We start from the raw sequence: 107,312 nt of genomic DNA on the forward strand, positions 1-107,312 counted from the left end.
CACAATACACGCACGCGGCAACAACAGCACAGCACAGCGGTGTGCACCAGCACAGCAAACGTCTTGGTTGACGTTGAGCGGCGACGACATGACGGCGACAACAAATAAAAGTTGTACTACTACCATCTACCGCAGTTCACCGAGTACACCGAGTTCATCTCACCGTTCGCTTGCTGTCGCCTGACCCAATTCACCGAGTGCGCAGTCCACCAAGTCGACCCGGCCGCTACCTGGCCACACCGTCCCGCCCCCTTCTTTCTGTACCACTTGTGTCCTTTTGTGTATCATCTTTCTCATCCATCTTTCGTACATCCCTCATTACAGGCGCAGCGAAACCGGCGGCGACGCAGCCGGACACATCAGATACTGCAGTAGGGAGGTCACAAACACCGGCATCTCCAGTATCACCACCGGATGCACCACCTCCTCCACCACCAGCATCCATCACTCCCCAGGCAGAACCAGCACCGGAACCGGCGGCAGCGTCCAATGCAGGTTCTACAGGAACATCATCAGAAACAACACCATCAACAGGAACAGATACTACAGTCACAGGAACAGGAGCAGGCACGGGAGCCACTGTTACCAACCCCAGTAGCGGTGCGGATGCCGTCGTCGATGGCGGCAACGATGACCCTCCTCCTCTCAATCCACCCAAACCAAAACCGAACCCGAACCCCGATCAATCCGGTAGTAGTGGCAGTTTCAGTGATGCTGATTTGGCAGATGGAGTTTCTGGTGGGGAAGGAAAAGGCGGAGGTGCCGAAGTTGGTGGTGGGGAAGGAAAGGGAGGAGGGGGTGGTGAACAGGCTGCTGGCGGCACCGGTAGCGGAAGTGCAGGAGGAGGAGGTCGTAGTGGTACTGGCGTTGGTGCTGGTACGGGTGGTAGTAGTGGTGGTGGTGCAGGCGGTGGAGCAGGTGGTAGCGGCACTGAAGTTGGCACCCCTTCCCTTTCGCCTGGCCTCACATGGGAAGATGTCAAGCCGTACACCCCCGCGCTCATTCCCGCGGTGGTTGGTATCGGGATCATTGCGTTCTTCCTATGGAAGGTAAGTATACATGGCAATCAGGGAATGCCGCATGTGCCGGATGTTTATACCTCTGAACATCCCTACGGGCTGCAATATATGATCCTTCTTACCAATATACTCCTACACCCGCATTCATTCCTTTTATCCTACCGTGCCCACCCTGCTCTTTACCCCCCTTTTTCTGTTTAGTACTTTGCGTACCTCGCCAAACGACGACGAACATATCGAACCGTTCGTGACGTCCCGTCACCGCCACTCGACGACGACATATTGGAGCATCTACAACGCGGCGAGCCGCCACCCGATTACGGGTACACGATGGTTAGGGATACGCAGCCCGGCAGATTGCCCGCCCGACTACTACGCTCACCACGCGTGAATCGCCGCACGATCATTGAGCTACATCTAGAAGTGCTCAACGAATGTGCAGCGGCCGCGTGGGAAAACGTCAAAGACGACTATTTGCACATACTTGTGGCGGAGTTTGCGCGCGACTTGGCGCGGGACCCGATTATGTGCAGTAGAATCTTGGATGCTCCTACCACAAACGAGGGTTTATCAGGGATCAATGTTTCCTCCACCGTGGATCCAACCACCGATTCCGACGAAACGGATGCATGCCCACCACATGACCCCGATGCATGGACTTGTATGGAAACCACACAGTTAGCAACGGACCCTTGTCGTCCTAACGAAGAGGACTCCGATCCATGGAGTTGTATGGCAACTATACCTTTAGCAACGGGCCCTTGTGCACCGAATGACTGCGATCCATGGCGTTGTATGGAAAACATACCGTTCGAAATGGGCCCTTGTCCACCTCATGACTGCGATCCATGGAGTTGTATGCAAACTATACAGTTAGAACAACAACAGACTCCTGCTCCCCGTGCATACTCTTCCGACCCCGGGAATGAATGCACGATCCGCGACCACACCCATTGGATTAACTGGATTGACCGCAACAAGCACCTATTGCAGGACTGGACGACGCAGCCGTGGTTTCTGCAATTAAAAGCGGAATGGAAGCAATACCTGCTTGCACACATGGTGGCAAACCAGGATAACGGAGTATACGGGCAGCGTGAACTGGGTGCAGCGGCCACCCTGCCGATGAAGAAACTGCGGTTGTGGAAACAATGGGTTGCCCAACAATATCGGCAAATGAGTATGTATGGCCACGATGCGTGGTTTCAACATTTGTTGAATACTGTAGAGGAGCAGACAGTGCCGGCAAAAGGCGAAGTACCTATAGCGGAAAAAGGCATAGAAGTGGACAAAGTAATGGCCGCAGAAGATGTTCTAAGAGTGCGCGCTGCACCACGCAAGCAACTGCATCCGCAACCTTACATGAAAAAACAATTAACCGCTCAAATATGGATACTGATCCTGGCATTAGTCATAGAACAGTGCGCGATCGAGAGTAGCATGCAAGAGAAGGAGTTATATGTGGATGATCTATTGGACAAGCTCTGACATTCGGATGACGGGGCATATGAATGGGAAATAACGCATGCTAACCGTACACCACTTTTACTTCATTATGTGATATACATAATATATTTCTTGTTTGTACTATTCCATACCGTCTTTTTTTTTTTTCTGCTCTGTTCTGCTTACTTCTGTTTACTTGTGCTTTGTTTTGTTCTTTTTCTGCGTCGTCAACTTCTTTTAACATGACCATAGGAACAGGTGCGTACCGGTTAAAGGCATATAAAATGTAGATTTACATGAATAATATGAAGGGGTAGTATTCTCCTTTATGTGAAGTTAATTATTAACAGATGAGCAAGTGCATTCTAACGGTATAGTGCAGAACAAATATAGAACGCGCCTACGCATTCGAGTATAAGGCGAGATTGTCTCTCCGACCAAACGCGGCCGCGTACACCGCACTGTAGCCGAGTGCAACCACGCTTCCACGACGGATTGTGTGTCCGCGCACACGCGGTTTGACGCAGTAGCTGCGTGTAACACGGCGGCGCCTTGTCTGTCCGAGCAAACGCAGTTCGACGAAGTAGCCGAGTAAGCATTGTGCCGAGTGTAAGAAAGGAGGGAGAGATTGTCTCTCCGAGCACCACGCGTCGACCAAAGCGGCCGGGTACCCGGATGGTCCGCGTGCACAACGCAGGACCATTGTCTCCGAGCAAACGCGGCCGCGTGCAACACCGATTGCACGACGTGGCCGAGTGTAAGAAAGGAGGGAGAGATTGTCTCTCCGAGCAAACGTGGCCGCGTAAAGCATTGTCGTCGAGTGTCAGAAGCAGGGGATTGTTTCTCCGAGCAAACGCGTCGACCTACGCGGCCGGGTACACCACGCAGGACCATTGTGCGCGAGCAAACGCGGCCAAGTGCCAGACCGATTCGACGAAGTAGCCGAGTGTAAGAAGGAGGGAGACATTGTCTCTCCGAGCACACGCGTCGACCAAAGCGGCCGCGTGCAACACCGATTCGACGAAGTAGCCGAGTGTAACCACGATTCGACGAAGGATTGTCCGAGTGTAAGCCCGATTCGACGAAGGATTGTCCGCGTGTAAGAAGGAGGCGATTGTCTCCGCGCACCCGCGGCCAAGTGCAAGACCGATTCGACGAAGCAACCGAGTGTAAGACCGATTCGACGACGTAGCCGAGTGAAGCGGTTCAATTACGGCGTTCGAGTAAACGATTCAACGAAGTAGCCGCGGGAGGGACGGCGACCACGACGGCAGAACAAATTGATGTTGTTACTGCGCTGTTAGTGTAAACCGGTGCAGTAAGGGCGGTATTCATCACGCGTTGCGTGTGTACGGTAGTGTAGTAGTACTGTTTTTTTTTTCCTTTCTTCCTTTGTTCTTCTGCAGCAGGAAAGCGGAGGGACGACGGCAGGACGGCGGAACAAGCATTGATGTTCTTGTTGTTACTGCGGTTTGGTTGTGTACGCCGAGAGAGCCAGTGTGTGTGACAGGCGTTTAGTGCAGACCGGTGTAGAAAGGGGGGGACGGGGTATTCATGCTGCGTTGTGCAGTGTTTTTTCTATTTTTTCTTTTCTATTCTTTTTTCCTTTTTGGTAATTTACTTGGGGACATTGTTCATGCGTGCACCAGAGACAAAGTCTCCTCTGTATTGCGTACATGATGTTGTTATGCATTTGTACGGGTATGATGTGTGTCGTGCAATTGTTTCTTTTTTTTTTTTTTATTTCATTTATTTCTATCTTATTTTTGTTCTTCTTTTTACTCGTATTTATTATTTTTCGTTGTGCTGATCCCCCTTATGAATATAAGGATAAGGAGTAGAGATGTGTATATGTATATATAGGTTAGATGAATTGATGCATATATACCCCGTGTTAAAGTGGAAAATAGTGTTCCTGTCGAAACAATGTTAATGAGTAGTGCATATAGAGGATTACATTGGATATGTAGATATTGTACGTAATGCACTTGTGCAACATATGTAAGCGGGTACGCGCATTCTGCAAGGCATGATCTTTTCTATGTTGTTAGGCTGCGAGAAGAATGGAGGAAGCTTTAGCGAAAATATTGAGAGAGTATGCAGAGCTTAGAAATATACCAGCAGAGGGTGGGATTTATCAGGTAATCTCCTATACATACAGGCGGAGTGCGGCGCTGTGCACAAGGCAGCACATATGTGTGTATAAGCGCAGCATGCTAAAGCGCAGCAGCATGTCGGACATGTGCGTGCTTCATATGTACCGCAAGAGGCAAATTTACATGTAACAGCCAGGAACGGACACATATAATTAGATGATTGCAATGGTTGGTGAATACTAGTGTGCGACCACATATATATGTGCATTGTGTTAACCGCAGAGTAAGTTATGGGAAGATATACAAACACAACTGGAGCTTTTTATTACGGATATGAAAGATGACAGTGAGTACAACAATGCTAAGAACTGTGAGAATGCATACTGGCAGCATCCAAATGATGATGGACAGCCGAACCAACCACCAAGGGAAATGACCAGGAGCAAAGAAAGAGTTATATGCAGACTCATGACGCAAGCGATATACTTTGCGAACGCATGGAGTGACGCAGTAAGGAAAAACATAGGCCACGATACACATAGTCACGATATTAAGGGGTTGATGAGATGCACCATAGCGGATATATACCAAGACATACTCAGGACATATGCATGCGAGGGTCACTGGGGCACATATTACGCATGGTGGGTGGTGGACCACATGTGGCCAGCAATGACGGACATGTGGGGCCAGCAGCATTGTAAGAAGGGGAAGTACAGGGATATAGAATTGAAGAATTGGGACATGAGGAGTAAGATGAAGACATGGCTAAAGCAGGATGCACGCGTGAAGAAGAAACTTGCACAGGAACAGATAATCAATGGCTGCAAGGGAGGAACCGTAAGGACGAGAGCACAACTGCAGAGGGAAGAAGGTATAACACAACCAGAGGCTGGAAACAAGGAAGAGATAGAACTGAAGAATCAAATGAAGGCGGACATACAGGAAATTTTTGGCAACATGAAGACAGACATGAAGCCGAAGGAGATCACCTTACCGGCGTCACCTGCGCGAGCACCCCCGGGCCCTTCTGTGGTCGAGGCAGACGAAAAAGAGAATGCCGAGATAGAGGACCACATAAAACAAGCAATCGAGGACGCGAGAGAAGAATTAAAAAAAGTAATCGTTAATCCCGACTCGGAAAGAAAAGCAAAAGACAGACGAGTCGAGGCAAAACCAGCAGAAACAGCAACGCCGGAAACGACACCACCAAAGGCATCGCCAGGTAAGGACCGATGGGAGAAAGCACCAATACGGCACGCACAAATACGGCTCGATACGACCGCATATGGATACGGCCAACAACAACGCACACGCGGGGAGAACAGCAAACCACTTCGTTGAGCCGAGGTGTGTGTGCGGCGGCCACGACGGCATCGGCGATGAGCGTGTAGCGATGGAAGCGGTAGCGGTGACGAGGCACAGGACGAGGCACCGGAGACGGACGGAACGGGACGGCGGACGAGATGACGGCGACAAATAAAAGTTGTACTGCTAGCATCTACCCCCAGTTCACCGCGTGCGCAGTCCACCTCACCGTACGCTTGCGGTCGCCTGACCCAGTTCACCGCGTACGCAGTCCACCGAGTACGCCCCCTGCATCTCTCCATTCATCCGGCAAGTGTTACACACCCATGTGCTCCTATATTACCATCATTCTTAGGACAACCGGAAGCAGAGGAACCAAAAGAAACAACACCAGAAGCAGGGACAACTACAACACCTTCCACAGTATCAGTACCCCCATCAGATGCAGTCCTGGAAGCACCTTCGACACCATCATCACCTGCAGCAGGAAAAGACGGAACAGACCCAGCAAGTACAGGTAATGGTAGCACACACACAACATCGGACCCGGCAGCAGCAGCACCACCCTCCGGTAAGGAGACAGAAGGAAGTAACCATAGTTGTTCCACTGGTGGCACTGCGGGTACAGGCATTGTAATTTCCTGTGGGCGCGCAGAAGGCCCTGGTGTAACACCTCCCGCCAATCTGGACGACTTAATTCGTGGACCACCCGAAGGTAATAGTACTAGTGAGGGCGCAGGAACTGTTCAAAAAATTCCCCACTACGTGCACCCTGGTTCCAACCGCGTCGCCAGCCACCCATCAGCGACTGACTCACATTCGTGTAGCCGATCGATCGCGGTCAACAATGAGTGCTGCACCGTGTGGCCCACCCACAGCACCGGACCGTGTGGCAGACCGACCGTGTGGTCAACCGTGTGGTCAACCGTGTGGGCAACCATAATCATCGATCGCAAAGCTTCAGTTTCATCCATGTTCTTCTTTACCCCGGGGTACCCATATAGGAACTAACGCAGGGGAAAACAAAGAGACAACGGATCAACAAAAAACAGCAGCAGCACCAGCAGGCACACCAGCCGAACAACCAACACCACCATCAAAGGGACACGATACACCAGGAACACCAACAGACACACCATCAACAGTAACAGCACCAGACGGGACTAAGACTGCTAAGAACGATGGGGATCCCGCCGCCACTGCCGTCGTCGACGGAGGCAACGATGACCCCCCTCCTCTCAATCCACCCAAACCAAAACCGGCATCCGACAATCCAGATCAATCGGGTAGTAGTGGCAGTTTCAGTGATGCCGATTTGGCGGATGGAGTTTCTGGTGGGGAAGGAAAAAAGGATGGTGCTGCTGGGGGTGCAGCAGGAGGTGGGGATGGAGGAGGTGGCAGTGCAGGCGACCCCGGTTCCCCTGCTACAGGTTCTACTGGTCACCAAAACCCTGGTTCCTCTGGTCCAGGTTCCGCTTCGCCCGGTGTTGACACTACCAGACAAGGCACTGTACCAAGTGGAGGAGGGGCTTCTGGAGCAGGTGGTTCCCCTGCTTCCGGTGGCCAGGACCCACCGAACAAGCAAGTTCCACCCATCCTCCCTCTTCCCTCGAAACCCTTCGACCCTCGAGACCTTATCCCGTACACGCCCGCGATCATTCCCGCTGTTGTGGGTATTGGGATAATTGCGTTCTTCCTATGGAAGGTAAGTATATATGGCATTCCGGGAATGCCGCATGTGCCGGATGTTTATACCTCAGAACATCCCCACCGGCTCCAATATATGATCGTTGTAACCCATATACTGCTACAGCCGCATTCATTCCTTGTATCCTACCGTGCCCACCTTCCCCACTCACCCCCGTTTTCTGCTTAGTATTTTGCGTACCTCGGAACAAACACGACGACGAACATATCGAACCGTTCGTGACGTGCCGTCACCTCCACTCGACGAAGACATATTGCAACATCTACAACGCGGCGACCTGCCGCCACCCGATTTCGGGTACACGATGATTAGGGATACGCAACCTGCGTCCGCTGCCGAACGCCGCGGACAACGCTCACCACGCGTGCATAAGCGTACCATCATCGAGCTACATCTAGAAGTGCTGCACGAATGTGAAGCGCCAGATTGGGAAAACGTCAAAGAGGACTATTTGCAGATACTCGTGCAGGAGTTTGCACAGGAGTTTGCGCAGGATATGATACGGGACGGAAAGGGGTATAGTAGTTCCTTGCATGCTCCTATCACAAACGAGGGTGTATCAGGAAACACTGTTTCATCCACCTTCCATCCACCCACTGACTCCGAACAAACGCACACTTCTCCACCGAATGACCCCGATCCATGGAGTTGTATGGAAACCATGCAGTTAGCAACGGACTCATGTCGCCCTAACGAAGAGGACCGATGGAATTGTATGGAAACCATACAGTTAGTAACGCACCCTTGTCCACCTAACGACTGCGATCCATGGCGTTGTATGGAAACTATACAGTTAGAAGAGGAACAGAGTCCTGCCCTTACAGGTTCCGAGGACGCGACGTCGGCGTGCACACAATGGATTAACTGGATTGACCGCCACAAACATATTGTGCGGGCGTGCACGACGCAGCCGTGGTTTTTGCAATTGAAAGCGCATTGGAAACAATACCTGCGTGAGCACATTGTGGTAAACGAGGACAACGGGCAGCGTGCCTTCGGTGAACACAGAAGTATTGGATGTGTGGAAATGAAGAAACATGCCTGGAAGAAGTGGGTCGAACAGCAACATCGGCAAATGAGTATGTATAAGGAGGAGTGGTTTCCACATTTGTTGCATAATGTTGAGGCGGACACAGTACCGCAAACAGGCGCAGTACCTGGAGTGGAAACAGACTTAGAAGTGGAAAACGTGAATGCAGCACAACAGATGCTAAGAGTGAGACATGTACCACGGACGCAACTGCATCCGCAACTGTACCTCAACAAGCCGCTATGCGCTAAAACATGGATACTGATCCTGGCATTAGTCATAGAACAGTGCGAGCTCGAATGTCGTTTGCAGGAGAAGGAGTTATATGTGGATGCTTTATTGCACAATATGCGACATTAGTATGACGGCGCATATGAATGCGACATAACGCATGCTGCCCGTAGACCACTTTTATTTCATTATGTGATATACATAATATATTTCGTGTTTGCATTATTCTATACCGTCTTTTTTTTTTTTCTGCTCTGTTCTGCTTACTTGTGCTTACTTTTGCCTTGTTCTGTGCTTGTTGTGTAGTCAACTTCTTTTATTATGACCATAGGACCAGGTGGGTACCGGTTAAATGCATATAAAATGCAGATATAAATGAATAATATGAACGGGTAGTATTCTCCTTTATGTGAAGTTAATTATTAAAAGCTGAGCAAGTGCATTCTACGGGTATCGTGCAGCACAAATATAGCATGCGCATACGCATTCGAGTGTAACGCCACTGTCTCCCCGCGCAAACGCGTCGAACAACGCGGCCATGTGCAAGACGGATTCGACGCCGTAGCCGAGTAAAGCGGTTCGATTACGGCGTTCGAGTAAACGATTCGATGCAGTAGCCGAGTGTAAGAAGGAGGACGATTGTCTCTCCGAGCAAACGCGTCGAGCAACGCGCCGGCGTGCACCACGCAGGACCATTGTCTCCGAGCAAACGCGTCGACCCACGCGGCCAAGTGCAAGACCGATTCGACGAAGTAGCCGCGGCAGGGACGACGGCAGCAACGACGGCACCAAGAATTGATGTTGTTGTTATACTGCGCTTTGGTGTACACGGGGTTTAGTGTACGCACAGAGAGAGACAGTGTGTGCGAAGGCGTTTAGTGGAGACCGGTGTACAAAGGGGGGGGTGTATATTCATGACGGTGCTGCGTGTGTACGGTAGTGTAGTGTACTTTTCCCCCCTTTCTTTGACAGCACCAAGACGGCGGCAGCCGCACGCACAAGCCTTGACGCGAGACACGTGGACGCAGACGGTGTAACGGAGAACGGGGTGCCGGAGCGGCGTTGACAGAGACGGCGTGACGTACAGGCGTTGACGGGAGAGGCGTTGACGGAGACGGCGTTGACGGAGACGGGGTGACGGAGAGGTGTTCACGGAGACGGGGTGACGGACCGACGCCTTGACGGAGAGGTGTTGCCGCAAGAAGCGTTGAGGGAGGTGCGTTGACGCAGAACGGGGTGACGGAGACGGCGTTGACGGAAGAGGTGTTGACGTGAGAGGTGTTGACGTGAGAGGCGTTGAAGGCCACGGCGTGACGGGAGAGGCGTTGACGGAGAACGCGTTGACGGAAGCGGCGTTGACGGGAGCGGCGTGACGGAGTGGCGTGACCCGCACAAGCGTTGACGCAGAGGCCTTGACGGGAGAGGCGTTGACGGGAGCGGCGTTGACGGAGAGAAGCGTTGACGGAGGGGCGGTGTCGGAGGGGCGGTGTCGGAGGGGCGGTGTCGGAGAGGCTTTGACGGAGACGGCGTTGACGCAGAAGGTGTTGACGGAGAATCGTACACGGAGACGGGGTGTGACGGAGAAGGAGGTGACGTAGAGGCGTGAGGCGGAGACGGGGTGACGGCGAGGCGTACACGGCGACACGGCGACACGGCGTTGACGGACAGCCCTGACCCGGATACGGGATGTGTGTATATTTTTTGTTGTTGTTGTTGTGGTTACTGAGCGGTGTGTGGTAGTAGTAGTAGTAGTAGTAGTAGTAGTAGTAGTAGTTGTTGTTGTAGGGTTTGTTTTAAGAAGGGGAATAAACTGTTTTTTTTGTTTTGGGGGTTTTTTTCTGTCTGCGTCTGTTTCACTTTTGTTTTTCTCTGTTCAACTTTTTATTCTTTTTTTCTCCTCTTTTGTGTCCTCTTTTGTGCTTATTTCTTCAATATACGTATACATAACTTGCGGCTAGCATTTACATGGTCGAGGCTGCTATAGTTTTTGAACGCTGAGCAGTAATCTTTTCGTACACGGGGAAGGTAGTTATAACAAGGCGAGAAAGACCATATGTATAGTAGGCCACGGGAAGACTAGAATATCGTGATGATATCTTGTGCGCAGGCACAGAAGTGAGGCGGACATATGAATCAAACAATATTCATATAATTGTCTATAATACGGACAATATGGCAAACCGGGCACATTGGACACATGTAATTGCAGAATGGGCAAAGAGCATAGTAATAGGGAAACAGGAAGATTTTGACGTAAGTATTAGATCACAACAAGGGATTGCACGACACAGCGCACAAGCGCAGCGGAATATAGTGTTGGTACATACATATGCGGTAAAACATACGGCACGGATGATAGAGTCGTATAGGGTTGATATATTGTTATATATTAATCATTTTATCCATGTATATATTTCGTAGAGTGCATTATGGGAACATATGAAGACTGTGTTACAACAATTCGTGGACCACATGGAAACGATAAAGGACAGCTTAGAACAGTATGCCACAAGCTGTGCGGATGCAGGTTGGGAACGTAGAGGACGCAAGCAACACGGATCAATATATACCGGACACACAGTTGCGGACAAGATGAAATGCAGACTGATGGTTGGAGCATTACATTTTGTAGCTGGGTGGACACCTAATCAGGCGCCGGATACGGACGACTCGGAAAATGATAGGGACATGAAGGCTATTATGAGGTGTATGGTGGCCAATGTTTTTGCGTATATATTGGCTGAAATACCGTGTGGACTTCAGTGGCCCGGAATAGATCAAGCTTGGAGGATAATGAAAAACATGGGAGGAACTGGTGGATTCGAGAATTCAATTTCAAGCGGAACATGTACACTGGATGAGTACAGGGGTACAAAGGTAGGAACAGCCGATTTGCAGGGTGCGGTACAAAAATGGTTAGAGACAAATACAACAATAAATGATCGTATAAACGCAATACAGAAGGACCCAGAATGCAAAACGAGATGGGCAGCGTATAAGACAAGTTTGGCACACAACGAAGAAGATGCATTAGGAAGAACATCAGGGAAAGTGGGTCAAGGGGCAGGTGCCATGGCTAATGGTGGCATTGGACAAGAAATAGTGACAGTGATGAAGGAAGTATTAGTACACATGAAGGACGAAGTAATAGAAAAGTCCAAGTCACCGCCAGAACTACAAGGAGCAGGTAAGGGAAGCAAGCATGCGATTTCTAACAATACAAATACACGGCCTAAAAGGGACCGTACGGTAACGATACGGCTACATACGGGAGGCCAAAACATGCACGGATGCCGCCATCACAACAACGCACACGCACGCGGGCAGCAACAACGCACGGGGGAACAGCACAGCAAACGACGTCGTTGACGTTGAGCGGCGGTCACGATGGTCGTGGTAGCGACCGCCGCCGGGACATGACGGCAACATACATGTACTGCTACCGTCTACCGCAGTTCACCGAGTACGCAGTCCACCGATTGCACCTCGACCCACTGCATCGACACACTCTATCGAGCCGGACCCACACCCTGCCGCTACCTGACCGCACAGTCCCGTCTCTCTAACGCCGTCCCGCCCCCTTCTTTCTGTCTACCACTTGTGTCCCTTTTTTTTTTTATCATCTTTCGACCACCTTTCTTCCGTTGTCCTCATTGCAGCAACGAAGCCGGACGCACCCACACCACCAGCGGCCAAGCCGGCGGCTACCAAACCAGCAACCACAACACCGGTAGAAGCAGCACCCGCAGGCAGATCAGAGGAAGCTGGGGACCCACCGCAGCCATCACCAGCACCCGTCTCACCCCAGGCAGAACCCGCAGGGCAACCAGGGGAAGTAGGGGGCCAAGGACCAGGACCTGGACAACAACCCCCACCTCCACCACCAAGCTCAGATACTGGAAGTGAACGTGAGGGGGGCGGGGAGCCACCTGAAGCCAAGGCTACTGTCAAGGATTCATCAGGTAAGAGCCCAACGAAACATTCGAGGACAGAGGACACCAGCATAAGGTCTTCGCAGCGGGAAGAGGACTGCACGTACTTGGAAAATGGTCCCGTGGATAAAGTCGTCGCCTGCCTGGAGCAGGTTGCAGAGGCAGAAATAAATAATATGAGGGACCCCACTAAGGATCTGCAGGGGACATGGGGTGTCTATGGTAGCACGAGCTCGACAGAAGTATCCATGGGTACTTCTCCTGAGGTTTCAAGAGTACCCCAAGGTACGCATCATGAACAGTCAGGGAAGGACGTGAGGAAAAAAAAAAAAACAAAAAAACACAAATGAAACAACAATTTCCGCCGCGAGAGGCAGAGACACCCCGGAGAGAGGCAGAGAGAACCCACACGTCGAATGAGAATGCAAGCGGCAGAGCGATCGGCCAAGCGACGGGTCGGCCGCAGGATGTAGACGTCGACGTAGATGCAGACGGACACACACACTGTGTGTGTGTGTGTTGTGTGTTGTGTGTTGTGTGTTGTGTTGTGTGTGGGACAGAGAGAGTCTTTTCCGGGTGGCACCCTGCCCTGCGACAGACCACAACCGTGTAGCCGTCCCCGTGCCCGTGGCACAGCGGTCAACCGCACTGTGTGCACCGCGTAGCCAACCGTGTAGTCGACCGTGTGGTCAACCATCCAACTCGCACATATTAGATTCTGTCCACATTGTTCCCGTTCTTAATTGTACCTACAGGTAATGACACAAAGGTTGGTTCCACGGAAAGTGAAACTCAGGCTACGGGGCCAGAGCCACCTCCGCAGAAACCGCATGCACCAGATTTCCTGGGTCCCCTGGGAAACCCCACCCTGGAACATTGTGGCCTCGGTTTATTTGACACTACTCATAGGACCTGCAACAATAAGAACAACCCTTCTTCATCTGGACCTGGGTCTACTGGTCACCAAGGCCCAAGTTCATCTGGTACTGGCTCCACTGGGACTGTTGACCCAGGTTCCTCAGGACCAGGTTCCGCTGGTACTGGAAGCACAGGAGGAACTCCAGATAAAGAGCAAGATGGCCTCTCTTTGAATGACCCAGGCACTAACGTACGTGGTGAACTTGGAGGTGCGTATGCCGCAGGAATACCACCATATACGACGCACCCTAAAACCCCTGACGATAACATAAACCTGTCACCTACCCAGGATGTCCCTGACCTAACCGACACCGTCCTTACGGCCACTACTCCCGTACTCTTCTTCTTGTCCGCCGTCACCGTCGCCCTTCTTGGTTATTCCCTTTGGAAGGTACGTATATATGGCATTCCGGGAATGCCGCATGTGCCGGATGTTTATACCTCAGAACATCCCCACCGGCTCCAATATATGATCGCTCAAACCAATATGCCCCTACACCCGCGTTCATTCCTTTTATCCTACCATGCCCACCCTCCTCTTTACTCCCCTTTGTCTGCTTAGTATTTTGCCTACTTCGCCAAACGACGACGAACGTTTCGCACCGTTCGTGACGTGCCGTCACCGCCACTCGAAGAAGACATATTGGAGCATCTACAACGCGGCGAACTGCCGCCACCCGATTACGGGTACACGATGGTTATGGATAGGCGGCCCGGCAGATTGCCCGCCGCACGACGACGACGCCCACCCCGCGTGCATAAGCGCACGATCATCGAGTTACACTTAGAAGTGCTCCACGAATGTGAAGCAACCGCATGGGAAAACGTCAAAGACGACTATTTGCAGATTGTCGTGGAGGAGTTTGCACAGGATTTGATGCGGGACGGAAACGGGTATAGTAGTTCCCCGGCTTCTTCGTCGAATCACGATTCACCAGGGACCAATGTTTCCTCCACCCTGGATCCACCCATTGACTCCGACGGAACAGATCCATGTCCACCACATGACCCCGATCCATGGACTTGTATGCAAACTATACAGTTAGACCAGGACCCGTCTCCACCTAACGAAGATAACCCCGATGCATGGAGTTGTATGGAAACCATACAGTTAGCAACGGACCCATGTCCACCTAACGAAGAGGACCGATGGACTTGTATGGAACATATCGACTTAGATGCAGAACAGCATGCTCATTCCGACCACGGTGACGCGACGTCGGAGTGCACCCAATGGATTAACTGGATTGACCGCAACAAACATATTCTGCGGGACTGCACCACGCAGCCGTGGTTTTCGCACTTAAAAGCGGATTGGAAACAATATCAGCGTGCACACATGGCGGAACACGAACACAACGGAGTATCTGGGCAGCGTACACTCGGTGAAGCTGCAATCCTACAAATGAACAAACTGCGGTTGTGGAAAGAATGGGTAGCGCAACAACATCGGAAAATGAGTACATACAGTGAACAGGAGAGGTTTAAGCATTTGTTGAATAATGTACAGGAGGAGACAGTGTCGGCCAAAGGCGACGTACCTGCCGTCGACACAGACTTCGACGTGGAACATGTAATGACAGCAGAAGACTTGCTACAAGTGAGAGATTTACCATGCACGCAACTGCATCATGCACCGCATATGACAAAACCGTTAACCGCTAAAACATGGATACTGATCCTGGCATTAGTCATAGAACACTGCGAGGTCGAACGCAGTTTGCAGGAGAAGGAGTTATATTTGGATGCCCTATTGCAACAGTGTTCACATTAGGATGACGGGGCATACAAATGGGCATAACGCATGCTGACCGTAGACCCCTTTTACCTCATTCCGTGATATAATATATTTCGTGTTTACATTATTCTATATCTTCTTGTTTTTTTTTGGTGCTCTGTTCTGCTCTGTTCTGCTTGTGCTTACTTTTGCCTTGTTTTGTTCTTTTTCTGTGTAGTCAACTTCTTTTAACATGACCATGGGGACAGGGTGGTACACGTCAACTGCATATAAAATGTAGATTTACATGAATAATATGAAGGCGTAGTATTCTCCTTTATGGGAAATTAATTATTAAAAGCTGCGCTCGTGCATTCTACGGGTATCGTGCACAACTGATATAGAATGCGCATAATCATTCGAGTATACGGAGCGATTGTCTCTCCTAGCACACGCGGCCGCGTACAGCATTGTAGCCGCGTGTAAGAACGGGTTCTGCGCAGTAGCCGAGTGTAAGAAGGAGGAGCGATTGTCTCTCCGAGCAAGCGCGTCGACCAACGCGGCCGGGTAAAGCAGATTGTCCGAGGCAGTGGCCACGTGTACGAAAGGAGGAGAGATTGTCTCTCCGAGCAAACGCGGCCGGGTACACGATTCGACGACGTGGCCGGGTAAACTGGATTCGACGAAGTAGCCGAGTAAGCATTGTGCCGAGGGTAAGCAGGAGGAGAATTGTCTCTCCGAGCAACCGTGGCCCCTTAAGGTGATTCGAGGCCCGATTCGACGAAGTAGCAGAGTGTAAGAAGGAGGAGAGATTGTCTCTCCGAGCAAACGCGGCCGCGTACAGCACATTGTCCACGCGGTAGCCGAGTGTAAGAAGGAGGAGGATTTTCTCTCCGAGCAAACGTGGCCGAGTAAGAAGGTTCCAGGAAGGGGTTTGAGTGAAGGATTCGTGTGAGTGATCCAGAGAGGGGTATCAGAGAGCGGGGCAACAGCGAGACGTGTGGCGGAGGAAGGAACACACATATTATGTGGCAGGGCAGCACGAAGAAAGTAAGGCGACAACGACGGTAGCAATGACGGCAGCAGCATTGATGTTCTTGTTGTTACTGCGGTTTTTAGGTGTACGCACACAGAGCCAGTGTGAAGAGGGTATTTGTTGTTAAGGGGGGTATTTGTTGTTAAGGGCGGGTATTTGTTGTTAAGGGGGGTACTTGTTTTGCAAGTGGTGTTTGTTGTTAAGGAGAGTATTGTGGTTAAGGATTTTAATGCATAGCACGCATATTCTGAGTATGTGATGGTACAATTTCCCATTACAGGAATGTGATTCCGAAGAGTAATGTACAGTTAATGTGGACATTGAATAAGTATCGACGACAGTAGCATCCTATATAAGCACCACAATAAGGAAGCAGACATGTGGGATTATTTAATAGTACTATGGGATGATTATATTGCGAAGGCAGATACGGGGGTGAAGGAGACTCAGGCATATAGAGTAAGTGCACACATAATGAACGCGCAAGAGGGTCGGAAACTCTTATTCTGGTGTACTCAGGCAGAGTTGAGCACTGCGCCAGGGTGGACACATATGTGCTAACGTCATGGGATACCATAGTTTTATTTGAGCGCCACACATGTATATATAAGGAGGGAACTACAGTTCAACATAGAATTACATGAGAACGCAGGAAGCAGAGGCAAGATCATAGTTTACATATGGCTATATAATGCATGTTATATTTGTAGGAGCTTTTTTGGAAAAATGTACAAAGCACGTGGACAGAATTTAAGGAATATATGGAACGCAGCGTAGAGAATGCGGACATAGAAGTAGCGTGTGAAGCGGGCAAGAGCGAGGGAAAAGAGCACGGGGATACATGGTCCGGTGCAGATATGGGTATATGCGAGCTAGCGTATATAGCGTTACGTTTTAAACATGGAATTCAATTAGACGGAACCCGTATGAGCCAAGAGGGCATGGACGAACAGAAGAAGAAAATACACAACTATATGAGGTGTATTCTAGTAAATATATTCATGAAGAAAATAATGGGCATGAAGTGTTTAGACCGACCTGGTGGTAAATTTGCATTCGGTCTTGTGGGAGGTGAAATAACTGACGTCGAGGGGAAACCGTTCGGTAATGTTGCATGCGAGTGGCACGATGCTGGAAAAGGAGGAGATGGAAGTGGAAGAGGTGCAAAGGACAGAGATTTGTGGGAAGTAATGAAAAGATGGAATGACCGGAATCAGATGAACATAGGGGATGGGGATTGGGGCGCATTAGGGAAAGCATGTAAAGTGGAAAAACGAGGACGTGCGGAAGTAACGGAACAGGAGGCAGTGAAGAACAAAGTGCACGAAGAGATAAAGAATGTAGAGGACGATTTAGAACAGAAGGTGCCGGAAATAATACAGGCCGTGAAAACATGTACTGAACGGGATAAGGATTGTGTAAAGAACTTATTAAAGAAAAAGCAGCAGGAAGAGATGAAGAAGGGGCAGGACCCCTCTTCAACAGCTTCACCAGGTGAAGTTCATATACCCGCGAGGCCACCACCACCTCCTCCACCAAGGAGACCATCTACACCAAGACAAGGTCCGACGGGAGTAGGATCACAGGGCGATGGAACCGGGAAAGGGCGACGACCACGCCCTGGAACAGCACCAGGCAAGAGACCAAGACCACGGCCTCGGCCACCACCAACGGACTCAGCACCATCGTCACCGTTACCGACACCCGGCGACGGCAAACCACCCGGCAGCGGAGGAGCAGAACCTGCCAAACCAGTAGCGGCGACCCTGGCATCACCACCGTCATCGGGAAGTGGCACGACGTCAACGACGACGACATCATCTGGTGGTGGTGGTGGTAAGGCTGGTTACGGTGCTGCCGAAGGAGGAGAGAAGGGGAAGAAGGCCGGAACGGACGACGATTGTGACTGGAAGAGCATAGAGGACGAGAAGAGGACGCAAGTGTACGTGCTGCGTAATTATGATGTAAGTTAAAGTAAAAAGGGCAGAGCACAGAAAACGAGAAACACATAGGAGATGGAAGGACTACTTATTCATGCATTATATACATATATAAGCACGTGTACATATGTTCCGCGGGAACAACGTACGTGAAATACAGACATCCATATCCCCTTATGCCCGTGCGCATAATACAGGAACAGCAACTGCAAAACATGAAGGATGTGTTGCAGCACTTTATGGATTATATGGCAAAGAAGGACTATATCATGGATGCCATGGGTGCAAACTGTGAAAATTCTGGTTGGGATGATATAGACCAAACATCAACATATTACACGGGTCAGACGGTAGCGGACATGATAAGATGCCGCCTGGTGTCAGGAGCGCTGTGGTTTGCCAACGGTGATAGCATAGCAGGGAAAAGCAGAGATATGGATGAAACGCAGAACAGGCTAAGATGCGAGCTAGTGAATGCATTCGGGTACATACTACACCACAAGTATTGTGAAAATAAGACACCGTGGAAAAGAGGTATAAAGTATGCCTGGAAAACGGTAAAAGCAATGGCTGGGGAGGGAGGAATAATGGCAAATGCACAAGGTCCAGTTATGACGGGTGACTGTACAGAATGTGGATATAAAGTTACACACGGTTCCGTGAGAGCAGTAGATGGAGATATGGTAAACCTATTAATAACTGAAGGAAGAATAATGGACAAGATAGGAGAAATGGAGAGGACGCAGGACTGCAGTGTGAAGTGGACTGAGTATAAGTCGCGGCCAGGGGCGAGTGATGGCAAGGGAAGAGTGGACTGGAAGAAAATCCCTGAAGTAAAACAAGAGGAAAAGAAGATAATACAGATAACGAAGGAGGCAGTTGAAGAAGTTAAAAACAAAATAGACGAACAACTTAAAACAAAAGCAAAGGAAGGTAAGAACACGACGTACCGGAGTAGTAACAACACGGTGCATGGGAACACGGAGAATATGACTAGTAACAACACGACAAGTAAGAATACGATTACGGACGGTAGAAATATACGGCCGAATAAGGATAGCCACAACACGCACGGGCGAGCAACAGCGCACACGCATGGCGGAACAGCGCCGCGACCACAACAACACGCACACGCGGGGGGAACAGCACAGCAAACTAATTCGCTGCTGCTTTGCTGCCCCACTTCCCTGAGGACTTCGCTTGTGCGATGAGCGGCGGCGACGAGGATGAGTGTAGACGAGCTGTGTGAGGTGGCGGCCCAGAGATGACGACGACAACATAAACGTGTACTACTACCATCTAGCCCAAGTTCACCGAGTACGCAGTCCACGTCACCGTACGCTTGCTGTCGCCTGACCCAGTTCACCGAGTCCATCTCGACCCACTGCATCGACACACTATATCGAGCCGGCGCCTACGCTGCCGCTACCTGATCGAACCGTGCCGCCCCCTTCTTTCTGTACCACTTGTGTCCTTTGTTTTTTTTATCATCTACACTTCTTTCCTTTGTTATTGCAGCGACGGAGGCGGCACCGAAGACAGAGGGGTCCGGGGAAGACAAGACAAAGGACAAGGGGAAGGCAACAAAACCTGGGGGATCTCAGATAACAAAACCGTCAAGCACACCATCACCATCAGCGCCAGGGGAACTAGGCAGAGCAGACACAACAGGGTCGGCAGACGCAACCACTGTTACACCTGGGCAACCACAACCACCGGCATCCCCACCCGCGCCAGGGGCAGCAGGAACCCAACCTGATACCGGTGCTGCAACACCCAAGGGACCACAGGAACCATCAGGTGAGCAAAAGTGTAAGGCGACTCTGCATAACCATCAACTCACCACCGGACGTATTGTTATAACTCCAACCTGCACGCCCGATGAAGCTTTAGGAGGCGCAAACCACGTCCACGATGCTAGTGCTAATGGTAATGTACACTAGGGTACACATAGAAAGAACACCTCGAATACAAATAACAGACAACACAAAAATGAAACAGCGAACAACTTTTCCGGAGACAGAGAGGGAGAGACACCACGAAGCGAGAGAAGCCAAACGTCGAATGAGAGTGAGCGGCGCAGTCAGCGGCCGAGCGATGGGGAGACAGAGACAGCCGCGGCCGGTAGAGCGACGCAGAGACGTAGACGTCGACAGACAGACACACACACTGTGTGTTGTGTGTGTGTGTTGTGTGTGCTGTGGGCGACCGAGAGAGAGTCTTTTCCCGGGGTGGCACCTGCCAACCACCGTTCGCCTCCACGACGCCCGCCCTACCAACGTCCATCCGTCTGCTGCCCCGGCCCGTGTCTTGCCCCGTCCGTCTCCTGCTCCCCACCGTCCCCTTCGTGAACCATGGTGCCAACCGTGTGGTCAACCACCGTGAACCGTGTGGCCATGCACCGTATAAAACTTCAGTTTCATCACATTCTTCCTTTCACCTGACCTTGATCTTACAGGTGGCAGTGCTACAGAGCACACGACATCTAAGGACGGCCACGGTTCATCAGCGGTTGTAGGAGCAGCACCCGCCGCACCGGAATCCCAGCCACTTACCCCTGTCTCCACTATGGGGCAGGATCCAGACAAGGGTTCGACGCCGGATGTGGCTACTACAATATCATCATCAACACCAGGGGAACCACCAACACAGACAGATCCCGTAGATGCAGTACCAGGTTCACAAGCACCGGTACATTCTGTGGACGACAGCACTGCGGACCCCGCTGGTCAGGGCGTCGCCGTCGGTAACGATGACCCCCCTCCTCTCAATCCACCTAAACCAAAACCGAACCCGAACCCAAATCAATCGGGTAGTAGCGGCGGCGGCGGCCAAGGTAGCGAGGTAAGTGTTCCTACCAATAATCAGGCTGATCCGAATACACAACAAAATGCGGGCAGTGGACAAGGCGACTTCACTTTAGAAATAGCACTTCCAACAGGAGGGGGCGATGTGGGCGGATCATATGGAACAGGTCCAACACCAGGTCCAAAGGGGAACCCTCCGCACAATGTGCAACACGATGGCCCCTTCTTCCCCGACCTAACCGCCGATATCCTTACCGCCACTACTCCCGTACTCTTCTTCCTGTCCGCCGTCACCGTCGCCGTCGTTAGTTATTCCCGTTGGAAGGTAAGCGCGCAACACTACACGCTCACACAAGCACGCACAAGCCCGCAGAAATATACCTGAGTGGAAAGTGGAACAACAACCGTTGCCATCCGCCTTCCACATTCCTTATTTGTATGTTCCCATAGGGGCCGTAATTAACTTTACACTATTTGGAAGTTACTCCCTTCACACAAACAAAAACACGATAGCAACTTTAAAAAGAAGAAAAAAAAAAAACACTAGCGACGTAAGTCCCTACATGCCTCTACATGTATTTTCGAGGGACATAAGGTTGGCCTTGTGGGATACATTATTAGATACGCGCGTACACAAAAGATTTATATATAATACTAGCATAATATGCATATATTCTTGTAATTACTATGGTTTAATATTTTTCTAAAACAAAAAAGAATAAAAAAAATTCCTACAACCGGAAGCCTCCAAACTCTGGTACTTCGGAAATCTCAAACCTCAAACAACGAACCTTTGATAGGAATTCCGCAACCCCATAATCCTGAAATTTTAAAATCCGGGAACGTCGCAATCCTAAAACTTTTCAATGCTGAATTCTCACAACCTTGACATTTTAAGCCCTAAACCGGTTAAATCGCTTAAACCTTTTAAAATCATAAACGGTTGACACTTGACCCTTGAACACTGAATCATAAATCCGGATTTCGGAACCTTTCAATCCCGGACACCATACAATCCTGAACCATGGATCTGAAATACGGATTAACAAACTTCTCAATCATGGAACCTTAAGCCCCTAAGCATAAACCCATAAATCGCTTAAACTAGAGAACTGCGATCCTTGAATCTTAAATCCGGAAACCTTAAACCCTAAGCCCCAAGCCCACAATTTCACCCAACATGTACCCGTTATTTATATATGCCTCACACGCTTAAATTAATCAATTCGCATTTTGTCAAAGCAAAAGGAGCGGTATGCGTACACAAAACGTTGCAAACAATATGTTCACATTTATTATTTATCACTGCGCGTAATAAATCTGAGAACGATATAAATGACGACCCCCATAAATAAAAAACGGCCACGATATACATGTATAATTATGCAAGTACGTGACAATAACAAACCCCCCAAAAACACTGACACAAGGCAACGTTGAGCCCGAAGCTCTACAAGCACGACAAAAAATTATGTCGCGGTGCTTATATGTAAAAGGGGGTATAATTGATTCTCTTCTGCTTATTTTCTTCACCGTTGTATCTAATTTAAAACGATAAAATGCTATTTCACGTGTAGAGTTATATCACTCGCAATATACAATTTGCTCCCATTACGCCGTTAACACGGCGACATGATTGATCAGCCCGTGCTGAAATTGTGAAAAACGTTGACCCCTTTAGGTAATGTTGCATCATATAATATATACCAAAAATGGGTTTTTCCCTGTTTTCTTCCGTACTTCCTTCTCCGCTTATATTATGGTGCACCTGAATTATTTATGCAAATCATTTTGATGTAGTTAGGCAAGAACAGTAAATTACGCACAAAAATGATTTTATCAATGTTCACTCTTGGCCGATGAAAAGAAGTGTTACGCGCTTAATCTATACACCTACATGTGGAAGAGAAAACAATTCTATAATTCATACATATATAAACAACATATCGCCACTTCTACCATTTTATACACGGAAAGAGCAAAGGAAGAAACAGAATGATGTTGCTTGTGAAATTCTCTATATTTATGCTAGTCCATTGCTTATGGCAAATTGCTGACGGTGTATGATACAAACAAATTTATTTTGGGGAGTTACCACATTTATTGGGATAAACCCTTAACGTGTTCATAACAATTATAAATCTGCCTGTAATTATTTTTCACGCTCTACGTCCTTGTATACATACACCACAACAAACCCATGTATTGCCCTTTTTTTTTCTACATTTTAGGCGAGTACACTAGGCACATCCTCGGGTAATGGCACAAGTCAATATGGCACGGTAGATGCCAGTACAGTTGGAACGACTACAGTGTCGTTGAGTGATGCAACGGATGTAGGGAAACGGGGCACACGTAATTTTTACGGTGGTCGCGTGATGGGTAGTCCTGCGAAGAACACCGTGTTCCATAACATGCGTAGGAAGTTAAAAACCAAGGTGCACGTCAAGAATCCACGACCTGTACAGAGGAAGTCACAGGGTAGAACAGCGCAGAAAAAGATGCAGGAACTTTGTCAGAAATTGAGATGTTGTAAAATGGGGAGGGGAGCGCGTTTAGGGCTTATACTGCTCTTTGTTCTTATTTACCCTTTGCTTGAGGCGTGCTCAACCCCGTTCTTTTATGTGCTAGGTGAGACATTGGGAGTTATGGGAAATGGAGCTGTGTGGCCCTTTTTTACGCTTCCTGCACTTATAGCGCTCATCTATTTGGGCGTTCTATTCTGGTTCTGCTACTCAAAGAAAGGAAGAAATATATTAAGGGAAGCTTGGACGTGCGAAACATTCCCAGAAAAAGACAAGAACCTAGAGGTACCCGGGAAACAAGAGGTACGGAGGGAACCAGAAGCACTCGCCAAGCAGAGGGCACCGGAAAAACTAAGAGTACCCGGGAAGCAGAAGACATCTGGGAAACTGAAGGTACCCTGGAAAATAAAATTACCTAGGAAAGCATAAGTAACTGTCGTTTTCTACTTCTTGTAGACTATGTCGACGTTATGATATGTTATTCGTGTATTTACTAGATCGAGCACCCCATGATGTCCTATGCTTTTTATGTGACATGGCTTATTCAGATTTATATTATTTACCTAATTGTTTCGCTTTACATTGTCATACTGTTTGTACTCTGTACGAATATACATAGGTGTTCGTATATATATATTGTACTGTTAGTTTATATAATAAGTTGTTGATGAATATTTTTAATGGGATACCCATTGTAAGAAAAAAAAGGGAATCCTGCTACATTACGTATATATAATGCAAGACTACTTTATACCTTACATGTAACCAATATTACATTAGGATTACACTTGATGCAACATGTGGCAATATTTGCATAAAATAGAATGTTCTTCTTTTTTTTTTTTTTTTACTCAAAAATTCTGACACCTAATGAATATCCCCCTTTTTTGGGCACTATAATATTGTACACGATAATAACAACATACGTGATGTAGACTATAGTATAAACGGATATAGTGATGCAGGGATGTGTACAACATCATCTACAGGGACAACACGTCTCACGGGAACAACGTATATACCCCTTGCAGCCTTCTTCCCCGACAAGCTTCTCAACTGTTCTGCAATAGATTATCCACGTACAACTAGTTAACGATAAATTCGGAACACCGTACACTCGTCTCCGTTACCGCTGCCGTCGTGGACGCCGCTGTGCTCAACGCTCAACCGAAGTGGGGGCAGCGAACTGGGGCAGCGAACAGGATGCGCTGTTCCACCGCGTGTGCGTGTTGTTGTGGCGGCATCCATGCGCGGTCGTATCGGTGGCGAGCGTATCTTCGTATTCGTGTGCGGGCGTAGTCGTATTCGGCCGTATATTGGTATTCTTATTCTTCGTATGCTCTGTGTGCTTACCTGTCTTTTCCTCCTCCTTAATTTTCTGTTCCACTAACTCCTTAATGTTTTCAAAAGCTTCCTTCGTCTTGTTCCTTATTGTTTTCTCTGTTTCCTTGACCTCAGTTATCTTATCCTCAATCTGCACGTCACCTAGCGTAATACCCATCCTTTGCGTATAGTCCGTCCAAAGCGTATTACAGTGCGCCTTTCCTTGTATGACCCCTATTTTGTTCATGATTTGTCCTTCCTGCAGGAACCAGGTTACCATGTCTCCATTTCTGATTCTGAATGGCCCACCTGGAATGTTATACCCACACATGGTGCACCTTCCTTCAAAGACTGGACCTGTCATTGTTGTCGTTCCACCGTATTTACTGGAGTTCATTTCATTCATTGTTTTCCAGGCATACTCAATACCCCTTTTAAATCCTTTTTTATCTCCACAATACATCTTTTTGAGTATGTGCCAAATGCATTCGCTACGTCGCATTTTAACCTTTCTTCAAGGTCATCAATGACCCCAGTTTTCCCTTGGGCATTGATATCACTTCGGTTTCCTCCGTTCGCAAAGAATAATGCTCCTGACATGAGTCGACACCTCATGACGTCCGCCACAGTTTGATCCCTCCTGAGCTTTTTATCCACATCATCCCATCCTGTATTGTGACAATTCGCACCCATGGCATCCATTTCCCAGTTATCCTGATCCATATAGTTCATGAATTCATCTAGCACGCTCTTCGTTTTTTTTAGTTCGTCTGTCTGTATTATATACATGAGAATAAGGAAATATGCGTGTCTACATTTCATCTGTACTCTGGATCGTGGGAACATTTATACCCATGTATATGCATGTGACCTCATGAATAAATTTGAATCCTATTCTGTATGCATCTCCCTTTCTTTGCTTTTCTCTTCTCTTTTTACTTTAACTTACACCATGAGGTGGCATCACGACTATTTCCCTCCTATTCTCGTCCTCTATGCTCTTCCAGTCACAATCGTCGTCCGTTCCGGCCTTCTTCCCCTTCTCTCCTCCTTCGGCAGCACCGTAACCAGCCTTACCACCACCACCACCAGATGATGTCGTCGTCGTTGACGTCGTGCCACTTCCCGATGACGGTGGTGATGCCAGGGTCGCCGCTACTGGTTTGGGCTCGGAGGCGGGTGTGGCGGCGGCAGGCTGGACTGTCTGGTGCCCTGCCTTTAACATGTCATCTACTCTTTTTACTTCCTCCTTTATTTCCTGCACTACACCTTTAACTGCTTCAATTATTTTCTCCTCTTTCATTGCTTTCAAAAGTACCCTCTGGTTCCATGTGTCGTCGTCCTCATCGTTCCCCTTCGTCCACTTCGCCCTGTATTCAGCCCATGGCTTATTGCATACTGCAGGGTTCCCTGGTGTCCTCATCCTTTGTATTACATGTGTATTCCCAATTAACCCGCTCCTTATTACTGATAGTTTAAACCCCTCCTTTGCATATTTCGTGTTGTATTGCCCATAGTCGCACGTGCCCTTTGTCAAAGGGTTCTCTTTGCCTAATAAGTCTTCCATCTTCTTCATCGTGTACCGTGCATACATGAGTCCTCTGGTACTTCTTTTTCCACATTCCATTTCTTTCAATAGTTCCTCAAAAACATTTATAACCATACATTTTAATTCTGATTCCTCGTCTTTACTAAGCGCAGTGCCACCATTTATACGTGGTCCTATGTGGTTCCCGTTGGCCATGAATAATAATGCTCCGGTCATGATCGCACACCTTATCACGTTTGCAACCGATTGCCCTGCGTTGTGTGAGCCTTGGTACGGTTCCCAACCAGCGTTAAAGCAATTGGCCCCATATAATTGTACATGCTCTTCTATCCTTTCCATATGATCTATAAAACTATACAATACTGTTTTTATTTTATCCCACATATCCCTCTATATGTTATGCATAAAGAAAAGAAATGGACGGAAATATATGCACGCCTGCATTCTGTATTGACTGCTAATAGTGGTTTACTAGTTCACGTAGAATTTACTCGCTCTTATACATGGATCCGTCGTGTGCCTTAAATATGTATGCACCCCACTGCTTAACCCCTCTATGTTCAGTCCCCGTGTGGTCACCTCAACTTACATCACACGCAATGGCTGCTGTCACCAGGTCTGTTGCTGCGGCAGTAGTGTTCCGTGGCTTCGGTGGCTTTGTCCCAATGGTCTCAATGTCGTGCTGTACAGCAGTGTTCAGTTTACTGTTGTTTGTGGTCGCATCTATTCCTTTGAATATGTTATCTAATTCTTCCCGAGTGTCGTTATTACTTTCTGTAATTATTTTCTGTATGTCCTCAGCACTGTTATCATTCAGGGCCTTTATAATACCATGATTCTTTGCCCAAGCACTCATCCCCCTTGGCCCTTGCGATTTGCATGTAGCAACCTCCTTCAATGTTCCCCGTGCCCCGAGCCCCCCATCCTCCCAGTCCTCCATTCTGTTCTTCATGGTCGCCGCAATAAACTTCAATCCGGTTACTATTTCTGCATAACTATAATTCCTACATTTGCCATATTTAAATTGGTCCTTATTTGTCCTATTCTCTATTTCCAGGTGCCCTGCCGCCCTTTGCACCATGTGACTGTATGCACTGTCCCTATCATACAGCTGCCCCAGGGCTATGCCCCCGGCCCAACATCTTATATAATGTTCGACATCCTCCATCTCACTGTTGTTGTGCTCCCGTGCGATCCATTGCCTGTTTGTGTACGAGTATCCATTCATGAAGTACAGGATATTCATAATTTTATGACACTCTGATATACAGAATTCCTTGCCATCCCCGGGATATATATATGTGCACATTATATCAATAGATTTGTCATCAGCATTAATATTTGCCCTCAAGGTATCGAATATACTGTCTATATGTGTCCATAGAGTCTCCTACAACAGGAAGAATTTATATAAGCATGCATATGTGCCCTCTGAGCACCTTTTCTCTTCTTCCTTTATTACATTCATGCACAAATGTACATAAGCCCCATTGTGGTCTCTATATTCCTTTGTTCATTTGAACACTATTAATATTTCATGGTACTTATACAATTATAGTATGCATATATATATATATGTTAATACGCTTTGTATGTATATACTCATGTAACCGCAATTGTTTCCTACATTTGTTCCGTTTGGACATAACTTACCTCACCGCGCCAGACTGCATCGTTCTTGTTCTTTTGTACATACTCGACCAATGCATCGGTAAATTTCTTCGCCATTCTGATCTAACTCCTAAATTATACTATACCGCGGTCATGAAAAAAACTGTCTTTCTCCGTATTCCATGCCACCCCGTCAATACAACCAATGTGGTACTTGCCCCCTGCGTTCTTAATTCTAATCCTCGTCCTTCAATACCACAGTGTAAACTTATATTAAACCTGTTAATAACTCATAAATGCAATATGTGCCCTGATCTGATACATTCATTTCGCATGTACCCCCCAAAGAGCCCTTTCCCGTTACAAATCATAACAGAATACATTTCACTACAATGTCCTTACACATACATTTCCTGTGTATCTATATTGTGTGTTATGAAGAAAAACGGGACAATATAGGAAAATAAAAGAAAAAAAAAATAGTACACTACACTACCTAGGCACACTACACCGTCATGAATATACACCCCCGCCCTTCACACACTGTCTCTGTGTGCGTACAACTAAAACCGCAGTATAACAACAACATCAATTCTTCTTCCGTCGTTGCTGCCGTCCTTCCGCCGTCCTTCCGTCGTTGCCGCGCCTCGTACACACATTGTCCGAGTGAAGGGGTATTCGACGAAGTAGCCGAGTGTAAGCAGCAGGAGGATTGTCTCTCCGAGCAAACGCGTCGACCAACGCGGCCGGGTAAAGCAGATTGTCCGAGTAACGCGTCGAGTAACGCGGCCAAGTGTAAGACCGATTCGACGTAGTAGCCGAGTGAAGCGGTTCGATTACGGCGTTCGCGTAAACGATTCGACGAAGTAGCCGCAGGAGGGCCGGCGACCACGACGGCAGAAGAAATTGATGTTGTTGTTATACTGCGGTTTATTGTAGAGCGGTGTAGAAAGGGGGGAGCGGGGGTGCTTTTCATGACGTGTGGCGTGTAGTGTTTTTTATATTTGTTTTTTTTTTTTTGTCATCCCACGATTTATGGGGTGTGTCATTAAATTCACATAGGGCTTAGTTTGTTAATGGGACATGTTTCCGAAGGCACCCTATAATGCAAGACATATTCCATTGCCTCAGAAACTGCATAATACGTAATAGAATATTGTGTCCATATTATACTCAAGCCGTTATCTGAGCGATAATTGTTTCATCCGTTGCACACTATTAATTCATGATAAGGACAATATGACGTATGCGACGTTAGGGGCTTTATTAGCACAATATGTGCTGAAAAGGGGAATAGGGCGGGATGAAAAAGCATATACGGTAATTCATTGTGAGGGCAAAATGGAGTGAGCAGGCGCCTACACATATATATAGGTGGTCGATACGCAGGGTAATCAGCTTGCAGACAACATATGTTTACGTTACTTGAACGGGACAGCATATGCCCGCTGTGAGGATAGCATACCTGGTACAGAATGTAGCATAGCGGCGACTGGCCTGAGTATCCTCCGTGAAGACAGGAAAATGATATATATGTACTTGCCCCCGCATTACTCCAATTGTAGAAAAGCCTATGGGAAGATGTAAAAGCGCTACTCGAAGAATTTGTGAAATATTTGGAAGATGAGAACCTAGACAGCTATGCAGCTAATTGTTTGAACGCGGGTTATAGGAGTCTGAGGCGAAAAGAAACATTTAAGGTAAAGATAGTAGCGGATAGACTAATGTGCACACTCATGTCACGAGCATTATTTTTCATGAACAGGTGGCCACAGCAGTCCGGGGTTTCGCACGAAAGAGAAGATGAGAATGCAGCGTTGAAGGAATATATAAGGTGCGCAATAGTAAATATATTTATGTCCATATTGCTGGCATCTCCATGCAAAAGTCAAATGGGAATAGATAATGCATGGTACACAATGAAAGAACTGGAGAAAGCTTCGCCTGGATTAATTAAAGAGGGAAAGTGCGGCCAGGGAGTGTTTCAAAACATACAAACACAGCAATTCGACATGGGGCAAAAGATTCAGGAATGGTTAGAGAAAAACAAGAAGTTGACTGAAGAAATTGGACGGGGACAAGTACAAGGCAAATGTAAGGAAGAGATAAAAGGACTTGACGGGGCCACAAAGGGTACACATAACATGGATGAAGAAATAGAAATGAAGACAGAGGAGAGAGACGCTATACGTGAGTTAGGCCAACAACTGAAGACCATAGTTCAGGAGGTAAAGACGGGCGCAGTGCAATGCGCGCAGACACCTGGAACATGCATGAAGTCTATCCAGGACGTCTCCAGCAGCAATCCTGAGAATGCCGAGAGTAAGGCCACAGTACCGAACTCTGTCGCCGGCGGAAAACCAGCACCAGACGCACCGACAGGTAAGGACCGATGGGGATAAAGCACGAATGCGGCCCGAACACCAACACGACTGCACACGAATCATACGCCCGCACACAGCCGAATATGGATCCCGCCATCACCACCACAAAACACGGCGGAACAGCCAACAGCGGTGCGCTGCCCCACTTCGTTGACGTTGAGCTGCGGCGACGGCATCGATAGCGGCGGCGATGGCAGACGGCGACAAATAAAAGTTGTACTGCTACCATCTAGCCCAAGTTCACCGAGTACACCTCACCGTGCGCTTGCTGCCGCTTGACCGAGGCGACCGAGTTCACCTCGCCGTACGCTTGCTGCCGCCTCACTCAGTCCACCGCATTCACCTTGACCCACTGCATCGACCCATGCATCGAGCCGGACCTGCCGTTACGTGACCCCACCGTGCCGCCCCCTTCTTTCTGTACCACTGGTGTCGTTTATCATTTTTCTTCCTTTGCAGAGGAAGAGGCTAAAAATCAGACACCACCACCGAAATCACAGCAACCGGAGAAGACGGAAAACACTCCATCGGCACCATCCGTGGTGCCCGGACCAAAGGGACGATCAGAGGACTCAACAGCAGCACAGCCTTCAGGAGTAGGATCGCCACCACAAGCACCTGCATCTCCAGTATTACCAGCCAGGCCACCACCACCTCCTCCACCAAGGAGACCATCCACACCAAGACAAGGTCCAACACAGGGCGCGGGGAGGGCGGGGGTCGCAACATCCAAAGGGATGCCACGCCCTGCAACAGGACCAGGGAGGAGACCAAGACCACGGCCGACACCGCCGAGAACGAAGTCGACGGAGTCACAGCCACCGGATAAACCGACCGGTGCTAACGGCAAAGTCCGGGACCCTAAGCAAGAATCGACGTCACCACCCGTCACGGGAGCCGGCAGCCACGGCAAGGACGGCAAGGACGGCAAGGACGGCAAGGACGGCAAAGGACCTGCACCAGCCAAACCAGTAGCGTTGAACAAAAATTCGTCCAAGGGGAAACCACCGGTAGGCACAAAGACGGAGACGACGGGGTTAACCAATACGGTAGTAACGAGAACGACCCGGCGGATGCGCGCGTTGTGGATGCTCATTCTCGCGTCGATCATTGAAGAGTGCAAATTCGAGAATAATATTCACGATAAAGAATTATATGTACACAATTGTTTACAGAATATGCGAAATGAGGATGGGCAGCACATGAATAGGAGTAGCACATTATAACAGTTACATCCCATTTGGTTCGTTTAATGACATAATGTGTTACTACGCTTAAGTTCCTACTCCTGTTTTTTTTTTTTTTTTTTTTTTTTGTTTTTTCTCTGTTTCAAAAGGTTTCGTCATTCTAAACAATATTAGTTTGCATTTCTGTTCTTTTTTCTTCTCTTACTCGTTTTGACGGAGAACGCATACGTGAAAATTATGTTACCATAACAATATAACTTTTTCTCTTCACATAAGTATAAAAATACTCTATACACAAATCTTCATAAGTTTGAGTTAAACTTTGTTTTTTTTTTTGCGATAAAATATACAGTCACAACAAATTTTGTTTGCATCTCCGTTATACAATAATGCGATTGAGCGCATTCTCATTCCAAACGATTGAATAAGGCACCTAGTATTTTTTATCCATCAACGTATTATGCGCAGCGTATAAAAAGTCATAAAAACGTAAGTTGAGCATATACTGCTATATATGCAACGGTTCAGTTACAAAAGAAACATTTTCCATCTAAAACCCTACAACTCAAAGCCCACACATTTATTGAAAATGTACAATGACCTCTCCTTCTTTCAGAAGCTCAAAATAATGTATCATCTGTGCATTGTTCTTGTTTTTTTTTTTTTTTTGTTTTTTTTTTTTATTTAACACACGGCATACACAAATTCCCTTATTCATATATTATATTCCGGTTCCTATAATAAAAAAAAAAATTCGCCCAACACTATTTCTCCCCTTTCACTCACTTTTATTGCGGCAACACTTTTCTTTTAATTCTGTTTAGCTCTTATTATTACTGATCTAAATTAACTAAAAATTGCGAGTACAACTGCTTGTTCCTTTTTACTCCATAATAAAAATTTCCATGTGAACAACAATGACATCACATGCAAAATAGGAAGTAGCATATATTATATTATTATTAACGTCCATTTAAGTATTGTAAATTCTCTCTTCTTCTTCTTGAATTTTCCAGTAACCTTCCTAAGAATTCAGTTCCTAGGAACTATGCTATAATTTATATATATTTATATTTTTCAAAAAAAAAAGGGAATCTTCCCTTGTTCTAATGTTTTAAAGGTAAGGCACCTTTTTTCAGAATTCTACTATTATGTAGAAATACAAAATAAAAATTAGAACTACGCAAAACAGCATGCTTAACAAAAAAAAGAATGCACATACATATATAAATTATGCCTCATCATATTTAATACTTTCTCTTTTGTAGAAACTGTCATTTCTATATAAGAATGGTACATGTATGTCCTTATTACACATCATAAAGGGTATTATACTTAGTGAACCAAGAGAGCAGTGCTGCCTGCTTTACTCTTCTCTTTTATATAAAGACCCACAGAAACATGTCACACGTCAACGAAGAAACAACATCGACAAGCAACGTCTCACAAAGAGCGTCGCAATGCCGAAATGGCACAACGGTTTCCGCAGGTAATGAAGGTGAAACACATGACAATAGGCCACACAGGTCCCTTTTCTCCAAAACAGCTGCTATGCTTTTTGCTGCTGCTTGCATCTGCGTAACGGTAAGCTCACTGCAAGTGAAAGTTTACATGATCACATATAGATGTGGAGACTGGAATGTTGCGCACTCGGCTATATGTATGTGCCGTACGCAACATGCCCGAATATTTATATGTATATTTTTGTCCTTCCGGTTCTTACTTCCCCTTTTTGTTCCTTTCTCCATTGCCATTCTATTATTAATTCAACTCATCACCACTCCTCTTCGCTTCCCCTTTCTACAGCATCCAGATAAATTCGACAGACACGCAGAGCCTTTGGCCAAATTACGCGTACATAACAGAGTCGCGCGCAGTTTAGCAAAGGTAAAACTATTTGCATCAGATGATGAACTTGAATTAGATCCGATGGTATTCGAACACTATGACGGGGCCTACGACGATGTCGACGAACCTTATGCAGAAGCGTATGGATTTCCCCCCAAACGAGTATACTCTCGCAACCAATGGACAAAACCCAAAAAACGATGTTATAGAGACGGACCAGGAGCTATTCTAAAAGAACGGAAAATAGTGGAGTACGAGATACCACAACAAGTCCATTATGAACGAAAGTGGAAAATAGAACATGATGCAAGGGAAGAAGAAGTCCATAACGGCGACAAATTATCTGCCGATGTAGCAGTCGCCGCGTCAGTTAACAAATCTAGAACATCCGTTTCGAAGTTGGGTGCAGAAGAGCCGTTGCCATCATCCCCACAAAATAAAGGACAAAGTGGACAAACGAAACAGGAACCGACAGGATCTTCAGGTGCAGGTAAAACGGATATGTGCACACACGAGGAGAACATAAAGTTCGCGGAGGTTGCGTTGGAGGCTTCCCCACAAATGCCCCATTCGGTGCAATGCTCATGAAATCCTATTGCACACACCTAATTTACAGGAACGACCCCAAGCACCGGAAGCACCGGAAGCACCGGAAGCACCGGAAGCGCAAAGAACGGGAGGCAGGCTGAAGCAGTTAACATGAAAACCGGGAGAGACTTTAGTAGACGAAAATTGGCTACATATATTACCTATAGGTACTGCAAGTTCTTCGTTGTGGCTATTGTCATTTATGTAATAATAATGATTGCTGCTGGCGGTATCCTTGGAGGTGTAGCTTGGGGTGTACTTGGGTGTACTTTTGGGTGTTTTAACATGACTCAGGGTGTTAAAGGAGTTTTGTGTGCACTTGGGATTCTCATACCCTCCGCTGCAGGTGGTGCGGGTATACTCAGTATGTTGTCACTTCTGCTATTCCGGTGCTGCTACCGAAAGAGAAGGCAACAGTGCCGAAGAAAGCTCTAAAGGATAAAATTACATGAAAGCAAGATCAGAAGCGCGAAGTACCCCAGAACTCAGAAGTACCGAAGCAACCAGATGTACGCAAGAAACCACAAGTAACTTCCTGTATTGCACTTCTGGGTAGGCAACGTCAATGTTACTGTATGCTTGTATATATTTTCTTAGATGGACCCTCATATGATATTGTATACATTGGCTTATTATTCCTTTATAGCAGTTAGCTTTATAGTTCCGTTTTCTACATTATAATATGGTTTACATTTTTCCTAATAGAAATGCTCCGTGGATATATGGTTCTGTTTTGTTTCTGTAATCATTTGTCCATAAACATGATGGAAACACGAAGCATTTGAAAAAAAAAAGAAGGATGCGTCGTTCTCTTATTCTATATATATAAATATATGCATATATAACGAATAATTATTTGTTACATCCTATATGTGTAACATATATATTACACAATGATCATCTGAGTTAATTCATACAATGCCTATTCTTATGATATGTAACACATTTTCCTTTCTTGTTTCCTTCCATGTTGATGCTTCCTTTGTTCTTCGTATAAACTTCCACATTGCCAAATGAAACGGTTTTACACCTTACCTTTTGATATGCACACAAATGGAGGATTTTAGTAAATGTAAAGGTCCATATATGCGATGGGTTTCCACGAAAATATAGCACGGCATATGTGCACAGATCATATATTATATCCTCTCTTCCCTGCTAATGTGCTGTGGGACGCGTAATGTGCCATGGGATTCGTTCATGATTTTTGTATACATGGTAATACGCGCTCCTGCGGAAGTGGCCACATTTCCTAAAAGACTTCATCGTACCGTTCTCTTTAAAACGTATTTCTTTTTCCATGTAACAATATGACGCACACTTTCTTCCGGTGAACACACTACAGGGAATCATTATGCCCGTGGTGCTCCTTAAAACCCGCGTAAGGGATGTCCGGTTGTTTTTGTATTGGACATTGTAATTATGCGTAGTTAACAATCTGGATCCCACGATCTACTACTGTAGCCGTTATAGTAATTTCTTCGCCGCTTGAAGGTTCGCCCTACAAAACACATGGTTCCCGCCACCCGCGCTTGTTTTTCGTTCATCAATACCTTTTGGCCTTTTACCGTGCTTCGGGAATGAAAAGGGACGGGGGCGGGCATGGGAACGGCAATATTTCGGAGTGCCGCACAGTACTTTACATTTTTCTGCTTCGCTGGCAATTAACTAATCATTATGGGTGACGGGAAGCCATAAAGGAAACTGTTCGTTTGCATTTGCAAAGCCTTTCATCCGTCCCTTAGCACATATAATACTATTCCATCGCGAAATCCATTCTCCTAAAACTTAATGCAGTCATATGCACATACTCTAATTCCATCATCGTGCCTTTATGATTTCCGGCATACGGTTGTACGTACTTCCCAGAGTCATTCGTTTTACACACCCTGCGTGTAATTCATTTGGTTCTAAAGAAAAACAAAAAAAAAAAAAAAAAAGAACAGAGAAAGAGCATAAGAGCAGAATTACACGTAACGCTAAAACAACTTGAAGTTCCAAAAAAAAATAAATAAATATGCGTACACATGAAATAAAACAAAATATAATATATAAAGGAAAAAAAAAAAGAAAAGAAGAAATGCCTGGACAACATTACGCGCGCACAACTTGGAATTTGCCGCAGCCCCGACAAAAAAAAAAGTACATGTTCAGACGTCCGAGCACATGTGTTGACGGCAATGCACATGTAGGCCGTTGCGCTTGTACTGTCACGAATACAATGTACCATGAAAAAAGTACACCCAACCGATGTAGGAGCATCGCGTATATGTTTTCGTAACCGCGCAAATCGTATATGTGGGCTGCTTTATTATGCCGCCCTTTTTAATTATTCCGAAAGAACAATTCTTGCTGTATTTCATTTGTCCGTAACGTCGTTGATGGTTTCATTTTTATAATTAGGAATTCGCACTCTGTGAGAACACAATGACGCGTCTGCTGTGATGTGTGTACGACGGCACAAGTGTCCCGTGATCATGTTAAACTTGTGCTCTTTCATAGCATATAAATTCCACTGAAACAGCAAATATGAAATTCGTTACTCCGTCAAGGCTTCAGAAATTTACGATGAAATACAAAGTGTACTGAGTAATTCTGTTGGCGCGCATTCCTATTGTTTCCGTTGCTGATACGAAGTTCTAACGCCCCTTTCTTCTGTGTACGTTATTCCTTACGTCAGGCGGCAACCTGTCCACACTGAGTGGAACATAACATCCCCAACCAGGGTCATAGCTCGCAGGATTCATGCTTCGACGTTTCCAGTGCACAAATATCATATTTACTCTTGCACACGTAGAAGGAGTTCAAATTATATGACAAAACATGTACAGATATAAGCAAATATATATATAATTGCGTGTACGCAGAAAGACGGCCATGGCCTCATATTTATAATAATACAACAATCTACATATCTTTTCCTCATCTGCTCTTCTGAAGAATTCATAAGGAGCGTATATTTCACAGATGTTACTCCTGTTTATTCCTTATTAAAGGTATTTATGCAATGACAGGGATGAATACATGTGGATGAGCGCAAGCAACACGAAATTGTTCTTAGCCAGTGTTCTGCATGGAGCGGTTCTCTGTTCAGGCAACATTATTACGTTCCGGAATGCTTTGCACTGGATGCACGAACCCGAGGGGGTTGTGCCCCTGTAAAATATGCTAATTACCTGGGAAGAGGCCGATTGCATCCTTCATTTATGCCTTTCCCTCTATAGTACACTATGGTCTATAGTTGTTATATTGGAAAATTTCGCACGTGTCAGTTACCAATTGGACGAACTCGATACCTTTGACTCGACACGGCAGCCACAACCTTTCCTTTCCGACTTTTACCTTGTTACCCCTTGTTATAAATTGCTACCCCTTGCCCCCAAATTTCACTGTCGCCTAAATTACTACCCCTTCCCCCACAGTTACTATTCCTCCTGTCTTCATATATCCATATATGTACCACTTTGTACACCCGCGGGGACACTGCGTTCTGTGTCCCTGTGTTCCGTACAGTTTCCTATATTATTCCTCCCCGAGTAGTTCTCCGTCGTCCATACAGTTACAGGAATTTGCGCAATTATCGCATTTTCAGAGATAAATAGACGCGTTACTTGTATAGAATTTATTGGATTCGCGCTTCGCCCCGCGTGTAAACTGCTGTTATCCCAACACATCATCATTAACTTTTCTAATACGATGATGTATTAGTGTGCGCAAAGAAGGACACATGAAATTCGGGGCTCGCAATTGAAAGAACCACGGTGCACCCAGGTTTACCTTTATCTATACACAACATGAGTACTTAATGCTCATGTAGAATGGAAAAAATCAAGGCGTGGCCTTGCGCCATGAGGGTGTTCCCCCGTCGTAAATGTACGTTCGCATAATTCCGAACATACGTTTTCCCCCAAGGTCCAATTGTAATGCGCCTATGCGTGTGCATATTATGCATTGTACTTAGATTGTTTTGGGAGAGCGCGCATGAGAACGCAGAACCCCAGAGTCTGACTATGCATACATATAAACTCATCCGAATTGAACCTGTGCATTAACCTCTTGTAAAACCCTGTCCTTATCTCTTCATTGATATTACACAGGATGTGAATATGTACAGGATATTCGTAGGTCTGCTCCCGTGATTAATTAAAATAAAAATACATGTGTAAGGAAAATGTATCCACGCACACGGTAGACGGATGGAGGATGCAGGAAGTACGATGGATGCGTACGTTTCTAGAGCCTGTAACACAACATGCAGAGTCCATTATGCTTACGTTTGTATACTCCTGTGAACAGGTGAGAGTATTTTACACGTGATTACAATACGGTCCGTATAGTGGGATGCCCATACAAGTCTGTCCCCTGCGTCCTCTGTCCCTATTATTCCTTTAACAATTGTGTACATTGTAAGTATATTAATTGAATACTATGCAAGCTGAATAATGTTTCTAACAGTTTCCCATGACCAGTACATTGAACATATATACGCGGAAGCTGCTGTACTCATTTTCATATAAAGGTATTCTCCAGTGGCTATACAATATTGTACACTGCTTCTGCTACCCTTGCATACTTTATTAGTATCCCATAAATTCTTATATAAATTTCTGTCTATAACATCATAACCATAATAAATGCCACTGGGAGCAATTTCCCTAAGGAGAAGCGCTTACTATATCGGGAAATTGGTTCTACAGGCTTTTATTCCCTAAGTCATTTTGTTCCTATGGAAATTAAATCTTAGAACAAACTGTTTATTACAGCTATTTTGCTCTATAACAATTTCCTATTCTATGGTCACTTGTGATAATATAACATGTATATATAGAACCAACGAAAATAAAAATTGCTTCATAGTCCCTCTAATATTTTATTTTAATAAATCTGGAGGCCATAATATAGTGTATATTTATTATACTAAGTAAAAATATTCTATTATTCAAAAAAACAAAAATGACAAGAACAGGCGAAACCGGAAGGCTATATAAGAACCGTGATTCTATGAATTATATATTTATATGTTAAGCTGCACATAAAAAATACAACAACGAGTAGAGTAATTTTGATTACTGTGAGCATAAGGAAGAAAAAAAAATACGAAAAAAGAAAGAAAACGGAAACAATGAAGAATGAATAAGAAAAGGGAAGGGACCTTATGGATCACTCTATGCTAAGGGGAAGAATAAATTAACAAAATTATTTAAATTCAAAATCATAGCACGCAAATTATTGTGCGCATGTAATCGCAGGGATTCATGTTTTATAATATATTAGTACATGTTCTAATGTTTGCTCTAAATACACAAATAAAAGAATGTTACAATAATAGTAAGTTAAAGAAGAACCTAATACGGGTAGTTGAGTTTTGTCTGTTATTATTCACAAATTGAAAGGTTCGAATTGAATACAGGTGGGCTGTAGGTACCATTGTAAATTTTCCCTCCTTATTAATTATTTTTCCGCACAGATTAACTCATGAAACTTCTTTGTTCAAAACATATATTCATGATAATTCTGCCATGGAGAATATATTCAAAAATGCTCTATTTGATTATTCCCTTGAAGGAACGGGTTGAGCAAGTGCCTTATAACAAGTTCCCATGTGGTTTTCCATATTTTCCCTTTTCTTTTTTTAAAACATTTCCTGCAAAAAACTTAATGCTTAATTTACACTTTCATAATGTCTTCCATCATAAACATTGAGCACATTATATATGAATTTTTCCTATGATTCACTATTTTTTTTCACCGAGGAATGAAATAGGAGGAATGTAAAAATGGAAAATAAGTTTCCCATGAGCATTTATTATGAGCAACGGGTCTATGTAAATTTTCTTCCTTTTTTTTTTTTTTTTTCATTTGCAAGAATTGATACTATTAAATATGTATAAAGTGTTATATAGTTCATAGGAATTAATGAGAAATTTATTTCAAAAATTAGTTTCCAAGAATTCCATATGGATCCGGTTTTTCCTGAGAACGAATTTCCCTAAAGTGCGCATTTCTTCGGGGGACGCTGTTTTGCCCTTCGGCAAACGTATTTGTACAGATCCATGAACGAATTCTGTTCATGGGCTTAATTCGTTGTGTACACTTTAGTGTACAAATTTTGTTTTACTTGCTGTTCTATTGTTCAAAATGCTATATTTGCATTATAAATAGAGTGCGCATTAAGATGAATGGTTTCCATTAGGAATTATTTGAAGAATATTCCCAGGGGAACCGTTTCTTCCGGATGCTGTATTTATGAATGCATTTCTATATAAATCTTACTGCACAAAAGATTCCCTATAAGTTTCCAGCTGTCTCCGTTCTTTTCCTGCCATTTTCATATGTTCCTTCCTTCAATATAAGTATAGCAAATGTAAAAATGGGTTGTGTGAACTATAGGTATATGCAGTTTGGGGGAATAGTAACATTCTTCCCCTGGAAAGAAATCATAGTACAAGGATGAGTTCGCCAATAAGTGGAGGGGGAAGCACGGGCTCCAGAGGTCCTGGATTAATGTACGGATAGGTGACGCTATAATATTTCCAAAGGGAAATTAATATATTATAAGATTTAGGATACCATGGCAAACAGATTTACCGATGTATTGACGAAATATAAGAAGGAACAATGCAAGGATAAAGTTGGGGGATGTGTGGTAAGTTAAATTGAAGGAACAATAGAAAAAGTAGATACGTTTGAATAAGTGTATGCATGAAGATCATGTGAGAATAACTATATGGATGATGTACTCGTAGATGCGCTATGAATTAATGGGGTCACTATAATAAGAACAACAAATAAACCACGAGTACAGGGTTATATAGGCATATATGAGTGAATGAAATAAGACACAGTAGACACACAGATGAAATATACACACGCGTGCGTGTATAAATTATTCTGACTATAGGAATTCATGTGGAGCCACATAAATACCATATTCCGTAATTTAAGCCGTAGTATTGTCGCAAGGTACAATAAGGACGTCGCAATATGTGAGTACCTGTACAACAGTGATAAGGACAAATCATGCTATGAAAGGTGCAGAGACATCATAAACATTCTCCGCTTTATGGATGGATATACCTATAGTGCCGAGAAGTGGACAAAAGTACAGAATAACAGAAGTGAGGTTGTAGGATTCGAGGATTATATGAGATGTTTGGCCGGAAGTATAGCTTTACTGCAGATATATAATGAGGACCAAAATCAACAGAAGATTGTAGAGACAGTGGCGCATCAGTTGGACATAGACAGTAAGAATGCAAAAGCGGAATTTGGATACGGGAAATGTAATAATTATAACCATGGGGAAATAGAATTCGGATTAAAATTTATTGCGGCTACTGGCAAAGAATGGATAGAAAGGTGGAAGAAAGGGTGGCTGGGGCAACAAAATAAAAAGAAACATCTGGCGACGTGTGCATCCGGAGCTGAACGAAGGAGGAGGCCAAAAAAAACAAACAATTCTATTATAAAAGTGTTGAATAAGGATTTTGCTAGAGACATAAAGGACATATTGGAAAAAAGTGTCCGAGAAACAAGAGATGTATTTAAGGATATAGTAGAAGGAATATGGGAAAGTATAAATACAGGTGATGATACGAGAACAATAGAGAACAAAGTAAAGGATATAATAGAAAGAGCTAAGATGGGAGGGCCGGTAAGCCTAGGCGCGCCAGCGCTAAAGGGAAATGACGAGTCACCAGCAGTGCACAAACCCACGAAACCGGATGCTCAGCCCCCTGCACCGCAGCGTCCTGTATCAGCATCGGACTCATCGGCATCCCCAGCAACACCAGAAACATCAACACCAAGCCTATCAGATAAGAAGGAAGGATCGCAGCCTCCCCAGAAAGAAGCAGAAGCACCATCATCGCCGACACCGGTAGAACCAGCCCCGAAAGGAAGATCAGAAAATTCTGAGCATCCACCTCCACCACCAGTACAATGGCCAGCAGAACCGTCGTCAACGCCATCACCAACGGAAAAGGTACCAGTAAAGGACGTGGCATCAACGGGGGAACCCGGACAAGACCAAAAGTCTACGGAGACTACTAAAACCGTGGAGAACAATGAGCAGGCTGAAGCATCCGGCCCCCCAAATGCCGCCGACAGGGACCCCGTCACTAGTGTGGGCACTGAGGATAGTGTATCTGAACCCGGGAACCAGGTGAACTGTAAAACTTCGGAAGGTACTGAAAGTTCTGGTTCCGGTAGTCCGAAGGATTAGACTAATCCAGACGGCGTAGATGTCCAGAATGCTCAGAGTAAAGCAGGAGAAACTAATCGTGCTCCTCACGAAGGAAGTGCTCAGGGGAGCACTAACGAGCACATTGTTCCAAATGCCAAAGCAGCTGATACCGTTAATCCAAGTACTAAGGACAATGGCATACCAGGTACCCCCGGACACGCCTCCACAAGTAATGATGCCTTACAACCAAGTACAGGCGCGGCTGGTGGAAGTGGCGCCAATGGTAATCCTGTCGATTCCTCTGATAAGAGTGGACCAAAAGAAATTGCTGTAGTAGTAGTGCAGAAGGAAGCTACAGTATCACCTGTGAATCCAGAAGCAGGAGCAGGATTACCGGATACTGATATCGCAAAGGTAAATTCGAACGACCACCAGCAAGCATCAGCAGAAAATACAAACAATAGTCCACCATCCAAAGGTGCCCCGGACATCCCCTTCTTCTGGCCAGGACTTACCCTGGATAAGGTCACCCCCTACACACCCATAATCATTCCAGTGTTAGTTGGTATATTTATCTTGATCTTTCTCCCTTCAAAAGTAAGCACAAATGCACAAATTACGGAATGGGACATGCGTTGGCACAATGCGTGTCCTGTGTGAAATGCAACTGTAGCCCCTGTGACCATTCTAACAATTATATACACCCTCCCCTACTTCTGCTGCTTACACATTCCATTATGTTTCTTCTATTTAGTATTTTGCTTTGCTGGGAAAACGGAAAAGAACAAGATACAGGACGATACGTGACGTGCCGTCACCGCCACTCGACGAAGAAATATTGCAGCATCTACAACGCGGCGACCTGCCGCCACCCGATTACGGTTACACAATGGTTACGGATAGGCAGCCCGGCAGATTGCGCGCCCGACGACGACGACGTCATCCACGCGTGCATAAGCTCACCATCATCGAGCTACATTTAGAAGTGCTCCACGAATGTGAAGCGACAGCTTGGGAAAACGTCCAAGACGACTATTTGCACATACTCGTTGAAGAGTTTATGGGGGGCAACAACGGACATAGTAGTTCCTTGGATGCTGCTACCACAAACCAGGGTTTATCAGGAACCAATGTTTCCTTCGCCCTGCATCCACCCACTGACTTCGACGGAACGGATGCATGTCCACGTAACGCAGATGACCCCGATCCATGCAAGTGTATGGAAACTATACAGTTAGCAAGGGACCGTTCTCCACCTAACGAAGATGACCCCGATCCATGGAGTTGTATGGAAACCATACCGTTAGAAACGGACCGTTCTCCACCTAACGAAGATGATCCATGGAGTTGTATGGAACACATACAGTTAGATGCAGAACAGAGTCGTTCACAACCAGCAGCGACACGTGAAATGCGGGCCCCCGACCACACTAATTGGATTAACTGGATTGACCGCCACAAACATATGTTGCGCGAGTGCACGAGGAAACCGTGGTTTAATGCACTCAAATCGGAATGGAAACAATATTATCAACAACATGCGCCAAACGAAGCATCTGGTGTGAACAGGACAGCCGCATTCATGGACAGCAAGAAGCACGCATGGAAAGAATGGGTAGCGCAACAACATCAGCAAATGAGTACATACAGTGAGGAGGAGTGGTTTAAGCATTTGTTAGAAAATATCGAGGAGGAGACACTACCGGAAAAAGGCGAAGTACTTCGAGTAGAAAAAGTAATGGGAGCAGAGGACATGCTAATAGTGAGAGATTTACCACGCCCCCAAACACTGCATCAGGATGCACATACAAAGAACCACTTCATTGCCAAATTGTGGATCCTTCTGCTCGCGACCGTTATACAGCAATGCGACTCGGACCAGAATGTGCAGGAAAAGGAGTTATATGTGGATCGTTTATTACAAAATCTTTGAAAAGGCCAACAAAGAGAGGGCGATATTATTGTCAAAAAGAAACGTCAGGTATTTTCACTTGTCCGGACATTGCAGTTGTTGTGATAGTACTCCCCTACGTATATATGCACAACATTTGTTAGCGCTGCTGTCTTCACGAGTGCCTGTACTTGCCACATTCCATATGCTCCTTATTTTCCTATGTCATTTCACTATAATGTTTTGTTTTTTTTAGTGGGAATTACTCAGCGATCGTACTATATGTACAAGTTATTATGAGCATTGCTCATACCCCAACACCTCAACAATTTTACAAATCTAAAAGAAAAGAAAAGAAAAAAGATATGGTACAGTCCTTTAAAAAAGGACAACCCAGGGCGCTCTGAACGCGTTTTCGTGTGAGCAATCGTGTAATTTGTGTGACATATTAAAAAGGGAATGTTCAAGCGGGTATGCCTCCTCACATCACCATGAAAAATGGCGTATATGTTTGCAAACATTTCCCATTAGATGCATCATATGACTTCATGCCCCTTTGTTGGGGGTTACATCTTTCTTAAAGACATTCGCGCAAAGCACGGTGCGGGAGATTCCCATCAATAGGATATTATGCCAATCTTTGTAAGTGAATCGGAAGAAGCTCTAAAATCGCGTACTTTGTAAAATTCTTACTTCTCAAAGAGCACCATTTTATCGAGTCTTGGAGGAATGCCTGCTTTGCATTCCCGCGTGTAATTCATTTGTTCTAACAAGCTCCCCAGGGAAATCAATCAGCTGGTCGCGTCACAGGCTCTAATCGTCATTTTTTCCTTTACCGTTTTGGGCATATTGGGCAAAAGCATTATCTCCTCATTTGAGAAAATGCAGAAGAGCATTAATGCGTGAATAAGATTAATTTAATCACAATATAATTTGTCAGATAACTTGCTAGATAGGCGAGCACTGGCTTGCTCCTCACCTTAACCATAATTGTACTCATGCTTGTGATAATTCCGCCGGTGCCTTTCTACAAGGGGTGAGGCAGAGAACTGTAAACTTTAGCTTTTAGATCAGGAAGCTACCAAATCATGGGTCGCCCTGCCATATAGATACGGAAGACAGCAACCAGGTTAGACATTTTTCTTTCCCCATTTTTGAGCCTTTAAGGGAGGAAATTTCATAACACATTTTCGTGCATATCCCTATGATATGGACACCTTGTGGAGCTCACGACAAATAGCTCAACCATCTGAACATTGGCATTTTTATTCAGAAATTCGACCAAGCTGTTCACACAATGCGGAAAATAAGTTACACATTTTGTACAGTGCTTAACTTTATGGTATAAAGGGAGGTTGTCTTTTCAAAAGTGCCAATCTAATTAAGAGAAAAAAAAAAATTAGAGAAAACATAGTAAAAATGCAAAAATTAATTCATAAAGACTAAAACAGACACATGTACACGTGTGCTGATATGCATATGTGCACACATACCTTGAAGCTAAGATGCTCAACAAATTTGTTCACACATTTATATTGTGCGCGGTTTCAAAACAAATGAGTGGTCATTGCGGATTTGCGCGTCCACGGGGGTACTAAATATGCATCAGCCCGTGTTACTACAAGTTCGGCTATGGCCGTAGCCGTCGGAGCCTCCATCCACGTGTCCACTAATGTCAGATGATTAACACCGTTTCCAACTATTCTCGTTACCCGTGTTCTGTTATTCCCCTGTTGATTCAAACTTTCTAGGTGGTCCTTCCAGCGCCTCCTGCCCGTGAGGTATCTTTCCCCTCTTAACCGCTTCGATGCCTCTCCCAGATGAAGACCCATTGTGCTCGCGTAACAGCAATGAGAATGCTTCTCCCCGTAATAACCACGTCCTTATCGCTGCCTCTTCAACTATTTCATGTATGGCTGCATTTTGTTAAAGCCATGCTATGTTTCAGTCTATCGATTTGGCGCGACAGATAAGTGTTTAATTTCTGACACCCTATCATACAGGCTTCCAATTTTTTAAATAATTCCATAAATTTCTCATGTTCAAAGAGGTAGTAATAATACGAAACACGACTTCGATCAGACAGCTGGAATGTTTTATTGATTGCATTCTTCAGATTATACAAAGCTTTACAATCAATGACGAATGTGATGATTACGTGAAATAGGTTGTACTCTATGCTCCGGAGTATGTCCACATGGCTTATGCTCTCATTTATGTGCAGGAGCTCACTCTTGACAAAGAAAAACTTGTACTGAATCTCGTAGAAAGTCGTCACTAGATTGTTTATGACGTCGCAAAATATCTTGTTCCTCCTCATTATCCAATCGTCCTTAAGGGTGTAATCCATGTTGAGGCGATACGTTACATATCCCTTGGGTTGCTATGCGCTAGCGTGAGGGGTATGGCGTGATATTCTGGCGAGGAAGTAAACAAAACAAACCGGCGAACTACTGCCTTCTCCTCCCTGCTTCTACTCGGCTGTGTGTATTATCCCAACTGGGATCACGCACCAATATGTTTCGCTGACGTGGAGAATATCTATGGACGTGTCCAGTAAGCACAAAATATTCATGTCTTCCCCCGTGCAAGGGGCGTGAACGCGTGATGCGGAGTACACCCAATGCTTGCACCTTCTGTACTATGTGTTAGCTGCGAACAGTGATGTTTTGGAGAAGTGCAGGTATCGGCATGTGTACATATATATGCGTGTATGGGTATTCTCCCATTCGTGCGCTTATCCTTTTGGGAAAAAAAAAAAAACAGGAATTATGCGCAGCCTCTGGAAGTGCTTATACTTTCCTGTGCGACGCAGAACAAAATTGGATTGTTCTTACAGACAATTTTGATTGTATATACTATATATTCGGCTCTTATATTTTGTTTCCTTTTATTCTGTAAAAGGGGTATTCCCTTGCTTACACAAGTGGTGTAGGCAAAAAAAAAAAAAAATATGTAAAGTGTTTTGAATTTCTATACAGATAAAAGCTTAACAATAAAAGAAAGCTTAAAAAAAAACAAAAAAAAAAGCATGTGATTTTGTTCCATAACCACGTCGATTATAAAAAAAGTGGAGAAAAAATGTTGTACGAACGTATAACTTGTTAATTTTAAAATTGAATCTTTACATGTAATTTGTCATTTAATTTTGTTGCAACACAGGATTTTTAAGAATGCACTTGAGGTTTGCATTCACGCGGATCTACATACATATACGAGCATATGCATATGTATATCGTAGCAGGCGTCAGGACAACGAGAAAAAAATTTTGTGCGTGGCGGAACATTTGACAGAAAACTAAATTAACGAAAAGGCACATTATTCTTTTTGTTTTTGTTTCTAAATCTGTAGAATTGTATAAATATATTTTTTTTTAATTTATTTTTTAAATTCACTATTTTGTGCTTTTAAAAAGAAAAAAAAAAAAAAAAAAAAAAAGCCATATAAATGGTTGTGGCCTGCAAACAGCAACTGCAAAAATGACGAACCGCAGGGGTGCAGTTGAGGGGATAATTACGCCCTCGTGTATATTTGTACTTTTTGTACTTCTGTACATGTGTCCACCGCTCATGTACCGCTTGGCTATGCACATAGCCTTATGTGTAGGAAAGACTCGCATGCCAGCACAAAGCACGACGCAAAAGTTTTTCCCCGACAAGTAATATCATTTTTGTGTTTCTGGTTCCACATGTTGTAGCGACACAGAAGTGCATAAACGATTATTGTCCAAGCCGGCCTCAGAAAATACTCTTTTTGGTATTGTTCTCAAAAGGAGAGAATGAAAACCAGAGCCAAAGAAGTGAGTATATATAGGGAGAAGCAACCCACCGGAATAGTAACCCTTGCAGTCAAAAAGCTGCGATGCGATAATTCGAACTTGTTCTATGCTTATTGTTCCGTTACAATACCTGGACGTATAGCTGCATATATGCGCTGCAGCGTACACACATGGGTTTGCACATGAACATGTGCATGCAGACTTGGGTACGTACACATGCTCCTCTAAATACTTATACGTGCTCTTTAGATATGGCACATGCAAATATTCGAAATTATTCATGCGCACATGTGCATGAAGCGGCAAGCATGCCCCTAAAGAGATGAAAAAATGGAGAAAACAATGAAATGCGTAAGTTGACCACTTTTGGTAGATACCCTCCCTCCCCATCTTGACAGTAGTAGTGCCTGCTCAGGTTAAAACTGCTAAAAATGGAGGCCCAGCCCTTCATTATAAGGTGCAACAGATAAAAGGAAAACATCATGGAACTATTTACAAGTTGGTCAAATCTGTTGTCATATGTCGAAATGGTCAAACAATGAAAGCATGGCACAGTATGATCGCCAAAGTTAAACCACCTCGTAGCATGCACGCACAGAAAAAACTGCGCGCCACGTCCTGCCAGCTGCTGAAACCATTCTGTGCCTCAAGCTGCTAGCCAATTTTTGTTGCCAAATTTTCCTCAGAAACATTGGAGAACATTTGCACAAACATAGGCACATGTATATATTATATTCTCATTCCCATGTTCGTGCCTTTCTGCATACAGTGTGTCATCGTCTGCGAGTGGGTAAAATGCCCACTTGACACACAAGACGGGGAGGCCTCCTTAAGTACAGATCACGGATGAGCTAAACTCCATTTTTTCTCTTTATATGAAAAATAAAGTGGCTAGAAATAAAATATCCCATCAAATCCCAACACAAACTTTTTAACCCAGATTAAAGAAGCCTACCAAAATAGAGCAACAACAAAACCACTCAGTTTTATTTTCTCAAAATTGTGTCTCTTTGGACCAACTAATTAATGAACGAGAGAAGGTATGCGCATCTCCTCCATTTTTGTCCTTTATGGACTTGCCTTTTTCCAAATGTAGAGCATATTCATACTTTCCAAATTTGTACGCGCAAATAGTGAGGCTAAAAGGGCACGCAAGCCTGCCCCCATAAGTTCACATTCGGGTAATGTTTCGCCCCCTGTGTTGATATAACGAGAGACTCATTTATTCCTTCCACCTGATGATGCCTTCGTAAGACATGAGTTCCTCACCAACACGTGTATTCATTTTAATCACCACTGCACCACAAAATTTTTTGTGATTTGTGCTTTACGCTTTAATCTTTGAATTATGCCAGAAGGTTCAGTTGCGCGAATCAAATTACGGATGGACGTGAGGGACGGAAAAATTCGAAATGCAGTCATTCGCAAGGCAGCCATCCGAAATGTAAAAGTTCAAAAATGAAAAAAAAACAAAGTAACAAAACAAAAGGACAAAACAAAAAAGCCAAGTCCAAACGCAGCGGTCGCTGAGCGAAAGGACAAAAAGACAGGACTGCGCTGTCGTTCACACGGTTACGAAGCTTGACATACATATGCACAGTGTCGTTTTGTGCAATAACATAGAGCAGCTCTCTCTTCGGCGCATTCACAATTCCTCCATCGTCTCATTTGCCCCACTCAACAAGTTCTCATTTGTATACGACTCGTCCACCTCTCAAAACATTTAGCACCCGAAACAACAAAACCTGTTAACCATTCAGCTCGTTCTTTATCTGTATTATTTCCTTCACGGGTATCGGCTCGTAGGGAAATGTCTTCAATTTCGGGATACTCAAATTTTTCAGAGACGCAATTAAGTAATCGATGGAACTATCTGACATATTCAGGCCCGCATTTTCTTCAGGTAGAAAACTTAAAAAGTCGTTTATTACATTTGGCATGCTGAAATATTCTCGCTTGAAAAAATAATCCCTGTCGTCCCTATTCATGTTACTAACACAGTAGGGATATTCACTCAAGGGTATGTTTTCCTCATCGTGTAATTTCCCCCCATCTACTTCTACATGCTCATAATTTTCTAGCGGCTTGTACAGAAGCATCTTCTTTAAATTGGGTCTACTGATACAATTCACTGTGTCGGCTGTAATGCCGTTGTTATCTTCGGTCTTGCTTTCCTCATTTTTCGTGCTCTTTGCAACGTTATTGCGAATTTTTTTTTTTTTTTTCTTCACACTTGTTCGCGCATCCAAAAAGTTAAACGAATCGTAGGTGGATTTCATTGTGCCTCTTTTCGTGGAACGTTTTTTTTCTTTTTTCAAATGTGCGTTTCGCAGCTGGTCGTTATTTATTCGTTCTGCGCCTCGTTGCCCTTTTTGATTATTTCGACTTTCGCTCACGTCGCTTTCGCTTACATGCTTCTTATTTGCTTGCGATTGGGGATGCGTCGCAGGATCGTCGTCCTCCTGCTTCTGGTCCTGCTCACCCTCTTGGCACAACGCCTTTTTCTTTTTCCTCCCTCCCCTTTGCACCTTAACCACGCATTCATTTCGACTTATCAACTCCGTAAAAGCATTTTCACCACTGACTTGGAAAAAGGAGAAGGTCTTTTTGAGAGAAGCCCCGCCGAACTGCTGCGAACTGACCAAGTTCACCTTAAGCTGCAGATTATCAATGTCATTTTTTTTTAGGTTTACCAGATAGCCCTTGCAAAGGATATCCGTCAGCGTAGAATCTTCCACAAACATATGTTCGTTAACATTTGACACGTTGTCAAAATCCATGAGGACGTTTTTATTTTCTTCCAAATTGTAACCCGATTCATATTTCAATTTGGTTTCCCAAATTCGGTTCAAATTCGTTATGTCCCCGTAAAGCGTTTCCAGCTGCATTAGTAAAGTCCACATTTTATCGCACGCTTTATTTTTTTTCCTTAACAATTTTACATAGTTGGAATCGAACTGGTTAAATTCTCCCTGTCCTGATTTCGATCTGGAGCTTTTCCTGCCACTGCTGCTATGTTCCCTCTCATACTTTCTATAAAAATCTGTATAAAAATTGTGAACAAATTTGTAGATCAATGATCTCACCTCGTCCATGTTTCCCTTTTCTAGTAGAAGCTTAACATAAAGTAGCAGGAATCGTTTGTTTGAGGCGTACTTTTTATAACCCTCATTCATGATATACATGGCCCTTTTCTCATTTTTGTAAATTGTTCTTTCCATATTTGCACAGTAATAGTATACATATTGGGAACACCTCTTCTCGCTTAGCACAATTTCGGTGTAGTATCTCCATATGGTTTCATCGTAATTCCTTTTAACAAAGTTTAAAAAGTGTGTAAAGACAAAGTCTCTCCTTTTTTTCTTGTTTACGTTAATGTAATTTATGAAATATTTTTTCCGTTCCTCAATCTTTTCGTAATCGCAGTCCACAAATTTCTTCCTGATATCGTCTTCGCATGTGGTGGGCGCTGCGCGTGCGTCCCCCGTGGGGGTTCCACTGCCTTGCTCAGTCGCATAGTAGTTCCGCCGTTCATTAAGATCCTCCTCCCCACTATTACCTTCATTATCCTGCTGGATCATCCCATTCCCATCGTCGCCCCCCCCGTTGTAAATATCATCCGCTGTGACTGCCCTACCCCGAGACGGGCCCTCTGCTTTTACCTTTTTTTTACACGCCTTCCTTTCTTCATCGCTCCTGCCATTATGCGGGTCATCCCCCTCGTGTCCACCATCCGTCTCACTGGATTCCCCCCTTTCACGTTTACCCCCCTTTGCTATGCCCTTCCTCTTCCTCTTGGCTGCCTTGCTCTTTACAAGGCCGAAAGACCCTTTCCTGAAGCCTTTCTTGGAATGCAAAAAGGATAGAGAAAACTGCTTCCTCTTTTTGGAAACTTCACCAAGCATAAGCTGATAAACGAAATGAGCCTGATTTATTAGCGCGTGTCTTTCGAAGAAGTAAGCAAAATTTAACTTCAACAATTCATCAAATGGAAGGTAAACCTCGATGGCCTCTCTCATAATCCTAATGGCATAGTTAAACTTCTTACTTAGTAGCAAAAATTGGAAATACGAAAACCACAAATCAGCATTAAACTGTAAATGGACCAAGGCCTGTTCGTAGACATACATAATTCTTTTACGTACAAGAGGCAGGCTCAATTTCAGAGGGTTCTCTTTCTCAAAGTTGATAATTTTTTCCCATCTGCGAAGAAGAATACCATTCTCTACCTTATATTTCCTGCTAATAGGTATAATTAACTTAAATTTTTTATCAATTTTGAATTTCCTGTCCAGATTTAATTCCTGGTAAAGGGCACATAGTTCTCTATAAGCATTCTTCGCATTTAAATATTGCGTGTTGTAGATAGCTAATGAGCTAACGGTAAAATTATCTGTCATGGTTTTTTCGTAGGAGCAAAAATTCTTCCACACCTTATCTAAATATTTTGTTGGATTATTAAACCAGCAATGGTAAAACTTTCGAAGTTTCCCATCACTTGTGTAATGTTCTGTGTAGGTTACTGTTTTCCCACTTTTATTTGGGATGGTGGAGCTAAATATAGCTTGCTCCTTTTCTGATGGTATCAATGGCCCTTCATTCCTCTTTTTACTGCTTATGATCTTAAATGGATCAAACAGTAAATTTTGAATATCATTATTTAGAATCAAATTTGTGTTGTTTATTTTTATTAATATGTATAACAGCTCAACCCATATTGTGCCTGACTTTATATCCGTCCCTACGCACTTCAGTCCCTCGAAGAGAAAACTGATGTACTCGTGAATAGATGACGTGTGGTAGGTAAAGTACAAAAAGGAGAAAACTAATTTCAAGTCGTAGATATTAGCATCAATACATCTACGATATATTTTATACGCTTCTGTATATTCCTTTTTTTTTACTTTCAGTTCTGCATATTTTGTCCAATATAATGTGCACCTTGGAAAAACCAGGAGAAAGAGTTCGTACACTTCTTCCCTTTGGTACAGCTCAAGAAACTCGTACCATCTGCTCAAGTGCAGTGGGTTGGATTTTACAAATTGTAATTCTTCTCTGTACGACTGTTCATCCCTTTTGGGGTATTCACTGTCTGTGTCATCGCCCGCGCTGTGCTCGTTGTCGGCTTCGTTGGCGTTATCGGATTCGTTGCCTCCTTTCGAATCGTTTGCGTTTTCTGCTCCACCATTCGCACCTCCGACCTTGTTGGCCTTTTCCAATTTTCCACTTTGTTCTTCCTCACCATCGCCCTTCTCCGCACCCTTACTTCGCATAACATCAAGCACATACTCCTCCACATTGAAGTGCTTGTACAGCTGCTTGGTCTTCTCGTCTACCTTCAAATGCGTCGCGAACAGTTGCTTGGCTGTAACCAGTTCGTCATTGTCCCCCCCACTGGTTAGCTCGCCCTTTAGTGCGTCTCCCCTAAGCATGTTATATAGGCATATTTCTGGAGGGAAAGAAGTCCAACAAAAAGCAACAATATGGCCGCACCTTGGAGAATGGAAGCAGCAGTGCTTGCCTCCATCCAAGGATGCCTAACAGATGGCCCTCTATGTCCAAGGCATGACAGGAGCCTACGTCGTACCAGTTGTGGGACAAAAAAAATGACAGGTCCAAAGGGAAAAACTTCAAAGATTATTTAAAAAAACAAATGCTTAACAACGGGCTTCGTATCTCCAACAGTAAATTTCCACTAATTTCGGAAATTCTCAAACCAACTCGTCATAAAACGAGATAATCTACCCGTTCACATGTGAATGCCTGCGCATGCCTTACGTATGTGCATACAGATAGGGACACAAATAGGCCCTACTCGTGCACCCTACAGCGCTTCTCGCAGAGCGAAAAATGATTGTATACTTTTAACAAATATTATAACAAATACATGGGGCACAGTCCCCCAAATTATGTTTCCCTATTAAGAAAACAAAACAACGTTTGTACGTATACAGAGAGGAGCATATAAAAGCGCCAACTAAACAAGTACAAAATGGGTACAAAAAATGGAGAAAAATGGCCCTCCAAATGTATGCAACAACGAGCATATTATGACACCTGCTTGCGAGCAAAATGATTCCCCCCTTAAACAGCATTTGGCATGAGAAATACGTATATGCATCGCCTGCTCATACCTCTGCGCAGACCTCTGCTCCGTTTTATTTTGCGCAGCATGATGTAGCATTGATGGGCCAAACGCTAATGTAACCTTCTCTGAGTGCCGCTGCCAACTTCAAAGTGCTCAAAATGGTGCTACATTTTTGCGTTGATTTGTTTTACGTTCGCCTTAACAAGGTACAAAAAAAATTTTAGAATCTCCGCGCAGAAAAGTTTAAAAGGAAAACAAAAAAAAAAAAAAAAAAGCAGGACTGATAACACAAGTGTGATTTTGACACAAGGGAATTGGGGCAGTCGCCTCACGCACTGTTATCAATGCAAGCGGTATATCACGCGCAGGTTGAAGATTAAGGGAGAAAAGGCTTATTACATGGTGAATTATTCCTCGCTGTGTTTGACGTCCTCTTAATCGCATGTTCCACCATTCCTTTTTACCCTTTGAGCAATCTTAAACAACTAATGGGGATAATTCACCGAGGATGTCTTCACCCCATTGCAAAAAATGTATTTTAATGTGTCCATAATTCCAGGGTGAAGCACAGCCCCGTTCTATGATTACATATGCGTGCGGAGTTTTGTAAGCTGATGCCAAAGCGGCAGTACAATTTTTGCTTTACTTACGTGTAGGCCTATATAAACAGCGCTGTAGCGGTCTGCACACAAGTAGGTGAGACGAACATGGCATAATCAGTTCCGCTAAAGGGTAGATTTTCACCTTCTCATGAACACACAAACGGGTTGAGGCACATATGGAAGGAATCTGCTGGGTGCCACAAACAGCCTGATTGAAAACGTGCACTTCCATCTTCCATTAACAGGAACTTTTCCGACGTCCACTCCGGCCCGCCCCTGCGTATGAACGCGGTGGCAACTTGACCCACGGACAGGACCAGGCGCACGTCCCTTTTGATCTGCATAATCAACTGGAGGTAACATAAATGGTGCAGAAACAAACTGCAGTAATAACGCGGAGCTACGGCAAGGGCCAACGATAAGGAACAAAAACGTGGGATGCGCTACTTGCCTATTTATGTTCCATACCATCCTTGTGAGTGCAAATGAAACCAGTGAGGGGCTAATTGATAAAAAAGTTAATATTCTTGATGGCCGTCTTTTGGACATTATAATTCTTAATGACAGTTAGGCGAAATTCATTGCTCGGACTTTTATCGTACGATTTGATCTCGCAGGGAATTTTAAAGGGTAAGAAAATCCCAGTTTGGGGTTGGAAACGAAAGAGAATCGTCTTTATTTGATTACTCGTAAAGTGTAGCTGTACATATATTCTCCCTTTTTTACAATCATTGACCAAGTGCTGTAACAAGGTTTTATCTGTAATTATGTGGTTTATGCTGACCAGCGCGTTAATCGAGTTAATGCCCTGCATTATACCCGGAGATATGGTAATGTCTGCCCCCCCAATAGGGTAAGCATTTAAATTCTCAAACAATAAATCATTGATATATGTTATCTGAGCTTCCCTCTTCATCTTCATAGCATAATTTAAAAAAATTAGCGAATTTTCTTTCGCAAAAATGTCAAACAGTTCTTCATCGTTTTTGTTCCACTTGGGGTATTTCCCCCCTGGACCCATTATGGAATGTGACAGTGCACTATTTCTACTATTGTGATAGCAGTAATCTTCCCCCCTTAAACCAATGTCATTAGCTGGGTAGTAATACAATAAAACTTTTCCAATGAGCGTTCCCATAAATAAGTTGTTATAGTCAAAGTTAAAATTGATCATTAGGTCTAGCGCCAGTGTGTCATGCATTTGACTTCCATGTCTATCATTCTTATTGGCAAGCTTTGTTACATACAATTGTGCACCGATGTCGTTTGCTAAGTAGAAATTATGGATGACTGAATTTACTACAGACGACTTGGATGAAATGTGATTCCCAATTAAGAACCCAATACAAAATATAACTAAACATACAGCTAGGATACTCGTTATTTGAGTAAATATATAAAAAACGAAACTTTTTAAAAGAGAGACTTCGCTTCCTCTGTCCTTTTTAATAATGTACGTATTTAATTCTCTGTTCGTTCGAGGATATCTTTTTACAAACTCATTTATGTCATCTATTGTTTTCACTATTTTCTTGTTTCTGTATTTACACAGATTTACATCGCTCGTGCTGTTCCTGTCCTTTCCCTCCATTTTGCTGGCGCCTCCCTCAATGCGACGTTATTCGTTTTTTTCAACCTGCGCAAGTAGCGCCCCCGCCTCGACGGTGATGCGCTACACAATGCGGGAAATTCGCAGTGTCGAACTGCTACACAAATAGAGCGTTACCACACTGTTGGGAAGCGCCCCACTTCCGCTGCGTAGCCTATCTCAAGGAGGGCAACGCGGTGGAAACGTACCTGTCAAATCATTGTATTTGCCCTGCATCTCGATTTGGCTATGGAGCAAGGCTGCGTATCAAAGGGGATCTTCCCCAGTCTTCACACAAAAGCTACTCAAAGGGAGTGTCACACACGCATACACCTATAGGAGGAATGCTTCAGAAACAGCTATACCGTGCGGTGGCGCATGCCCCAGTACGAAAACATGATAAAAAGAATAATATAAAAAAAAAAAAAAAAGGGCCAACTTCAGATTGCCAGTATACATTCCTTCGCACTAAGAACAGATGCGCACTTGAGGCCAAAATACACGCCAAGTGTTACTACCTGTGAGGTGTACGAATCACCATGTAAAGACTACACACAAACGTAGTACATATGTACACAAGTTACACTGATCCTAGACTTGCGCATATCTTTACCTTTTTAAACAAGCGCAATTAGGACACTCCTCCTCTTCGGCCAGAGAGCTATCAACTGCGTAATTTATTAAGGAGCGAATTCTTCCCTCCTGCGTTTGTGTAGCGTAAAAATCTTGTTCATCTGCCCTGGGTCTTGCTTCGCGGGAAACGCTAAATTGGTGGGCAGCCTCCGGCATTTTTGCCTTACTCATGAAGAGGGACATTTCGCACATGTATAAATATAGGATTATTTACCTACACATGTACCTGACAGTGCTTTACCTAAAGTCGGCCTCTTCTCCTGTGCCTTAGTTTACCTCAAAATACACACTGCGCATCGTTAAGGACAACAGTACCCCACTTATTGTGAACAAAAGTGAGGCGAGTTTTGTGGCCCCTACGCACAGTGTTGTATTCGCCACCAAGTACGCACGAATATTGGGGACGCAATTATATACTTTGGGTTACCCAATTTGTTGCTTTATTAAGGAATAAATGTTCACTCTCTCTGAGCGAACGCCAAGGGCGTAGCGTAACGTAGTAGTCCATGTTGTACTTCACGCAGCGTGTCCCCCTACCACAAAAAAAAAAAAAAAAAAAAAAAAAAAGGAAAAATCTGCTAAAAATTGTGGTATATTTGTATCAAATTTGGTTTTTTCCTCCCCCAAGCATTTTTAAAAACAACAATTGGTAATTTTTTAGAAAGGGTCCTCTTTGCAGCTCTCCAGCTAACCACTGATGAATGCATATTTACTGCTGCTTTTGCTGTATTCAACGTAGCATTTTTTTTTTTCCCAAGCCTTCTAAAAAGTCGAATTTAGCCCTGTTCCGTGAAACCAAATTGATCTTTTCCCCTCGCTATGAAGTTGACAGACGCGAGGGAAGGAATACACCGGTGACTATGCCGAATTTGCTTACGTAGTATAGTAAGGACGCTGCGCAGTAATGTTTATGCGGGTAGAGCCAAACCGTAATTGCTTGCATAAGAGGCATAAACAGAAGTATGTCATGCTAACTGAGGGAATCGTCACGTAAAGAGACCTCGCAACATAGCAGGAGTCCCTTTGGGACAGCTTCGAAGATCCGCTTATATTGTCCTATACATGTATACATATGTACGTACTCAAAAGGGACATTGATCCACTGCAGGAAGGAGTCACCCATAACGAGTAGGTAAACATTGAATAATGCATCAGACACACCACCGGGGAAGGAATTAAATAAAGAGGGACGTCTCCAAAATGAGTAGAGTATACACGTCCATCAACTGTGAGTCAACCGTTTTTGACGTAGAATTTCATCCCAAATTGGACATCATATGTGCTGGCCTATTCGATGGGAACTTATTATTATATAAATTAAAGGAAGAAAAAAAAAAATTTGAAAAAAAATGGAACATATACAACCACAAAAAAACAGTAAGTTGTGTCTCCTTTTCGAGTAATGGAAAGAAAATACTAGCAGCGTCGTCTGACAATAAATGCTCCCTGACAGACATTACCGGCAAGCTGATTTGGACCAACACATGTCACAACCATTCCGTGTGCTCAGTTCTGTTTACAAGTTCAAATACGTTTTTAACGGCTGACGAAACGGGGATTATAAAACACTGGGATGAGAGAGATGAATCGAAAAAACCGATTCACAAAACAAAACAATTTGATGATACCATTTCAAGTATGGTTTTAAATGCCGATGAGAAATCTGTTATCGTTTCTTCTGGAGGTTACATAGCCCTTTTTGATATTCTAAATAAAAAAAAAATTGTCACTCATAGTGTATCGGAAGAATATAAGGATGAATTTTTGTGTTCCAATTTACTGGGACATAATGCAAAAATTGTGTGTACTACTATGAATGGGAATATTACCATTTTTTCAAAACAACCTTGGGCTAACATGGAGGGCAAAATAAAAGCCAGCAAAGATATGATAAGCACATTTGTGAAGCTCGATGAGTATACCATTCTCTTTGGCACGGCTGATGGGTGTATAAAGGTTGCTCATATTTTACCCAACAAAATGGGGGATGTTATTGCCAGGCAGGAAGGTGGTGACAGTGTTGAAAAATTAGCAATTAACAAAAAAAAAAAACTCCTTGCTAGCATATCGCACAATAATTCCATTCATTTTTATCCAATTCATATGGATAGTTCGAATATATCGGGCAAAATCAAAAAAAAGAAAAAGTCCTTCTTCCACGATTTGTAGGAGGGACATATTTACCGTACCCCTTCCCTCGAAGTCCAAAATTGCGCCATCTTCCTAAAGCTGTTAAATTTGCCTCCATATTTGTGCCTCTCATGGCACACTTGCATCGCAATATTTACCGTCAGCACAGCACACAAATGTGCTAATAACAGTGGGCATAGTGCCAGTTGGGGAAAAAAGCCCACCGTACCTTTTCTACAACAAAAAAGGAGCGCATTTTACACACATTAAAATGTGTTCGTCTGATGGAAGCAACGGACTAAGGGAAGCACAGTATTCTTTCTCACCGTGCCGCATCAGTTTGTAGCAACACATACATGCACATGTATGTGGTCATATTATTATGCACGTGTGCACGTAGGTACGGACACATTACGATGCCTTGTTTGCCCACGGGTGTGGTCAAGCGGCCCACTCAAGCGTGACTTCAAAGCGTTTGCACTGTCGTCTCCAACGTAACGCGTACACAGGTTAATCACACATACGCAAGCCCCCTACTACCATACATTGTTTCGTGCTAGTTTGTTTGTAATTATACACGCTATATGTGTAGTCGTACCCGTTTTCCTTTTTTCTCTTCCCCCTCCCTTCTTAAACCCCATTCCGCACAATCAGCTGCGGTAACCATACACACACACACACTAAGATCAGTCGTTTGTTAGCATTTGAAAAGAAACGCTAAAAATATTGCAAATGGGAAGGCACACCCAAGGTGCATGCGTGTCCGCACGCATTAACGTCTCCCAAACGAACACCGTTCTGTGGGTGAGAACAACGAGACAGAACCTCACGCGGTGGATAAAAAACGTACGTGATAACCTTTGCCCCATGTTGAAAAGGCTATCTGTGCATAGTGACCTAATTACCGGAAACGCACTCTCAAAAAGGATCTATATTCTTACACGCTTCCTTTTTGCGGCAAGCGTTAAAATGGATGGCCAAATAATAAAGAACAAAACTAAAATGCTGATCGACGAATATGAATTCCGTTTGTGCTGTAATGCTAAGAATGCCGCTAAAAAGGGGAAGTCTTTTTTTTTTTTTTTTTTTTTTTTTTTTTGGGGGGGTCAACTGCAAGCCCACCTTGTTGTAACTGTTCGTGGGCTACAATTATTCGTAAAAGGACTGTCCTTATCAAGGAGCTTTGTAACGTGCGCGCGGGACATGTGAAAACAGGAGAGCAAGCGCATACATATCTTTACATAACATATGTGCATGCATATATGTGCGATAGGGGTGTACCTCATGTGCGCATTCTGTGCGTGCGTACGCGAAGTGTAAGCAAATGCATACCGTTCTCTACAGCACGCTCGTACGATAATAACAAGCTTGACCTTGAGAAATTTCTTGTTACTTCCACCATGCGTGCTGGCACAAAAAATGATACAACACGAAGAAGGTGGAAAGGTTAAAACTTAACAGTAGATCGCGTGCTTGTTCAGGTGCCAGCAATGAATCGCATATAAATGTGCTTACATAAATCTACGCATATATATGTGTATACATATGAAAACATACACATATGCATCCCCGTAATCGTCGACTTCGTGCAAGGGTGATCCTGGGCAAGTCAATTCTTTTTCTATGTCGCACCTTCTCATCACATTGCAGAGCATAGCATCTCATCTCAGTTCACTCCCGATTTTGCTTTTTCATGCGGCGTGCATACTGGCGAGTCACCTCCAGATAAATTAACCCACTTGAAGCATCCAACTGACAACATTACCGAATTGTTTTAAAAGGAAGCAAACACACGATTTATAAGTGCCTCCTCTGTGTAAAAAAAAAAAAAAAAAAACCTTCTGTGGTTAATGTTATAATGATGAGGAATTTATTTTAATTAACACCATTTGGGTATACACAAATTGATAAGTAAAAGCATATGTATATATTTATGTGCATATATATACACATGCGTCATACACTTGTTTACACGTTGAAGTGGATGCAAAACAGCGCATACACCGTTTTTGGTAAAGAGGCATATTGTGCGCTTTGAAAAATTGCTAACGGTTGGTTGAAGTAACGGGTGACTCAGTACCACCACAACGCTGCTCACATACATGTATGTCGATATCCGAATGCGTAAGTGTGTAATGGTCTCCGTGAAGAAGCACATGTAAAATTGAACGTAACTTCGCTTGCAACAGCTAACTCCGCTTCGCGCGAAGGCGTGTGTGCATACATATATAACCTACCGAAGTATATACATATGCGCATATGCACAAATGCTTACATGTACGTGCCTGCATAGTGGTCTACACCATCAGAAAAAACGAGAAACACTCCGCCATCAACGCGACGTACTTATGCTCACAAGACGTGGTGCAGGATGCATGCGCCCAATAAGAGCAGCAACTCCTACCAACGTGATATAGAAAACATTACCAAAATAAAAGGAAACAACAAATGTGCCGACTGCGGGGCGAAGTGCCCAAGGTGGGCAAGCATCAATTTGGGCATCGTAATATGCATAGAATGTTCAGGCATTCACAGAAATTTAGGTGTTCACATTTCAAAAGTCAAGTCCTTAACCTTGGATAAAATTATGCCACAATGGATACATGTAATTTTTTATTTGTTTCTATTCCCATAAAAGTGTTCCATATATATGTTTGTTTATAAAAGTACCTTTTTATAGTTTTCTTTCGTTTTTTTTTTGTTTTTTTTGCAAATGGCTGCCGCTTGGTTTTATTTTGACCTCTTTATCCTGTCTCTTGTTCGTGTTGCTGGCATAATTTGCTTCCTGTTCGTTTTATTCCTCATCCTATTTTTATTATTCTTTTTCCTTTTCCCTTTTTATTCCAACTGAAGTGCATAAAGAGCATAGGGAACGATTTATCCAACTCCTACTACCTATACAACTTACCCGCGGATGCGTACAGACCTAAGCAAGGAGATTCCTCAGTGTAAGTATAAGCTGAAGTTATATAACAGGCCTTTGGGGTAGCCACATGTTATGTTATTTCTTGCGCTGGACAGCCTAAATACATTTTGTCTTTTGCTTTACATTTTCACGGCTTATATGTGAGAGGAGTGCTTCTTACCTCCTTAATCTGCAAACGCAACCTCCACATGGAATATGTTGTTCATTTATAACGCGTGTCTATGCGTGGCTCATATGTCTGTGTTAATATGTGTACGTGCGTACATTCTCCTGAAAAGTGGGCCACCATACAAATAACTACAACTAGGTTCCCCGGGCACGTGGTTACAACATACCCTTATACATTCAAACGAACGTGTGCAACTGCCCCCCACGCAGAATTATGCAAAACTGGATAAAGAATAAGTATGAGAAGAAGTTGTATGCGCCCGCGAATAGGAAGGAACCCTACCAGTACTACGTGGAAGGTACACGCACACGTCATCCAGTGTGCATACTTACAAATGTGCCCATGTAAATGTGCTTATTCCCGTGTGCTCAAACTTCCCCCTCATGTTCTGTTCCCTTCTGTTTCGTAGGGTTGGACCCGACAAGTTGCCTCCCAGTGCGGCCTCCCGCAAAGGCGGAAGTGAAGTGAGAAAATAGAAGCGCATCGAAAAATAATGGAATGTGCATGCGCCTAAACAGATTCCTTGTGCACATGCGTGTAGAGTAAAACGAACGCTCCAGATGGGCGCAACAAAATCAAAGCACACTGTTGTCTCTCTCCCCCCCCCCTATCTTTACAGAGAACAAATAATGGAGAATGTAGGCAGCTTAGACATTTTCGACTCCCTCAAAATATTTGATAATAAAAAAATAGAAGAAACCATGCGAACTAAAAAGAGCAGTAGCAACAATCAGAAGGAAGCAGACCTATTGACTGAGCACACAAAGAAGGAATCCGTAAAAAAAAAAATATACATGAATGATAATTTTTATTCATTTGACAACATCCCGTATAGGGAAAATAATTACACTAGCAGCAATAAGAACGATAGCAGGAACCCGTCCAAGGATTCTTATTTTTTCAACGACTTTGTTAATATGGGTAGTTCAAATAACAATTCAGTCAACATAAACTTTCCGAAGGACCTGAAACACACAGGTAAGAGTAGTGATCAGTGTAATAGGGACAAGAGTTTTTCTCATTTTGAGGAAGCCAAAAAATTGAACCCTCTTAGTGATGGCAGAAGTGGGCATCATGTTAGTAATAGCCGAAGCGACAGCCAAAGAATCAGTCCAAGTAAGACCCAAAGCAAAGTCCTAAGTAGCAGCATGACTAATATCGGAGGGATATCCGAACCGTCCAAACTGAGCGAGCAAAACAACTTCGGTAGCTTCAGCTCCCTTTCGGACAAAGAACTTAGAGACGCAAAAGTCCAAGCGGCAAAAAAATGTATTGCCAGACTTTTTGCCAACTCGAAAAATATTTCCTTCGCAGAAAAAAATAAAATTAACACAAGCGTAAATAATCAAGATAGCCAAATTGGAAATGTAAAAAACCATGTAGGCAATATACACAGTAATACAATAAATGGAGACAAACACAATTCATTCGAAGTGTTTCGTCCAAAAAATGCACACAGTGATCATCCTGCTGATAGGGACCATCTGGACATGTTCACCGATCAAGACAAGGCGAACAATTTAACAAAAGAAAATAAAGGCGACAAGGATTTTGATTTTTTTTTTGAGTAACTGATGCGTAGTGGCTGGACGCACGTTCAGGGTACACCTGGGGAAATGTGATTTTATGTAAATATGCCTATGTTAGGGGTACATATAACCTAACGGGATACACCTTGTTGTTTTTAAATGCTTGATTCTTTGTCACTTACCCACATTTTTGCTCCTTATGAGAGGGAAGCCTCCTCATGTTATGATAACCCCTCCAAAAAATTAAAAAAATATATCAGAAGGATACTACAAACATGTTGTGCAGTGTTGGAACGTGCACTTCATAAGTGTCTCATTTTGTAATTAGCTTTTTTTATCAACTTTTTTTTTTTTTTTTTTTTTTTTTTTTTCCTCCTTTCGTTTGAGTTTCCAACGTGAATTCTCACCACATTAACTTTTTTTATGTAACAGCTGCGTGTATACTACACACATGCATATATATACACGTACACACGTTTATTCACACACATATATTCGCACACATTTATGTATTTTTTTTTTTTTTAATGCCATACCCCCCGCAGTATTTGTTCCGTGCAAAATACACCGCTGCGTCCGAATGGCCCCTACACGCTTCTTTGCCGCAGTGTGATTTTCGCAGCGCGCACGTGAACATGTACACATGAACGTATATATGTGTGTGTAGGCAGACAGCAAGAATAGTCGCAATGTGCTCCACTGATATATAGGCACACGGACAGTCCCTTGGACCACGCATATATTCACGTGTGTGTATCGTTCCATCCTTTATTAGCCGTTTTTATAAAGGTGATGTTACACCACTCACACGCCCAGGGGTCCTTGTTTGTTAATCACCCCTTTTCACTTCAGTCAGTTGCTCACCTTTAATTTGTTTTCATTAATGAAGCTGTCCATTTACGTGCGCGAAGCGAGTAAGTGAACGAACTGCTTTTGTATAATTAAAACGTGAAGTGAAAAAGTTAAACCCTTTTTCGATAACGAATAAGCGGTTTTTGCAACAGTGAAAAAATGGGAAAATAGCGTCTCAGCTAAAGTAGGAGGAATTCATGTTGGAAAGTTTCCCCTATTTGCGAAAAAGGCCAACGGAGTAGTGGAAGATCGGATTAATTCAAAATTTTAAAATGTGCAATGTGTGCAAGATTTTTTTTTTTACCGTGGTCTTTCCTCACCACGTGAACTTCTTGGCTTAGGAAGCGCCTTTCCTGTACTCACGTAAAGCATTCAAAGCTTTGTAAAAAAATACCAAAAAAAAGAAAAACACAAAGGGGAAAATATAAAGCATTTGAAGGAGGTTAAAAAACAAATCATACAAAATAAACAAAAGCATTACACACACAAAGGAAAACAAAAATGTGTAATTAAAATAACTTGTGTTCATATTCTTCATGTTGTACTTCAAATGGACGAAAATATAAAACATATGGATTAAAAAGAGGAAAAATAACAAAGTGACCAGTGCCATGGGCATAATTGGATTTACCCTCTTCGGTTTTGCCTTTCCATAAATTCCGCGTTTTTTCCGAATTATAGGAAGAGCGTAATAATCCTTGTACCTTTGTGCCACGTGTTTATGCATATACATTTGGTCCCTTCTGTGTACTTCCTTTCTCATGACGCTCCGAACAACGGCGTTTTCTTTTTCGCCCAGGGGATACTGTACGATCGGTAAGTGGTTCAAAAAATGCAAGTACATTTTGAAGAAATGGATTTTTACAAAATTATTCCCATCTGTTATTAAGAGGTCAAATGTATAGTACCCATCAAACGGTATCAAATTAACAAACAAAAAGGACACCTTCGAAATGACTAAATTGTCGTCCAACTCATTGGTAAAAATAAATGTTTCATCTTCTTTTAAATCTTGCACTGCACTGTGGCACCCATATATTTTACCCTCCCTGTGGACACACTCATTCTCCAGTTGCTTCACCAAAAGAATCACCAACTTTGTCTTATCGAAATTTTTCTGTACTTTAAATGTACACTGAATGTTTAACATTTCGTACGAGTGGACCTCTTCGTCTAGTACAATGTACCCCTCTGACTTTGGATCTCTATTTTTCGTGCCCTCATTTTGGAAAACCTTACTTAGCACATTCGTTTCCTCCTTCTTATAGTCCGAGAACAGCACGGCGGTGACATCCGCCTTGTGTAGGAGCAGAAAATCACCATTTTGTTTCTCCTCCCCATTGATATAATGTGCTATGAGTAAAGCAAAAATAAAAAAAAAAATTCGCATCTTGGAGTTTCGTACAGTTCATCTTTCGATGGATATGAGGCTCTCCTTTTTTTCTTATTCGTTCCATGTCAAGCGGCTTTCCCAGCTAACCCATTTTAACGGGTGCAATGATCCTCATGGAGGATGGGAAACCTCCAATATGGTAAATCCTAACCAAGGGAAAATCAGCTGAGGGCTATAATTATGCGTAAAAATAATCCAAATGTGAATTCGTTAAGGCATGAACTGGATCACATAAAGGTATCTTCTACTCATCGACCGTCCCTATCGAATTGATCACTACAATTGGGAGCAGTCACCGCAAGTGTAACGCTCTACTCTGGGAATCAGCCATAGGGATTCATATGTGTTATGCGTTTTATTTTATGCCGTGTAGAGAATACTTGAAGAATTAACCACGTATTGGTGTATAGCACACCAGTTTATAGGTATAATTACCGCGGTGCCTCTTCCCAGCATGGCTAAAGCACCCACTCTCGCAAATATAGTGACACAGTTGTTGCACTTGAAGAAGCAAAGCGGAAAAAGGAAAGTGCCATATCACACTCTCTGCCCCCTTGCGCATCAAGAAATGTAATCCAAAAAAATATAGAAAAATCAATAAAGCTGGGAAAGAAAGAAAACACAAGCAGCAAAATCGCTTAGAAGTTAAAAAGCCCATGTCACACAAGGGGGAACACTAGATGTGCCATTAAAACGGAGTGGCCAGGGTGACACATAGTCCCATATATGTACCAAGTTTCATCACACAAACGCAAGTAACACATGTAAGGTTAAACACTGTAAAGTTATATTATCCTACCTTAAGTACCAACATGCTCAGCACAAAGGAAAGGAACTGCTTACATAACCGTCAGCATGCAGAATATAAGAGCATATGAACATTCAGGGTGACATAGAAACTACGCCAAAACATGCTACGAATAGGTGCTTGGGAAACGTTTTCCATGATGGGGGCTTCTCGCAAGGAATAAAAAAACAAAAAAAGGTGTAGGAGAAGCCTAACAACGTGGTAATGTGAAACTAGTAAGGGGTGTACCTGAACTCGGTTCCTACTTCTTTTACCCTGTGGACGTGGTAAAACCCCATATAGGAAGAACCAAACCACACAGGAATGAGTGCCCAAATGGAAGAACAAAGGCAGAACAAATAACACACTTTAAAGCCCATAACCTGCTCGGAAGGTATCCAAAACTGCCCAAACCAAACGTGTTACACCCTGAAGAGTAAGTTCTCATTCCAAGTGCTCCCAAAACGCAACAATGCTGCAGTGCGTGGGGGGGTCTCTCAGATTTTTTTCACATAGAACTATTTGTAATGCCTTCAAGAGAACGTTCAGCAATGCCAAGAACAATCTAATAGATGCGGAGAGCAGGAGAATAGAAAAGACACTCCTGTACATGGAACAATGCGTACAAGAAGAAAATGAGCAAAACACAAACTTAATCAACTTCGAAACGGTATATGATCGAGAAGACAAATTAAAAACCATATACATGAACTTAGTGAAAATGTCGTATATGTTAAAAAATATGCAAATCAATGAGCAGAAATGGCTAACCATTTATAAGCAAATTAGCAGCCTCCACCCCCTCGATGCAGATCTCTTGACGGGGAAAGCAAACAAACACGCTTGCCAAATGGATGCAGAATATGACAGTTGGGTCTCTAAAAAAGATCCTCCCAATAAAGCAGTACATGATAAATGTTGCCGCGAATACAACCTGCTAAACCTAAACGCATGCTATATATTTGTCTTTAAAGTTGCAATGGAGCATCTGATGAACTGCCTCTGGATGTACACAACAAGCAATTACTTGCTAATACTAAACTGTTGTTCAAATTTTTTCCATTTTTTCTTCAATTTGCACAGGAGAAAGGGACTCCAAAAATTGAACTTCATTTATCTGCACTCGGGTAGCCACAACTATGCAGACAACATTAAGATTTTGAAAAGTCAGAACAAGCAAGTGATCAGGTGTAAAGAAAATTCCACCATCCCTTATCACTACGAAGAGCTGTACAATTTGAAATATCACCAAATAGTTACTTACAAAATAAATCTGATGACGCAGGTACTGCAGAATTTAAATTATGACCTATTAGACCGTGTGCAACTGGCCCAGCTAGCTAATTTTTTCTACTTAGTAACGAAATGTGGGGTCATAAGTGAAAAGGGCGTACAAGATTTTCTGAGTTATTATTTGGAAGTTGCAAAAAAGGCGGCATCACCAAGCAAGTTGTTGCCAAACGATGTTGCGCTCTTTTCCCAACTTATCAACACCATGTACTATTCTAAAATTGTTCACTCTGAATTGGTGTCTCATTTGGTTAGCTCTTTTAGAAGGCCCCATGTCGACTCCCCTCACATTTGCAGAAGGAGCCTATTCGACAGCTTCCTCAAAATGCTAACGTTGGTAGAAATTACTGACCAGAATATGTACTTATACACCTATTGCAAGCATCACATTTTGAGTGGGGACACAGAAGATACGACACATGTGTCCGACGTTTGCAACTTCTTTTTCGTGTCGTCCATTGTTGGCCTGTTTAACATCCGCCTCATGCAGTTTTACGTGAATTTTTTAAAAAAAAAAAAGGATAAAACAAAATTTAAAAATTCCACAACGCATAAAATTTACTACACCTTGTTAGGGTGGGACATACTGCTGAATCGATTCATAAAAAATGTAGGCGAAGAAAGGAAAGAAACGATCGATCTGGCCATCCTGAATTTTGAGAGCAAAAGTGTGCACTACTTGTTTTCAAACAAAGTAGTTTACGACTTTTCTGATTTATCCAACCAGATAACGTACTTAACACTTTTTTTCAAAAATAAATTTATACTCAAAAAGAAGGGCAAAAATTACTACTTTAGCCAGAGTGCCATATTCCACATGTTGAGGAAACACTACGGCAATGTGATCTATGAATACGTAACGCACGAAAAAATTCCTCTAGATGTGTACATCAAGATGTATAATAATGATCAGCAAAAAAATGTTGCCATAGAGTTTAATGGTAGGACACACTACGTCCTAGCGATCACCACAGGAGTCGATTCAACAGACAACTCTGTGCACTACACAATGAAACAAAATTGCAATACCAATTATAAAATGTGGATCCTGTCGAACTTAAATGTTTACACAATTTCTGTGTCGTATTACTACTGGAATGGGTTGCACGAATGTCAGAAGGAGCAAGACTTGCTTCATGCGATACAGCTCCTTTAATAAAGGGCACCCACATTATGTTGTGTTAACAGGGGATGATACCTCAAACGATTTGTACACATGTTCCCCCTCACCATGCGGTGAAAAAGTCTTCATTGTGGGGAATACAGATGTGACGATTTTTTGGAAAACTACTTCGCCGTTCTTCTGCTTAATATCTCTTTTTTTAGTAAATGTGCTTCCGTCTGTGAAATAGAAAAGCATTTTTTTTTTTTTTTTTTTTTTTCTTCGCTGTACAATGCAACCTCAAGTTTAGGTTCGCTTAACGCGGAAGAACTTCACAGCACCTGTAAATAATCGGACGCGATAATATCGCACGAGGTGGGCCTATCCTCGGAGTTCTTTTTTAACATCCACAGACACAAGTGAATAAGGTCGTTCGAGTAGCTGGTTGGCAGGGGCTCTGGCTGCGGGGCAACGTTTTAGAAATGGGTGATCAATGCTGCATTTTTGCTGCAACCGAGGTTGGTAAGTTTGCCGTAACTAATCGACAACGTTATCGCAATATTGAGCCATTTTCGTGGACATTTTTTCCGTGTTTCTGCTTGCCGCGCGCACCTCCTCTTCGCAAATCTTCTGGGCTGTCGATAACATGTTAGAATGCTCCGACTTGAACGGGTGCCGCAGGCTCATGAGCTCGTAGAGTATCACGCCAAGAGACCAGATGTCCGCGGGGAAGCTGTAGGCCACGTTCTGGTGGGAGCAGCGGCGGACATTGGCAGGAGAAATTGGGCAAGCAAAATGGACACACCAAATGGGTCGTAACATTCCGAATGAAGAACTATCGAATAATAAAACTACTACGCTGCACAAACGGAAACAAAACACCCGCAAAAGCGAAGGGAACCCACCCTACAAATCTCCGGAGCCATGTACCCAATGGTCCCACACAATGTACTTGTTTGTTCTGTGTTCTCCAAAATTTTGGCGAGCCCAAAGTCGCCCACCTTAGCCCTCTCGTTATCATCCAGAAATATATTGTTGCATTTTAAGTCTTTTAAAAAAAAAGGATAAGAGGGGATGTTATTTTTTACGCGTAATCAGTGAAGCGTCTAAAAAAGGAGTATCATCATGCCAAGCAGATGCATGTTGACATGCGTAAAAGATAAGCTGTTTAGAGTAAGCGGCAATTTTGTCTTTTCTTTTTCTTTTTTTTTTTTTTCCACAATTTTGACAACCATTTTGCTCGTGTATGTAAGCGAAGAGTGAAGCACTTAATTACCCCTATGTATAAGTTTCCTGTCGTGCATAAATTTGATCGCAGTAATTATCTGTAAGAGCCATCTTTTTATTTTCTCCTCTGGAATCAACGTGTTCATTTTTTTATACCTTTTTATGTATTTACTTAAATCTCCTTCTACATTTCGTGAAAATAAAAAAAAAAAAAAGTGAGTCAGGCGTTAATCACCATAAAGAAATTGCAAACATTCACTCACCAACAGTAGTGCTGAAACAGTGTGTACAGAGAAAAAGGTCTTACTGGAGCAGAAGTCCATAGCAACGTACAGAATGTTGTCCTCCAGGAATGCTTCTTTATATCGCACGATGAATGGGTGCACGGACACCTCGATTAATGCCTTGGATAAGAGCAAAGCGAAAAAAAAAAAAAAAGAAAAATATGATAAAGTAAAACAAATTCGGATGAGCAACATCCCCTATTTAACACATCGATGTTCATTCACACGCTCGTTCCTCCCCCCATCCTTTCCAATGCGTACTCGCAGCTCGTTTACGACGTTCATTTTTTCCTTGTGATTCATGCACGACATGTCCAGCTGCTTAACGACGAAGCTGAGGGGGAGTGTGCACACATAGGCGCGAAAATGTATCTATGTGTAAATGGGTACATGTGTAAATGTGCACGCGCTGAGGGTACACGCCCCCAACAGAGCTCATCTTTACATGAGAACCGCCACTCTGCCCGTTCAACAGACAAAGCACGCTCAATTGCGCAGGCCAAGCATATGGCACTTCCCTAAAAGGGCACCACCTCAATCCACGTACATTTCCCCTTCGGCATTCTTTACTGCCGTTACAATTCCAAATGACCCCCGCCCAATAGATTTTATAACCTCATAAGGACCTATTTTCTTCGATGTAGACATGGTCATTTTGGACGATAATGTGGGGATACCTCAGTTATTCCCACCTTTTTGTCCTAGATGAAAGTTGTAAAGGCAGAAAAAAAAAAAAAAAAGAAAAAATCGAGTAACTTCACAAATATATAAACATGTCCCCTATTAATTCGCATCAAAATTGTGCTTCCTCAAAACAACAAAGAATATTTCTGTCTTTCTTACTCCCAACTTTGAAGAAGTTCTTGTTCACTTGTCTTTAAAGACGCCTCTTTATAATTACGAAAAGGGGGTTTCAACAGTGGTCATCCTAATAATGGAACATTTTCTCTTTATCTACACATTCATTTGAGCCATTTCTCCCTTTGGTGAAATTATGCAAATTTATTTAAGCAAAAAGGATGTGATGTTAGATATACCTAACGAAGAATAGACGCTTTCTTAGAAACGGTGTACATACAGAACAGATCGAAGTGGTGCACACACGAATAGCAGGCTTATTAGCAAAATGACCATGTGGGGCAGCAACTGTACTCCTGTACATACAAATAAAAAAAAAATCGCAATAGGTGGAATAGTGTGAACAAATTCATCCTTACGGTAGTCCTGTCGCGCCATGTTCAAAAGTACTACACGAGTGCCTCGTCATTATTAACACCCTCAAATGGCATATTAGCAAAAAAAAAAAAAAAAAAGTTACTCCTTATAAAGCTTTATAATTACAAAACATTAGTTAATTTTGAAAAGAAAAAGAGAAAAAGAAAAAAAAAAACAAACAGAGCATGATTAGGATTTTTCAAAGTTGTACTTATTTATTTATTCATTCATTCCTTTAGTTGTCTAAAATGGAACACATTCTTATGGCAAAATAAATTACGACACAATAATATGCAAAACATTCAACAGGTAAATAAAAGGAGGCGAAATTATACCCATAATGATACGTTAGCAAGAGGGATGAAAAAAAAAAAAAAAAAAGTTGACATGATGTGTTGAAAATGAAGAGGATAGGCGGAATGTCCCAAACGAATCAATACATTATGTAAGAACAAAAAACAAATATACGTCATGATAAAAAGGACATGTCTGCTCATTAAAGTAACCGCATTAGACCTTTATCTCTACGCATATGATTTAAAAATGTACGAAAAAAATTCAAACTTAGTGCTTTACACACATGTGTAACAAAGGTGGATAAGTATCGCACAAAAAAAAAAAATATAAAAAAAAGGGGTGAATGAAAACTCAAAATGGAAAAAAGTCGATCGCCCCAAGGGGCCAAATGAAGATAAATCGTCCCAAAAAAGGGACAACAAATTTGCACTTAAAAAAGTTAACACATTTGAGTAAAATTTTTTTTAAGTATAAGGTTGTACTGTGTGCATTTACACGGCGCGCCGTTCGGCTCTAGCAGAAGGGGGCACCAGCGTCGGTCGAGTAAAAACGGCGAAAAAACAGCGGGAATGAAGACCTATAGATGTGTCCTCAAAAAGTTCTTCACAACTTCTACGCGGTTTATGTACAGCCTCTACACAACTTTCAGATGCGCGCCTCTCTCAGGCGTAGTTGCAGTACCAATTTCTCTGAATAAGCTGAGGCGTCTTGGAAATTCTAATTTTGGGGAACCCCTCGTCCTTGGATTTGTATATGTTTATGCTTGAGAACCTTTTTTCCCTTTCTGGAAATCCATTACACATGGAATATTGCATTTTGGGGAAGTTATCATACATGGGCAAAAATTTGCAGCTTACGGTTGAGCAAAAATTCTCATTATGGACAGTATCCGCGGTGGTGTCCTGATCAACTTCAGCATTGAGTGTTGCACTGGAATGAATCTTTTGAATGTTTAGCTCGTTCAGGAGTTCAATATCTTTTTCGTGGATAACGCTAGTTGTCTGGTTTTGTTTCAAATCCTCTATCTGAATTTCTTCCTTACTTTCCATCTGCTCAGTAATGTCAATATTGGGGCTGTTAATTTCTGGGATTTCCATGACACTTTCCTTTTTGGTAGTTTTCAAAACGGGGATTACTTTCTCTACGACCATGTACTTTGGCACCGTTATAATTCTTTCCCTGTCAACGTAAACTGGTACTTCAACAATTTTTTCGACCGTTTTTATTTGTGGGACTTCCACAATTTTTTCTTCATATATAATTTTATCCACATTTTTTATCTTCTCAACATATACTGTCTTCGTTTTGTACACATTTTTATACTTAATGACTGGCCTGATTTGCTCCACTATCCTTTCGACTGTCTTGATTTGGGGGACCTCCACAATTTTTTCCAGATACACTTCCTTGGGCACTTCAACAATTTTATTTTGTACAATTGGCTCCAAAACTTTCGGTGGCAGTTGTTTGTTCACCATTTGTGGGTAAGAATCATTTTCATTTTCCTTAGTGTCGAAGACATTGTCTCCGGAGCAACAGGCTAGTTTTTGGTTGGTCGAGCACATTTTCGCGGGTGGGGAAATTATACGGTGTGTTTGAGCATATACGAGTAGGTATACGTATATGTATATGTATATTTATGTACACTTAAGTTTGTGCTTTCTGTTTGCCTCAACTTTTGCGCAGCTATGGCTACAGGGTGAATAACCACTCCGCTTTAATCGCACAGACGGGGGGCTAAGATGCCAATGAAGAGTGATCTTCGGGGAGGATTCGCTAAAAGGGAAAGTTAATTCAAGGAAACTGTTGTGTGGAAATATTTCTACGCATATACACGGCACACGCCGCGTAACTGTTACGGCTATTTGTTCGGTTCTTTAAATGACGCCTATACGCACACACATGTGTATGTTATTACGAAACGCGGTGGCAAAAATGCAACTGTTAGTCCAATTTTAAAGGAGCAGATGACGAAGGTTTACCTTCTACGTGGGGGGCGAGAGATTCTTGCGAAACTGCCGTTTCGTGTTTTTTGTTTTTTTTTTTTTGTTCTACGTGAGGTGTTAAATGGGCGAATAGCGCAATACACACACACACAACTGTGTTTTTTCTAATCCACGTGAGGGAAAAAAACAACGGGGAAAATAGCGGAACAAATAGCCAAAAAAATAGAGGGAACAAAAACGGAAAAAATAGCGGAAGAACAACCGGCAAAATAACGGAAAATACTAAACGATGTGACGTAAACGAGGCGAAGCAAAAACAACACAATGTGTATAAAGGCAGCTTCCCTTCTTTCAAAACATGGAGTACATCCAAACTTAAAACGCCAAAAATGAAAAATATCTTTTTGCTAAGTGGTAGAGTTGTTCACAAAATTAATTATTAAAAGGGGAAGACCTGTGAAGTTGTTCACAACGGAAAGGTGTTAACCCGGGCCAAAAAAAAAAAAAAAAAAAAAAAAAAAAATTAACATAAATTATGACGTTACTTATTGGAGTTACTGACGGTAAGTTATTAGCGTGAATTATTAGCGTGAGTTTTTAGCGTAAATTATTAGCATGAATCATTAATGTGAATTGTTAACGCAAGTTACTGACATAAAGTGTTGCCAAACTGTTTCCAAATTGCTGCGTAAATTATGAGATAGCTTTTTTTTTTTTTTTTTTTAAACCGTTGTTTTTCAAATTGCTTACAAATACGCGCACAATTGTACACATTTACACCGCAACAGGTGTATAAGAAGAGTTAAAAAGAAACTTCTGTTAAATATGTTGTAAACAACACTTCGTTTGTGCACACATATGACACAACAGCGACTCGACTACTCCTTACACTTTAAATGAAAATTTACGCAGGCGTGAAAATTGAACAATCAGAAATAAAAAACATAACGCACGCAAAAAATAGCTGTTTTTTAATTTGCTACAAAAAGAGTCATAAAAAAGAAAATAAAAAAAAAAACAAAAAAACAACAATAAAAGTAACAGTAACAATCACTATAGCAAAAAATGGGTTGCAAACATGTTCGTGAATTTGGTTTCCCTCATGTCATCAGTTATTCACTTTTTCCTTCCTTTCTGGTTAAGTAGAACAAATTGCCAGAATTCTTTTTCCTGTTTTTTTACAATTTCTCACATATGGTCACCTTTTAAAGGCATGCTAATGGGTCCACGACAGGCGTGGTATATATTTATCCATATCTCCGCATAGGCGTAAAAAAATTACAAACTATATGGCTAATTTGCTCGCACCATGGGTCTACGCCACCTGTGTGTGCGCATGCGCGTGTGCATGCGTGTAAGTATATAAATATATATATACATGTACACATATACATACACGTGTTTGCGCGCAACTTGAATTGAAAATAGGCACTTCACAAAAAAATATTCCCGTTTCAACTTCTTATTTCTCTAAACAAAAAAAAATCATTAATTAGGGTTGTTGGAGGGAGATTTAGCCAGCTATCCCTCGTTGTGTAGTGAGCCGTCAGTTTTCTGTCCGTGTACCGCATTATTTCATCCATGTCGTAGGAGCTAGTCTGCGCAAAAAAAAAAAAAAAAAAAAAAAAAAAAGGAAAAATAGCTAGCCAGGTAAATTATAACGCAGACAAATTAGGAAAATGCCAACCGGATTTGCACCTACAACGTGACGTGACGCGACGCAAATCGGACAGCATGCCTCAAAAAGCGGTGTCATGCACAAGTGTGTGTAATAACGGAAGAAGCGGGGCGCAAAAGGAAAACTCTTTTTTCCATATCAAGTAGTGCATCCGCATAAGGAACGTTCCGTTCAATTCGTGGTGGTCCTGTTGTGCGTATAGTATTTTTCGTTAACCATATTTTAAACACGCAAGACAACCGCTTGTACGAGTATGCATTGTAGATAAGACGAGAAGTAAACGGGAGTGAGGCGATAAAAAGCCTTTCATACAGGTGTGTACATTCATACACATCATTGCGCATATATACATATATGCAGCCATGCACACACCTAGTGGGCCCCCTTTGCAACACTTACCCTGTATAACTTGGCGGGGTTCTTCTTCATCCACGCGACTTTCCTTCTTCTTGTTCTTCGATGCGAACTTTTTTTCTTTGGAACTCCATACAACGAAAAATCCCTTTTATTTTTACACACGCCGTTATGGCCATTGACTTGCAAACTCAGTGAACTGTTTAAAAATAGACTTGGCACTAGGGGGGTACTCGATTTAAATGCGAAAATAAATTTCAGGCCAAATGATAAAAAGAGTAAACAGCTACGTACTAACATTTCTGATATGAACGAAATGAGTGTGGTGAAAGGTTTATCCTTCCTTCGATTATTTTCCCCGTGTGTGTTCCTCCCTTTAATTCGTTATTTTGATTTTCCCTCTCTTCTGCAGTAAAAAAAACTGCGGCCGTGGAAAGGAAGGAAAAGAAAGGAACATTTTACCTGCTTGTGCGAAGGCAAAACAGATTGTAACAGTTCATTTTGACCTCATTTTTCTTTTTTTTTTTTGTATTTGCTAAATTGTGCTACGGAATTGTTCGTAAGGGGGTGATGCATAGGGCGGAAATGTTCGTAAATTTTTCTCACCATGTAGTTACCATATGTACCATTCTACTACTGTCATTTTGGCCTTGCCTTTTTTCTCCATAAAAAAAAAAAAACAGGCTTACCATATTTTGCGCATGTGCTTGCAAGTTCGATCCCGCTCGGAGCTTTTCTTAGTATAAATCGCGTTTCACTACGCAGGAATTTTTTTTTGTTTCATGAACAAACCAGATGATATACAACATGAGTAAGTTCTACAAGGCGCTTCCATTGCTTCACATTTGTAAGAGTCCTTCAAACAATGTGAACATTTTCTCAAAGGTTAATAATGTGATGTTGGCCAAAACAAATTATGCTAAGACATTTTTTGTATTTATCCGCACCGTGTATAGCAAGAACGGATAGTGTATTTCATAGGAAGATATTGTGACTGCGTATTAATCAACAAATTTCTTCGCTACCACGCATACATACATTTTTTTTTTTCACTCTTTAAACTGCGCATTGACACGTGAATATTATTTAGAAAAGCACGTCCGTGTATCCTCTTCCTCATCCAGAGAGCATTTATAAAATGATGGACCATCGATAAACAGCCTGATCATGTCTTTGCTACTCTCTAAAGAGTACGAATTAAAATGTTTTCTTTTATAACTGTGATAAGGAGATGCGCGACTGATAAATGTTTTTTTTCAGAGCGTTTTTTTACACACCAGGGATGTGTTGCGCGTCTGGGGGATATAGTGAAGTTTCGCCCAGGGAGGCGGCACTCGACTGCTGTGGGTGAGAGCAGCTGCGGGGTGAGCCGCAAAAGTAGCCTTGGGAGCGGCCCTGAATGTATTGACAGTGAGTGTGCACCCCCCCATTGGATAAGCAGCAAGGAGCTGGGGGGAAGCAAAACGGAGGTGCTGCGGGGAGCAAGCCATATAGACAGATCCCCAAAAAGGGACAATGAATACTTGAGTATTTCCAAAAGATCTAAAATGATGAAGTACATAATAAGGTTAAGAAAAAAAAGGAACTTCCGAAAAAAAATGAACTCCTTTTTTGTAAAAGAGTCCTCAACTATTACACATTTGGCAAGTAACCCTAATCTTACCTTTGAAGTTATTTTATCAAACAGCAAAAGTCTGCTGGACAATTTTAAAAACAAATGTTCCAAATTGTATTATACAAACATCGACACGTTAAATTACATTTTTCGTGACTCCCTAAAAGTTAACAAGGAAGCGAGAAACGATGCTGTAGCTGTAGTGAAATTACCACAGTCGGTTCCAGCAAAGGAACCCATCAGATTTTTACTAGCTTTTGATAGAATACGATATGCGTACAACTTGGGAAAAATATTAAACACGGCCTACTCCATGGGTATTGATTACCTCTTTTATGTTCACAACACTGTGGATCCATTTAACCACAAAGTTGTCGAATTGACCAAAGGATCACATTTTCAAATTCCTTACCTATTCGGCTCATATGTAGAGCTAAGACAATTCTGTGATGCACATAATTTGCTTCCAATTGTGGCTCATACGAATGGAATGAATCCAGTTCATATTTTAAAAGAGACCAGCGAACAAGGGAAGGGAGTGTGTCTCATCTTGGGGAATGAATCCACTGGCCCACACGCGGACGTGTTGAGCTTCGCAAAACCGTAACATAAAAATTGAGCGCACGTGAAAAGTAGCAGCTGTGGAAATGCATGATAATGTACCTTTTGCAAATAGTGTCATTTCTGAGTCAATTCGTATATTGGCGAATTGTTGCCACCCCTCCCTTTTATATATATATTTCCCCTCTTTTTTTATAGGATAAGTTTGCCCATGCACGAAATGACCAACTCTTTAAACGTCTACGTGGCAGCAAGTATTTTAATTCATTACTTGAAATGCATGGCGTAGGTGAGTTTTTCGCGGGCTGCATATTCGTGAAAGTGTGCAGATTAGAAAGGATTTCCGTGAAAATTCGGAAAAGGGCAAACGAGCAATCAGGACAAATTACAAGCACCATGATCCTACTTACATATAGATGCACACTTGCATCAGCATGAGTGCCACCGCGTGTTGTACTAATAGGATAAATTAATGTTCTGCCCATTTAAGTTGAGTACAATTCTGATATGTATCATATTCGCTTTAGTAATTATTTTAGTTTTTTTTTTTTTTTTTTTTTTTTTTTTTTTTTTTCCCTTTTTTTTTTTTTTTTTTTTTTTTTTTTTTTTTTTTTTTTGTTCCTACCTGCCCAAACAAATGTATAAATCAACAATGCCACATCACTCGCGCAAGCCTCAATAGAACGCGTACATATGGATTGTGCTGGCTTCGGAAAAAACCTCACTCAACACTCCCACGTTGTGCCCGAAACGAAACAGTTACTTTTACAACCTTACATTAAGGGACAATATAATTCAAGGGAAACACTCCAACATGTATGCAATACTGTATGGGAAAAAAAAAAAAAAAAAAAAATACCGCCAAAATTTTTCACAGATTCGATTGTGAATAACGCACGCCACATTGTAGAACCCACATTCGGGGCAGCTGCTTATGTATTTATAACGTTCCAAAAAAAGGGCAGGCGTCATTTTATTTGCGCTTCAATGTAATATAAAAAAATAATGTAAATGATTACCAATATGTTAATGTAATTTTGCCAGCATTTTTTGTCCAGCCTTCTGCTTCTCTGAATTTTGCATCTGGTTTGCGTCGTATCCGTCGAGCGAACCCCCTTTGGGTGGTACGATATGCACAACGTTCAGGGGCTACTCTGCCTGGGCGAATAACATCTAGGTATATAAATATTCATCCATGTTCGAAACAATTCTGTAAATGTAAACTTCTGAAAATAGTTGACCCTTCGGATCCGCGACTTTTGCAAGGGGACATATTGCTCCGAATCTAATTAGCGAGGGCCTTCACAGTAAAGTGAATTGCAAAAGAGTGGGAAACTTTGGGAAGATGCATTTAGTGGACAGGCGCGTCTGTCGTGAAGGCACATCTGCTAAAGGGACATTCCGAGTTCAAACGGAATGTACCAAACGGAGCCCATGACGAGAAAAAGGGTTCCTCTAAAAAGATTGGATCTACATTCAAACTGCATCAGTAAACTGTCTGCCCACAACACCAACAGGAATAAACCAGGAAATGGTCGAGTGCAGACGAATATGCGCGAACCACGGCGTCAAGGCAGTGTGCATTATCGGCGGAGAACTAGTATGCGTCTCCTTTGGAAATACAATAAAAATAATAAACGTAACAACTGTAGACGTGCTTCTTCAATTTGCAGCCTCAACAAGCAGCAACATCTACGGATTGACATTTCAAAGGAGGTCCAAAAATGGAGGAATATTAATTGCGCATGGGGTGCACAAAATTTATTGCTATATGCTACATATTACTTCAAATGGTAAAACCTGTGCTTTAAAACTTGTTAGTAAATACTGCACCAACAAATGGATACTACGGGCAAAGTTTCTTCTCCCTACTTATGAAAAAATCGATGAGAAATATGACGATGGGAATTTGAAAGGAACACGTGCCACAACGGATAACCGCAATGTGATTCTTCTATGCTTAAGCAATGGAAGCATTGTACTACTGCACATTTACAAAGGAATCAGCTCGAGGAAGTATAAGTTCAAAGGAATACACCTTCTGTACAGTGCAGACATTTACATTAATGAGAAAAAAAAAGTCTACAAAATTGAGGTAGCCGGAGGAACCCCTTTCAACAAAATATTATTATGGAATTTCAAATTGAGAAAAAAAAAAAAAACTGTAAAATTTTGCCTTCCCAAAAAAATCATTTCTTTGGAACATGCTCAAGAATTAGCGGGACACAGAGGAATCATTTTTAAAGTCAAATTTTTTAGAAAGCACAAATATGTGGGCTCCGTCTCGGATGACAGAGAGGGGCGCATATGGCGACGGATGCGTGTACAAGCGCAAAAGGAACACCCCGTTATGAACACACAAAACGGAAATGAATTGTTCCAGCGCAACATCGACCGCTACAACACTCAATACCACTACAAATGCGTTAGGGTACTAACTGGGCATGACGCCCGCATATGGGACATCGACATGGGAATGTTTAACAAGCAGATTTATTTCATGACATGCAGTGAAGACTCTACTTGCATTATCTACGACAAAGGGAATCCCCAGAATTACTTCCAATTCAGCAACAATAATGGAAGCACCGTCAGATGTATATGTTTCCACTCACCTTTGGGGGTTATCATTTCGGGTAGTGACAATGGCACTATGCATGTCAGGTCCCTGTCCTGGGGGGTTAGCAAAAATGGTGCCAGTACTGCTTCATGTGGAGATTCCCCAAAGGGGGAACAGAATGCTGCCTCCTCCTCCACCATTTCTGCTCCCCCGCAAGGTGTAGCTGGCCAACTGGAGCCAAAGGAGTGCACGCACGCGAGCATTGTGCAAATAACAAATGGCGACAGCGCATGCATGGGTGGCCATTTCCAAAAGGACCGCATTGATGACATCCACATGGCTGAGTTGAAAACGGTAAAGTGCACCAGCCACGAAAGCATTTCCAACGATAATGAACGGACCTGTACAAAGCAGAGTAACCCATGCGACCAGTTAACAAACGACTCGGGCAAGCAGTACACATCTGCAAAGGACCTGGTGGTGCAAAACGACTCCATCCACTTTGTAGTTGACTGCCTGGAGGAAAAACTGAAAAGGAGTAACGACTGGATCAGGTCAGTAAACCACGTAAATTTATACGACATAATAATAAGCACCAATGCAGGACGCATATACATCTTTAAAACGAAAGACACGAAAAACATAGAAGTCTTGTTAATTTATGAAGAGGAAAAAAAAAACTACTTCTTGACGTGCCTGGCTTTTCATGGCTTGGATTATATATGCCTCGGATTTAGCAACGGATTTTGCTGCTTCATTTCTTTAAAAAATGACAACGGTGCGACCGAGTTTATAAAATCGGGTGCACAGAACAAACAGCTAACTTATTTTAAATGCTTCGACCACCGCATCAGTGAGATGTGTTTGGTCCCCCTGGCATCTGTGAATTACGACAAGTTGATTTCCCATGTGGAGCATGACAATGTAGAAGATGTTTTGCACGCCTGGGTCAAGAAGGAGTTAGAGACGGGGGGGGCTTCCAGTGACAACTGTCGTAGAAGCCAACACAACAAGGGTGATCCCGCCGCAACGGACAGCTTCTACCAAATTGTGTATAACCACGAGGCGGACACACACCACCACAGAGGGGATGGCGACTCGCACAATAGACACAGCGAAGGGAAAGTAGTACACGTCCATGCGTTATTGCTAGCCGTTTTTGACCACACGGGAGCTGTTCAAATATTCAACGCACAAAAAGGTGGAAACAAAATCGAGGTAAACAAAGTTGCGCAAACAGACATCGACGTGAAGAATAAAAAGTCCAAAATCATTTCAGTGAATTACCTTATGAAGCAAAAAAAAAAAAAAATGGGTATCATATTTTTCGTGGGCGATGAATATGGGTGTATCTTCATTATCTATGTAAAGATACCCATTGAGCACAAATCAGACCAACTCTTATACGACTTTCCTAATTCCTTTATCAAGTCCAAAAATAAATTACGTGTTCATAGTAACAGAAAAGTGTTTGACATTAAGATAATCGATCGGTTTGTGTACTCGTGTGGGCAAAACGGTCAAGTCCTTAAGTACCAGCTGTATAAGGATGCAAACGGGGTGTATACCATGTACAAACTGTGCTTAATTAAAGTTGGTTATTATACCTCCATTTATAAGTTGCTTCCCATGTCCGTTGGCATGGATAGGGAGGTACACGGGGGGTCCAATGTGGGGCTCCGTGAAAAGGTGCGTGACGTGGAAAAAGTAGAACAAGAATACCGTGGAGACATCGCGCGACCAGACAACTCAAGTTTGCAGAGAAGCAGTACACCCACACATGGTGCGGAGGAAAATACACAAAACATGTTCATTTGCTGCTTTAAGGATAAACAGTTCGTTCTGTACGATTTGCGAAACCAAGTGGAGTACCTGTCCGTAGAATGCGGTGGTTTCAGACGCCCCCTCAGCATGTACACGAAATTTTCTCCAGGTTTGATAAAAGCATTTTCCTTCTGTTTTTGCAAAGACAAGAATGTCCATTTTAGCGTGAAAACATTATGCAGCAATCAGCAGAAGACCACCGTCCCGTATGAGCAAATATACATCAACGCAGGATTTCACTCCAAAAATGTTTCCTGCGTACTGTGGATAAACAAAAAATATTTTTGTACATGTTCGGAGGATGGAACGATAAAAATTGTTCACTTGAATAAGTCGTGTGCTGCAAAGTGGAAAAACAAGTGTTTCTTAAACGGGCGAAAAAATACCAATTGGGGGAATAACATGGATAGCAGGTCGAAAGAAGAGCTAGGAGTTTATTCCAAGGAGGACAAACAGGACGGTAGACTATCTAGCAGGATAATGGACGGCACGGATTTTTCACCCCGGAACAAGCAGTACTCTCCCTTCTCCGGTGAATCCCTCACAAAGAGCACACGTAAAAAGTCCCCCTTCAGGAAAAGACAAATTAACCTCCTAAATCACAGAATGGACATCATCCAAAATGTGTATAACCACAATGAGCCGATATTTTACATGTGCTTTTTGGAGAGCCCCTTTTACCATTTTAAAAAATTAAAACTGCTAACCAGCGTTGGAGCAAAAAACTCGATCAACATTTTTTACCTATATATGGATGCTCAAAATACACCAATAATTTATCATGTAGAAAAGGTACGAGTGCAGAAGTTGTCCAGCGATTTGCGTTTCCTGTCTGTTCAGGGCAGGTTCAGTGTGTTACTCACTGATGGAAATAAGCACCTCATTAGGGTAGATCTATTCGTTGGCACATCACTTGGGGATATACTTCACTATACAGGCGACTACGAATTTGTGTATTATGAGAATATCATTTTTTCCAAAATTGTGCAGCTGGCCCATCTGGTATGTTCATACAATTTAGGTAGTACCATTTTGGCTTTAAATTTAACGGACATTTTTTTGAGTGATCTTTGGCCAAACACTTGGAAGGGGGATGCACACAGTGGGGTACACGATGGAAAGGGCCCTCTATCAAACTGCGTTACTCAAAAAAGGGTGCTATTTGACAGCTGTGCAGAGGTAGAAAAACGAAACTGTTCATGTGAGCAATTGGGGTCACACCTGCACATGGGAAACGATAACGGTAATGGCGGCATTGAAGTTAAGGAGACGAATGGGAAGGAAAAAGCAGAAAAATGTGAAGGTGCAACGTGCCCTCCCAGTAACAACATGGAAGACGCATTTCATCGAGTAAGCTGTTGTCCTCCGAACAATCTGCATGAATCGACTGACCACCTTTTCCTAAACAAACGGAAAGGAAATAAGATATTCCGGGGGAGTGTACTATGTTGCGGATTAAATAACGGACAAGTTCACTTCTACCACTTTGGCACAAAGCTAGTGCCGCTACTGCAGAAGGTACAATTGCATCAGAATGGAATAAACAAAATATGCGTTAGGAGGAAGCAGGACACATTAGAGGTATTTACCTGTGGGGATGATCAGTCCTTAAATGTCCTCATAGTGAAAATTTGTTTTCCTCCCGAAGCTTTGCTAAATGGAAACCGTAATCTTATACACCTGTCAATTGTACAAAAGAGAAGTTTTACAAACGCCCATTTGTCCTCCATCAGATCCTTGACCCTCTTCTCCAATTTCGTGGCAAGCGTATCCTGGGATCAGTACACCTCCATTTGGAAGGTGAGAAGGAACAAAAATGGAAAAATTTTGTTAAGGAGGGAAAAGAAAATCAAAATGGCTGTCTATGATGTTTCCTGCTTAAATTTTTACGTAATTAGGAAAAAGACAATATCCAAAATGGCATCACCAAATGGAGAACCTCTCCATTGTCTACCTGGAAGAGAAAGCAAAGGGTCCAAACGTTCGTCTGTCCCACCTGGACCCTCTCGCATTAGGATATATTTAACCGTGGCTGGGTCGAATGGAAGTTTGGAATCCTTTTGCCTCAATGCCCCCATATAGTTGTGGTGTGTTTTCATACTTCCCAGCGCGTTCTATATGAATTTTAGTGCGTGTCGTGGTGCTCACCTAGCACATGGCAACTTTTTTCACCCATGGCATCCTATTCGTGTCATGGCCACCTCTTTGTTTTTGGCCTCAGTTCCGTTTGTACGTACATTTTGTGCGCTGCTCTTACATGTCTAGTTTTTTTTTTTTTTTTTTTTCGTCAATTAACCCGCCCATTAGTGCATACCTAGGGATGGATGCGTGAATAATTACCTTTGTGTTACTCTCCTCCACCATCAGGGTTGCCATCCTGTCCTCTTCCTTTTTTATTTTTGTAAAGAGGAGAGTAATTTGCCATATGACGTTCAGTATCAATTTGTTACGCATATTCGTTTCGTTTGTCCCCCACGCTAGACCCAATTTTCATTGCATCGGTGAGATGTCTCTTCGAGAGGGCACTCTCCTGTTCATCATCGACCCAATGGATGGACAACTCGACATACGAAGTATTCTCTCACGCGTTTCTTATAAAGAATGTTATTCAATGCACAAGGGATATTTTGCATATGCCCCTTTCTAGACTTACCCAATTGAAAGTATCATTTGCATTTAGCGGGCTTAATCAGGTGGGTATATTTTACAATGAGGTGAATTTGATATAGGGTTCGAGAGGATTGACGAAATTAACGTAAACGCGGCACACAAATGGTTAAAACAAAGAGTGTGCATGCGTTCAAATAATGTTTTGCGTAACTGGACATGTAATTAAATGGACGGAGATGTAGTGGTGGTGACGGGAGCGTTAACTCACCTGTCGGAAGCGATCCCTTCGCTGTGCAAAAAGCTACGAGGTAGGTACATCCCAAAGTAGCACTCTTGCAACACCTTTTCCTTTTTTTTTTTTTTTTTTTTTTTTTTGTAACCATGCGATTGGCTGTTTTACCACTTCGCGTTTTTTTTTTTTTTTTTTTTTTTTTTTTTTTTTTTTGTAACCATGCGATTGGCTGTTTTACCACTTCGCGTGTAGCAATGGGGGTACATAGGATAATGTACATGTGGTGTTGTACCCCATGCTTGGATTGCCACAGGGGGGCGTCTCGATATGCTCACCGTTTGGTGCGGAAGTGCACACAGGGGAGAGGAGGGGTGCGCGTGTGAACAGGTATATACATGTGTGTGTTGGACCTTTTCGTCATGTTGTGGGCAGGACCCTAAACGACACGCGCGCTTCCCCATTCTACTAGCCCATCATTGGGAGCACATCGGGGGGGATGTCGTAGGCTGGAAAGTAAGTCAAGTCGGGTCTCAAAAGAAAGTGAAGGAACACAACCAATCCCGCATACCCCTCGAACAGTGAGTTGGGCCTGTCTGGCACGCCGTACAATCGGTCAAAATGTTTTATACAGAAAAGGGCATACTTCAAGGCTTTAACATACCAACTCCTGTCACCTGTATGTTTATACAAGTACAAGAAAACGATCCCATTACCTGCTATGCCGTGGCAGAGTCCCATCCCTTTGAATAGTAACCCTCGTTCCCATATGAGAAGGCCCATTTTTTCCAAATATCCTTTGCTATATTTGTTGACGAAATAGCTGGGCGCAAATGGGCATTTCAACAACTCAATTATTAAGATGACGAAGCCGACATTTCCATGGCACCACTGAACTAATGTGTCATTTTTTTTTTGTGATTTATTTTTTTTAATGGATGAATAAACATTACAATCCTCCGTAAGGTACAAATTCATAATTTCGTCAGTTACTTCATATATTAAGTTTAGGTATTCATTGAGCTTTTCCATAGTGTTGCTTCTGCACCTTTTGTACTTTGTCTCATCTACGTCTGGGATGGCGATGCCGTCAACTCCTAGCAAAGCTTCGCATAGCTCCTTCAAATTGTAATGAAAAAACATGATCATTTTGTACAACACGAGGAAAATTCCTGCATAACCATGGGCAGCTCCGAGGTAAATCTGTTCATGCCATTCAAAGTAGAGAGACAGAGATGTCACGTTCCACATCGTGGAACCTTTTAGTAAGCCATATTCAAATATGGATGTCATGATCATATACAAATTCTGTAATATGGTATACCTATGGTCTGATTTCATCCATATATTTTTACATAAGAGAAAGGAATATATGCAACCACATTTTCCATATAGTAATTCACACTCTCCACTTATGGATACCAGTGCCTCCTTCTTATCCTTCAAGTAGGTCACCAAGAATTGTATATACTTGTCTACACTTGAATGGTTTTCCATATAGTAATGAAGTATGACAGCCAAGCTGTACAATCCGGTTGGTCCCTCTAAAAAACTAACTGTGTCTTTGGCTCTGTACGAATTTATTTTATTTATTATAATATTTCCATATTGTAAAAATGAGTAATCGTCGTTACCTTCGTAGAGGATGATATTCATGTAAAGGATTCCACCCAATCCACAATATATGGATTGGCTCGAGTGACGTTCCATTTCGTTATTTAATGTGAAAGCATACTCGTTAATCCTTCTCCTTATGATCTGTTCGTCATTGTCCGATTCGTTAAATTCATCCAAATATGCATTCGAAATGTACCTGCCGGTGCCCTTCATCATGCGATCAGTTGACATCTTCAACAACTTGAGGGGGGGGGGACGGCGGAGATGAGCAGAGCAGCGGCGTGCGGACCGAGGTGTGCCCCAAAGTGGACTCCTACGTGTGCATCTATTCCTCTAAATGCCTTTTCCCGTGCAGCCCCCTTTTGAGACGTGCAAAAATAGGCCACCCTTTTTGTGTTGCACTTTATTCTCCCCTTTTCGATGCAGGAAAATTCCTTCCCGTGACGCTTTTCTCTGCAATGTACGTTCCCCCTGGTTTAATTTTAATATACGTTATTTATTTTTTCCTCTTTTATGTTCTCGTCGATTTGCGAAAAGTGAAGATTGTTTTTAAAAGAACGCTTAAACTCTCTTTTTTGGAATGAAAGTGTAAAAAAACAAGTTCGGTGAAAAAAACATGTACGGTATGTAAATAAAACAAAATTACATCGCTGCAGGCCCTCATGCTAAATTTTGGATGGCTTCAATTGGCGAGCCCTTCTTGCCAAATAAATGCCTACTGCGTTTCTCCAAATGCTTTAAACTCCATTGTGAATTGCCATTTTACGAGCGCGTGTCGAAATGCCCACCTATGTGTGTGCCGTTTCATGAGAACTTATAACCACGTTTAAACATGTTTGTGCACACAAGGCGGGTAAGCCACACATGTGCATATGTAAGCATTGCACGAAAACATAGAGTCCTCCTGTTGTCTGAAATGGGGGACGACCTGGGAGAACCGAAAGGAGAAAAAAAAATCAGTTAATGGCAAATTTAGCCGTATTCGGGCAAACACAAAGGTAAGCCTTTTTTTTTTTTTTTAACCTGAGAAATGGTTGTGTCCGAGGAACGGAAAGATACTTAATATACCAAAACTGATCATCATAATGAAATTCCCCAAAAGTGAAAATGACCCATAATGCAAAAAGGGCAATTTTTATCTGCTACAAAAAAAAAGGTTAACCATGTGAGTTCCTCTATACCACTTTTTTTTTGCATGCGTGCAACGATTTATGCAAATTGCCGCATGCAAAAACAAAAAAAATATGCACACGTTCAGTTGAAAAAAACACCAAAAAAACGTGAAAACCTCTTACACCTTGTGGCAATTTTGGGCTTGGACTGGAACACAGCATGCCACAGAGGAGTTACAGCCGTTTTACTTTTCAATTTTGAAATATCCCCCTGGGAAATATAGCAGCGATAGCGCTTACTCAGCTTTGACATACACTATGATAAAACACAAATGACGCAGTTATTTTTCAATTTCGTGTCATGACTGCGGTGATTTAAGAACTGCTGTTTCTATTTTCTCGTAGCACAAAATTTTGCGCATTTTTAACAGTGATGTTGCTTTTGTGTGAGGAGCTAAAGTAAATTATAGGAGTTTTCCCCTCCTACTCGGACACGCTAATTGCATTATATTTGCGCACACGTCCTTATCACATATTAGCGTAAGCTTTAATTTAAATGATAACCCCCACATGAATTAGCACCCATCAAGGATATAGACACAACCACTCACAGTATTTGGTCATCCTATCTATCATTTTGTATATGGCAAGCACGGTTCGGTCCATATGATTGAAAACTAACTTATATGATCTAATTAGTACAGGGAAAAACCTACACACATGGCATTGAATATATATGTGTACACATGTGTGCAATGGTATCATCGTCACGTTCTCCTTCGACTGTACCCATTTGGAGATACGTTTGTGTGACGCACGAAAGTCCCGTTGTGACTGTCGCTAGTCAGGAACCCAGTAGGAGAGTCAACCCTTTGAGGCAAACAAAATAAAATCAAAATGGAAGAGGCAACAAGAGGCAGAAAGAGGCAAATAGGTTGTTATAAATTGTGAAGGAAAAAAAAAATATATATATTCAATTTACGCTAACTTCTTGCGAATGTAAGGAGAACGCGACCCTTTGAAGTTACTGCTACACGTGGGAAGGAAAAAAATATTAAAAAAAAATGTCCCCATGAAGCTAATTTTTCATTTTAAAAATTGTTGCCTATGTTACCCCTTTTTAATTTTCAAATTCGTTACACTTCTTGCGGCACACTTTTTCGGCATTTAAAAGGGCAAATACATTTTAAGGGCAAGGAGGAAACATAAATTGCGCGGGAAATTAGCAAGTGCAACAACCTAAGTAGAACTACTTGACAATAATTTAGGTGAAAATGGCAAAAGGGGAAAAGCAACAGTTTTTGGTGAACAATTTCGACTAACAAACAGCGAAAATGGGAGGCGCAACAAAAAAAAAAAAAAAAAAAATGGGGCACAATTTTGAGGCCTGTGATTTGTTCACGCGGAAACTCCCATTTTGCGACTTAAATGTGCACATGCGAAACGAAAAAAAAAAAAGTTCGGTGATAATGCCACTTTTAAAAAAAATAAACATTTGGTTGGGGGGAGGTTAACATGGGGTAGCGCCAATAGGCGCAAACAAATTTGTCTCTTCGCAGATTGTTAATAGGGGCTAAAATAAAGGCACTTGTTAGAATTCTCAACAGCGCGCTTCACACGTAAGTGTGTGTACTGGGTACATATACATATTTACATTCTCATTTATACCCGCCGCAAACCCACTTTTCTGATTTTTCGAATAAATGTGCTTCCAACATGTTAACAAATTTAACACCTTTAAAATGTTGAGAAAAAAAAAAAACAGCTGAAAAAAAACGCGACATATGCATTTTGAAGGATTTGAGTAATTTTTCTTTCGGGGGCGTTTTAGGGAATTTTGTAGAGGGTGTAAATGTGTAAGGGCTCGGCGGATTACCGCACTTTGGGGGATGAACCCGTTGCACTTTATATTGTTAAAGGGTTAAGCGCACGAGAGGAGGTTAAACACTGGGAGTTAAATGCTGGGTGTTAAAACGATCTCAAAAAGGCCAAAAATGTGAAGACCTCAAGCGCTTCATTTTTCTACACCTTCTCATGTGTTTTTCACACCCTGCGACATTATTTTGTTTTTATTTTTTCCTCTTGTTCTCTATATTTACCTGACCATGCCATAATGTACAGAGTGTTATATTTTATTTATTATTTATTTTTTTTTTTTTTGCATTTCAAGTTTTTCCTCTGCGTTTTTCGATTTATTTTGATAGTATTTAAACCCTACTGAGAAACTATTTTTAGCTTTCTCATGCTTGTGATTTTTCCATGTGATTGTGTTCCATTCATTTTCATGCCTTTTCTTTCATTTTTTTTTTTTTTTATACGTCCCCTTCGTTTATTCCTACGCCTGCCTGCCGCCCACTCGGCCCATCCGTTCGCCCACCATACCCGCATAATATTATTCTCCCAATCCGTTAACACTTTCCCTCGCCTATATATATTCACCGATGCCTTATTTTCCCTATTTTTTTTTTTTTTTTTTTTTGTGCCATTTAATATGACAGTCGCTCCTATTTTTTTTTATCTTGTTCATTTTCCTATAAACATTTTTAACCTTTTTAGTTGTACTTAATGTCCAGTCTCTATGTCAAATTTTTTAATGACAGCTTTTTTTGTGAATGCCTTTAAAACAAGCATTTTAAAATATTTTTTGTGATAACTTATGTCATTTGTTTTATTGTAGATTTATGTTTTCCCCACCTCGTACACATTGTCCTGTTGTTTTTCTTAAAAATTAACTTTCAAAGGGAAAGGCAAGAAAAGTCTGCACGCGTATACGCACCTATACATATAAAGTACATGTGTATGTGTGTACATGTGCACTGTTGCTTGTGCCTGTTTGTGTGTCCCTCCCCGCGCGAGCATAAATACCTGTGCCTACGTACATTCAGCAGGCCAGAATTAACTTTGCGCCCCTTGCGCTTGTGTGTTTAAATACATGTGCGATCGTCAAGGCTGCAATTCATCGCCTATGCTTGTTAATAAAATTTTGTTCGCAAAATATTTTTGTCCAACCTGCCACCAAAGGAGGAGCCAAAAAGGAGCAGTAAGGGCGGTATCAAAGGGGGTAGTGCAGGCTGTGCCAAAGGAAGCCGCAAGGACTATTGCCAACACGTTGTCATCAAAATTGTGCTCGCCGCCCAACCACATTGCCGAAGCGTGCGCACGCTACTACCCCTTCAGACCACTTATAAGACACAATAACGTAGGATGGCTTTAATAAACTTCAAGGAAAGGATCCACATTTTGTTAAAGCTAAAAGAGTCTCTAATTCCCCAGGTTGACGGGAATTTTGTAAAGGATTGGGAAGCGGAAGCAATGAATTATCAAGTAACTAGCGAAAATATTATAATACACCTGAAGGACATATATTTTATAGAAGGCTTAATTACACCCATTTCAGCGCAATTAACCTTTTTGAGAATCAATTTACAAAATTATGTAAATATGTCAGAAAAGGAAAAAGATAAATTTAAAAGATTGTACGTATTGGCAGCACTTGGATTAATCGCTAAACTCAAACTTATTTTATTTTTTTCGACATATATTAACGCAAGGGAAAATAATCGCAGCAAGAATTTCCCAGTTTTTAGCGAAAATTATTATAACCTAGGACAGTACAATTGTGAAAGTAATTATGAAGATAAAAATAATTTAATTAATAATGCTTGTGATCAATGTGTAAATAATGAAGACGAAAAAAACAATTCCTCTTTTAACCCTGTGGAAGATTATTACAGCCAATTTCATTCATGCACAGATGATTATAAAGAAAACATTTTTAACATGATGGCCCTCAACAATATAGTGAACTGCAATTCGAATTTGGGCAACGACAAAAATATCAGTGACAGTGAATATGTGGACAACACGATAGGCGTCTACGACACCTGCGTCGACATGAGCACCAAGCGCATGAGCAGCAACGGTGTTGGCGCTAACCACGTTGGCATCAACAATATTGGCATCACCCATGTCAGTGGCAGTAACAATGTAAGGGTAAACCACCTCGGTGGAGGTCAGTTCAACTCCCTACTCCTCCAAAGCGCAGAAGAATACCCATCCAACATGATGGCACACTTTGCAGTGGACAAAAACGAAGGCCTGCAAAATATTCCCGCCGCCACATCAAAGAAGAGAGCCGCACAAATGACGCAAAGCCAAAACAAAACACCCAACTTCCTAAAAAGCTCACACACTTTAAATGGAATAAAAAATGGAATCAACGAACGCATGCACAGTTACAATGAACAAATAAATAATGAAGCACAGCGCTTCCTACAACAAAATCAAGAACAAATATCCAAGTATATAAATAATATACACCCAAGCATTCATTCTAATAATGAAAATGCAGAATTCAACAGTAGGAAATCAAACTTAAGCAACTATTATGATAATGACAACAGTCAGGAAAATAACATTCTTCAATCATATAGTAATAAAATTTATGGCCTAAGTGACAATGTGTATAAGAATAGCTACTTCTTATGACACGGGAAAATGAAGCATTCCCAGAATTTCATGATTCGTTCAAATGTCTGATTTGTGTTCCTTTTGATCAATTGAGAGATCCCCAGTAAGGACGGAAAGAAGGGAAAAGGAAAAAAAAAAAAAAAAAAATGAAGCGCGTATCGTGTACTGTACTATACATGTGTGACCACCTCCTAATCTCAGCATCCGAGGTATCATCGCGTCGGAGAAACCATCACGAAGTTGGGACCTCTGACGTGGTGTAATTTTTGTTTTTCCATGCATGTTGTCTTCTTGTCATTTTTGCCACTATACCCTCGTTGCTGTTGTTAGTGCCACTATGCCACTGCGATACCATTGCAACTGCTGCCTTTTTTGGTTTTTTTTTTTTCCCCCTCCTTCTTTTCACCCCTGTGCTCTTTCAAGGTTATTCGTAAAATCTTTTAATGTGTAATATAGTTCCTTCACGTACTACACACAAGAAAAAAAAAAAAATCTCTTTAATTTGTTTTAAGACTTTTAATATCCCAGTTGTCTAAAATTTGTGTAACAAATCATGTTTATAAAACTATTTTCTATTCGCACCAAAGGGTTACCCTTTTCTACCCTTTTTCCATTTCGACCTTCTACCACTTTGCTTTTTTTCCTTTTTTTTTCTTTTTTTGAGTTTCCCCCCACCTTAGTATGTGCTAATTTAAAAATGCCAAATGCGTGCCTAATGTGTGATGTCTTATGTGCAAATCAATTTGTGCGCTGTAACAGCCCTGGTGTGTACGTACCCATAGCTTCCTTCACATATCAGTTTATTTATTTATTTTTTTTTTAATCAATTTGTCGTCTTTTGCTCATTTAACCATTCATCAAATTATCATTATTAACAGTGAAAGATTTTTTTGTTCCTTTTAGAGGTGGTTCCACCCGTTGTTGTTGTGTCCCTCTGGGCGGTGAATGTATCCCTGGGTTAAAGCGTGTAAGCGATAAACTCACGGAGTAAATCATTACGCCGCTTTTCTTATCGATTGTTAAAATCAAAGGCATGCTGAACGATGTGAGACCATTTAAAAAGTTATTATTTTATTTTATTTTTTTTCAAAGCACAAAATTGAGCAGTTGTTTATTGACAGCGTTTTTGTAAAACTGTGCACTTGTACACACAAACACGAAAAAAAGCAAAAAAAAAAAAAAAAAGAAAAAAGAAAAAAACGAACGAGGAAATGAGTAGGAAGAAGCAACTAAACGAATGGACGACATACTATTCGGGTCCATACGCGCTTACGTAGGACAACACCATTTAAGACTGCAGTTTATGAAAGAAGACAAGTTAAACATAAAAAAAACATAATTGTGGAAAAAAAAAAAAAAAAAAAAAAAAAAAATTGGAAAAAAAAAAAAAAAAAAAAAAAAAAAAAAACATACTTTTTTAATTCAAATGTTCAGGACAAATTTAATATTTTGGCCTTCTTCTCCTTGGCATCTCCTGCGAAGGGGATAAAAAAAAAAAAGGATTCACGCATTTTCACTTACGCTTGCGCAACTTTTTGGATCCGGTGAATACTAGCAAATATAGCAAAGTGTTGGAACAAGGGCAGTTTTATACTAACACATTTATCCCTTGCACGTAGACACAAAATTTACTGCACTGCGCAGCGCATGTCTTACCTAAGAACAACTCGGTTATTTCGATGTGCGGCGTGATGAAGAAGTACTGCTTGTCGTTGTTCTGTTCTATAAACTCACAAAAGCGCTGCATGCTGATGAGGATGGGATGGGGGAAAATAAAACAGAATATGTGTGCGCGTTTTTGCAAATGTTACAATGTACCATTCATGAGGGGGGGGGGTAGAATGCGGGAGAGCACATTTATGGACACTAATCAATTTTGCATCGCTTCCTGGGGAGAATGTTAACTGTGGGGATTATATTGCCACTTCTCTAGTGTCCCCAGGTAGTTCTCTCTCCACTTTATTTATTTATTTATTTATTTTTTTTTTTGTTTTGCGCCCCGCCACCTTACTTCTTCACCCGAGTGAGCTCGTCCATGTACACGTCCAGCTCGTCGAAGATGTGGAAAGAAGACGTTTCCGTGAGGGACAAAGATGCCAGGAGGGCCATCTGAATGGTCGACCGCTCCCCACCGGACAAGGAGTTGATTTCCATAAAAATATTCTTGGACATGTCTTGATTAATCGAAACCATAACTTTTAAATTTCTGTTTAAATCGTCAAACTCTATTTTGCCTTTGTAGTTGTTCATACCTTTTAGCATATTTTTAAAGTGCGAAGTTATTTGCTCCTTTGTTTTTTTTAAAACGTTAACAAACTTAGATTTCCGAAGCTTTATGTTTGCCAAATGCATGTCATAGTTATTTCTCAAGTCGTTAATTTGCTTCATTTGTGTGTTGTAACTTTTTTCTTCATTTTCGTACTGCTCAATTAAACTGTGGAAATAGTTTTTTATGGAGTTGTCGGTGCTGTCATTTGTGCTAAAGCCGTTTATTTTAAGCAGCTCCGTGATTTCCTTCTTTTTTTCGCACCTTTTTTTCCACAGGACGTCGGCGTAGTTTTCGTCCAGCAGGTCAACGGAGATATCATCATCTTCGGCATCACCGCTAAGAGGATTCTCCGCCGCATTATTGGCAGTGTCACCGGCTGAGTTGTCTTCATCAGTGTCGCTGTCCTTGCTAAACAGGTTGTCATGGCTATCCCCACCTGGAGCCCCATTGCTCGTGATCATAATTGTGGTAGTGCTACACCCGGTCAGTATCCCCTTTACGTAATTGCCCAAATCGCGAAGGGCCTTTATTTCGCTTTCCCTTTTCTTATCACACGAGTTGACAGCCAGTTTGCAACTACTTTCCTCGTTGTGCACTGCGTCCTCATCCTTCCTCGAGAGGACAAAGAGCTGGTTAAAGGAGCTGAGATTCGACAGGGGAACACGGGTAAAAATGCGCTCCGTCTTCGTTACGCCGCTGTTCGTGTGTTCCACAGTGAAGGTAGCACCCACTACGCCTTCCTCATCAGCGTCGTCATTTGTTCTCTGATTAAGTGTCTCCTCCTCACTTTGGTGGTACCTACTGCTGTCTTGCTGAAGTGGTTCCACCCCCTCAGGGTTAGAATCCTTCACTTGACTCTCCTCCCCAGAGCGGCCTATATGAATGTTCGTTATGGGCACATTAGTGAGCCTTCCCCTTAGCACCAAGAAAGGACTCTCCAAAAATGCGTCCGCTAGCGGAAATTCATTTGCAAGGTATTCAAAGTAAATGTTGTGTAACTTGTTTATGGCTACTAAAAAGCTTTTCTTATTTTTCGAAGCAATTTCATCATTTCTGAGTTTGTCTCTTTCCAGTTTGATTAAAACTTCACACAGATTGTTATACTCCTCAATCAGTCCAGCGATTTTGTCCTTTGTCCTACTCAGATAATGAACATGTGTTGATATTAACCATTTGTGGGTTAGGCAATTTTCATGGGTGTTCCTCTTCTTCTCTTCCAGTGATTCTACGTACTGATCAATTTCTATCACATTTTCATTTATTTCATCAATGTCTTTGTTTTTTTCTTTAATTTCTAAATCCATTTGTTCAGAAAAAATGTCATCATGGTTTTGTATGAGCTCCTCGATATTTCGGTGCTGGTACTTCAGTTCGTCCTGAGCATATAGGCATTTCTTTAAAGACTCGTTTAGGCTCTCCAGTACATTTCTACAAGACAATAACCTTTTGGACGTCTTCACAATTTCTTCATTTTTTTCCTCTTTCCTTTTTTCTAACTCGCTCAGATGTTCTTCATTCGTTTTGTAATCCGAATTTGCCACGACATCCTCACCAGGGTGTTGCTCCCTGGACGTGGTTGTGGTAATTCCATCAGAGTCGCGAACTGTGCCAGCTGCCCCATTTGTGACAATATTCGTCCCATTCTGATGCTTGTGGTCTAGTGTTGTCCCCCCTGCAGTTGTTTTATATATGGACCTGTCTTCATTGTGCATGTTGAGAAACATGGGCTTTTTGTAGTAGTCTTCTTTGGAAGGCTGGTAATGCAGTCCCCCATTTGGGAGCACCTTCACTACAACAAACTCGTCCACCACGTATATGGACTTAATAATTTTTTTGTCGTTTGTTCGTAGCAACTCATGCAATTCTTCCGAATTGTTACACACCAACGTCTGTACCACTCTGAAATTATCATGAAGATAGAAAAGCAGCGAGGTTGGAAGAAGGTCAACATTCAAAAAGGAGTAAATAGTCTTTCCATTTATTTTGTTCAGAATGGAGTGAATATTTTGCAACAAACTTTTTCTGTTTATGTGTTGAAAAGCGTTCGTTACGATTATGTTAATTTTGTTTTTATTTTCTATATCCATGTTACTCAGTTTATTTTTGTCCTCGTAGCAGCTCACCAACCACGAGTAGAACAGATCCCCTAAATGCTTTTCGATGATGGATAGTATCTTCTCATTCAAAACAGGTTCCTTGAGTCGTATGTATTCGCCTGCTGGTCCTATCGGTTCATACTTGAATACAAAATCGGGGTTTTCCTCTTTCACATGCGTTTGCTTCACACTTTCATTTTGAATTAGCACCCTGTTCTTTCCGTGAGGAAACAACTCGGCTGGGTAAAGCACAGAAGAGCAAACCTCATCAGACGTATTCACAATTTTGTAATTTTTTAAAATATTACTTCTAACTGAGTAAATGTCATACCCATAAGTGTAAATCTTTCGTTTTATTTGTGTGTTTTTTATTTTTTGAATTTTATTGGAGTGTATTTTAAGCAGTTGCAATTGTTTGCTTATGTCTTCGAGCGCGCTGTGTCCTTTATTTATGGTGTACTCCATCTCGTAAATTTGGTTTTCCCTTTTGCTGATTTCATTACGCAGTTGTGTCTCTCGCTCTGTTTCTTCTTTCATTTTTTCATTAATTTTGTCCATTTCAGATTGATATTTGTGTAGGTGTTCCTGCAGCAGGTTTTTATTTTCCTTAGCTTTCTCAAACGAACTCAAATAATTCACAATTTCATTTCTCCTGTTGGCATACTCATGTTTAAGATCATTCAGCTGACAAATCATGTCTCCATACTTTTCCATTTTATCTTGATTCTTTTTTAAAAAATGGTAAACTTCTGTATCCCTTTCTATGACCTTCTTCACGTTCATTTTGACAAGTTCAATTTGGTCTACAAGTCCTTTCATCTTTTTTTGTATACTAATAATTACCTCCTCGTTTTTTAAAAATTCTGATTTTAAATATTCATTGAAAAGAAGAATGGTATTCTTTAACAGATTAAAGAAGATAACCATTTTGTAATTATTATCAAATTTTTTTAATTTTTCGAATTCAACTCTTAACATTTCATTTCGTTCTTTCATTCTCTTCATTTCTTCCACCTGTGGAGATAATTGAGTCTCCTTATGCTTTATTTGAAGAACGCAATTTTCTAGTAGTTCATTTTCTTTTTCAATTTCTGATTCGACTATATCTAGCCCCACTGAATTCATAAAAAATTTGTGCAAGGCCTTTTCCGTTATATTACTGAAAAATTGCTTTCCTTTTTCTTGATCCAAATACACACATGGACTTCTTATATTTAATTTGATAAAGTTCAGATAGCTATCTATGAATGCCTTTCTTTTTGCACTCCTGTTTGAATTACCACTATGCAGATGCGAATCCGTTCTGTTTGGTTGATTACCCTTGTGGGGCGTTCCAGATGGGACTATATTCGCTGCTCCTGTTGTTTCCCCCTCTGGGGCGTGAACATACATGGAGCTGCCATCCTTCCTGTTTTGTTTAACTCCATATAAAAAGAATTTACTCGTGTGTGTGGACAAAACGCGCTTTACTACAATAACATCTCCGTATAATTCCCTCTTATAAGAATTCTTGCCCGAATTGGACAAAAAAATTTCTATATAGCAAACTAAATTCTTCTTATTTTTATCGTAATCCTTGATATAATTTGAAAGACTGATGTCCCTTCCTGCGTGCTTTCCTTGACTTCCTAACCCCACTGCAACGGCTTGGGCGATGGCACTTTTGCCTTTTCCGTTTTTTCCAATGATTATATTTTTATTCGAGTTGAAAGACATCTCTAAATTTTCATGGTTCAAAAAATTCCGAATTCTCAACTTTATTATTTTCCCCGTGCTTCCCTGGAAGTCCCTCAAATCGCAGTCCCGCAGAACGTTCGCGTCACTATCCTTCACGGGGCTCCTATCCGAGAAGTGATCATCCCGCTCGGCACCGCTATCGCAGCTGTCATCGTCACCATTGTCCCCCTCACTGTGCGCGTCTTGTACTCCTTTTCCACCCTTCTCCCCCTTCAACACACTCTCGCTGTGGGACTGGTCTGCAAAAAACTCATCCTCTCTGCGTATGTCATCATAATAGTCAGTGCCACCCTTCTTCTTCCCTTTTCCAAATATTGTGGCTTTCTTTGTCCTCTTCATTTTCCTATCATCCGTGGTCGTATCACCACGGCGCACCCCACTCATCTTCATTTCGTCATCTCCACTAGTGGAGTGACCCTTCTTTTTAAACCAGCTGCCATCTGATAAGGAGAGGCCGCTGGACTTTTCACAATTACTAATGCTATCGCTGGTGTACGGGTATTCATTTTTGCGTGATCGCCCGTGTCTTTTCTCCCTTTTCACGTCCTTCTCTTCATCCGCATAGCTCGTCCCGCTTTCTCCTTTCTCTTCGTCCAATTCATCCGAGGCGCTGGCCTCGTGCGCATGTTCCCTCCTCCTCTTCCGTTTCCGTTTCCTGCTCCTGGACATGCCATCCTTGCCTTCAAAAAATCCCTTTCTCTCATGCACGTTCTTACCGCTCTCTAACGAAGCCGTACTTCCCGATTCGGAGTTTTTCATGTTATAAGGTGTTGGCGATTTGTCCATGCGGATGGTGAACGACAAGGGGGTGGAATAGAACGGCGGGTCTTCTCTACTTCCATGAGACAGTAATACTTTACTACTTCGTTTCCACGCTAACGTTAATTTGGTTATTCTGGTTATTTCGGTAATAATGATTATTCCTTTGGTGCTTGCTTTTTCTCTCTTTCTGCACTCATCCTACGTGGATAAATGCATTGCCTGTCTGCGAAGTGAAAAGTGCCGCTTGCGCTACTCTTCCGGAAGTACACCCTCCCAATTTAAAAGCGTCACATCGTTAACGATGTAAACTGCGAGGATGAATACCCAAACGGTTACTGAGTGAAATATGTGACAAAAAAAAAAAAAAAAAAAAAAAAAGTCTTATAAAATGGGTAGTAAGAATGGGTGGTGACAATGGGCTATGCGAATGAGGGCGGGAAACAACCATCACCGATCTATGACAAAAAAATTCTTAGCACTTCCAACAAGTAGCCAAAACTGCACACAACATTGGGCTTCAAGTGTGCGTACCTCTCCTGAAATGGAAACATCTGAAACGGTGGGAAAAAAAAAGGCGGACAAAAAGGCAATCGCACAGCCAGCCACAGGTCTTCTGTGATTTACCTTCAAACTCACATCGCGATCATTCCAAATCTGGAGTAACAGAAATATTCACCCGCGATTGCAAATCTTTGTGCATGTTTATAATTTCGCGTCACTCGTACCAGGCATGTTTTGCACAGAAGAACATGCGCCTCCTTTGCGACGGTTTCGATTTATTTTCGTTTCACACTTTTGCAAAAAGCAAAAATTCACCAAGAACGGGCGAAAAAAAAAATGCAAAAAACAATTTGCAAAAACAGAGCAAAAAAGATAAACTGCCGACGAGTGACCTGTATATGTATCTCTTCGGCACATGTTCCCATATGTGTACACTTCGGAAATTAAAAAAAAAAAAAAAAAATACACTAGTTACTTCGTCATATGGTATCGCATAATGCCGTTCAGGACGAACTCCTTAAAAAAAGCGCGCATCACAACGCGTTTGCAAAAAGAACCATGGTAAGGCGTAACTCGCTTCATCCGCTTGGTCTAAATTCGTTCGCCTTTTGGCAGTTTTGCAGTGAAGCCCTTCCAAGTGTTGGAAAATCATTCGGGTTTGATGCAGCATCAACTGTAATATAGCACATCATATATATAAATACATTTATGTATGTATTTTCCCCTTCCCAACACACCCGTTTACCTGTGTGTATGTTAATATTTTCACCTTTGTCTGTCACCCCAGCTTCTGCTTATTGAAAAAACAATTTAAACATGGCATATAATATTTTTAAAAATTATTAAAAAATTTTTGTTCCAAATTTTTACAATGTAAAAAGGAAAAAAAAAAAAAAAAAAAGGGTAACCCTTCTGCGTATTAATGCCTCCGCCATGACAGGCGCTAAGTGCAAAACTCTTCAGAATAGTTGGGGGCACAGATGTGTATACATGTTCCTACATGTTCGCAGGCGGGTCACACAAGTGCAAGCACACGTACATATATACATATATGTATATAGGCATGGACGGCTTAAAACAAATTCAATAAGCAGGCAAGTGGGACGCGACATACGGCCATACATACATATATATATGCCTATGTGCGTGTGCGTCCTACATTGAGAGCACCCACAACGCCGAGCAAGTGTACATCCCCATGGGTGCCACTCGTATACGATTATGTTGTTTGGGCAACCTGGCGTTCCTCTGGTGTGCTGGAGCGAATTGTAGTCTTGGCCTGCAGACGGGCTCTGTGCCCTGCGCATCTGGTTCGTTATATCTGCAGGGGATTCTGTTTTGCAGGGGCACGGCACATTTTACACAGAGAGAGCACCAATTTCATGCGTTTCTGGGCACATGCACACGACACCCTTCTCTCAAAAAAATTAAAAAAACAAAACGCATGAAGGCCCCTTCCTAGTTGTGTACATGTATGCTACATATGCAAGCAACAAGCGGGTCACCGACCCAAAGCGGGACGAATTCACTCAAAATTGATTCGATCAAAACTTCGTCGCTCAAGCTACCGCTCAAGCCGCCGCTTTCAACTGCATGTACATCTTATCGATCTGCTCCTTGTACTTCTTCTGCACAGCGTGCCTCTTGATCTTTCCCGTCGGTGTGAGCAAATCATTTTCGATGGTGAAGGGTTCCGTAGCAAAGTACACGTCCTTAATCTGTTCGTACCCCTTCAACCCATCCTTCTTGCCCATTTTGATCAGATCATCTATTACATCCTTCTTATACTCGGGCATCTGCATCACCTCCTCATGCGTCTTAGTAATCTTCTTCTTACTCTTCCATATCTCAATGGTATCCAAGGAGGGGCACACAACACAAACAAGCACAGATTCGTACGAGTATCCAAAAACGAAGATCTGGCTAATGTAAAGTGATTGCTTGTAAACGGATTCGATTTTCTCCACTGCGATATATTCTCCTTGTGATAATTTGAAAATGTTTTTCTTCCTATCAATAATGGTGATGGACGCATTTTCACTAAACGATACAATATCACCTGTCCTTATCCATCCGTCTTCGTCAATAAAATCGTTCGTTTCCTGTTCCAGTTTGAAATAACCCAAATTGGTGATAGCTGGTCCCCTCAAATGTAGTTCTCCTCTAGGTGGGTTATCCGTAACTAGGTAGTTCATTTCCGGGACGGACACAACTCTAAATTCAACACAGGGAACAGGACCCCCTATGTGGCCTATATTCACATCTGTACTGTGCGAAATGAATGCTGGACCAAGTGTTTCTGTCATTCCATACCCTTCAAATATGGGTGCACAGAAAACGGATTTCAATTTCTTTACTACATCGGGACTTATAGGTGCCGATCCGTTCAACATAGCTCGAACATTTCCTCCAAGGATTTTCTTGGCCTTGTTGAAAACCAGTTTATCCCAGAAAAAGTGATAAGGAATACCATTGTTGTTTAGCTTTTTTATTTTATGTTCCAGCCCCTTATTGAACACAGATTGAACCACTGATGATTTTTTTTTTAATGAATTAAATATCCTTTCGTGGATTCGGTTGTACAATCTCGGCACGCTAATAAACAAAGTTGGCTTCAACTCTTGAATGTCTTCCACTAATGTTTGCACATTCCCTGCGTAGTAACCAGTTCTCACCCCTTGTGCACAAAAAACAAGCATCATAATTCTTTCATATATATGGGCCAGTGGTAGGTACGAAATGTGGGTGTCATTTTCGTTTATATCCAAAAGGGGCAATCTTGAAGGGCCTGTTATGGAGGAAGCTAGCTGAGCTATGAAATTTCCGTTTGTCATTATAACCCCTTTGGGGTATCCCGTAGTTCCAGATGTGTAACATATACATGCAACGTCCTTTAAATTGCCTGGTCTCGGTTGTTGTAACTTCTTCTTCCCAGCTGCGATTAGATCTTTCCACAGGATAATTTCTAGCTCGTATTCTTCACAGGCCTCTTTGACATCTGCATCTGCTTCGTTCTCCACCAAAATCAGTTTTCTTAAATAGATGCGTTCACACGTATCCAGCGACTTGAACAAATTCATGGCACATGTTTTGTTGCAAATAATTGTCTGCATTAAAGTCTGTTCTAGAATAAATTTACTCGATTCTATACCTAATGAATCGTACAATGGCACTGTTACTATGTTAAATGCACTGCAACTCAAATCGCAAATGTTCCACTCTTCACAGTTTGGCATGTAGAACCCTAGAAATCTTGCCCTCGTTACTTTTGTGTCATCACATCTGATCATTGGACATGCATTCGTATTCACTAAACCTGATCCTACTGCTAAAACTAATTCCTTTACTTCCGAGAATGACTTCCATTTGTATGGCCCAAACTTATTATCCATCTTCACTCGAGTGCCAAAACAATCTCGGTCCTTGTACTTCGTTACCAGCCCGTCAAACAATTCCCACACATTGTTCAATGGCTTATCTTGGAAGTTGGCCACCAGTTTGTCCTTATACTGGGGGTTCCTGTACGTCCCCGTGTCGTCCTTATTCTTGGCCTCGCTGACCTTCACAGAATACACAAGTTTTCCTGTAGTCGTAAACATTCTCTCTTATGTGGAAAGCTTATTCGCAAGTTGAATTAGCAGGGACCCTGTGGCGCCGCGCGCGGGAAGAGTCGCCTTCTGGGCAAAACTAAAAAAGGGAAAGAAGCAAAACGTGAAAGGGAGATATTACTATGTGATGCCTAGCGGAATGAAGTTCACACACACGTTGTAGCATAATCTTCCTCGCAGGATCCAATAGACCCCTCCTTGATAACTGTGTGCCTTTTCAAAAGCTTTTACGCAACAAGGCATACACAGAAAGGAGTCACCCTGTCCGCTAGGTATAACTATTCACGCAAAATAACAAAAACAACACTGCTACACATTTATTTAGCGCAGTATATATTTGCAACACGATCTCAAAACTTGAGATAAAGCAAAACAGGTGCAACACGCGCAAAAGGCCAAATTGGTAACCTCCACATGCGCGATGTGGACGTTGGGGGTTAAACTTACCTCGACGATTAATTTACCACTCTGTGATCTGGTGCTGAGTTGTCAAAACAACAGTGCGCTTTTCTGTAGGCAGAAAAAAAAAAAAAAAAAAAAAAAAAAATGCCAAAATCTGGGTAAAACTTCAAAATGGAAAGGCACAAAAAACTTCGTTTAGATATACACCTAAGAAAGAAGTAACACTCTGAGATCCTATACATCTATGATCTTATGCGAACGAACGCGGTAGCATGCGTCCACGTATCAATATGGTGCCCTTATATATATGTACATGTGTACGTACGTATGTGCATGTATTATGTGGGTGTATAAATCTTTGCAGATGACTCGGTCGTCAGCAACTTGGCTCCTCCCTGGGATGTGCGTTCCGAGAGATATGTAACAAAAATTGGCGCAAAATGGGATGTTAAAATGGAACATAAAATGTGAAGATGCAATATGCCGCTAAAAATGCGAAGCTAAAAGCGCTACTTCAATGTGTGCGTCAAAATTAGAATAAAAACGACGGAAAAAGGGTTGCTAAAAAAGTTAAATATGTAAAGTCAACAGTGCTTTTTTTTTTTTTTTTTTAATGTTCTTCATTAAACACATTCGTTAAAAAAGCCTGATGGAAATCATTCCTTTTTTTTTTTTTTTTTTTTCCTTTATCTGTTTTATATTGATAACAATGTTCGTTCACATTCAAATGTATTATTTGTATACACGCTGTGTTAATGGGGCGTACATCTTAGCTCTCTAGCTAATGTAATATTGCACACGTGTTAGATGGCATGCATCCGCGGACCATGCCTTCCGATTATCCCAAGCGCGTTGGGTGACACATTCCTGTAATTTTTCTTCAAGTACAAGTTAATGATTGCAAATGTGAGCGTAATATTTTTTTTTTTTTCTTTCCTGCAATTCTAAATTGGTGTTTACGTGCTATACATTGTTGTATTCAAAAAAAAGTACATGAATGAACAATTAACAATTTTTTTTGTTTTTTATATATTAGCTTAATGTAAGTAAAAAAAAAAAAAAAAAATTACTTTCATTTTTCTCCATCAATACATACTACCCGATTTGCCCACAGGGTGTGCTGTCACAAATGACGATTTTTTTTTTTCCTGTGTTCGTATATTTTTACACACATAAAATTTTTCCAACGGTTCGGTTTGTTCGTCCCATAAGCATTGCAAGTGTTATCTGCGCCATTGCTCAGGTGGGACAAAAAATTTTATTTTATTATTTTTTTTTTTTTTTGTCAATGTTCGACAGGTCAATTTTTATTTTGCAACTTTTCAAGGGTGTAAAATTATTAACATTTTTTTTTTTTTTTATGTTCCCCAGGGGGTAGCTTTTCGACCAGTCCACAACTATTTGAAAGTTAAAAGTGGGCGTCTAGGAAAATGATGGCCTATTTGCTAACTCGGAAAAAATTAACACGGGTAGGCGATGTACGTAAACTGGCGCGTAAATCCCGAATGGATATAAAAGCGCCCATGTCGTCTGCAACACCAAGTTCACAGACAAAGGACAGTTCGTCTTACACAACGATGAGCTACATGGTGCGCATACCACGTCATATGCACATCATGTCGTGCGTACAAAAATTAAATTACAAGTTGTACGTTACCTCATTTTTTATAATTCGAAAGGAACGAAATGGGGAACACGGATTTAATAAGTGCTTCTCCCCTTCGTACTTGTAGGCCCAAATTGCAAAAAGGGAAACGGCAAAAAGAATTCACAACTACTTTTAAACAAAATACAGTCTGGGAAATCCCCACTGGATCGCAGAAAAATTCGATTTTTTTTGTTGTACACCATTTTGCGAACAAATAAAGTGAATTTTTACGCCCTTGGTACATTAACAAACGGGGTTTTATTGAATCCCCATTTTACGCAATGCATGTGTGCACAAAGACAGATGCTCGTTTTCAGGTCAGTTTCTACATATATCCATATGTCGTCTTTATCCGTCAGAGAAAAGAACTCGTTTTGCATGTTCGATTTGATAGAAGGTATTTACTAAATTATATTCCCATGGTGACAAAATACTTAGCCGTGCGACACGGCACAACCTGTGTTGTAACTGCCGAGGATTGTAACTAATGTGTTACTTACTCAACTGTGAAAGGGCAGTTGTTGCAGTTGCCACAGCTAAACGTAATTCTCCTTATCATTTGTGGAGGACAAAGGGTTACAGGTTATAAACTTATCCAAGAGTAACATAAATTGGGTGCATTTTCAAACTGGAGAAAAAAAAGAAAGAAAAAGTTGGCACGTTTTTCTCACCTTCATAGAACAGCACATATTTTGCGCATCCATTTTGTTCGCGATGTTGGGACAACATATTGCAGAGTCGGCCGTTTCCTCCTACATTCGCACAATGGACATGTTATAGCTATTGCAGGTTACCTTAATTCATTTCCCTTTTCCACTTTCTCATGTCGAGTGGCAAGACCAGCTAACCACTTTTCTGCCCAAAGGACCTCGTTCACCCGCTCATGGCGCAGGCATGTACTTTTTACACTATTTCAAAATGATTATATATATTTTAATATAATATTAATTTTTTTTATTTTGGAACTGTCTCATAGAAAAAAAAACGTTTTGCTTATAGCACACATATTTTAATAAAACAAGAAAAACAGGCGAAATATCATGGGGGAGCGAAAAAATTTTTAAAACAAAAATGGAACTTTAAAAATAAAGCGAAATAAAACATTACTCAAGAAAGTTGAGACAAATAATTGGTACTTAATATAAAAAAAAAAGGTGCGAAAAAAAAATAGGCAGAGGAAGAAAACCAAGTGCAGGCAAAAAAAAAAAAAAAAAAAAGAAACTTACGCATGTGTTATACAAATATATACGAATATATACAAATATATAAAAACATACATAATACATGTATAACATTCTTAATTATATGCTTATTATGGAAAAGAAGAAAAAAAAAATGGTATACTTTCCTATTGTCTACATATTACACACGTTATGTATGATATATGTCACATGCCTTATTACATACATATGGGGGTACACATATATAACTTTTACACCGGGAAAAGTGTAGGGGTGAGGACGGGTGCTCACGCGGGAACCTGAACTGATATCCACGCGGACACTCCTCAAAAAATATATATATGTAAAAAAAAAAAAAAAAA

General features: G+C 42.3%; 26 protein-coding genes across 26 annotated transcripts; 14 read left to right on the plus strand and 12 right to left on the minus strand.

Annotated features, from left to right (window-relative positions):
• Positions 1 to 324: 324 nt before the first annotated feature.
• Positions 325 to 2,507, plus strand: AK88_04725 (uncharacterized protein; the record flags this gene model as incomplete). The annotated part of the gene is made up of 2 exons (XM_012482333.1): positions 325 to 1,049; positions 1,221 to 2,507. Coding segments are annotated over 2 exons (2,012 nt in total), but the record flags the coding sequence as incomplete, so codon positions are not given.
• Positions 2,508 to 4,528: 2,021 nt separating this feature from the next.
• AK88_04726 (uncharacterized protein) lies at positions 4,529 to 7,799 on the plus strand (the record flags this gene model as incomplete). The annotated part of the gene is made up of 5 exons (XM_012482334.1): positions 4,529 to 4,606; positions 4,844 to 5,786; positions 6,225 to 6,584; positions 6,874 to 7,574; positions 7,746 to 7,799. 5 exons carry the CDS (start codon positions 4,529 to 4,531, stop codon positions 7,797 to 7,799), a joined length of 2,136 nt encoding a protein of 711 aa, XP_012337757.1.
• Positions 7,800 to 7,881: 82 nt separating this feature from the next.
• Positions 7,882 to 8,967, plus strand: AK88_04727 (uncharacterized protein; the record flags this gene model as incomplete). Its single annotated transcript, XM_012482335.1, has 1 exon — positions 7,882 to 8,967. The coding sequence occupies one exon, from the start codon at positions 7,882 to 7,884 to the stop codon at positions 8,965 to 8,967; it is 1,086 nt and encodes a 361-aa protein (XP_012337758.1).
• A 2,463-nt stretch (positions 8,968 to 11,430) lies between these two features.
• On the plus strand, positions 11,431 to 15,462 carry AK88_04728 (uncharacterized protein; the record flags this gene model as incomplete). Its single annotated transcript, XM_012482336.1, has 4 exons — positions 11,431 to 12,025; positions 12,498 to 13,055; positions 13,526 to 14,079; positions 14,251 to 15,462. 4 exons carry the CDS (start codon positions 11,431 to 11,433, stop codon positions 15,460 to 15,462), a joined length of 2,919 nt encoding a protein of 972 aa, XP_012337759.1.
• Positions 15,463 to 17,202: 1,740 nt separating this feature from the next.
• AK88_04729 (uncharacterized protein) lies at positions 17,203 to 24,142 on the plus strand (the record flags this gene model as incomplete). Its single annotated transcript, XM_012482337.1, has 6 exons — positions 17,203 to 18,405; positions 18,579 to 19,392; positions 19,900 to 20,310; positions 20,840 to 21,513; positions 23,420 to 23,669; positions 23,886 to 24,142. 6 exons carry the CDS (start codon positions 17,203 to 17,205, stop codon positions 24,140 to 24,142), a joined length of 3,609 nt encoding a protein of 1,202 aa, XP_012337760.1.
• Positions 24,143 to 24,869: 727 nt separating this feature from the next.
• On the minus strand, positions 24,870 to 28,313 carry AK88_04730 (uncharacterized protein; the record flags this gene model as incomplete). Its single annotated transcript, XM_012482338.1, has 5 exons — positions 24,870 to 25,499; positions 25,532 to 25,810; positions 25,986 to 26,975; positions 27,175 to 27,975; positions 28,239 to 28,313. 5 exons carry the CDS (start codon positions 28,311 to 28,313, stop codon positions 24,870 to 24,872), a joined length of 2,775 nt encoding a protein of 924 aa, XP_012337761.1.
• A 1,122-nt stretch (positions 28,314 to 29,435) lies between these two features.
• Positions 29,436 to 31,806, plus strand: AK88_04731 (uncharacterized protein; the record flags this gene model as incomplete). The annotated part of the gene is made up of 3 exons (XM_012482339.1): positions 29,436 to 29,516; positions 29,762 to 30,578; positions 31,040 to 31,806. The coding sequence occupies 3 exons, from the start codon at positions 29,436 to 29,438 to the stop codon at positions 31,804 to 31,806; spliced, it is 1,665 nt and encodes a 554-aa protein (XP_012337762.1).
• A 1,362-nt stretch (positions 31,807 to 33,168) lies between these two features.
• Positions 33,169 to 34,655, plus strand: AK88_04732 (uncharacterized protein; the record flags this gene model as incomplete). Its single annotated transcript, XM_012482340.1, has 4 exons — positions 33,169 to 33,351; positions 33,574 to 34,105; positions 34,232 to 34,370; positions 34,550 to 34,655. The coding sequence occupies 4 exons, from the start codon at positions 33,169 to 33,171 to the stop codon at positions 34,653 to 34,655; spliced, it is 960 nt and encodes a 319-aa protein (XP_012337763.1).
• A 6,455-nt stretch (positions 34,656 to 41,110) lies between these two features.
• On the plus strand, positions 41,111 to 44,321 carry AK88_04733 (uncharacterized protein; the record flags this gene model as incomplete). Its single annotated transcript, XM_012482341.1, has 3 exons — positions 41,111 to 42,389; positions 42,438 to 42,985; positions 43,143 to 44,321. The coding sequence occupies 3 exons, from the start codon at positions 41,111 to 41,113 to the stop codon at positions 44,319 to 44,321; spliced, it is 3,006 nt and encodes a 1,001-aa protein (XP_012337764.1).
• Positions 44,322 to 45,174: 853 nt separating this feature from the next.
• AK88_04734 (uncharacterized protein) lies at positions 45,175 to 46,111 on the minus strand (the record flags this gene model as incomplete). Its single annotated transcript, XM_012482342.1, has 3 exons — positions 45,175 to 45,306; positions 45,606 to 45,656; positions 45,899 to 46,111. 3 exons carry the CDS (start codon positions 46,109 to 46,111, stop codon positions 45,175 to 45,177), a joined length of 396 nt encoding a protein of 131 aa, XP_012337765.1.
• Positions 46,112 to 46,185: 74 nt separating this feature from the next.
• AK88_04735 (uncharacterized protein) lies at positions 46,186 to 46,629 on the minus strand (the record flags this gene model as incomplete). The annotated part of the gene is made up of 1 exon (XM_012482343.1): positions 46,186 to 46,629. The coding sequence occupies one exon, from the start codon at positions 46,627 to 46,629 to the stop codon at positions 46,186 to 46,188; it is 444 nt and encodes a 147-aa protein (XP_012337766.1).
• A 3,177-nt stretch (positions 46,630 to 49,806) lies between these two features.
• AK88_04736 (uncharacterized protein) lies at positions 49,807 to 53,490 on the minus strand (the record flags this gene model as incomplete). The annotated part of the gene is made up of 1 exon (XM_012482344.1): positions 49,807 to 53,490. The coding sequence occupies one exon, from the start codon at positions 53,488 to 53,490 to the stop codon at positions 49,807 to 49,809; it is 3,684 nt and encodes a 1,227-aa protein (XP_012337767.1).
• Positions 53,491 to 55,250: 1,760 nt separating this feature from the next.
• AK88_04737 (uncharacterized protein) lies at positions 55,251 to 56,339 on the minus strand (the record flags this gene model as incomplete). Its single annotated transcript, XM_012482345.1, has 1 exon — positions 55,251 to 56,339. The coding sequence occupies one exon, from the start codon at positions 56,337 to 56,339 to the stop codon at positions 55,251 to 55,253; it is 1,089 nt and encodes a 362-aa protein (XP_012337768.1).
• A 1,830-nt stretch (positions 56,340 to 58,169) lies between these two features.
• AK88_04738 (uncharacterized protein) lies at positions 58,170 to 59,138 on the plus strand (the record flags this gene model as incomplete). The annotated part of the gene is made up of 1 exon (XM_012482346.1): positions 58,170 to 59,138. The coding sequence occupies one exon, from the start codon at positions 58,170 to 58,172 to the stop codon at positions 59,136 to 59,138; it is 969 nt and encodes a 322-aa protein (XP_012337769.1).
• Positions 59,139 to 61,470: 2,332 nt separating this feature from the next.
• On the plus strand, positions 61,471 to 63,765 carry AK88_04739 (uncharacterized protein; the record flags this gene model as incomplete). The annotated part of the gene is made up of 5 exons (XM_012482347.1): positions 61,471 to 61,704; positions 61,953 to 62,047; positions 62,404 to 62,492; positions 62,604 to 62,658; positions 62,814 to 63,765. The coding sequence occupies 5 exons, from the start codon at positions 61,471 to 61,473 to the stop codon at positions 63,763 to 63,765; spliced, it is 1,425 nt and encodes a 474-aa protein (XP_012337770.1).
• A 1,147-nt stretch (positions 63,766 to 64,912) lies between these two features.
• AK88_04740 (uncharacterized protein) lies at positions 64,913 to 65,965 on the minus strand (the record flags this gene model as incomplete). Its single annotated transcript, XM_012482348.1, has 1 exon — positions 64,913 to 65,965. The coding sequence occupies one exon, from the start codon at positions 65,963 to 65,965 to the stop codon at positions 64,913 to 64,915; it is 1,053 nt and encodes a 350-aa protein (XP_012337771.1).
• A 1,262-nt stretch (positions 65,966 to 67,227) lies between these two features.
• AK88_04741 (uncharacterized protein) lies at positions 67,228 to 69,201 on the plus strand (the record flags this gene model as incomplete). Its single annotated transcript, XM_012482349.1, has 1 exon — positions 67,228 to 69,201. One exon carries the CDS (start codon positions 67,228 to 67,230, stop codon positions 69,199 to 69,201), a length of 1,974 nt encoding a protein of 657 aa, XP_012337772.1.
• Positions 69,202 to 69,479: 278 nt separating this feature from the next.
• AK88_04742 (serine/threonine protein kinase) lies at positions 69,480 to 71,312 on the minus strand (the record flags this gene model as incomplete). Its single annotated transcript, XM_012482350.1, has 7 exons — positions 69,480 to 69,608; positions 69,760 to 69,894; positions 70,053 to 70,195; positions 70,424 to 70,558; positions 70,682 to 70,778; positions 70,920 to 70,992; positions 71,206 to 71,312. The coding sequence occupies 7 exons, from the start codon at positions 71,310 to 71,312 to the stop codon at positions 69,480 to 69,482; spliced, it is 819 nt and encodes a 272-aa protein (XP_012337773.1).
• Positions 71,313 to 72,832: 1,520 nt separating this feature from the next.
• Positions 72,833 to 73,735, minus strand: AK88_04743 (uncharacterized protein; the record flags this gene model as incomplete). Its single annotated transcript, XM_012482351.1, has 1 exon — positions 72,833 to 73,735. The coding sequence occupies one exon, from the start codon at positions 73,733 to 73,735 to the stop codon at positions 72,833 to 72,835; it is 903 nt and encodes a 300-aa protein (XP_012337774.1).
• Positions 73,736 to 75,570: 1,835 nt separating this feature from the next.
• Positions 75,571 to 76,448, minus strand: AK88_04744 (uncharacterized protein; the record flags this gene model as incomplete). The annotated part of the gene is made up of 2 exons (XM_012482352.1): positions 75,571 to 75,714; positions 76,194 to 76,448. 2 exons carry the CDS (start codon positions 76,446 to 76,448, stop codon positions 75,571 to 75,573), a joined length of 399 nt encoding a protein of 132 aa, XP_012337775.1.
• A 1,298-nt stretch (positions 76,449 to 77,746) lies between these two features.
• Positions 77,747 to 78,613, plus strand: AK88_04745 (uncharacterized protein; the record flags this gene model as incomplete). Its single annotated transcript, XM_012482353.1, has 2 exons — positions 77,747 to 78,366; positions 78,523 to 78,613. The coding sequence occupies 2 exons, from the start codon at positions 77,747 to 77,749 to the stop codon at positions 78,611 to 78,613; spliced, it is 711 nt and encodes a 236-aa protein (XP_012337776.1).
• A 1,242-nt stretch (positions 78,614 to 79,855) lies between these two features.
• Positions 79,856 to 84,790, plus strand: AK88_04746 (uncharacterized protein; the record flags this gene model as incomplete). The annotated part of the gene is made up of 1 exon (XM_012482354.1): positions 79,856 to 84,790. The coding sequence occupies one exon, from the start codon at positions 79,856 to 79,858 to the stop codon at positions 84,788 to 84,790; it is 4,935 nt and encodes a 1,644-aa protein (XP_012337777.1).
• A 1,225-nt stretch (positions 84,791 to 86,015) lies between these two features.
• On the minus strand, positions 86,016 to 87,377 carry AK88_04747 (uncharacterized protein; the record flags this gene model as incomplete). Its single annotated transcript, XM_012482355.1, has 1 exon — positions 86,016 to 87,377. The coding sequence occupies one exon, from the start codon at positions 87,375 to 87,377 to the stop codon at positions 86,016 to 86,018; it is 1,362 nt and encodes a 453-aa protein (XP_012337778.1).
• Positions 87,378 to 91,480: 4,103 nt separating this feature from the next.
• AK88_04748 (uncharacterized protein) lies at positions 91,481 to 92,764 on the plus strand (the record flags this gene model as incomplete). Its single annotated transcript, XM_012482356.1, has 1 exon — positions 91,481 to 92,764. The coding sequence occupies one exon, from the start codon at positions 91,481 to 91,483 to the stop codon at positions 92,762 to 92,764; it is 1,284 nt and encodes a 427-aa protein (XP_012337779.1).
• Positions 92,765 to 94,176: 1,412 nt separating this feature from the next.
• AK88_04749 (uncharacterized protein) lies at positions 94,177 to 100,342 on the minus strand (the record flags this gene model as incomplete). The annotated part of the gene is made up of 5 exons (XM_012482357.1): positions 94,177 to 94,220; positions 94,403 to 94,494; positions 94,758 to 99,808; positions 100,142 to 100,161; positions 100,336 to 100,342. 5 exons carry the CDS (start codon positions 100,340 to 100,342, stop codon positions 94,177 to 94,179), a joined length of 5,214 nt encoding a protein of 1,737 aa, XP_012337780.1.
• Positions 100,343 to 101,682: 1,340 nt separating this feature from the next.
• Positions 101,683 to 103,710, minus strand: AK88_04750 (uncharacterized protein; the record flags this gene model as incomplete). The annotated part of the gene is made up of 1 exon (XM_012482358.1): positions 101,683 to 103,710. The coding sequence occupies one exon, from the start codon at positions 103,708 to 103,710 to the stop codon at positions 101,683 to 101,685; it is 2,028 nt and encodes a 675-aa protein (XP_012337781.1).
• Between the last annotated feature and the right edge of the window lie 3,602 nt (positions 103,711 to 107,312).

This window comes from Plasmodium fragile, assembly GCF_000956335.1.
Source record: "Plasmodium fragile strain nilgiri unplaced genomic scaffold supercont1.74, whole genome shotgun sequence".
NCBI classification, from domain to species: Eukaryota; Apicomplexa; class Aconoidasida; order Haemosporida; family Plasmodiidae; genus Plasmodium; species Plasmodium fragile.